The following is a 142,271-nucleotide window of genomic DNA, read 5'->3' on the forward strand; positions in this document are numbered from 1 at the left end:
TCAACTAAATGAAAAAATGGAAAAACAAAAATTTCAATTTCATTAAAAATAAATAACAAAAAAGAAATTGGATGTATAAAGATACATTTTTATTACTCTGATTTAATAAATAAAAATTTTCAACGAATTTAAAGAGCTCTCCGTAGTTAAAGTAATTATAAATTGATTTAATTAGATAACGACATGAATATCCAACTACTACTTAGCATACATATCTTCATAAAATTTGGCTTAGAATCAGTTGCGTTTTATTATCTAGAGTACTTTCTAAGAAAAGCTATGTGCATCTGATAATACAAATTAAAGAAATTAATAACATATTATATGGTTTATTTTAGTACCTCTTTACTCATACGTACATTGTTACACTCATTCGATGCACGCAGTTTTAGGCAAACCAGTTCAAAACTACTCAATTACAAAACAAATATTGCGGCAAGTCGCCTTTAACTGCCTTTTGCGCTATATATTTTTATGGTTAGCCAATTGTTTGCCCGTCATACATTACTTAATAGATTACCACGCATATAATAGCTATCAGTATAAGATTACTGCCGGTCAATCACTACAATCAATGAGATCACATCTAACAATTGCTTGTTGCAGGTTTGTGGGTTTATGTATACGCGCTTGTTATTACTTATGCAAGAATGAGTAAACTGTTACCTTACCAAGGGTACAGTACAAATTATATAGCCCCAATATTTAAATTTTTGGAAAATTCTTATTTTAAATCACCAGAGAATTATTATTAATAATAATATATAATATAAAATGAAATTATTTATTTTTATAATAAATAATTTGCAGCACTGGGAGTTTCTGGAGATCATATCGTATTTTGTTGCTGACGTCAGATTAGCTTAAAAAGAGAGCGTTTTCTTCTCTGCACTCTTTCAAAAATAAATTAATGCTTCTGCCGATAAATTTTCTGAAGCGCTAGTATATTTCCGAATATCGCACATTAATTGCCTATTAATTATGTAATTATTACACTTACCTTCAGCTTCGATTATGCCGCTTTGCTGTTGAAATACTTAATGTATACTTTTATATCTGATTTCAAATACCTTACTTGTACATACTTCTACAATCAAATTATAATTACTTGTATTTACTCGGTAAATGTAACCTCCTCTAAGCGGGTACAATTTCATACGCGTGACAAGCCTTTGTAAACCGTTGTTATACTATCAGTTACACTCAGTTCATTACTAAGGAAATAGTTGAAGATCATTAGAAAACGTTTAAATTTGCATTAACATTGCAGAAACCTTTTTTTATATATTACATATATGCTATAAGTACACATAAATTTGTTGTTTAAATAAGTATTTTTCGTGGTCCGTGAAATACCCTGCAGCACGAGATTTAATGCCACAAATGGCTTTATTTCAAAATAATGATATATAAATATATATCAATATGGTTGCATTTGACATTTGTTATACAGCGAACAGCGTATATTTTCGAAATTCGCAACACCCAGAAGGAAACATCGGATACCCTATATAATATTATACTTGTATATAGATAAATGAACAGCGTGATGAGCTGAGGTGATTTAGTCATGTCCGTCTATCGGTTCGTCTGTCGGTCTGTCTGTATATTCGCGAACTAGACTCTCTTTCCTCCCAAAAAAGCTGCTCATTTGCTGGATACACCGATATTAAACCTTTCAATGATATAGCTGACACGAACTAAACAATCAGAATTAAGTCCTTGTATGGAAAATATTTTTATTCAACAAGATACATTCGAATAAATTTTTCAGATAAGACTACTATAGCATATAGCTGTTATATAAACCGTAGGGACAAAATCGAGTTCTTGTATGGAAACTTTTTTATTGCTTAGCTCCGGTGCAGCCGAATTTAACATTTCTTCTTGTTTTTATTTTAGATTTTTGTAGGAAAAATATGATTAAATTATTTTTTTATAATCTCTTGTCCTAGGTTAATTAAACTCTAATTCAGAAAGCCGAAAAAATCTTTTTTATCAACATTTTACCGCATAAACGCTATTTATATAACAATAACTGAATGTAGTAATATTCCATATAAATATATTTATAATAATATTTTTTAAGAAAACTGGTCACTTTAACATAATCAAACAAATAGTAAGAATCTTTAGCACATAAAAAATCTGTCAGTCTAATTTTTCTTTTAGAGAGACTCTTACGAGTGGAATTTTTAGTTGTTTTGTTTTTTTGTTTCTGAAACGGTTTAAAACATTTATTAAAGCAAAAAGCAGTTTTTAAAAACTTCAACTTAAGTTTTTTATTACATGAAAACTCTTTGTACTTAACATATATAAATCTATTAATTTCAAGCATTGCGATTAAAAAGATTAATGACAAATAAAACGAAAACTAATCCGTAAATAGTCATTTGCTATTAAGCGTACATAAAATATGCATTAAAGTCCAACAAAATTTAAATATCACCTTAAATACACAAGTTTTTCTCGAGCGCATAACAAAACGATTACTGCATTCTTCACCTATTTCGCTCCAATTAAAGTTAAAGACCAAATTCAAGCAAAACAAATAAACACTATTTCAATTTAATTTAAATACAACCACGCAAAAAATTCCAGATGACAAATGCGGTAACTGAAATAAAAAGTATTTAATTGTCAAATCGAGTTTGTGTCTTAAGTCTTTTATTTGACTATCAAAGCGCGCGTTTTTACTACCAAACTCAAGCCGATTGATAGGCATTAGTTAAGATGATAATTTTAAACCAATGAGTATGCGTGTTGTCAAAAATTTTGTACAAAATATAAACACAAGAAACGTGTAAAGTGGTTGAAGAAAATTATGCAGCAATTTTAAATGTGTCCATAATTGTACGCTTAATGACAGCATTGACCTCAGAGGTGTGAAGAAAAATCGATCATGTCGTGGTCATCTTAATTTGAAAAACATGTGCAGAAATATTGAAATTTGAAACACACGCATATAATTAACCTTTTAAATTAAATTAGCAAATTGTGCTTTAATTTACATATCTGTTTTTAAATTTGTGGCATTTAACAATACCTATAAGCCTCAGCACATCGCAACAACAAATTATACGAAATCATGTGACGTTCTTCAAAAAATTAAAAAAAAAACAACAAGCTAAACAAAAGTAATTTATCTTAAGTGGTTTCTATGCGTGCGTCTTTTGCGCGGCTGCCAATCAAGTATACATTTTAATTGCTCAAGTAGCTAGTTAGTTGCTTCAATTGGTTAGGCTCCAACAATTAAACATAATTCATATTTGAATGAAATGTTTGACAATTTTGGTTTGCTGTTCATCCAATTTTTTTTTTTCATTTTGCAAAAATTGCTGCTTGTTACGCTTTGTTTAGCAATTGCTAATTTTGTTTCCGCTTTTTTAGGGGCGTTCAAGTGGGCGTTTGGTGTATTGCTTAATTGATTGTTGTGATTTTTTTCACACAAGTATTTTGTGTATTTATTAATAATATCTTCGTGCAATTGAAGTGCAACATATTTTTGCATAATTAATAATGTATATTGAATAATGCGAAAACGCGTCATATAAACACAAAAGATATGCAATATTTTGAAGGCTTCTTCAATAAATCTATTAATTTATATAGGAAGAAAAATTGCTAAAATTAGAGGTCGCGTGTAAATGGTGATACTTCTTATTCAACGTTCTTATTTTGATCACTCGAACATAAAATATATTTCACTTTAATTACTGTCAACAATTTAATACAAATTTAAGCCACCTTATAATATTATTGTATATAAAAGTGCAAGACTTAGATCATTCATTCAATGTATTTATAAAAATATTTGTAACCAGAAACGCACTTCAAATATTACCTCTTATATACCTTAAGGTCGTAAATCTGCGTCTTTCGAGGTTATGTGTTCCTTCATCAAATCAGATATCCTTGCAATAGGCCTTTACTAGATTCTTGGAAACTTGGAAACAAAAAGTACTGACAGCACTTGATATTTGGAGAGAATGGTGAATGTGGTTGCTTTAGAAACTAGAATAATTCTAAACACTAAATGCCGTTTTAGGAAAAAAAACGCTTGATAATTAATATTAATTAATATTATTGAAAATATATGTAATTATTTTAATAAAAAATATAACACCAAATTAGTGTTTCGTTAGGTTAAAATACCGATCCAAAAACGTACTGCTAATATAATGGCAGCTACCTCGGCCTGGAGATTTTTCATAAGAGAGAGAGAGAGCGTAAGAGTTCTAGCAGAGAAGTGATATTAGTCAAACTTACCGTATGCTAAGATAATGCTTGGAAATTTGATTTAAATAAAAATAACAATAAAAAGAAATATCTGATAAAATTTTTGGAAAATTGTAAAAATACTAAGCTTACCTCCAAAATAAGTAAAAACTTCTTGAATATACATATATTCTCACATATACTCTCAGATCGTACAACATTATTACCATTGCCTCTGCATCACTCACTCACATCATATCAAATATCATATTTAAAATCAATCTTGATAACATCAATTAATTTTAATATTATTATAGCAATGATATTATAATCTATTAAAATTATTATAGTCACCAAATTCATAAAAATTCTCTTCATTCTCCGCAAAATCTTCTAAAAACTCAAGCTGCGAAAACGAGTTTGTGTCTTAAGTCTTTCACATAATGAGTCAGAAGTATTTTAAAAGAAATTAAGATTATTTCCAGCCTCAGCATAGAAAAAAATCTTGCCTATAAATGAGCAGTTATTTATAAATATAAACACCTTATCAAACATTTTTGAAGACTTTTGTAAAAAAAAAAAATTAAAATAATAGGTAAATTTTTATTACAAAAGATATGTACTCCTGTGTGTTTTCAGTAAAAAATCTGCTTGTGCAATGAATTGTTGACATCTTTATATTGAGGCACACAATATTTTTTTATATTCATACTTTAAACTTTACTGTTAACGTTTCAGCGCCCACGTGTCACTGACCAAGTTTTCAGCTTTTTTTTACTTCGACATATATGTATCTACATATGCACATTTGAATGTTTCATTAGGTAACCATTAATCATTTGACCCGCTATAAAGTGCCAAACGGCTGCTAAAGCAAACAAAAAGGAAATAATTAATATTTAAATTCTAATTGGCGACAGCAGCTTTAACAAGTGCTGAGAGCATTGTGCCACAGGAATTTTTATAATTTTTGTATTGAAGTCATTCAACTGCTTAATTGTATAAGTTAAGGATAAACGATTTTGATAGTGAGGTTTTAGCTCAATCTAACTGTGAAATTTGGATATGTTAAATAATATTATTATTTTTCGTAAAGAAGTGAAGAGTCATGGGTGATTCACCACTCAAGGAATTCTTCACTGTTATTTGCAATGATTACATTAGTATTCTAGCTTTAGGCTTGTGCTACTAATTAGTAATTAAAGCCGATCAACTAATCACAATTTTAATTATTTTTTAATTGAATGTACAATTTATCTAAACTATAAGTAATTACAATCAAATTAAGTCGTTTGGAGGCTTATTAATTCAAGCTATCGAATTTTTGATAAAGTGAGTAAAAAACTGATATTTAAAAAAAAATCCTATGACTCGTTAATCTTAAATTTATGGTATATCTATTGTAAAGTGTAACTACTAAATGAAGATAGGGCATTCAGTAATAAGGAATAGACATATTTATTTACCAGGTAGACTAGTAAAATCGTTTCAAAGAAAAACAACTCCTTTTGACAATTTTAGTTTTTAGTATTTAGTGTTGTTGCCATCAATACATATATGTATATTTAATACATATACATACATATATTATATAATATATTCAATATTTGTAATATGATTAGTCTTTCACCTCAAAATAAATTTCAAATTGTTTTTTCATCGATTATAATCTCTGAGAACAGAACCGCTGTGGGCCAGCACCGGAGTAACATATCTCAATCAACTTTATTTTATAAATTCGGACATATGGTCTCCTTAAGTCAGCATTCATCGTCTTCGGTGGACATGTAGAACCTGTCCGGAATTGAGGAAACCACTTACGTGTAGCTGCTTGGCCTGAGGGAAGGCCACTTAAATACTTAATATCAGCACAAAATCTCATGTAATCCAATTTTTGTTTTCCAAATATTTAAACTGCTGTCAGCCATAATGATTTATTCTACTAATCACTTGTCAAACAGTTAAGGCGTATTTTGAATCATATAAAAAATGAGGGATTTATGTCTAGTGACGGTTCTCATATAAACAACTTATAAGCCTGGCGTATTCATATACACTCGTATATACTTGGCATACTTAAGAGGTTATATCAACTTGCAAGTGAAAAAAAACTCGCTTTTTCGTGATGATTTTTTTAAGAGTATTTTTTTAATAAAAAATATAAAATAATGTACATTTACTGAAATCAATGTACTTCAATTGATTTCGGAAAACTGGGAATTTTGAATTAGTTTGGTCACAAAGCCGACCTCCAGAAGAACCTCCGAAAAAGGGTGTCTGGCAGCGATGAAGATTGGCTTAAAAATCGAAATTATTCTCCAAAATCGTATGCCTTCGATTAGGACGTGTAAAAATTTCAAATCGATCAGTCCAGCAGTATCGGAAAAATTTGCTCACCCACTCTGAAAAATGCCCTAAATTTTAAAAATCTTAAAAATACGCTCATATCTGCGAATCTATTTATTGAATGCACTTAAAATTATCGGAGCATATTTTCAAATGATTTTACATTGAAATTTATATGTGGATATTATTCCATTATTAAAAATATGCCTAGATATTTGACAATGAGCTGAACTTTTTCTATAATTTTTGAGTTCGCTTTGCCCTGGATTTGAAATCTTAAAAATAAAAACCCAAATTGACTACATATTCAGTTTTAAATAAAATAATAATAATACCGTTTTTTCTATGGATTTTTATTAAAGTTGATAAAAATTCAAATAATCAAATATATTGTTTTAGCTTTGACTCAGAGTTTCAGATATTTTTGTTATACTCCATTACCCCTATAATTATGAAAATAAAATAAACTACGCTCTACTTTGACTGTATTATTTAAAGAAGAGCTATTACTTCTTTCCACACTTCGAAGCATTTTGCAAATTGAACCAAGCGTTAAATTAATTGTCAGCGAATATTTATGTTAATATGAGCAAGTTATTTGGTGACTCAATATGTAATTCATTGACACACAACTGAAAGCGCAGCGAATTTGGTAAGCGTCTTAAATAACAACAAACAAGTTAGCACATTGTCGCAATTTCTTTGTGTCTTTCTTTCTTTAGATGCTGTTGTTGTGCCCGGCAATTTGGGCAGATAATAAAAACATCGCTTTCCTAAGCAATTTCAAGGTGTGGTGGGATAAGGGTGCGCAGCATTAATATTAATTCAGTTATGCGTTCGACGTGTGTTGATTATGGCGATGATGAGGCAAACTGTTAGGCGTTGACACACTAACACACATACACATATGTGTCTGTTTGTTGCGATCTTTCGTGTTGATTCATTCGAAAATTTACATATTTATTTGGAGAAAAGTTGTCTCGAGCATGTTGCCAGATTTTGTTTACCTTTCTACCTGCATGCGTTTCGCTTGTGGGTCGCTGGAACTGTTGCATGATTAGGTAATAGATTGCAAGTTGTGATTTCGTTGCGGATGCGTGCTTGTAATTAATAATGTTTTAATGTTTTTTTTTTTTTTGAATTTTTTGTATTTCTTTTTTATCCCCCGATTTGTATAACGACTAGTGGAATTAATCAATCAATAAAACGGATTTCGTAGCAAATAAGCTTACACATGTTTTTTACATATACATATTATAATCTCTTTATTGTAGAATAGCCAGCGTGTTGCCGATTCGAGCAGAGTTAGAGAGCGCAGTCGTCCGTGCGTTACAGCGAAAATGCGGAGACCTAAAATGATTGGTAAATCTCGTGAAACTGTTATACAAATATTTTTATTATGAAAATATATTTAATTTTATTTTTTGTATGTATGTTTTTAGGTCTGCCATTAGGGTTGCTACTATTGGCGCTGTTAAGCGCTACCAGTGCCCAGGGCACATTCGAAGATGCGGAGACTTCAAATGATTATACAAGGTATTTTTGTGCTTTGTCTTGTAAACAATAAAAATAACTAGATTTTTTTTTTATTTGATTTTATTTTATTTTTTTATTTTTTTGTTTATAATTTTTAGCGCCATCACACACCAACAATTCGATCTGCGTCACACAATACCCGGCGAACCTGAGGTCGATTATCCCATCTACAGTGAGGTGCCGAAAACGAACTTTGAATGTACTGGAAAACACGAAGGTGGGTTTGCTTTCAAATTTAATACTCAATCTTAGAAATATCAAGAAAAAATGTTAGCTTCGGCTGCACCGAGCAGCTTCTTGGAGAGAAAAGTATGTGTGCAAAATTTCAGTTCGATATCTCAAACACTGAGGAACTAGTTGTTCCGGGGTTTTTAACTGAAAGATCATCAGTTCCTATGTTTTTGAGGAATCCATTCCTTAAATTTATACTTTAGAAGAGGCAAATTCTAGTGGGTCGAAAAAGTGAGTGTTACTTCTGTGAGAGGGCTACCAGGGACCTTTTACTGTGCTCTCATAACTCGAAAGAATGCTTGCAGCAAAGAAATTAATTGACAAAGCGCTGGTAATCTCCAAGCTCAGGTGTATTTTTGAACTTAAAGCAAATCGTACCGCAAATATAGTATCGGAAAATCGATGTATCGCCTTCGATGAACACCATGTTGATAGTATCTTTGAACATATGCAAAATATGATTTTTTTTAAATGTTCCGAATTTTTCACCTGTCTAGTATAAATCCACTGAAGCGCGAGATTTCTGGGTACTTAAAAATCTACGCAGGCTTGTTTTTTATACGTCTTATAAATAGTGTCGACTGTAGTGCCCTATATCACTCCCAGTTATAGTAACTATAAGATCACTCCTTAGGTTGGCACTATCTTCAAAATATTGAAATATATTTGAGAAACAAAATACTTTGGCTTTCTTTTTTTTACTAAGAAATCGCCGTTTCTATGAGTTATTACTCTTCCACATTTAATAAGCTTATTTCGATGATGATATGCCATTGAGCTATGAATCAAATACGAGGTACGACTAAATGAATGATTTATTGTCATAAAAATGCCTTAGACAACACCTTATGGTTATATTGTTTTGACATCGATATATAGTAAGACTTGAAAAACAAAAGTTTTCTTAGTGAAAAAAAAATGTTATTATAGTTATATTCTACTTCAATAAAAATGTAAGTAAAACTCTTTTATGTTGATTTATTTTCGGTTTCTGAAATACTTATCACTTATAACTTATTAATTGCTTTTAGCTGAATAAAATTTAATTAAATTATGCCAATAAAATAATTTAATTATTATAACTTCAAACTCTACTTCAGGTTACTATGCAGACATGGAGACACGTTGTCAGGCCTTTCGCATATGTGCTCACACTGCGCGCGGTACCCAGGGCTTCGGCTTCCTCTGTCCCAATGGCACACTATTCAGTCAGAAGAATTTCGTTTGCGATTGGTATCGCAATGTCAACTGCGCCGAATCGGAACAATACTATAGCAAAAACAGTGCAAATCGCATAGGCAGCAACTCAGATATGATGGAGAAGGTACGTCAAATGATGGAGTATCCGATGAAGACGATATCACGCGCATTACAAAATAAACAAGCATCGCATCATACACTCAAAAAACAATTGGAACTCTCCGAAAGCGTAGTAGATGTTGGTGAGAGTGCTGATGTAGAACCACAATCTAGTCGTGATAGTAGTCAACGCGCTTATTTGAACCGCAAGTCGGCTGTTACACGTGCACAAGTCGAATCCGTATCGAAGACCCTCGTAGATAGCCAACAAACACAAGTCGAAGATACAGTTACACAGCAACGTAAAAGGTTACAGCAACAGAGACAACAACAACACACCGAAACAACGACTCAAAGTAGTAACACACAGCAGACAACAACGAAAATCAGCGACGAAAATGTTTATGTGAATAGTTTAGGTGAATTATCCTCCGATCCGGGTGTTAATTTCAAGCACGACAGCGCACGCATTATAGCCGAGTCGTCCAATCGCACTTATAACAACGAAAAGAAAAGTCGTAGCAATTTTGCTGAAAAGGTGAATGTCGGCTTGAATAGTCTCGCCGAAACAACCGTTCCTGAAGTGTTCGCACCAGATTATGTCAAGCACCTGCGCACAGACGATGAAGATGCAATTTTGGCAGCAAACATAAATAATTTGCTTGAAGAAGTCTCCGAAAATTTGGATACGAGTGTCTCTGGTTATCAAGTGCCAGCGCCGCAGAAGAATAAGACTTCGTTCAGGTTCCTAAGTCGTGGCTTCTCATCGCAAAGTGATCGCTCCAAGCGACCATCCTATGAATATGCCAAACCTAAGCAGACGGCAAGTACGATACGATTTTCGGTGAGTGATATTTCGAATTTCTATTTATTAACTTGATATATTTTTTTAGAATATTTAAGTCAAGTGTTTCAGACTGTTCTAGAATAAAAAACTAGCTGATCAAATATGATCCGGACTGACAAAATAATTCGTTATTAACTATTTTAATGTAAATCTTTTAATGCTCAATCAAAATAGACACCTGAGCCAATACAAGCATGCCAATGCTTAATAAAATGTTCCATACACTTGTTATAAACCGCGGCTGAAAGGCATTCAGTGTCTTTTCTCGGTTTCGGCTCATTTTTGGAGCGCCATTCGCTAGATTGTTGTAGGGTTTCGACGTCAAAGTCGCTAGATCTTTTCGCGTCCTAAAAAAAGCTACCAAACTCACACTAATTAATATATGAAAGGCAAACTTCTTACGAATTTATAAAAAATTGTACAAATCTAGGCTTATTATTTTTCTATTATTTCGCAGTTAAAACTGTCCAGTACGGGTCAAATTTGATCATTTGTTAAAATTTAAAAAAAAACATTACTACATTTAAAACTACTACACAAGCGCGACTCTTCTTCCGAGTTCAGCGATGTTTGTTAAAAATTAACAAATACAATATTTGTGTTGCGTGATCTTTTGTCACTCGCTTAGAAAAAATCCGACCTATAAATATAGATGTTGCTTATCATATTTCTGTACATTTTTAAATACCACTAAAAATTCTTACTATATTTCACTTCTTTATCGCTATACATTTATCAGATTTTTCTGTCTATACATTATGTCATATATTTCCATCTTTCTCTCTCTTTCTTGCCACTTCATTTTCAATTAACATATTCGCACTTTGTTCTGCATCATCACCATCACTCTACACATTCCAAAACTACGCTATGTCATTGGGTACAACCCAACTCTACACAAAACACACTTCGCGAAATTATAAATTATGGGGATTGAAGCCTAACGAGCTGCCCATCGACGACACTTATAAAGATACGAAAGAATCTATAGAGCCAAAACCAAATACCCACGACGATAACAGTGCTACTTTTGATAGCACTGACGAAACAATGAAATTTATCATTATGACAACTACGCCCACACCGATCCAGCCAGCCGAAATAGTTAAAGACACTGATGCGGAGGTCGGTGCCAAAGTAGTAACTGATATAATTGAATCTGCGGCAGGATTCAGAGACGCGCTAGAATACGAGACAACGGAAGGTCCCGTAGCCCTCACCACACCGGCAGCGTCTACTTATGTCAATGCAGATCGATATTATTTGAATAATGTTAGCACCAAGCCACAAAATTTAGAATACAACTTCCTCAGTCCACCGGTGCCAGAGTCCGAGGGTGACACTGAGAATTCAACGGCTGACGCACCGACACTGTATGAGTTTAACAATTTCGACGGTGGCAGTAGTACAGCACAGGGAATTACTGATGCGACACCAAATTCTATAGAAACGCTCGGCGACTTGACACAAACCGAGACAACTACATTGAGCGCAGCATCCACGTTGGCACAAAATACTAGCGCTCTGGCAGATTTGTATGCAAATATTGTGGAAAAACTGCTTTTTCCAGCGCAAGAGGAAACAACAACAGCAAGCAGCACAACAACAACGTCAGCTAAAGCGTCAACGGAGACATCAACTTATCCGCCGATAGTGGATGAGGAGAAACTGGATGTAGAACATCAAGCGACCAAACTATTGCTGGCTGGTGTCAAATTGACAAAACACAGCAACGACGAAAATGATGAGAACACACAGAAAGCAAGTGGCTCATATAGCGCTATATTGGATCCAACTTACGGCGAGGGTGGCGCGCTTTTCATTCATGTGGACGACGATATAGCAGCAGAGAGCACTACAACAACTACTACAACGACAACGACAACGACAACCACCGCGCAACCGGAAACGAGTACAAGTGTAATAGCAAGTCTGAGCGAAGGCGGCGGCTTCCAGGAGCGCATACGGAATTATCGGCGCTTCGCTTCACAGCAACGCGGTAACGCGAAACCATCAGCCAACGTGAAGCGCAATCAGTTGCAAGTTAGTGGCAAGCTAACAACTACAACAACTAAAGCACCTAGCAGCAATAGCACCACAACAACACGTAGTTATTTGAAGCGCATCGCCGCAAGCCGCTTGCGTTTGTCACGTCTCTCAGCGGCCAATAATCGCCTAGCCACTGCAACACCAAGTACGACAACTGATGCGGCCACTGTTGAATATAGCAATACCAACAACAACAGCGTTGAGTCATCGCAAACAAGCAGGAAAATCGCTGTACGGAATATAGACAAAGAGTTGGACAGCATTGGCGGCGGTAAGCATTATGATGCGCGCGGCAATTCCTTTGACAGGGATGGCGCAAACAAGCGCGGCACCACCAGCAGTCCAGCTGTATTAGACGAGAGCAGCACAAGCAGCACGTCGCCGGGTTGGAATGTAAAGCGCAATAATTTGCGGCGATTTCAAGTGAGTCACAAGCCAACCACCGTTTCAACTACAACTGTAAGTCCGGGCCGCGCGCCAACTAAGGCGACGCGCAACAACGCGGCGCGCACGCGTAACCGTTTTTCAAATTTTAAAATGCAGACAAGCTCTGCGACAACGACGACTGCTGCAACAACAACAACAACAACAACGACTACGCCGACCACGACTGCCGCACCGGCAACAGTGCAGTCAACGTCAATTGCGCCCACCGCTTACTCACTCAGTCCTACACCAAATCTTGATCACATACTAAAATCCTTCACTTCTTCTATTTCCTATTCAACTTCCACTTCAACTAAAGATCAAGCACCCTTGAGCATTGCTGAACCACCAACCACTTTTGGGGTGGTGGAAAATGTTGATGCAGCTCAAACTTATCAAATATACGACTTGAATTCCCCGTCTGCCTCTGCTTATACTTCTACACCTATATCTGCTTACGAATTTCCCTCCATTTCAACCACTTCTTCTTCCCCCATATCTATCGACACACATGCCGATGACTCGGCAACATTTCTCGATTTCGATAAGTTAACACGCGCCATTGTTGATGATTCCGTCTTACAGAATTTCCGCACTCAACAGCTGTCTAGCCGACCGTCCACTGTCTATCAGACAGCGCCAGTCACCGTCGCGCGTTCACTGTCAGCGAACAGTAATGATCGTGCTGTGGGCAACTCTGTACCACAGAGCTATAATAAGCTGACGCCGCAAGGTGAGTTCGCTTAACGTGTGCCTGCGCGCTCTTAAGCAACAGTTTTCTGTATATTGCAAATGCATACATATATACACACACACACACGCCCTAGTTCACACACTTCAACTCACTTCCTCTTTGCAGCTCCCGCTCAGCTAACGTCTCCACAGCGCCCACAACAATTGCCACAGATTGTTCAACAGCACACACCCCCCACATCCCCTGCACCGCGTATTATTATTGCGCGCGCAGAAGGCCAGCGCATAGCACCGAACTCAGTGTCATCGATTATATCGGCGCTGGCGACGCAGCCGCCACCCAAGACCACGCCGCCTTCGTCGTATGTGGCGCTGGACGACTTTCTTACGAAGAAGTTCGGTCAAACCGCGCCGGGTTATACCAAAACGAATGCTGCAACGAAGCAGGCAATAAACTATAATAATCAACAACAACAAGAATATAAGACAGCACAAAGTCCGCAACAGAATTATTATCAAAAAACACAACAAACTCAGCCGCTCTACAACCACGCCGCAACGCAGGATATACAATTACAGGACCAAAAACAACAACAAGCGCAACAATCTGCACAACAGCAGCAGCAAAAATTTAATCAGCAATTTCAGCAGCAACAACAACAGCAATTACTACAACAGCAGCAACAACTTCAACAACTGAAATTCCAGCAGCAACAACAACTAGAATTTCAGCAACAGCAGCAGAAAATACAACAACAGTTACAGCAACAACAACTAAAACAGCAGCAACAATATGCGCAACAACAACTTAGTGAGCAGCATTATTTTCAGAAATTCGCAAAGTCAGCAACTACAAAAGTAAGCCATGCGCAACAACAACAACAGCAGCAACCCTTGTGGCAACAAAAGCAGCAACAACAAATACTTTCGTATCAGTCAGCGCCGCAGCAGAAGCAATACTCACAGCAAAAACAAACGTATCTGCAGCAAACACAGCCGCAAATGCAACAACAACCAACCACAGCGACAACAAACCCCATTAATTATGCACAACAACAACAGCGTCCTCAACAATCCACATCGAACTTCTTCACTAACTTCCAGCAACAACAACAACAGCAGTTTTCACAATTTCCGCCATTCACCAGCTCAGTTGGTGCATCGCAATCACAGCAACTGTTATTTGACGAACTCAGCAATAGCATCGTGCCGCCCGAACATGACCATCATCTGAATATACAACTGCCGGCGCTTACCGCTGGTCTCATACCGGCGCCTACAGCAACAACATTCACAGCGCAACGTCGCATGGATGTCGTAGACGCTGCAGAAAATGAAAACTCTAGTATTTACCACGAGCCGGGTAGCAGCAGCAGCGCCTATAATGGTGTCAGCTCATATGACGTGCCGTTGAGCAGCATCGGTCGACTGCCGAACGACATAACACATCTACTGAGGCGACTACGCAAAATCAAATAAAATTACCCAACTACCTCCACCAGCCGCCGCTGTTGCCATAGCAGGAATTAGTAGCTAGAAAAAAAGTGATGCAGACTATGCTCGGTATATGTGTGTAGTAGCTAGTTAGATTTACTCAGTTAAGTAGCGATTTTTGCCTCACAATAATTTTACGTTTACGTGTTTTCTATAATCTTCGCTAACTGAATCCTTTTTCCATTTTCCTTTCATCTAAATTATTAATTTTCTATTGTTTATATTACTCACTATCATGGTTTTAGTTCAATTATAAGTCGGTACAAAAACCCATTACTGCCATTAAATTTAAGCTACTCTATTATTTTATAAGTACATTCGACTTTGTTCGGTCGTCGGAGCGAATAATTGTAGTTCTATTATTTATTTTTATTGAAATAAACGAATTAGTAAAACTTGAAAAGTGAATTGTTTACAAATTCTTTGGAGAATATAACACGAATCTACAGTAAGTATATATGGTGTAGTAAAAATAAATCCCTTACTTTTGCATTAAATTTAATGACCTGAATCCACCAATCGCAAAACCATCAGAAAAGATTGTTTAAGTACGAAATATCATCTTTCTAACGCCATCCAGCTGAACCCGTTTGGACTCATACAACGCGAGATACAGATAAATAACGCTATCTATTGGAAAAATTATGGATTACTTTTTACTACATGAACAAAAGACTTAAGCAACGAACTTGATTGTGGCCTTGTCAAGGAATAGCACGTAGTTGCGGTGAAGATATTATATACTTGTATGTGCATAGCAGTCAAACTCTACTTTAAGAAATTTTTAAGGGTTAGCTTGAGGCATGAAATTTTCAGCATCTATTCAATTTTTAAAGCATATACATCCCTCTCAAAATCCGAGAGAGGGAAAGGGAGTAAGAAATGGAAAGAGAGAGAGAAAAAACGATTAAGAGAAAAATCGACTGAGAGAGAAAAAAACGATGGAAAGAGAAAAATCGATTGAGAGAGAGAAAAAAGGATTGAGAGAGAGAAAAAAGGATTGAGAGAGAGAAAACGATTGAGAGAGAGAGAAAACGATTAAGAGAGAGAGAGAAAACGATTGAGAAAGAGAGAGAGAGAGAGAGAAAACGATTGAGAGAGAGAGAAAACGATTAAGAGAGAGAGAAAAAAAAATTGAGAAAGAGAAAACGATTGAGAGAGAGAGAGAAAACGATTGAGAAAGAGAGAGAGAGAGAGAAAACGATTGAGAAAGAGAGAGAGAGAGAGAAAACGATTGAGAAAGAGAGAGAGAGAGAGAGAGAGAAAACGATTGAGAGAGAGAGAGAGAGAGAGAAAACGATTGAGAAAGAGAGAGAGAGAGAAAACGATTGAGAAAGAGAGAGAGAGAGAAAACGATTGAGAAAGAGAGAGAGAGAGAAAACGATTGAGAAAGAGAGAGAGAGAGAGAGAGAGAGAGAGAGAAAACGATTGAGAAAGAGAGAGAGAGAGAAAACGATTGAGAAAGAGAGAGAGAGAGAGAAAGAGAACGATTGAGAGAGAGAGAGAGAACGATTGAGAAAGAGAGAGAGAGAGAGAAAACGATTGAGAAAGAGAGAGAGAGAACGATTGAGAAAGAGAGAGAGAGAGAGAAAACGATTGAGAAAGAGAGAGAGAGAGAGAGAAAACGATTGAGAAAGAGAGAGAGAGAGAGAGAAAACGATTGAGAAAGAGAGAGAGAGAGAGAAAAAACGATTGAGAGAGAGAGAAAACGATTGAGAGAGAGAGAAAACGATTAAGAGAGAGAGAGAAAACGATTGAGAAAGAGAGAGAGAGAGAGAGAAAACGATTGAGAGAGAGAGAAAACGATTAAGAGAGAGAGAGAAAACGATTAAGAGAGAGAGAGAAAACGATTGAGAGAGAGAGAGAAAACGATTGAGAGAGAGAAAACAATTGAGAGAGATCGGTTACAATGTCCCATTACCTTATATAAAGCCTAGCATCAACATCGCCAAAAATTTAAACATTTTTTTTGTATTTTTTTGTTTTCAATTAAAAGAAACAATACGCATATAGTTTTATTTATTTCACAATTATATTGTTTTTGTCATTTACTTATATCATTTCGTTTATCAATTTTATTTTCACCACTTGAAACATAGCACACCTTCTTCACCGGGTCACTTGAGACTATATATTTAACTTACATATTTCGTTAGTTACACACTTCTATGCATGTGCATGTGAGTGTGATACGACTTATCGATGTGTATGCGTGACTGTTTACGTTGTGTGTATATGTGTATGTGTGTGTGCATTAAATTTAATATCAATTAGTATTAATTAAAAATTACAGTTAATCACTTAGTCCAAAATGATGCTGACATTCAAAACAGCACTTTTTAATTGGTATGTTTGTTGTATTGTATTAGATTGTATTGAATTATATAGTAAATACAATGCGAAAATTACAAATTACAGTACAATAATTACATTAAATTAATTAAATACATAAATACTAGAGTTTGCAGTATATTTTTGTTTGATGTACAACTACTTTAATTATTTGTTGTTGTTTTTTTATTTTATTTTATTTTTTAATATTTCCTTTTTTGGATTTTTATGTTTTACACCGTTCACTATGGATATTAAGTTAGTTGGGTTTTATGTATTTATGCATGTATGTCGATGTGTGTACACAGGCTTAGAATTATTTTAAATTTTAAGAGATTTATTTATATTTGTGTGTATATATTTTAATCAATTTATTGTTGTATGCATTTATGCATGATTTTCCAGTATTGTTGCCATACTACTTTATTTAAGACTTTCTGCTATATATATATTATGTATGTATGTATATGCTTTAATTATACAAGTTATCTGCGTTATTTTTACTTTTTTAACTGTGTTTGTTGTAGTCTAAGCATAATTTATAGCAAACTAAAACTAAATTTGTTTAAAACTAAAACCAAAGCATTTTCACTCGTGTTTCTTATGAAAAAATGTATTTTAATTTTGCATACATTTAATTAAAACCCCACATGTGGCAACGCCATGATATCTATGCTATAATGTATCTTTTCTTAGTTATCTTGTTTTATATATTTATATATGTTTCTAACATATTTTGAGAATCATTTTATATTACATACGAATTGTTATTGTTGTCATTTGGTAGCATCTTTTGTGTACAAAAACAAAAAACAAAAAAAACATTAGAATAATTAAGTAAATTGCGCTTCTCAGTGTAGTGTTTTGAAATAATTAAGAATTTTTGTTATTTACTTTGTACCTATGTACATATGTATGTATGTATATAGACTATGTTAATTTTTTATTTTTAAATTTTTAATTTTTCTCTACTGTTTTTCTAATCTGTAGAATATCTTTATTATATATGCATTTTGGTTACAAAAATTAATAAAGTTTAAATATAGAACTGCTAAAGAGCATACATGTCTCATATGATTGTGAATTTTCTCTTTCCATACATGTAAAATTTATTGATTTATTTATATTTATGCCCTTATTTTGCCTATTTTTTGAAACAATTTACAAAAAAAAAAAAACAAAGAAATGTAATGTTTGAAAACTATTGTAGCCGAGTCTCCAAAATTTAATTTATCCAACCTTTCAGTACAACAATAAATATTTTGCATTTAAACAGCTTCCTAAACGCATGCCTTTAAATAAAAAAAAATATAAATAAAAATAAAAAATACACATTTCATCATTCAACAACGCTCTATTCAACTTATTTACAAATGTAGTTAGTCTGCTGTAACGATGTGCATTTCCTATCTAAAAGTATTCAAAAAAATCACTGAGAGACTTCGAACCAAATATGTATATGTATGTACCACTTACATAATATTTATTATTATAATAAAAGTGAGATTTTGCTTAATTATTCGTATATATAATTTATAAATAAAAAAAATATATAAAAAATTTTTAAAAAATAAAAAAAAAATTAAAAAAATACATATTAAAGAAAAATTACAAAAAAATATATTAAAGAAAAATTATAAGTAAATATATACATTTATTAAAGAAAAATGTGTAAAAAAAATTAAAAAGTATAAAAAAAAAATGTATAAACAAAATATCAAAAAAAAATATAAATATAAAAAAAATAAAAATATAAAAAAAAATATAAATATAAAAAAAATAAAAATATAAAAAAAAATATAAATATAAAAAAAATAAAAATATAAAAAAAAATATAAATATAAAAAAAATAAAAATATAAAAAAAAATATAAATATAAAAAAAATAAAAATATAAAAAAAAAATAAAAATATAAAAAAAATAAAAATATAAAAACAAATAAAAATATAAAAATATAAAAAAAAAAATAAGAATATAAAAAAAATAGAAATATAAAAAAAAATAGAAATATAAAAATAAATAGAAATATAAAAAAAATAGAAATATAAAAAAAAATAGAAATATAAAAAAAATTAAATTTATAAACAAAAATAATAAACAAAAATAATAAAAAAAAATATAAATAAAAATAGTAAAAAATAAAAATTATTAAGAGAATTTATAATATAAAATATAACATATATGTACATATATTAAAAATATACAATAAAATTAAAAAAAATATTAATTCAATAATATTTTAGGAAAAAACGGCAATATTGTTATGATAGTTGCAAATTATTATTATATTTTATTTATTATCTTACTTTTATTTTCACTATGAATATATGAAGTGCTTTATTTTAAAACCATTTTGGAACCGTTACATTATTTATTTTTCAAAACAATATGACTCGCGCGGCTTTTGCGGTAAAAAAAAAAAAACAAAAAAAAAAAACGAGAAAACAAATATAAAGTACATGCAGCCTGACCGGAATATGAAATTTGGTATTTTTAAATAATTTACATGCATTCATATCATATCGCAATAACACCCTTAACTTTAAATAATATATATTTCTCTTACTGCTAGCTCATTATATATTCTAGCTCATCATATATTTTATTCACCCTCGACTTGAAGCAATTAAAATTACTTTCCCCACTAATAATCTTATGTAGTTTTATGCCAATTAAGAATATTTATATACAAATATCTCACGATTATGCCATAATATATGTATGTATGTGCTATATATAGAGTATAATTTATGTAAAAACTAAGAACTAAACCAAATTTGAAGTAAAACAAATATTGTAAAAAAATCGAACGGATTTTTGTTATTTTTTCTGCAAATCAACCACATGCTAGACAAACCGATGCGTCACAAACAATATTTTTGATCTAGAAAAAATGTTTAGCGCTAAAATTTCTCGCAATATTCTTGTGTACATTCTGTGTGTAACGGGAGCTTAAAGTTAATTGTAAAATTGAAGTTCCTAATATAGTACACTACTATTATTACAGCTTAAAATTGTTTATGCTTAAAATTAACGAATGTTTAGCGAAACGCAAATAAACAAAGCAACGACCTGCATTCGTAGCTTCACGAACACTTCACGTAGCTGACACAACGCGACGCTTACTGCTGGCTGAGAGCAGTGTGCACTTATATTTTGTTCTTGTGCTTTATTTCGACTTGCGCTGTGCAGTTGACTTCGCTAAGCAACGTTGACGACGCGCACCTTGTTGCGCACGCGATCGTGGACGGTGACACTCAGTTGCCTGCGATTCTCAGGAATTTTCCAAAACTGCTGATTGTTGTTGTTGCAGTGCTGCTAATGCTGATAATGTTGTCGGTACTATGGCCGGTTGCACGGCATGCTGTTGACAGTGTACTTTCATTGTCGATTCGTTTAAACTCCAACCTGCTGCGCGTGCACATGGCACATGAGCGGCTGCCTTGCAGTCACGCTGCAGACAACACACAATCGCACCAGGCTTATTACACAGTACACAATGATAGCTGGTGCTGGTCCAGACCGCCGCATCGAGTCCCATAACACGTACACCCACCAAGTATACGCCCGGCGCCCAAACAATGCAATCTTCATGCAGCCATACTTCATAGCTCTTGTCCGAAACTTTAGACATGCCGAGAAAGTTCTGCTGCAGTGTCTCATCTGCGCTGCAGTCCAGCGGATCAATAATCGCCGAAGCTTCAGTATTTGAGTTACCGCAGGCGTTTGTGTCTTGAGAGTTCTTTTTCTTTTTACCCTGCAAAAGGGAGTCGCAACTAAAGAAGTCATGCTGGCGCAAGGTGTTTGGTATACTTACCGCACCGCTGGTGCGTGTAGCAGTAACTGTCGCACCCATGGTCGTTGTGCAGTTTTTAGCTGGCACCACGGGCAAATTGCGCGGATTCGTCTGTACCATATCTAGACGCCGTCGTTTGCTTACAAAAATCGCATCCATATCGATGGTGTCGGGCGTTTTTACGGCCGCCTTATATTCCTCGCAATCGATTGTGACCAGGTAGGGTCCGAATAAGTCGCCCAGCCCTAGGCGATGCGGTCCGCGCTTACAAAATACACATATCCACGTTGAGTCGGTGGTATCCGCATCGTATTTATTGCTCAGCGTTGAGGAGTGCAGGCCTCGCAGGTTTTTCCGATCGTGTGCATAGCCAGCAGCACCCGACGGTTTTTTCACCTGCCGCGCGGCTGCGTTCTTCTCATTGACATCTTCGGCATTTAAGGGCGCATTCACCACATTTATGCTGCCATCACGCTTCACCAAAATGAATGGAGATTTATTTTTTATTTGTTCCGCTGTGGCGGATGGCGCAATAGGCGCATCATCATCGGATGAATGTTGTTGCTGTTTGCGCCGTTGTTGCTGTTGCTGTTTAGGCGTCAATTTCTTCTTGGCGCCATTCTTGCCAGCATCCGCGGCGCGACTCGGTCGTTTGCGCGTGTCTTGCGTTTTGCGGCCTTTAGCAGCTTTAGACGTCGTCTTGGCATTTGCGTTACTGCTGTTGCCGCCAGCAGCCTGTGTGGTCGCTTCTTTGGCTGTTTTTGCCGCCAATGCTGCCGCTGCAGCAGCTGATGTGCTCGGTTGATCGTCGTCATCCTCCAAACATATAACGACGTCCTTCTTTTGTTCGCTGTTGTTTTGCGAACTATTGTTGTTTCTTTTGGCGCTGGTTGTGCGTTTACCGCGCTGTGGACGTGCTTCCGCAAAGTCAGCATCATCATCGTCCAACAGTATACGCAAATTCGCAGGATCCATGGCGACAGAGAGACGGCGTCGCGGCGGTCCGCTTCTTCGGCCCGTTGCTGCAGTTGTTGCAGCCGCTATATTATTTGTTTTCGTGTCTTCTTTATTGGCTGTGGTTTGTGCACGCTCCGCATCGACAGTTTGCAGGTCTGCGGTGATAGTTTTGCGTATAGGACTAGGTAGTGTCGATTTTTTGGCGGCTTTAGTCGGTGGTGGACCTTCCGTGCGTACGTGTAGTGGCGTGCTCACATCTTGCGCTGTAGAGTTCATAGACTTGTTCGCCTCCTGTGATGCATCTGATGAAAGTGCGGGTGCGCTATGCTGTGTGTTGGGGTTAGCGCTAGATAGCTCTAAAGCTAAACTCAAATCGCGCACTACTTCAGTGGTATTGGCGGGCGGCTGTGAAGTAAGATCTTCGGTCTCCGGTATGATGGGCTCATCTTCGATGCCGGCAAACATCTCTTCCAACTTATTTTCAACCTACGGACGTTTTTAAAGAACTCATTAGATCAAAATATACTTCGTTTTGAATATTCTACAAGCTTACCTCTTCGAATGCCGCTGTCACTGTGTCGCTCTTATGTGCATTTAAATTCAGTGGTTCGGCGTCGGCAGTTTGCGTCGGCGCTTGTCGCTCGTTTGAAGTTTGTCGTGTGCGCTTATTGTCATCTTCCAAAGCTGTCGTTGTTGTTGCTATAACTGGACACTGACTTCCCGATGTTTTGCTCTCTGCATGCGTTGTCGTTGTTGTTGTCTTGCTGCTGCGACTGGAGTTACTGCAACTGGAAGTGCTGGACGAACTGCTGCTGCTGTGACTATTACTTTGCGGACTTAGTGGTGGTGGCTGCCTCATGCGCGCATCTCCTTGCGACTCCATACGATTGCCAGCTTCAACATCGCCCTCGTGTTCATTGGTTTGCGCTGCGGATTTGTCGCCATTAGCCTCCTCCAGTTGTTGTAATTCTGATTGCATCAATTCTTTGCGCAACTCATCGACGGCAACGGCATTATCGTTGACGGGCATACATCTATTGGTGGCGGTGGCATTTGCTATGGCGCTATATGAATTGCTTGAGCCATTCGAATTCGAATTGTATTCGGCGGCGTTGCGCAATTTCAGCGCTTGCCGTTGCTTTTTGGTTTTCGGGCTGCCGCTACTGAGAGCGGCGCTGTCACGTTCACCAACACTCTTTATGCTTGAATTACTGTTCGCATCCACGTGTGTTGCGCTGTCATTTGCGGTGCTGGCGATCATGGCGCTGATTTTGTCAATTGTCTCCACTTCGGAGTCGGCAAATGTTTCTGCCGTTGTGCCCAATGGAGTTGAGGCCGAGCCAATTGTTGGCGGTATGCGTCCATTCTCCATTGTTTGGCTTGTCGGCGAGGATGGTGTAGAGGCGATTGCCATTTTTTCGGGCTGTGTGTGTGTTGTACCTAAATTTGCCGTTGCAGTGGGAGGTGATTTGTTGAAATTGCTTGCAGGAGATTTGCTGTATGGTGGGAAAAGCATATTGAAATTAAATTTATAAGCAAAAACTCGAAAAACTATTTACTCACATATCAGCTTTGCGCGGTGAACGACGCACTTGTTCCGTTGGTGACGACTTTGGACTGCGTGGAATGTTGTTCCTAGACAATTGTTGGTACTGCTGCTGTGGTGAGTTATCTTGGCCTTGTGTTGGCATTAAAACACTGCCGAAATCTACAGCCTCAGCGCCGGATGATTTGGTGTCACCACTACGTTTATGTAGACGTTGTCGAAAACCTGCGCCTCCTCCGCCACTACTATTGCTATTCGAGTCCAAGGACTCGCAATGCGATGAAATAGCTTCCGGTGAAGGCGACTCGGCGCTGTCGGGTATGCAAGCCGCTTTGGGCGCACTGTTCCCGCTGGTGGAGTACGTATTATTCGCACCACTGTTGACTGCTGTCGGTGAGAGATCAGCTATTACGGTGTTATCAGCAGGTGGTGACGATTTTTTCAACTCTGCTGTGTGCACGTTGTACGTGTTGGTATTTGATGCATTGGTTGGAGCAGCAGGCGCCATATCATCGAGATGCGTGTAATTGGTGGAATTGGTGTGTTGTATGTGGGTGTTCAGTGAACGATGCATTGGTGGTGATTGGTTTTGTTGTTGTTGTTGCTGCTGTGCTGATAAAGACTGTTGTTGTTGTTGGTGCATGCGTGGCGATACTTGGTGTTGATGTTGTTGATTTTGATGCATTTGCGTGTGTAGGTGTTGTTGCGATGGCATATGATGTTGCTGATTTTGTTGCGACAATTGTGTTGCTTGCTGTTGATGCTGTGTTGGCTGCTGCGGCAAGAGACTGTGTGGCAGCTGATGTGCATGCGGGTGTGGTGGATAATGTAGAGCATGTGGTGGCGGTGGGGGTGGCAAATGTTGCGACATATGTTGTTGTTGTTGTTGATGTGGATAAGCGTTCTGCGGTTGCGACTGCTGCTGTTGCTGCTGCAAATGCATTTGATTATAGTCCATGCCATGTAAGGGTCCACCAGTTTGCTGATGCATTACGGGTGATTGTGGTGTGGGCGGTGTATGTGGTCCGTTATGCTTCATGGCAGACTGTGGTGGGTTATTGAAAGCTGGTGGCTGCTGCTGATGTTGCTGCTGCTGATGATGATGCTGATGTTGTTGTTGCGCATGATAATTGCGCAATGGTGATTCTAAACAGATATTAGAGACAATTTAATATATAAGTCTACATGATTTTTTGGAAAAGTAAACATTTCGCTTACGCTTCTTGGGAGAAACTTGTGACTGTTGTTGATGTTGCTGTTGCTGCGCATGCGACTGCATTTTATTTGTTATAAGCGAAGTGTAATTACAATCTTTGCTGACCAACTCAACCGGCTTTGGTCCGGCGCCTTTGGACTGCAACTAAAAAAGTAAAACATAAGTTTGAGACTTTTTTAATATTTATATGCTATCTATAACGTACCTCAGATTCATAGTTACGCGCCAAATGCGGTACTTTACCATAGGCTTCACTCATATGGCTAGGAGCATCGTTAGGCTCGCGCATATAAGTATGCACAGGGCTTGGACCGCCGCCTCCTCCACCAGCGGTACCGCTGCTCGCACTCGCACCGTTATTATTGCCACCTACTGACGACGAACCGCCAGAATTTGAGCCACCAGGTGGCAGCATACCTTCACAATCATTGCCATTCGTATTCATATATTTACCGGGACCTTGACTACCAGCTGGGGAGGCAGGCGATTGCGGTGTGGCGCCACTTTGCATGCCATGTGTGGCTGGTGAAGATTGCAATGCAGATAATTGAGAGTGATGTGCGTGCTGCGACTGTTGTTGTTGTTGCTGTTGCTGCTGCTGCTGCTGTTGTGCCAAGCTAGGTGAGTTCGACGATAAATTATGACTAAAAACAAAGCGGCAAATTTAAGTGTTACTCTTCATTGCATACACTTAATTTACTTACATCGGGTAACTATTCGGTCCATGATGTTGTGATTGCTGCTGCTGCTGTTGCTGTTGTTGCTGCTGATGCTGATGCGCTTGTGGCTGGTGGGAATGTTGCTGATGTTGATGTGGAGGCGGTGGTCCTGGCGGCTGTGGCGTGGCCGCATGCTTATGACCACCGTACTCATGTGTCAGCATACCAGGCGCATGACCACCAACGATTTTGTTCAGCGGTGAACTTGAACTGCGACTTGATTGCAGCGATAAGTCCATTGAGTCGAATGGCGGTAAAAGCGAACGAGGCAGCAGCGAATTCATCTGATGTTCAAGCTATTGAAATAAAAATTTAGCATAAGATGATTGGCTTTTATAAAACGTATACCACGCATTAGTATTCCATTATTTAACGGTAAGTAGCTGAAGTTGAGCTTTTTTTATGGTAAGTGATATAAAATTATTTAAAAAGTTTTTTGGCATACAAATGAGCATGTTAGTAAGCAATTTACAGTTATTTGGTAGATTAGTTGTTAGAAATTATGTAAAGAACAAACTACTGTTATTCCATTTGTAGTTCTACATTAAAATTATGCACTCAGTTCATTGAATTATTAACACAATAATTAGTAACGCTTTGCATACGGTAAAAATTACAGAGTTAATATATATTCAAAAGATAGGGATACCAAGTGCAAAAGAAATCTGCTATCTAGAAGATATTTGAGCAAAATATAATTATTATATTGGTCTTCTTTTAATAGTTCCGCCTTAAGCTACTTACTGAAACAATCCAGTTAAGTGAAGTTATATAAACTAAAATCAAAAACTTATCTAACAAATTTGTAAATATTGAAATCAGCATAAAGTATTTATAAAAAATAGGGCCAAAATTAAAGAGGAATACTTTAAATAAAACTGAGTTGGAAAATAATGAAAAAAATAAATAAATAAATCAAATCTAAACCTAATCAAAAAGATATGAGTGAAAATTAAAAACTATTAATTCTAATCTTGTTATTAAATTGAAATATTCTGCATATAACATGAAGACGAAATATATTACTCAAGCACTGAGTTGTTTTCTAGCTTAATAGGTGCATTTACATTTTTATGATTGGCCGACATGAAATTATATAGGGAATCCGGTGGCGGTGCCGGCGCATGCCAAGCCGATGGTGAACGCACCATGGGACGTTCGTTCGACATATGCGCCAACTGTGGCTGCCTCGGTATATACGATGGTATCTGTATTTAAGTATAATAAAACATTACAATGATATTTATGTACACATATGTATGTATATCTATTTTTAGTGAGATGTACTTATATATTATAAATAAAACGAGCGTTATAACAAGACGCACAATTTTTATTAATTAATTTTTAGATCTGGTTAGTAATATGTATTTCAGAATTTTCAGTTTACAAACTTACTTGCAAATGATTCCATGAAGGATTTTGCGTCGGTTGGCTTATGTGTCCATGTGGATTATTATTAGACATTTCACCTTATTCGTTGCTGTTGATCAAGTTTAAGTTCAAGGATTTCCACTAAATAGTGCAGATATTTTAGTTATCAAGCATTGAGGACTGCACCTTGTGTTTTAAGTTAAAAAAAAAATACAACGAGTAATATGTTAGAAATACGTAAAATTATTTGAGTATATAAATTTTGATAATTTTATTATGGTTTTTTATTTGTCCACGTTGGTCGCGCGTTGTTTTTTTTATTTTTTATTTTTTTTTTGCATATGCAATGATTTAATATTTATTTTATTTTTTTAAAAAATTATGATAATCCGTATTCTAATTTAATTTTCAAACACCTTTTATTATGACATAAATATACTAACAACACGATATAAAATAGGCGTACTCTAAAATACATTTTAAGTGAGATACTATCACAATATGCAATAGTCAAACACAATTCATCACATTTAATTGGTAAGTGCTATAACTTAATAGAGCAGACACTTGCACAGATCCTGCGGCCCGCAGCCCACAGGCGAAAAATTATGTACACACATACATTTACGAACTTCATTTATCCAGAACACTAACAAAATCCATGCGTTTAATTTTTGCACATAGCGCATATTTACGCATTCTCACCTAACTGTTTCATTTTAGTATAATATTGATATTTATTTGATTACAGAAATGGGAATTAGAGGCGAAATAAAATTTTGTCCATACGCCACACTAATCTCACCTATACACAATTCTTTTCCTTTTGTGCTTCTACTCCGGCAACTTTTCCACTTTTATATTTCCCCTTGATATTCCGCTTTTGATCTTCTGCCACAATATACAAGGCGAAAATAGACAAAACATATGTAAGAAAAAGTATGACAGCTAGCAGCTGTATATATGACAGAGCGCCCTCCAAATGTCAACGATTATTGCTTGTATATTCCAAATAAAAAGATGTTCGAGATTTAAATAGTTATTAGTTACATATTTGTTTTCTTAACCCCTTTGGAACAAAGAGTAAAGGTAAGGAAGGAAGGCTCACATCACATATATAGTGTTTGTACCAATACTTAGTTCTTATAATTTAAATACATTTAGTTAATTTTTTAATTAATCTAGCCTATTAATTTGTAATAAGCTTTAGTACACATAACACAAATTTTCCAATAGTTTTTCGTTTCATATAGCAAAATTCGAATAATCACTCAATATCTCGTGCTAATTTGTTTTCGCATAATTCCTCTTTTTGCACAAATTCTTGTTTACATCGCTTGAAAATATCGTGCATCTCATTTACACTTACATAACAAAATCCAGTGCACACATTTCTCACTCTTTCAACTACATGATTGCCTATTTTAATGTTTCTTCATCACGGCGAGAAGATTTGTTTCTGCACTTTAAACATTTTCGCTATTCACTATCAAACGAATTTCGCTTGTGCCGCCTGCAGAGGCTCTCGCTGCGCTACTTTTTCAGATGTGCTTGCTGCACCCGCTTTGTGCGATTTTCACACGATTTTTTACTCCACATTTTCTTAACCAAAACACCTTTTCACTCCAAAGTAATTCTTCTATAAAAGTTATCGTCTATTTCTTTACACTGCACTCGCAGTTAAACTGCTTTTCTGATGTAACCTCCATTTATAAACAGAATTATTTAACACTTACTAATCTTTAAGCAGTCTATTAAATTTTCTTAATTTTTCCAACTATTCTTCGGCGAAATAAGCACACAATTCATAAATCCGACTCCAGTGTTGCGTTCATGAAATACTTTTTCATTCCGATATGATGACACAAGGTTGCAATGTGTGACTATTACAGGATGACTCAGATAACTTTTATTATTTTTATAATTTCAATATAATGTTGTGGAATAAAAAAATTCACGTATTTGAAAATAATGACAGTAGTCCTTTTGCCTAACAATATATCTTGTGGTTAATATATTGAGTAGCTTCATAATTTACTTAATATATTATTGTGGAGTATAAAAATTAATGTATGTAACAATAGATTTTCCACAGGTTTCATATATATTTTGAAGTTTTCTTGTTAATAAGTGGTTTTAAGTATCATATGATATGATTTTAACCTATCCCAAGTTCTTAAAGTAAATTTAATCACAGCGAAGAAATTTGTATTTAATCCGATTTCATATCGCTTTTACTTCGTATAATATAATATAATAAAAAATTGATATAAGTAAAATTAGTTATACCCACGTGTGTAAATACGTCTTCTAAATATGGCATCTTCGTTTTTGCGAATTTCCGCATAACAGCTGCTAAATTGTTTGTTTTCATTTGCCGCTAAATGTAGCGTTCGAGAATAATAAAGAGAAAGACAGAGATGGCAGAACTATTTCTATGATTCTTCGAAGAATAATTGAGTCTTGTAAGTTTTAATTTTGTACGATTTTATGTTAAACTAAAATAAAAATATGAGAACTGTTAAACGTGGTGCTTTTATTGTTTTGGAAGGATGTGATCGAAGTGGAAAATCGTCACAAAGCCGGTTGTTGTGTAAGTTGTAAATAAATAATAATTAGTAAATTACATAGTTCATTCATATTTGCAGACGAATTTCTAAGCAGTAACGGCTACCCAGCAAAGCACATGCATTTTCCTAGCCGCACTACGGAAATTGGCAGCACAATAAATTCATACTTGAAAAATTCCAAAGAATTGAATGATCAAGTAATTCATTTGCTGTTTTCCGCTAATCGTTGGGAGTTTCTTAAAGAAATGCAGGATTTACTAAATGCGGGCACTACTTTGGTTGTTGATAGATATTCATATTCCGGTGTGGCATACAGTGTTGCAAAAGGTGAAATGATGAAATAGTTGACGTCTAATAATGTAACAAGTATATTATATATTCAATTGCATACTTAAGGCATGGATTTCAATTGGTGCATGGCTCCAGAGCAAGGACTTTTACGACCAGATGCTGTATTCTACTTAAAAGCGCCAATTGAGCATCTAATTCAACGTGGTGATTTTGGCGGAGAAAGGTATGAAATATTAAATTTTAGAGTTTTAATTTAATTGATTGCATTTATTGATACAGATATGAAAAGAGAGAATTTCAGTCTAAAGTGGCCAGTGTGTTCGATCGCCTTTGTGAGGAGCAAACAGAGTTGTGGCATACAATCGATGCGAGTGAATCGCAAGCAGTGGTATTTGAAAATATTCGCTTAAAAGCTATGGAAATTATAAGGCAGGCTAAACATGAACCATTGCGTTTACTATGACTTACTGTGCTCCTATTTAAATGTTTTTAATCTAATCGATAAGCACAAAGCGTTTTGTTTGTACTTAATATTAATTTTGTAAAGCACTTCAAAAGTATACTGACATCACATTTCAAATATATTAATATGTAAAATTGGAAAAAAGTTGTCTGGAAGGTTCTTGCTTGTGTTATGATAGAATAGTGAAATATGGAATTAGTTCGCACATTTACACGGATCTTTATGATATATAACAATAAGACATTCAAATTTAAAAAATCTCTTCGGATAAATTTAAGCCCTAACATAATTCCCTTGAAATTGGTTGGATCCTGTACTATGACGAAAATACCATATCTAAGCAACGTTCATAGAATGCAAGATTACAACTTTGAAGGCTGGAGAAGATATGTTTGATGACGAGGTTGGTTCAAAATCGTTGGTTGCCATAGTCTTTTTAATATGTTTATGTGCTTTTGTCTTTAAAACCGCTTAAAATATTAATTATAAAAAGCTATAAACGCATAAAATACTTGTAAGCAATTAATAATAATTTGTATCGGTTATGTTATGAGGTAGTTTTTCATTTAAAAAACTTAATTTAGTCAATTGAAGTCAATATTTCAATATAAAATCGAGTTTTAATTTCACAAAAATTTTATACACATAGTAACTCTAATTGCCTGATGACATTTGAAAAAATTACATATCCGTTATACCTAAAATTTGTAAATTCGTGGCGGGCGCGTACTGTTAATAAAAAACGAACGTGAAAACGATTTCTACACTTTTTTTTTATAATAACAAGTGCCTTTGTGAAGTGGTGGAAGCTTAAATTTTGCAAAAATTGCTTTTAAAAATTCTAAACGAGGAAGAAGTACACAGTGGTTTGTTGTTAGCCAAGATATGGACAAAATTCGTGTGAGTGATCTAAATGTTATGAAGAATTTTAAATATCAAAATTTCGCACAACTATGCCAAACTTAAGGCAGACGAAACTGACATAATGTAAAATTTTGAATAATAGGATATTAATGACACTGTTTTTGTATAAGTACACCACAGAAATACTTTTTCCTCTTACGCTTTCCTTTTACATTTTCTAAGATTTCCCTAAAATGAAAGTTTAAAAATACTTTGGGTTGTTTATTGCAGCGTAAAGGGTAGTCAAAATTCAAGATTTTGCTTCAAAAATTTTAAAGTGAATGCTGTCAAAGAATATATCCTACTCAAATTGGGTAAGATTCACATATATAGTTATATTTAAGTATATAAAGCTCTGTTTGTATTTGGTGGGATCAAAAGTGCGTGTGTATTAAGAGCTTCTAAAACCGGGTGAAACCATTAATGGGAAACGCTGCCGACTACAGCGAATCAATTTGAAGTGAGCGATTGCCAAAAAACGCCCGCACTTTACGATTAGACACGAGATAAAATCTTTCATTCGCCTTATAGACATACCTTGCCTCTTCTGACACTATCCATTTGCTCTAAACGATGCAGATTGGGCTCACTGGAATACGGTTCACATCAGAACAGGGTATCGAAAATTGGCTAGATTCATTGTTGGCCGTAAACCTGACATTTTTTTTGAGATAGAATCCACAAATTGCCGAAAAGACGTGGGAATAATATAGCTTCAAATGGGCAATGCTTTGAGTAATACTTTTTTTTTATACACGTTTCTCTTAAATATGGTAAACGTTCAAATTAAAAAAAAAAAAACCCTTCTGAATATAGTTACACACTATATATTTTCTTTCAAAAAAAAAAAAGTAACGGGACGAAACCACCGTAACCTCTATTTGTGCCATTCTTGCATAATTTTTAGGTTCCCCAACAGATCTTAAGAAGGAATGCGCTCAATCATAAAAATATTGACTTTATTGATTTTTTATTGACTAGAAATCTAAACACACACATACATATTTATACATAAATAAAAAATTTGTTCCTTTATTGCAAACTAAATTTATGCTACGTATTTATTTGTACGGTACTTTCAATTACATAATTAGCACTGGTTCCTATTTTATGCGTTTAAAATCACTTTACGAAATTAGATAGCTCTCGTTGTCATTAGCGTCGTCAGCAAACAAGTAAGTCGTCATCAATAAAAAAAAAAAATGCCTCAATTGTACTCAAAGGCCTCAAAGCCAACGCCATTGGTATTCCCATTACGACGCAATCCATTGATACCGAACAGTTCAGCTTGTTGCGGCTGTATCTGACGATAGCCCTCGCCCTGTTCATAATCGGCATTTGCCTGCACATTCGCATACGCGCCAAAACGCTTCTGCGCCTCATGGTAGGCTGCGATATCGCCATTGTCATGCTTTGGCCACATACATTCACAACCCGAGGGCACAATGCGTATTTCCGACTCCCAACACTCGTCACTGGATGCTTTATTGCGTCTTATCAGGTGAATGGTGCGATTCAGTTGGATGCAGGAGAAGCCCGCCTCTGAGCAAATCTGTGAATTGAGAGCAAAATTAATGAGTTTGATTTGGTGTTGCTTACAATTGGTGAAACTTACGCGATTTTTTCTCAACTCATAGCTATGTGCTGGTGTATAATGTGCGCACGTGACTTCTATATAATTACTGGGGCGATATTCGTAGCCGGAAGTCTCGAGCGGTATCGCGATGCGTTTTGTGGGGCACAGCGACTGATAAGTGATCTGCAGAAAGAATAATAATTTTATTAAAACAAGTTGGTTTTTTTTTTTGGTATTTAGTATACTCACCGATTTGGTATGATCTGGCTTATGGCGCGCCATACGTTTGCGCACATTCTGTATGCCATAAGGCAGACCCAAATCGAGCTCCTCTTCATTCTCAGAATCCCCAGCACTTTGATCGATGGACAGCGCTGCTGAACGGCGCGCAAATTTCGTTTGATGGTAGCTCTTCGCGCTGAAAGTTGCAAGCGTTACAGCGAAATAGTTAATTAATCAAAGCGACATGCCACTTACATTTCGTTCTGGGCACACATACCACTATGCTGGGACTCGCCATTCGATACTTCGTAATCGCTGCGCAAATTTCTCTTAACATCTTTGTTGTTCGCTGCGTTATGTATACGCGCTGCATGCTGATATGCACCAAATATTTCATTTAAATCAGATTTCTTCTTTGTTGCCACTTTCTCCGTTGCCTCTTCCGGTGTTGGTGGAAAATCGTCGAGCGCTGAGTCGTGCTTGTGACTGGCTTTCGCTTGGGATTCTTTGATGCTTGTTTTTCCAATGCTTGCAATTCCATTTTGTAATCGTTGCTGCTGTTGTTGTTGCAAATAATCACTGTATGCCATATTGTTGTTATTGTTATAATTTAAATCATAAGCTCTGTGCTGATGATTATCAGCAAAGTATTTATACTTGGCTCGTTCGTACCGGAGTTGTTGTTGCTTTAGTCGTTGTCGCGCTGCCACAAAGGGATTATTGTTGTCATCAGCGCTGTTTTGAATGTAATCATCATTGCCGACGGGACGTAAGGTGACGACTCGCGAAATGCATAACGACGTCGAAACAATGACGAAAAGCACCTGGAATGTGTGGGAAAGTAATGGGTGAATTTTGTTGTGCACAGAAAAGTATGAATACATTTTTAAAAATATTTTAAAATTAATATTGTGTAATCATTACACAATACGGCTACTACTACTCTTTTTGAGTATTGGACGAACCAATTTTTTTCTGAGTTTGAGTCTTCAGTAAAAAAGTAATTTCTCTGTTTTTCTGTATTTTTCAATATTTTCTAAAATCGAATGCTTTCGAAGTTTTTTTTTTTTTTAATTATTATATGTATGCGTTCATAGGAAAATCAAATTAAAGGCTCCACCCACGTTTTTCTTTCATTCCAACATTTTGCCTGTCAAGCCTATGTAAGAGATGTTATAAGATTTCAAAGACAAGCCAATACTTTTGAAACAAGAAATTTTACTTTTTTAAGATCCGTCTTTGACCTCTATATATACATTTTTTATAGCTATAACCTAAAGCTAAAGTATTAGATTTCTGAGATATGTATTTTGAGGTTATGTTACATATGAAAGATTGTTAAAATTTTAAATGACGATTTTTTACCATGAAAAATATTTGAACTAAGAGTTTGCTTGAAATTTTGTGTTTTCAATGAATGGCGAAGGGCCTGAAGTCATCGGAAACTTGCCTTATGCCGCGTCGAAAAAGTTAAAGAAACAGTGCTTGAAAAACGTGGCGTTGGGATCAGGGAGATACTAAAGGATCTCAAAATGTCTTATGGATCGACTTTACACTACTATGAAGTGTGTCAATGTCAATGACTATTACCAAAAGATCAGACTTTTGCAAAAACGACGTTAGTTAGAGGTCGCAAAAGAGATGCTTGACAAAGTATTGTAGCTGAATGCATTATTACTGCTGACAATACGAAATTTTATGAGTATAACGTCGAAACTGTTTAACAATCTAGTGAGTATGGAAAATTGGATTATGCATTGGGATTCTTATATTGGTTTAGGAGCCTAGTTTGAAGGCGATAATAAAGATTTGATTTTGCGTAAAAAAAAGTGAAAGTATAATGTTTTTAACAGCTTTTATTTGAATACTGTTAAGTGTCGATGTTCTATGATTGAATCTCAGAAGAGAGTGAAATGTTAGACTTCGAATTGCTCTAGAAATAACTTAATTACAATTGAACTTATGCTAGCTTTAGTGAATCGCTATGTTAAGTTTAAGGATGTCTACTATGTGGTGATATGAGAAGAGTTCAATTTAAGAGCGTAGAGGAATATTTGGCGAAGGAAATAAAGCAAAAAATAATAATAAAATTAATTAACAAAAAGGTCGAGCTTTTAGAGAAAAATGGTCAAAGCTTCCCTCAAAAATTTACATATAACAAATTTATTGAATTGTATATTTTGCGGTGACTCTTTTTTTTTTATTAAACTCGATTATATTTCTTTATGATACGAGAATCTGCGAAGGAGAAACGAACTATATCCTTAGAAACGATAATAAAATACTTAAATTTAAGTGTAAATATATGTAAATATAATATAATGCACAATACATACACAGGTAACCACGTTTTATATAAATATACGCATATATACATATATATATATATACATATATGAATGCATATTTTTCAGTGTAACGAGTTGTGGAAACTTTTACCTCAAATCGGATTACAATTTTCTTTTCAAAGGCTGTCAAGTGAAAGAAAAGACAAGTAACACGCAATTTCACATGCACGTACATACACATACAAGTAAACCATAGACAGTTAACACACAGCTAAACCCTTTTTTTGCGAAAAATTCCCAACTTTCCACAAATGCTCAACCGGGCGTATGAGTGACAACACGTGAATTTATGCTTGTATGCCTGCCGTGTACCCAAAAGTGACTTAAATTTCTTCTTGGCGATCAGATATACGATGCAAAAACTTTGCCAACACGCCTGTAATCGATGATTAAATATGTAAGTGCGGTCAAATCTTATAACCAACCATGAGAGGATTATGCGTAGCGACACTTTCGCACAAGATAGTGCACATAAGAATATGCATGGTGAAGGATTTCTTGGTAAGCTAACTATTTGTATTTTTCGCTTTGAAAACAATACTCTGCGTAAAGTCAATAAAAGTTGAGTTTTTTGGTTTTTATTTTTGCATGAGCGCCGACTTGCTAGCACGTATATCCTGATCAAATTCTGAGAATATTTTGGAATGTATATGCTTGTCACATAGTGGTGCACATATACACATACATAAATGCCTTGTGTAATACAATAATGAGATTATGGCGAAAAGTTGTTTCAACAACTTGCATGCAAAGTTTGAGGCGCGTATAAATTGTATTTCATGTAGTTGTTTAGAAAGTCATTGCAAGCGAAGAAAGCGGTTGCCTGAAGGTCGCGTGAATTGTGATAAATCTTCATCTAATTCGTTGTCCTCCTTTTAGGTAGGCTGCTGCGTGGTTTCTGATCTTATTTATGCTATCAAAGATGTTCCGAAAACAATTTCAAGTGTTTATTTAATTTTAATATTATATACTTTTATTTCTTAATGATATCACAACTTGCTTTTTAGATTATTGAGGGATCTCACAGATTAATTTTATTGTAGATACATCACAAACAAATTTCCTTTCTCTTTTTCTCTTTCTTTTGGCATATCGATATTTTTCTCACTCTATTTCTTTGCATTTCTCGCTCTTTCGGAAACGGAATACTATTGAATATAGCTGTCATACAAACTGGCCGATCAAAATTAAGTCCTTATATGGAAAACTTTTTTATTTGACGAGATACCCTCAACAAAATTGACATAGATTGTTGTCCAAGACATGGTGCTCAGGAATATATTCGCCAAAGAAGATCACACTTTTTTCTGGTTACTTAAATTTCAAATTAATATTCCCCAACACTACTTCAATTTTTTAAGCACAAAATCACAGCATCAACACCTAATCTGTGGCATTAAAGAAGAGCTTTAACCGAAATCTTTGCAAAGTTTCTACTAAAAATCTCCGCATTTAACTAAATCCTGTTTAGAAATATTTTGCCATGCCTGGTTGGTTGGTCGCACACGTCCTAATTTCGATATACTTGCTGCACAGCACTCACGTTTCATCTTCGTTACTTTTCTACGGTGTTAAGTAAGTTCTGCTGTAAAAAGTTATGTTGCGCATTAAGTTGAGATATTTGTCGAAATAAAAAACTAAAAACTAAGCTCAACTAACTTTGACAACAGTTGCTAGTTGGAGTGCTGCAACTTCAACCACTGGACAGAATAAAAACTTGCAAAAAAGATTAGCAGAAATAAAAAAATAATAATAATATACATAATAGCACTGCACAGTGGGGTGGTTTGTAAAAGTGATAGGGCAATTGGTGTTCTAACTAAAACCTAAAGTTATATAAACTTATAGCAGTGCTATCTAACAATCGTCCACAGTCGACTTCAAACTAATAGCACCCACCATTATTTAAATAATGAAATAATATTCAAAGGTAAATTATAAAGCATCAATAATCAAAGCGAATCAGTGTCAAAATTTGATTGAAACTGTAATTTAAATTTGTAATTATTTTAGTGCCTTGAATATGAACTAAAGGGCACAGGTCTTCTCAAAATAAATAAGATCATTCGCAAAATCATTCTCTATGCGGAACAGTCTAAAAGTCGATCTTAAAGTGTTAAATCCACTTGTGAATTTAAAGTTAATCAATCAAATAGTTTGGGAGGTATGAACGTATTTGTCAGAATTTTGTATTCGGTTCCCGAAACTTTAAACACATTTTTACGAAAGGCTGTTCTCAGAGGCGGTGAGGCAAATTTTATCGAAACGGCTTAGCCAATAAACTTGAAACTTTTACGAGACCTTCCGTATATCTAGGTTTAGGTAATGACTGAAGGGACAAGATTTTTGACAATATTTTCGATTTTTTACCATAATCTGAAGAGTAACTTTTTTGCCACAAAAACCAACTTTTATCGAAAAGCCGCCAATTCGTCAAAAAAAAAAGTTTTGACTAATCTTTTGATCATTATCTGTACTTATCTATAGTAATTAATATACATATTTTTTTGGGTTTTTGGATTTGAGATAATTTTAAGCAGAAAAATCTTTTCCATCGCCAGACACCATCTTTCATAGGTGCTCCTGGAGATCTGCTACGGCATCAAGTGAATCTAAAAGCTTTTAAAATGAGTCGCTGATATTTAATTAAACTACATTCAATTATGAAAATTTACATCTTTTATTTATTTTTATGAAATTAAATGCCTCTTAAAAAAATTCGCAAAAAATTCTTTCTTGACTTTTATGTGACTTAAAATTCTAAATTTTTATGAGTTCATTAAATCGGTAAAAAGTTTTTACTTTCTATAAAGCTTATGCTTAAGAGCGACCGCTTGAACTCAGACATTATTTCGATCTCTCTTTTCAACCAATCAACTAACCATAACAATCGTCTCATATATAACAGATTTTTTTAATATGGTCCTTAGTCGCTTCAGCCTTCTTCGGTTCTAATACTCTTGTATATAGAAGAAAGATATTTTTTATGAAATTCTTCGATAAATAAAATATACCTGTATAAAAAATGTATGGCATTCATGCAATTCTCTAATAAAAATGTAAATATTGTACTCAATATATCTAAAAATTGTAATCTAACTCTTTTAATTAGGCTTTTAGTGACTCATAACACTCATAAATTTGTTGCAACCAATTCCTGAAAAATAAACACTGTGCAGTTAAGCAAACTTAGACCGCACATAACATGCAAAATGTTTTGAAGTAGTAGTTGTTATTATTTCCCTGTGTTGTTTACTAACACAACGACCATTTCACCTAATTATGAGGTGATTTTTTTCACCTAATTCTCCCAGAGACAAATGCCTACAGGTCTCTGCTATACTTACGAAGTTAGTTTAGTTAGTTTGCATGCTCTGCCACTAGCATTACGGCATGCCTAGAATCCCTTAAATACCACAACAGCGTACAACATAGTTTGCCCAGAACTTTGCTTCTTATTGTGTTTTGTTGTAAATTTTTTTTTTTTTCAACTTTATTACAATCTTTCAATGTCTTCCTGCTTCACTGCTTTACGTCTTTCATATTGTACCGAATTTTAGTTGTTTCATTTTCTCTACTTTGTTCTGACATAACCCTCTTTAGGTTGTCAGCGTTGTTGGTCATTTTTAGTTAAGTCACATTTTCTTGCATCTCACCTTGTTTGGCGCTTACGAACTTGCATCATTTACCATTTTCCGACACTCAAACTTCGTTGATGTTGCCGCTGCACCACCGCGCTGCTTGGCCGAGAAAATCTGTGTGTGTATGTATTAACGCGTATATGTCACGCGCTCCTAACAATTCCGTGACCAATTAATGTCATAGCCTGTTTACGTTGCCACTTTACATATTATCGCACACTTTTGACGTTAACAGCATTTCATTTACAATCCAAACCGGAATAAGTAAAAAAATTGTCAAATAGAAAAAAAAAGTGAAGTCCTTTGGTCAGCATTTATTTTATAAAAGGTATTTTGCTTTGTCCGTTTGGTGATTCGGTTTGTTTTGTGATTTGCTGTGAGATGTTTTCTGTATTTGATTGTCACTCACGAAGAGGCAGAGAGAGGGAGTCCTGGTGGAGAGAATTGTTTAAATATTGGGTGGCTTGAATTGTAGACAATTTTGGAAAGTTTTAAAGCATAAACCGCTTGATTTTTAGAAAAACGTTATCGAAGTGCAAAACTCTCGCTCAAATGCGGTTAGGAATAGATTTTCAGAAGTAAAAAAAAAAAATTTCTGAGAAAAATTTAAAAATAACTAAATAGAAATTTTGAGAAATCACTAAAAATTTTAGAAAATAATCGAATTATCGGAATTGTCGGAAAAATGAAAGCTACATTCGATCATACAAAAAAATTGTTAAGATGTTCCCGAACCCGCCCGTTCTGGTCCCATGGTTTTAGCTATTTGAGTCAATCTCTATATCAATTAATAATTATATTGATAATTTGGAAATCATTCGGATGATAACATGTTTTATAAATTACTATAATTATTATAATTTCCCCAAACCTTCATTCGTAGGATATTAAATTTTATAAAAACAAGAAAAAACCGTATCTCCGATCTGAACACTGTATTTAGAAATTGATTTTGATCGGTCAGTTTGTATGGCATGTGTGTATGGCATGGAGTATATATAGTGTTCTGATATTGCCCGTTTCGACAAATGTGCAGCATTCTAGAGAGAAAAGGACGTGTGCAAAATTTCAGATCGATATCTCAAAAACTCAGAAATTAGTTCGCATGTATACAGAAAGACATGGCTAAGCTCATTATGCTGTTCATTTATACAAGTATATAATATTTATAATTTATAAGGTGTTATAAACATCGTGAAAAGCTTAATATACCTGAACAAGGGTTATAAAAAATTCCGGTGTGGCCAGGCGTATGAGTAACATGCTGGCGCCGTTGACTAAATGGATATGTTATTTGTATAAATATAACTTGAAAATTTTCAGAAAAGCTAGTGGACATAATAAGTACCCATTTTAAACTTGTTACAACAATAATATTTGGCTTTAGAAAAATTTAAATTTGTACTTAACTAATCTGCAGAGCTTATATAGGTACATAAATTATATATGTAATGCAGAGATGTGTGCATTCTTGTGAAAAATATGCAAAACATTCTTAAAAGGAATATTAAATAGTCACCACATTGCTTTTGCGTACACATATAATCATATATGCATTGATACACATTTCTCAGACTACAACCGCATAGCTCCAACCTTTATCGCCACAAATTTATACATTTGTAATTAGGTACATATTTGCATATATCGAATTCTCTGTGCATTGCTATTCACTAATATATTGTCTTGCTGTGCTATTTAACTTCATAATTGATTTATTGCCCCGTCATTGGCGCCGCCGTGACACAAAGGAACAAAACTCGACACTCCTCACCCATGGCGTTTGCATATCGTCTGTGCCTGCATGCTGACTGATTGACCGACTTGTTGATTCTTGCCGCAAGCTCAAGCGATGGCAACAATAGTAGCACTAAAAACAGTTTGACAGCTTTGCACTTGTCATCGACATCGACAGTATAACTCTCAGGAGCCGAACGGATTCGGTGCCATCATCAGCTTTGAACACATCAGCAACTTGTCGAATATTCAGGTGCAACTTGTCGATTTCGCATTGTCGCTGGCGTTTTTATGCGCGTTGCTCTTGAGCTTATGTGTCGACGCCAGCGGTCTGTGTGCGCGCGCGCGCGGTTTTGTGACATTTCGTGGCCGGACAAACGTGCGCTGGGATTTTCTGGATTGCGTGGCACGTCTGCGTATGCCACACGTGAGAGTATATGGCAGGCATATCAACTATGGCGGTTTAAAGTTTAGAGAAAATTTTAGGTATAAAATAGCAATGATTGTCTACAAACGAACTTTAAAAACAAATTTAAATAGTGTTGCCATATAATTTTTCACTATGACTTTTCGTTCTTATTTTGTTGCCTTTTGTATTCATATATGACAATAAGTTTAAGAAATCTTGAGCAGATTTATAATAAAAATCATATGTTAGGGTTGCCATAGATATATTTCATAAGATTTTTTATTCCAATTTTGTTACTAATTTTATTATATATATACATCTCGATTAGCTTTACGTCAAAATATGTTTTTTAGGGTTGCCATATAATTTTTCACTATGCTTTGGGCTCCTATTTGGTTGCTGATTTTTTTTATTAACAAAAATTTTAGAAATCTTTAGTAGATTTGTATCAACAGTTTTTTAGTTTAGGGTTGCCATGTATTTTGCACTATGATTTTAGGCAATTTATTAATTTTTGTAATAAATAAATTGTATTACAGGTGCTTTAAACCAATGCCAGATTGTTATGCAAATGTACAATTGCAAAATCATACTTCGAGTAAATAATTAAAAAGAAATTATTTTTAATTTTTTTCATTTAAAATGAAATCAATTCAATTGCTCTACATTTATAAATGACTTTGCAGAGAACTGTCATATCTATATACAAATAAATTAATTAACTTCATTTTTTATTCATGAAATTATGCTTTTAAGCCACATAAAGCACTGTTGACTTTACTTTATTATTAATATAAATTCATATATTTTATTGGAAATTAAAATAAACCATTTATTATTCAAGTTGAGTATTCACAAAATTTCACTCACTATTTGCAACAAACTATTTACTTTATTAAGTACTCCACTCAAGGCTTAAAATGTCAACACATTACATGCTTGTCACTTTTTATTAAACTGATTTATTTTATTATTAAATTTATCATAGCTCTTTTCACATATCAAATAATGCCAAACACAACCCTGGTCATGGCTGTCATTTGATGCAAAAATAAAAAATAAAAAAAAATGTGTGTCTTTGACCTCTGTCAGAGCAGATGAAAGTATCGCAGGCATTTGAGGGCTCAAAAGGTCAGTCAGTGGTTTGAAATGGAAATGGAAATAAATTTAATATCAAGTGTAAAAAAAGACTTATGAATAGCAAAAAAGATATATGAAGAGAAAATCAGAGCATAAAGCGCAAATAGTATATCGTTTTTATGCTTGTATGTGTGTGTTTGCTGGCAATAAAAGTTCTTGAAAATGTAAAAATTTGCCTAAAATATTTATTTGCTTTAAGGACATATAGCAAATATTATTGTTTGTCGCGACGTATGCACATTTTGCAAATTACCACTCGAATTTTTTCATATAAATGGCGCAACGAAAACAATTTTTTGCAGGCGCAAAAATTTTTGTGAATTATACCAAAAATGAAAAAGAAAAAAAAATTAGTTCAGCCTACGATTAAGCGACACACAACACTAAGCCACACATGCCACTGCATACATACATACAGATGTACAAACATATTTGCAGTGTATAATTCTAATTTATTGTCGAGTGGAAGAAAAAAGTCCATATATTTTTCAAAATATGTCATTGTTGTGTTTGCGCCGCCTTGCAGCCGCACAACTATGCTTGTGCTCGGTATTTGCGGGCTGCCATTTTAAATTGTTTCAATAGTTTGCTGACACACTTCACAGAACCCAACTTGCATGTAGGTATAGCACACATGTTTATACATTTTTATGTATGTAGGTGGGCAACCCTATATTGCTTACATCGTTTCACTAGGTTACTCATACGCCCCCGCACACAGCACTTGGGTTGTCACTCAAGCGTTGCTGTTGATTTGAATTTATTTTTATGTTATTGTTTTTGGTTTTTTTTGTTTTTTTTTTATTAAATAACAACACATTCAATACATCAACAAACAATAGCGAATAACGGTGCAAGCGCAACAAATAAAATGTAAAATATGTGAAAAATAAAAATCTGTGGAATTTTCATTTATTTGCTTTTTCCCCCTTCACTTTCACTTGCCTATTACAATTCTGCCACAACATGCAAGTCTGCGCCGCTTGCGTCACCACCAGCGTCGCCGTTGTTGCTTGTTTGATTTGAGATGAAAATATTTTTCTTGGCGTTTATTACATTGCTGCATCGCGGCAGTTCGTACGGCATGGCATACACATACATACATACATGTGCATGTAAGCACTTGCGCACAGCTGATACACATTTAACAGGCTTGGCACTCGACATGGCAGCACCGCGGCACCCCTGCGCCTAGCAACTAGGAACACACACATACACTCATACCGATCTATCCTTGTTAAGTTGTGCGTAAAATCGCAATAACAACAACAACATATAGCCACAAGGCCTGCCACACATATGGCGGTAGGCAAGCATGTGTTGTTGTGCACAACAACAACCAACAACCAATAACGAGCGCCTGGCATATCGCTGCGTGGCAGTGGCAACAAATTGAAAAGAAAATGAACTGTAAACCTTCATCAAGTATATTTCATAGACTAACCAGCACGCACTCACTACCGCCGCTAGGTGCGAAGCGCCACTCTCCATCCACATTTATGCCGTTGGCTAGTGTGACACGCGGCATTTAAATCTAGCTGGTAGCAGTAATATTCTGTGGGGAAATTCCACTAAAACGATTGTATTTTGTTAAAAATATATACATATTTCATTTGCTGCTTGGCGCTGAATAGCTGAGGGATCTATTGCCTATGACACCGTAAATTCTCATATTTCCTTGTACTTATCGAAAGGCATGCCAGTACACAGGTGTGTGTGTGTGTATGTATAGCTGCGTACACCTAAAAGTGCTGATTGCCGCAAACCATGACAAATGTCCCAATAACGCACTGGGATTATATTTACTACAACAATGCGGGTCAGGCTGCAGGCATCCGATTATTACATAGGTCGATTTTTGTTTGATTCAGGAAGGAATTACTTAAGTGTAAAGTAAATATTGTGTGTCATAAAGTCGTTGGTGCGTTAAGAATAGAGTGTTCCTTTGTCAATCCCTTGCGGTAATGCTCTTTTGCCGTTTGGTGTTGATCCGGGTTTTGTTTGTGTTTTACGCAGCAGAAAAAGTGTGCGCGTGGGAAAAAATGTGGCACAAATATTGGTTGGATGAAATGAAATGCTAGGAAATGCTTTTAAGTGATTGTTCGCACAGTTTTCTTTTGCAATATGTTTTTTATTATTTATATTTTTGGGTTGGAAATCTTTTACCGTTAAGGGTTTTTAGCATAAAGTTTGTTAATGCGACTGGTATAAAGATAGAGGGATTTTAGAGGTACGTTTAAGGTACAATATTATACAAGTATATTAGGTATATGATTATTGGTGTTTGAGAGTCTAAAATTCTATTTTTACTTCAATAAACATATTTCCTATGCATATACTTAATTATTCCATTTGATAACAACTAATTTACTTTTTATTTATTATACATATCTACTTGCTGATGTAATAACAACTTTTGATGAGGTGTCTTACGCTTGACTGAACCTTTTTGCTGTTGGGTGTGAGTGTTTTAAACTAGGCAACGGCTCAATCCTAGAAAATATTTGTATGATAACAACCCTGATGAAGTTTTAGTATTTCAAGAGTGTTTGTCCTACAATATAGTTTGGCCTATTCATATTAAGCTAATCCGTAGGTATTTGACTCTAAATATATTTTGATCAACAGAAAATACAATATATTTAATTAAGATTCGTAACAATATGGCGAGTGATAAGGATATTTCTATTAATTAAGACACTTGAGACTTCTTTCCAATGTAAATTTATACGTCTTTGTAATTTTGCGTTTTGCGGGTCTCTTTAGATTAGCCTGCACTTCGCCTCAAGCAGCTTCTACTTTAGCCTATTTCATAAGAAACGCGTCTCAACTCGTGTCTAAGTGCCTTCAATGCTTTAAAATCGATATTTTGGTCTGTAAAATTTAGATTTCCTCAATAATTCATATTTTTGAGATTATATCTGAGATATTTGATATTTTAAAAAAACACTTGGGGCATATCTTGCCAAAAATATTGGCATGAGAAAGCTGACGGTGCGATTGGTGCCATATTTGCTCTTTGCGGATAACAAACTCACTCCATGAAACAAACTCAAAGTATTTTTTGTTACTGTTGGTTCCACTGACATACAACAGAGATCAAGAAACAGTCAAAATGGCTACCTGCTTCAAAGAAAAAAGAAGACTGTCGAATCGGTCACTGTTTTCTGCAAATTACCAAGGTATGATATTACTCACTTATCTAGAGAAAAGGAAATCCTCGCAAGGCTTTCCTATGCAAAATTATTGGGGTGATTCGACTCCCAATTGCAGAAAACAAACACCAATTTGACAAAGAAAAAAGTGGTTATTCACGATGACAATCCAGCGGCTCAGCCCTACGCCGTCACCATGGCTAACTCGGTCGAATTAGGCTACAAACTGCAGCTCCATTCACCCTATGCTCTATATTTGGTCTCGTGTAACTTCTTTTCGTTGCTAAACTTATCAAAGTGGCGCAGCACTTGTCGGATGTCAGAAAAAATATTTTTTCAAACGGGCCAAAGCGATGAAAGGTATATCGAGCGAAATCGCAATTTTTCCAAAATATTTTTTTTATGTTAAATGGTTTCCTGCAAATATTTATATTATCAATATAACAGAATGGAATGGGGAATGGAAGACTTAATTTTGTAGATTTCTCTTAGAAGTCAGCTAAAGAACGTGTATCTTTCTGATCTATCAGACTTTATTGGGTGCCAGCACACAGCGTAATTGCTGGAAACTGCGAAGTCGATAAGCTTGCTAGAAAGGGCAAACTAGTCGGTACTACGCTGGCCTCTAGCGTTGGATTTATGGACCGTCAGCTTGACAAGCGCTGCGCAACAAACAAAACTGGTGTGGCTGCGAGCTACTTCTGGCTGAGAGTGAAACGCAAAAGGTACTCTGAACAACTTGCTCATCTCTAGCTTTTGCCAGACTGAGGTGGAAACAGCGCGGGACATTTTCGGCAAACCTGGCGAAGTGACTGGGATTGATATTAGCCATCTTAACAAATTTGTGGTAGGCTCAGAGCCATTCATCGATCTATGAGAGTCTGGTGAAGCATATTAAGGAGTTTTGTTAATTACAAAGGACCAGCGTTCACAGCTGTCCAAATGGGATTCTGGGTTACTTTACATGATCTAACCTAACCTAAGTATATCTCTCTCTTCCCGAAATAAAAATGGCTTATGAACTATTAAAGAAGGTAAATATGTCATAAATATGTAACTACACTATATCGAGACGACAACATTCCTTTCTAACGAGCTAATTTAAATGGCAAAAGTCTAAAACTAGTCATTAGCAAAATGCTTACTAGAGTTGTCTATGTTTTGAAAATTACATATACACATATGTCCATATCTATGTATACCGGTAATTTCACAAACAAAACTTCAACAAATTTAAGTAATATTACTTAACAAATGCTTGTTTGTGCAATTTCTATGCATTCATTTAGTGTGCTCTTTTCTTCACACCGCCAGCAACTAGTCACAACTTGTAAATACGATGGTCAATTTGAGTTTTCTAACACATAACAAGTGGCGGCTAAGTTTTTCCGAATTTTTGTGATTTTTATTTTCTTCACTTCCACACCCAACAACAACACACAACTAGCTTTGTTGTTGCAACTATTATAGATATGTGTTTTTAAAATGCACTCTCTTTCCATTATTGCGCTTTGTAACGTCTGCTTTTGTTGTTGTTATTATTATTGTTTGCTATGGCAAATGGCCACTTGTTTATTTCGCATATTTGGAATTTTCATCCTTTTGCACTGCAAAAGTTTAGATTACACGACAATTTGCAATTGCAATTTACAGTTGCAGGCGACAGTAAACTTGAGCTTCTGTAGGTATTGCCAATATACGTTTATAAACATGTACATAGAAACTGTTGCTGAGCGCATACACACACACACATATTCACACACTAACACGCAGACAAGCAATCGCACTCAAATGAAGGACACGAGCACTCAAGTGTTCTGCAATCATTGCATAGTTTAAAGTTTGCCACATTGTTGCAATTTTCACCAGCAATTTTTTTTCGGATTGTTGCTTTTGTTGTTGTTCTTGTTATTCTGGTTGTTGCTGGCTTGCTTTTATATCCACATTTGTTGCTCTAACGGTTATTGTGTTTATTACGGCATGGCAGCAATGTGTAAATGTAATGCCAGACCATTAAATGCCTGCCGATTGGAATTCATTGCCCAAGTAAATGCACTTGGCTGAATATCCTTACGATATATCTATTACTTGGTTGGCTTTTGTGCATCAAGTTAGTTTTGGTTAATTTATTTTTGGTGAATTAAGTAAAGGTATCATTACGGATTTATTAAAATATCTCGATATGAAAATATCGAGTATAAATCAATTAAATCTTGTACGAAAATAAACAGTTCATTTAAAGAATGAAGTTTCTAAATTATAAATTTATTTTAATTTTTAATTTTTAACTTCAATGATGATTATAGTCTGCACAGTGCACCCAAAAAGAAACGTCGAAGACCCTATAAAATACATATATAAATGATCCGCTTGATAAGCTGAGTTAAAGATGAGCCATGTCCGTCTGTCAGTTTGTCTGTATATACCCGAACTAGTCCCTCAGGCTGCTCGATGACCAGTTCCTGTGCGACTGCGTAATTCTTCTGGCCTAGAGTAGAACCTAAGAGATCTTCTGAACTACTTGCCCTGAACAATGTTCATCTTGCCGCAGTCGTAGGAGCTCTTACTGGATACTGTTTAATAGACATTCATACGTTAAGGCTAATTATCAAAGTAGTATGGAGGACGGTGAGATGGAAACCTCCAGACTTTTTCTCCATCATTATCCTGCCTTTGGCAGTGCCTTTGGCAGACTGAGGCTGAAACATCTCGGTCGTCTTACCTTATCTGAAACTGATATTAGCTGTCTCAACAAATTTGTGATAAGCTCAAAGCGCTTTGTCGATCTGTAAGGGTCTTATGATCCAGGTTTTAGCAGTTTTAGTTGCCATAATGGACCAGCGTTCTCAGCTGTCCAAGATAGATCCTCTTAGGATCGACATCTTAACTTAACCTAACCTGAACACATTTCTTTAATTTTTCAGTACCGTTATTTTTATTATCTCTTTAATTTGATGCAGATATTGTAGTGTTCAAATTATTTTACCAGTTTAATTCAATAACAAGCAATAGCTGGCAACTCTTTAAAAAACATTTTCAACGGCAAGTAAAGTTTTATTAAACCTATTTAGCTTGATATCTATATTTAAATAATGTTGCTCGTAACAATTTTACTGGAACCCTCATAACAGCTGGTAACCCCTCTGAAAAACATTAATTTGCTGCCTTTCAAAAATTGAGTTACAAATTTTAAGTAGGTGGCAATACTTCTCAAAAATAGTTTCATCTTTTTAAATCTTTTTAGTATGGCACTTATATTGAAAAATTGTACTTCACTGAACAATTTTATTGAATTAAATTTTTTAAGCAGATGGCAATCCTCCTCAAAAAGTGTTCAACATATTTTTAAATTTTTTTAGTTTGTTGCTAATTTTTTAAATTTTTATATTGAATTATACGTTTTAAATAGGTGGCAACGCTGCCAACAATTTTTCCATATTTTTAAATCTTTTTAGTGTGGTGCTCATATTGTAAAAATCTACTTATCTGAACAATTTATTGAATTATAATTTTTAAACAAGTGGCAACCCTCCCTTAAAATACTCAACATTAAGTTGTTTTAAATTCTAGCGTTTGTTTTATTATTTTTCATTATTTTATTGATTATTTTCCTAAAAAGTTCGAATATGTGGCAACTCGACTCTACATTACAAAAAGCCAAATTATCAAAAAGAAATATACATCGGTTTCGACTTTCAATGATAGCGTTCTAAACACTGAAAGGTATCGGAATTATGTTGCGCAATAGAATTTCGTTGCAATAAATATTTTTCATATTTACTGACAGCATACGCTCCATTTTTCACACTATAAACTCTCAACAATAAATAAATGTACAACACCATAAATTGTCCAATTACCACTTGTTCATTTTATGAATTGCGAAGCTGATTTCTTACGCTCGGACAACTGTCATGAGCTCTCAATAATTCAAGATGTAATGTATCATTTATCTACCAGCAAATTAAAATATATTAAAATCATATTTACTGAATGTAATGAAATTTTTATATGCAAGGTACTTCAGCGCTCCTCCTCTCATTGGGTTATGATCATAAAATAGCCATAAAGCATACATACTTGTATATTGCATAAATTCAGGGGTAAAAAAATTCATGCCACACGTGGCAGAGGGAAAATGCAATTTCCCGTGCCATAACGGCGATAATTGATTGATGAATGATGATCTTTTAATTTTTCACACTTTATGAGCATAAATAATGCTACCGTCACATGGACGAGGATAAACGAAAGCATATCGATGCATCATACACGCACACACATACTGGCAAATAAGTGGAAAGAGTAGAGAGAGCGATTTGAGTGTCAGAGCAGAGGAGCGGGCCATTAAGGAATGCTGAAAATGCTCGCATTGCTCCTTGCTAGCGCTGAGATTGTCGAAACTACGAAAGAGCAGCGGCGGATGAGCAGCAATGAAATCCGCCATTGATAAATAAATGCCAGCCAAACGATGTAAATAATATGGCAACAACAAAAACAATAACTCGGTTGTTACTGTTCGCCAAGTAGTAGTATTTATGCCGCAAGATGCAAGAAGAAAGCAGAGCGTGGCAAAACGGCACAATCAAAATACCGAATAAATCGAAAAATCGGAAAAATCGAAAAACAACAGCAGATTGCAGAGTTGCAAATATTGACTGCACATATTGCCGCTATCAGACGGTAAAACGAAGGTGGCGTGGTTGAGAGGCATATTGGGTAGCATGAACGAAGTGGCTCATATATGCAAGTACTCATGTGTTAAATTGAGTATGTGCGAATGCCGGGGCTAAAGAGTATCAAATGATGGCACTGATTGCCTGCAGAGCAACAGACGGCCAAACCGAGGCGAATACAAAGTTAAAGAGGACAAAACAATGGAAGAAATATACACAAAAGGTTAAATTATGAACTTAATTTAAATGTCGCACAGCGCAGTGCCGCGTACGCAAAAAAAGTTGAAGCGGGCGCAGAGCATTGTTGTGTACATAGATGAGCATAGGGTGGCCCAAAGACGCGAGAATAAAATCGGTGTGCGCGTTGGCAAGAACTGCTGCTAACAGCCTGTGGTGAACACTCTAACGCAGCCGGCCATGTAGAGCCACCCAGCAAGCTGGAATGTAGTCCTACATATTTTAGGGAAAATGAAATAAAACTTAAAAATAGTAAAATTTATTTCAGTTTACAATTAAAATGGTGAAACAAGTTAATATATTTGGAATGTTTTGGAAATCGCGTCTTAAGCGATGCGTTGGGATTTTGAAACATTTCTGAGACAGCTTTATGAAAACCTGTCGAGCTTTCCTGCGAAACTTAAACGGTATAGAAATATTCATAAAAACCAGCAAAGTGCTTTGAGCCTGCCACAAATTTGTTGAGACGGCTAATATCAATGCCAGCTCCTTTGCTAAGTTCGCCGAAGATATAACTGCCGAAATGTTTCAACCACTTGCTAATGTTGGACAATGGAGGCGAAAGTGTTTGAAAGTTTGCACCTCATCTTCCTCCATACAACTTTAACAGCTTTATCAGTGATCTAAATTTTCAGGGATGCAGTCAAAGAAGGAGAGAATTACAGAACTCCGAGTATGAACTCTTTCAAGTATCCAACTTTCCTGAATCTTATATCGACCTGGCCTATATCGAAATGGCAATCGTAAGCTTACTGAAAAACAAAGTAGTGGTAACATTTACATATTTCAAAATTACTGGCTCGAATTTGAATCCTTATCACATTTGTCACATAGACTTCATCGAAAAATGTTATATACCATAGAAATGTGAGGAGGAGAGGGATGGTCTACATATTTTTACTTCTCAAGAAACTCACGTACTATAACTAAAATAAGTATTACAAAAGTGAGCCTAATTTCGAAATTTGAGGGCAAGTATTTCAATTTTGTAGCCTAACTTGGAAAAACCAAAAAATTATTTTACTACTTAAAGTCCAATCTCTCGGCACAAACTTGTTTGACAACCAAAAAATTTTGTCTTCCGTTTCGGTTTTAAAGAGGTATTGGCTTATGATGTCTTCGAAAAGCAAACTAGGTATAGTGACCTTGTTTTAAAGCTTGTAGAGTCTATTTAGAATAGTTTGCGCTCTAAATACAGCAATTTGTTCATTATATCCGAAATATAGATTTGAAAGCATTGTTGTTGTGCAGGTTTTTGCATGGCAATTCGCACTTATATGAAAAACACAAGTATTTAGCTTAACATCTGGTTGTAGAGTTGTCCCCGTTGAAAATTCTATACCTCAAAAATTAAGCAGTATACGCCATGGCGTTCACAGATAATCTTATAATATTTAAAAAGAGAGAGAGATCTAAAAATTAAAAAATTCTATTAAAAATCGTAAAATTCGCCGGTCATACATTTCGAATATCAATAATATCAAATCCAGCAACATTAAAATTTTGATTATAAAATTTCGATGTAACATTTTTTTAATTTTTTTATTATTATCAAAAAATTTCAAAATATTTGATACCAACCGAAACAGTACTTTTATTTTATGTACATTCCAAAAACTAATGACCAAAAATTATGTTTATATTTTTTACAGAGGTTTTATATTATTTTGTGGTTGTGTCTGTGTTCGCGTGGACTTTTGCTGTTTTCGGTGATTTAATCACGCGCAGCACAAACAAATGTCATGTTTGCAGTAATCAAATCTGTTTTAGCGCTTTGTTTAAATTTATTTATGCATGTACATAAATCATATTAATATTAAAAAATACATAAAAGTAGCAAGCACTCATTCGCCATTCGCATGTTTATGCATTTGTGTAAACAGCGGCTGTATGCCTTGTCGTACACATAATGTATTGAATAATGAAAGGGAATGCCATGAAATATTCAGTTGTCTTTATGTAAATTGTATGCTTGTTTGGGTAAACTTTATAAAATTATAAAATGTTCGATGTATTTAAAAATAAATAAAAAATAATTTTATTATTACGTATTATTTAAAAAAAAAATAAAGCGTTAACTTCGGTAGCTATAATACCATTCACAGCTGCATTTCAAATAGCAAATATATATATGTATAACTCCTCACCTGAAAGCGTAACCGACCAACGCTTTGCATCCAGTGGAAAACGTTTTTCTAGTTCTTTCTAGTCACGTTGTTTGATATAAACAACCTGCAAGTCGTATTAAGATTAGTTAATAAGGAAAAAAGGTCTTTATATTGATTTTGATCGATTGTAATGTCAGCTATAGCGATCCAATCTGAACAAATTTGCCTTGGATAATAACTATATTAAATTTCGTTAGGAAATTTCCTCTCAAATAGAAACGTTTTCCATCTAAGTACTAGATTTTGAACGATCAGCTTGTATGGCAGCTATATGCTATAGTAATCCGATCTAAATGATATATTCGGAGATTATAGCGTTGCTTTAGAAAAAAATCCATGACAAATTTCGTGACGATATCTTGTCAAATAACACAGTTTTTCATGTAATGACTTCATTTTGCTCAGTTAGGCTGTATGGCAGCTATATGCTAAAGTGGTCCGACATGTTTCTTAAGGAAAAAAAGGACTTGAGAAAAGGATTTCAGATCGATATAATAAAAACTGTGTGGGTAAGTACACGTATGTACAGACGGACAGATAGGCGGAGATGATTTGCTAAGAGATTAGGTTGCTACAAACGTTAACTTAAAAACACTTGCTTGTTGGCTAAGAAGTTTCCCCTTATAAGAGTATATCTGCAGATTTAGTAGTTTTATTTCAAAAATATTTTATAAAGAAACTCCCTATAGTTATGTGCTATTCTCATATGAATATTTTACTTAATATTTTTTCAAATAACTTTAAGTGTAAATAGTAAAATAAATATTCACAACACATAATTGAAATTCTTTAAAATTAAACTTAATAAATGCTTGCGATTGCATAATAATAATTTATTGCAAGAGATGAAAGCGATTTTATGCAGCCACTTACAGTTTACAGTTGTTTACGAGTTGTATGCAACTATGATATATCTGCTTATAATTAAAAAATAAAAATATTTTTAGCACGATAATTACGCTTTAATGTTTTAAACAGCCAGCTAAATTTAAAGAGTTCATGCAAAATGCATAAAAACACATTGTTAGCATTAAACAAGTATAATAAATCCAGCTATGTGTGTGGGTGTGGTAATAAAAGTATCAGTTAACTTATAAATTATGTGTGTGCACTTCGAAAATATAAATAGTTTGTTTGAAAACAAGCATGCATGGATATATCGATTTGACATTGGCAATAAAAAAAATTGACATTTTTTGCTCTAACACGCGCATAATTGCAACAGAGAAGTGTTTTCGATAGAAAAAAAGTGACTTAAATAAATCTCCATGCTGTTTTTGCAGCTTAAATAATTTTGTTACCAGCTAAAAATAATTTTTATATTTTTGCTGCATTTATTGAATATAAATCTATGTATAATAATTTAACTATGCAAGTTTTTATGTTTGTATATATACATGACATTTATCATGCCACACTTTTTATGCATTCATGATATTTTAATAAACTATTTTAAATGTGGTGAAAAAGAGTCATAGTGGTAGAAGATAGGGGGAACTGTCCATTTGCAAATAAATTCGATAGAAATGAGTGAAGGAGCTGTAAACAAACAATTGAATTGTATTTGTTTTGAGTATTAATTGACTTTTTTGAGTTCAATTAAAAAGTGTGGCATACATTACGGGGTTTTACACTCGCTGTAGTATCAGGTTTCGACGGTTTGATTTTGATTTTGAAATAACAGACAAAGTGGTTGCGGTGTAGTGTAGAACACCAACATGACTTACCAAGACCCAGAAACCACTTTATACATCTTTTGAGTATTTAATTCTTTAAAGCGAGGTTTTAAGTTGGGTTTTAGTAGAAGTATAGCACACAGAATTATAATATTTTAAGCCTAAAATTATAAAAATTTTTTCTCAAAAAAAAAAAAACAATTTCAATGTAAAATTTTGAAAAAAATATAATAATTTTTTTTTTGCATATTTTCAAAGTCTGAACCTTAAAAAAAACACACTCACTTTATAAATGAATATTTCAAATATTTTCTTAGTTACAGGTTTCGCAAATTTAGCTACTCAGTCCAATTAGCTGAATCAGTTTACCTTTAAACGCGTTTTTCTCGAAACAAAATTTTTTGACTTTATTGATTGATTATTCGGAAACAAATAAACTGATCACTATAAATTTTTTGGCTTTTTCTGTATATAGTTCTTCAAACGATGTCTAACGAGTTTTCGATCTGATCAAAAATCAAATTTTGGCAAGCCAAAAAGTACCAAAATTTTGGTTAAAACTCAACTTTCATTTTATTTTTAAAACGTCGCTATTTTGAGATTTTTTGTTCTTTTGTGTTCTTTTTTAAGTTTCGTCCATGCAATGGAGATCCTTTTCTTTTTAGCGCCGTCTGAGATCCTTGTAGCTCGAAAAGTATTTATATTTTTTCTTCAAAAAAATTTATAAATATAAAAATATAAATACCATGAGCCCTTAGAATAATAAAATAATTGTTACAGCAGTTTTTTTTAAGTCCCAAAAACTGCCTTTTTTAGGCTGTCGCACTAATGCCACTTAACACAGTTTAAATTTTAGAAGTCATTAGGAGTCCTCCTATATTGGCTGTAAGGAAATTTAATATCAAATAAAAGTTGATGTCCTAGCTCAGTGCATTTATGACTGAAGTTTTTCTAAAAACCATTCGGGGCAAGGTTGCAAAAATGCATTTAGTTTATAATCCCGAGAATCTTAATTAAAAATAAATTTTCAATGCCTTGTCCCATATACAAAATACCAGATTAAATTTTTTTAGTCCCAAGTTTATATGCCAAAATTAAAAAAAAAATGTTATTTTATTAAAGTTGGTTTTGCGTTCGTACTTGGTGTTATACCACTATGAACTAAAGCTTGTATATATTCAGCATGTTTAATACTCAGAGCTGTGGGCGTCGAACTTACTCATTCAAACGATTTATATTTTATCAATTATCTACTCTGATAAAAAATTTTTGTTGGGATAAACATAATTATTTTCCAGTTAAAATCATAACACTGATTCAGAGAAAGTTCTTTTAAGCCTTTAAACATCGATTCTAAATTTATTGGATAACTTCAAAATGATTGCTATAAATCAATGTAAAACCATTTTTCATTAAAATAATTGCCATATCACAACCATTAAAAATTCTTTCCTTCTTTCTAATAAAAAAAATGTTATCCATGTGCCAATAGCACGAAATTTATTAGTTAAACTAAATTGTTATACAAATTTACAGCTAAAAGCACAGAGAAAAATTTCAATGGAATTAAAAATTAAAAAAATAAATAAATAAATCAAAAAAATAAGAGTAAATAAAACACAAAAATATTAACCAAATCACAATTCGTAGAAAGCTTTTGGATGAAAAATTTATATGAGAGATGAGCATATTTATTTTTGCATACGAAAATAACTGCCTTAAAACGCAGACAGCAAAACAATTTTACACAAGATAATAACAAAAAATACAGGGTACGTATAAATTCCGCAACTGATCGCTTAAAATAAATACAAACACGACAAAAAGTACACGCAAGCAATTTCCATTATTTATTTTAACTATTTGCAGAACTTTTTCCTATTGTTGCGCGCATTTTCACAAGTATTTAATTTAACTTTTCCACTTTTTCAATTATACTCACTTTTTCTGTGCGCCGCAACTGTAATCTACACAAAATTCATATCTGGCCAGTGCACACTTGACTAAGTATTTATGCAAATACGAATGCGCTTGGTCACAGCCAATGCAAATATCACCAACATGTATATGTATGCGTACACAGTGTGTGTGTGTGCGTGTGTCTATTAGCATTTGTACCTGTTGTGTACTTACGTTTGATCAATGGTATAAATAGCGGATTTTAATTAATTATACCAATATCAGAACCCATTTATACTTATTTCTGTGCACTTACGCCGCTTCGCCTCACTCCGAGCCCTAGCAGCGCTACCCACTGAAGCTCAACGCTTTGGCATGTGTGTCGTTTATTGTTCTGCTTGTGTGTTCACCTGCACGCGGACGCGCTGATTTGTGTGTGTGTGTGTACCTGCAAGCGCACATATACGGTCGCATATTCAATTGTTGTTATTATCGCGTAATTTAATTAACTTTTGGTGCTTATGCGTTAATTAAAAATATGCTCGATAATTATTTACCTCCGCTTATTGTACTCAGCCACTACATGTGCGCTTATTTAACTCGCTGCCTGTCGCTACTTCGCTCTCTCTCTTCTACTCTTTGCTGCTTCTTCCGTTTGTGTGCGTAGCAAACACAGACAATGGGTTAAATGTCACGGCTCCGTTATTTACATTAATTGACATATTGTTTGGTGCGGATTTAAAATTCTCTGCTAAAATTCAGCTGTCAGTGTGTACGTGGCTTACATAACAATTGTTTTCGGTTAATACATTTCCATTTGATTTTTTGCTGTTTCATCAGTTTAACTACTCATATTACATATGTAGATAGCGAATGGCGAAATTAATTTTTGCATCAGGGCTTTGCCCACAAATGAATATTTATTAATGAGTAGCTTTTGGCGATTAACTTTTCCTTTGAAACGGTTGAATGATGAGCAGCGGAAACCGTATACTACTATATGCGTTCACAAAGCGAATTCAGCTGCGGGCACGGTGGCAAGTCAAGGAAAATGGTTTAATATTGCATTATTTTTGAGTGGCTGTCCACTGTGTTGACATACATATGGCCAATTATTTGATAAGTGTATTTAATTTTTTCATTTGAGATACTATGACAGTTGAGGTCATGTGATACAAAATTTATATCAAATATAATCACTCTGCATTATTTTATTAAAATACATTATTATTTTAAAAATATATTAAGAATGTAATATTATATCAAGCGGTTTTTTGGTTTGAACAAAAAACGGACCAAAATTTTGAGTAAAACTCAACTTTTATTTCTATACGTCACCAATTTGTATATTTTTGTTTTTGGTTCGACGTTACAACATTTACTTCTCTTACATCTTTTACTTTCACAAGAATTTTGTTTGTTTTTAAGTTTTATCCATGGATAAGGTGGGCAACACTGAAGACTGGAGCATATTTTTTTCACGCGTCGCAGATCTTGTGTAACTCGAAGTATATACAATTTTTATTTTCCAAATTTTTGCTGTTTATTTTTAAAGCATGTATTAGCATACCCTCATTTTCAAAACAATTGATGTCATAGTTTTCTTTTTGAATGCACATTTGCCCCTTGTATTGGAAAACTGTGAATTATATATCGGGTTGCATTACCCACTTATGCCATATCTTAGCTCTATTCGAATTTATTCATATTTAGGATATCTGATTCCTTTCTTAACATTAAGAATATTACAATTTTTTTCTGAATGAATTTATTATGGCAGTTCGGATCAGCGTTATAATTAGATTTCATAACAAATTAATGAGTTTAGTCTTGTGAATATAAATTTCTAGATATCGACATTTTGTACAACTCTGCCAATCGTGTGCAGTAATATTATATTTTATATACCAAATCACTGCTAACTTAGGACGATTGTTACAGAAATGTCTGTTTTTTTTCTTGGCAGATAGGAGCGAATTATTATAAATATAATATAATAATAGCGACAATTGACTTGTAAATTACAAAGTCAAAGATGCTTAAAAAAACATCCAAAATGTTATTTTATGGAAGCAAGGCGGGGTTATAGTCCGGTTTCTTTATACCAAATTAGTTATAATTCAATGAAGTACTTTAAAGATTACGAAATTTTACGATTTTTTATTTGATACTATCTATTAGATTAATATATCCATGTTTAAATTGCATGAAAATCTGCGTTTTGAATTTTCACAAACTCGATAAAATTTTTATTAAACAAAAAAGTGAATGATACCATTTCCCCAAGCAACAAGTAGTTTATAGCAGAAACATTTAGACTTTGCTTCCGAAAATTAAGAAAAATTATAATTTTGTAGTATTATTTTCTATATGTACTTATTTTCATTATTTAGCCTAGTACGTACTCTTCCGAAACGTGTGATAATTTTCATAGCAAATTGATCGGCTTCAGTCCTTAACAAATTCTCATGATATATTTTTGGGCTACACTAGGATGAATTAAAAAAAAAAACAAGAAAAGACTTTAACTTATGTTGCACCAAAGCCATAATTTTACCTTTCAGAGCATTTTTTTATAGTATTAAGGGGTTATATATAAAAGTTATTATAAAAGTCTTTATCTTGATTGATCGGTCAGTTTGTACATATGGTTTGTACAATAGGTTCGTAGATTATAGCGCTGCCTTGTATAATAATGTATGCCATATTTCGCGAAGATATATTGTCAAATAAAAAAGTTTTCTCACATAAGAAAAAATAATATTTCCGATCGATATAGTCAACATGTAAAATATTTCTAGACAATAACCATTAGTAGTTCATTATGTAAGCTCCTAAGCAGAAAAATCTCCACAGATTCTTAATAACAACGAAAAAATTATTTTAAATAATTTTAATTTTAATATAAGGAGATTACAATAAGACAATTGGTTGATATGACAATAGACGCGACGGATGTGAAGAAAATAGACCACAATTAGTTTGTTGTGGTACATATGATATATGTACATTACGGACATTTAGCTTACAAGTTTTGAAATTTGTTGCATGATATAAATAAATATCATGAGATATTTTCCTATTGCAGCATATCCAGACTTCACACTTTTTCTTTAACTTTTTAAAAGTTTTGACATCGATTTCAAGAAGTCGCTTTTACATTCGTAACACCTTAGATGAAAGTAAGTTTAATTCCCTAATTTAGTAAATTTGATTTCAGCTGAACTGGGTATGTGGTCATTTTTTTATTACGATTGGTATATATGGTATGCATGAGCTATATGATCTAAATACAAACCAAAGGATTACTTTTATATATGCTCAACAGTTATACGCAACAAATTCCGATTCAAACAGAAATTACATACACATTTATATCCATAATATAATCCTAACTATATCTGAAATAATTTCAATAAATTGCAATTATCCCACACTCATTTAATTTAAATAAACCAAACCTACTTTTGTAAGACAACCGAATAACAATCCGCTACTAATACCCATATCATACCCATATTATATATAAATGTATATGAATGCATGTAATATGATGAAAATTGTGTTACACACTCACAAGCGGGCATTTAAAAGCAGAAAGAACTCTCAAAATAACAACAACAAAGAGTTACCTATTCAAGTGTGAAATTACTCGAGTCACTTTAAGTGTGTACGAAAATTATATGAGCACCAAAATGCATTTGAGTAATTAAAATTGGTATCCACAAGCATAAACAACCCGAATCACAACGTCAATCTGCGAATGTGAAACGTCACAAGCACGAAATGACAAGGACGAATACAGACGGAAATAATGAAGCAGAATTTAGCAAAAGTGTCTGTGCATGTGTGTAAGTGTGCGTCTGAGCGTATGTTTTTGATGTCCCTGTACAACTATGAACTAAACGAATTGTACTGCATGCGGTATTTATATTGTACAAGTATGCATGTGTGTCAGCTGTGTGATTGACATGGCGTATGCGCAATCTTAATTTGACATTGGCACTTTGGCACATACAACAATTAAAATGCCATAAAAAGTCGAAACAAGCTCATATATGAACTTCCAGAAAAATAAAGAGATACCATCAGATCGGTAACAGCAAAAAAACATATATATTATATACACTAGTGAGCTTGTGAAGAACGTACTGGCTTGCAAGGATATTGACGTATGTACATTCAATTCAAAAAGTATTCGGATAACAATTTTTTAGAACGGAATGCGTTTTAATTAATTTTTTTTTTAAGTCTTGGCTGATTGGTAGTGTATAATGTAGAAAGAAGTCAACTAATAACCTATGAAATTTATTTATAAATAATTTCCGGTTGTTTTGCAGAGGACTTTTCCGCTAACTTAATACTTTTTGGGCGGGCAGTGGGCGAAAAATTATCTTAAGAGACACTAAATAATTTAATATATATTTTCTGAAAAACATTACAGATATGTTTTGTCGCTGATCGCTCTTTTTGACGTAGATAGTTATTTTGAAGCGAGAATAATTTGCTAAGGGGCTCTCTTGGAACGGTAATTCGTACAGATTACTTCTGATATTTTTCGACTGGTTGCCTGGAACTGAAAACTTAGCCTTCCTTTTTTTGAATGTTTTTAAGGACTGAATATAGGGTTTCTTGAAATTATTTAAAGGTGAAATTATTAAAGTTTCATAACAAGCACATTTGATCAAACAAGTTGTAGCAATATCTCTTGACACGATTTCAATAGCGTGTATAACTTTGTACACACAGTGTACATCAGTAGCCTTGCAACAGTCGTATGTTTTAGAGCCAATTTCAAATTTGGAGTTTTAACGAGCAACATGAGCCATTCACACAATTCACCAGCGCTGAGGCATTTTATAAGTGCTCTAGAAGAGAGGCGAAGTGAAGTCAGGGGTAGCGGTGAATTGGCAGTCGCGATGGTTGTATCAGTCTTAACTCGATACACAAACAAGCTTTGGCGATACTTCGGCTCAAGAGAGCCGGGGAATTGGTTGTTGAAGGTATAAGAGTGGACACACTTGATGACTGAATGATTGCCTGAATAAGTGACTGGCAACTGGGGTGTGATGAATGAGTGGTCGTAAGTGTTGCTCTTGCTTGGCTGATGGCCGACATGCCTTACTGGCAGGGTTTATATATACTATATATAACAAATCACATATGCATGTAAACACGCACACAAGCGTTTTGATGAATATAACCCACAGACGTGGAGGAGTGAGGCAAATTTCGCATTTCGAATTTCATTGCTAGTTGCCGGCGTGAACACAGCGAGCACACGCGAAGACAGACAGACAGACAGACAGGCCAGGAACAGGCAGATAGACTGCTTGTTTGCATGTTGCGTTATTGGCTGCGGCTCGGTTGTTGCCCCCTTCGTGCGTGCGTAACAGTCGGTTTGTCCATCTACGCGCTGTTGTTGTTGTGTTGTCCGTTAGACTGTCGGTTAAGTTCTGGCGGCGCAGCGGTAAAGTGGTGGATTTTTTACGACTGAACTTTTAATGAAGTGCATGTCTGTGTATGTGCGTGCGCCTGTTTGTAGTAAGGATATATAACCAACACACTCTCGCTGCTAACGAAGGCAAACAAAAGCGCAGCATTGTGTTACCAGTTTGTAGCGAAGCAGTTCCAAAAAAAAAAAAACTGAAACGGAACTAAAAATGGATAAAGTGATGATTGGAGGGTGCAGAGTACCCTTTTCTATGTCTACTTTCAGCCGCCGGTTGCTGCCAAGCTATCAGTATCAAGTAGCTAACTAACTACATAATCTAGTAGCTAACCAGCTGTGCACGCGCGCAAAAGCACGGCAATAAACAAACAAAAACAAGTTGTAAATGTTGTTGTTAAATATATACATGCATGTGCAGCTCTTCGGATTTTTGTATTCCATAGTTTCTGCTTTCAGCGCTAATAAATTATTAGCAAAGCTACGCGCTTAGAATACTTGCCTACATAAATAAAATTAGACCCATTGCCTTAAACGCTTTATGTTAAGTTTGTATGTGGGCATACATATGTGTGCTTTTTGGGATAGGAAATTTATGTGTAACTAGTACCAAGTGGGAAAATAATAATTTTATAGTTAAAAGAAGGTTTCTAACGGAGAAAACACACTGAGAGAATCAAATAAATTTAGCTATGTACGATATTTTTCTCTTTCTTCCATGTAGGATTCTGCTTAGAATTTCGTTTCACTTTGAGTATATTAGCTCAAACGAATCGATATGCAATTATTTTCCTAGATTGGTACAATTTTATTTATTTTTGTGTAAAGCTTGATCTTCACGTGTCTATTATTGTGTCTTTAGCAACTGCTTGTTTACGAATCGAATAGTTTGTCCTAACCGAAATGTTTGGCGAATTTAATTAAACAATGAGTTTGCTAAAAATTGTATGTTTTCAACGCAATCACGGCTTCGAAATCGTTGAAAATATTGCAAAAGTGCTTTGGGGAGTCTACGTTATCACGAACACAAGTATGTGGGTTTCGCAAAGTGAATATCGAGAAGTCATCGAAAACTTACCTCATGCGAGAAGTCCAACCAGCTTTGACGATTAATAACGATAACATCAAAAAAGTTGAAGAAACAGTGCTTGAAAATCATAGTGTTGAATGACTCCACATAATTTGGCTAATGTTTTGGGTATGCCGCGTGTTAAAACTAGACTCGTGTTATAAGGCCCTACATTACGATGATGACAAGAAGTGAGTTTATAAATATGTCGTAGAAAGTGCTCAACAATCTAGGGAACGGCGCTTCAAAAAAGAGCCAAAACTAAAATTCGCTGAAGGCATTGCGGCCATCACAACCGAGACTTATAATAAGTGTTTGGAAGGTTTGATTAAGCATGATTGGCATGCTTGTAGGTTAGGAGCCTATTTTGAGGGCAATAATACAGATTTTTATTAAAATGCGTAAACAATTTCTTGTCAATCCGAGTCAAACTGCAATTAAGCGGAAATTATTCTTCACATAATTTTGAGGAACGCTGCTAAATTGATAGTTTTTGGTTGGATAGAAATGCAGAGCAGTTTCGGTTAGGCGGACTCGACTGCCACAGGAACGAATCGCACAACTCGTCGTGTGTGCTTGACTTAGCTATCAATTCAAATTTAAACGGCACCCTGTATATAATTTTTGTGTGAATAGAAATTTTCAACAAATATCGCAACATATTTTCTATTTTAGAAAGTGTCAAAAGTCTTGTTGAAATGTTCACAGTGTCATTTTGTATCGGTTATATAAGTCTTAACGCGTTCAAACGCATTAAATTGAATCATATAAAAATACCACTATTTTACTAATATTATTCTTGTTGTTGCTGTTACTCTTCCTGTTGTTCACATTAATTTTCTAAAATGGATACTCAGCAATAAAATATAAATTTAGCGAGCTTCCGCTTCCAATTGAATGCGTACATTTGCCCCGCTAGCAAACAGTTAAACACACATACTCGTACACTACTGCTATCTGTGCGTGTTTTGTTTGTATGTGCGCATAGCGGTAAATTACAATCTATAGGCGATATTCACGCATGGCATTTGAACGCACATTCATAAATCCAAAAGAGATTGTTGCAACATTATAGCAATGCGTGTGCTGGGGTGTGGCGTGTAAGCGGCACAACAGCAACAATAATAAAACTAATATAACAACAATAATAACAACAATGCATACATTTACCACGATAAATTTTGTTATATTTTATCACGTATTTTCTACATTTGCATGGCTGTTTAAGCGTGTTCGCTGTTGCTTTTTTATTTCCTCTGCGATATTGAGTGATTGAAAGCGAGTTTTGCCCTCGGCGCGTTGCATGTTGCACTTTGCAGCGCTGTAGCTGTCATACACAATTTATTGCCTTACATTTGCTTGCAGTCAATATGTTTTCTTATGCTTTCCGTCGTTCTTATCAACAATTATGTATGCATAAGGCTGTTTGTGTGTGTGTTTAGAGGAAGAGACGCGTGTGTGCGAGTGCTGATAACGGTTTTGTTGTTAGTGTGTGTGTGTGCGTGGCGCTCATTATCGTGACTGCTCGACGCTGCCACTATTATCATTTATCCACTTTGTTTGCTGGAATACAAGCTGATGCGTAGGATTAATGCGCGTTGCCAATGTTTAGACGTTGCGCTGCGTGGCGCGCGGCAGCAGTGGTGGCGTATAGCGGTTCTCTTTGCTGCCTTGATTAAGGTTAAAGTAATTTTGCGTGTCTGCTGCGCTAGTTATAGTTGGCTGGCAGTCAAGTTGTTGCGGTTATGGCTGTTGAGCGGTTTTATCATTTTCCTTTAATACTTTCGCTAAGCATTTATATGATTTTGTTATTATTGTTGGTCTTTGTTTTTATTCGATTTTGGGTGCGCCATATTGCAGAACGGTTTGTCAATTTTATTATGATTAGGAACGCATGTTATTTATGTGCCCTTGGGGAATGCGGCTGATAGCCCAATTTTATGTGCCAACCCTCGCGCCTCCACTACCGCACTAATCTAACTCGAAGTTGGCTAAATTAGTTTCGATTACTTCGCTAGTGCGTAAATCTCTGTCAGTCGACAGCTGGTTATTGAGAATGAGTTTCGGCTTATTCTTCTGTTTTTAATGCGTTAGGGGTCGGGAATACATGTTAGTGTAGGCAGCTGTAATTTTTATTTCCTCCACCCAATCTTTTGTGTTTTTGGTTTTGGCTGGGTTGTATTGTTTATTTGTTTTGAAGTGATTTTGCTTTTAAGGCAATTTTAGTATACTTTGTTATGATTTAAGCTTTTCATTTTATTGCCAATCTCGAAGGCTGTCAAAGAAATCAATTAAAGTGAATTCTCTTGTGGCAGTTTGTAGGGTCATTTTAATGAGTTGGGTTGAGTGCGTTTGAGGCGCTAGTATCTATTATATTGTTGATGGATTTCCGAAAGCGATAAATGGAAAAACAACAGTAAAATGAGCTCTAACAATAGCCGCCAGTAATGCATATCGTCCACTATGCTAATGAAGGATTTCAAGACACACGTAGGAAGAAGCAGAAAACAAGCATAAAGTGGTTAAGTGTGATAAGTTGACACTCCTATCGATTATTGTTGATAACAGCGTAGCTCCATTTTAATTATAACCGAGTTTTCATTCTTGAAGGAATGTAAGTGTCTTTGATACATGAAATCGTTGCGTTAGTGGGGTGACAGGAAGTAAGGATTGTTGAAAAAATAACTGGCTAATGTTGTTATTATTGTAGTACCAAAAAAAGTTTCTATAAAGTTTTGTCGAGCTACTCGTTGGTTGAAAATCGTGCCTCTTTCTCAGTACAGTGAATTTAATTGCAAACGGTATTGGTTATTTATTGGGCATATAACTTTATTCGTGCAGTTTGCCAAGAGATTGCTTGTGGAATAGCATATATTGGAAATCAACTATACATCTGTGTCACTGTCAGTATATGTAATTCATTTGAAGTGTAAAATTCCACTTGAATTTCGGCAGGTTTAAAGAAATTTCGAATTTTTAAATTCTCAGCTCCTTCGATGAAGCTTTAGACTAGTGAAGGTTAGTCTCGTTAGCATAAAATGAAAGCGGAAAAGCGAAATTTGAGTATACAATCTACATCGTAATTTATTCTTTTTTCAGCTGTAAGGTATTGAGTGAATAAAAAATTCGTTAAGTCTTTAAGCTTATAGTCTTCGTTATACTCATATATATTTCTGCATGTTTGCATATACAAATCCCCCTTTTTAGTGCCATAATTCAACAGGAAAGCATTCTCGGAAATATATTAAGTCTCACATAGCATTTGAGTAATGTGGCAAGCGGAATTATTATGATGGATCAACGCTGTCAGTAGAGCAAACAAATACATTAAAGTGAACAGTCAATTAATCAGCATGACCGTGAGTCACTTAGTCAGTGCATATATAAGTATGTATACTATATGTGTGGTAGTAAGGTGAGGTACAATTGGCTTGCGTGCCATAGACTTGCTTGACGCTGCCACATTACCTCAAACACCGGCATACATTCACACACCTCCAGTTTTAACCTTCATTAATTTAATGTTTGTTGATGATTTGTCATAAATTTTAGTCAACAATGTACGCATGTTTTCTTTTATTATTGCAGAATTGCTAAACTCAGGGTAAATCTTCTTAAATATATATATATATATATATATAGTATACTTTATATATGGTCTGTAATACTAATTAATACATTTTTATACGTATGTTTCCCATTTGGTGCTAATATTTATTCGTTCCGTTTACACGTCGCAAAAGTATTCTGAGGCATGGCCGCAATTAGCGCAGACAAATGATTAGCAATATGCGATATTAGGCGAGACAGGCGTAATGAACTTTGTCATTGGCGCAGTACGCTGGGCGCTGACTGAATGCTGCTGAGTGAATGTCGTTTGAATAATTCATGTAATGAATGATTTGTTGTTATTAGTTAGTAGAAATTTATTTACAAATTCATTACATCGACATACCGGTATGTACTATATATTCAATACTTTGCGTAGCGACGTTAATTATAGCACTCGCATTGTTTAATGAACAGAATGGAACAAAAAAGTGTGCTAATCAATAAATATTGATAAAACAATATAAAAATATTGTATTTAATTAGGTTAGATTTTTGTTTTTTGTTTTATAAATAATAATAATTAATTATTAGTCACGCTTATTACTTTTTTCATTGCAAGCCTTTAATTAATTAGTTTTATTTATTGGTTAAATAGCTAATATAATTCAATAAGCTTTTGGCATACTACCATACTAATAAATTGGGTACTAATTAGGTAAATATACATTTGTATTTAAAGAGTCATAAATGAACGAAAAATCAAAAAAAAAATATACGTTTATTTCGGCTGCAACGAAGCTATGATATAATATTAGCTATAATAGTATACTCTTCACATATTCATGCAATATTATAGTGTGAAAGAGTATAAAGATTTCGTGTGCCAAATTTCAGAGCGATATCCCAAAAACTGAGGCTAGATTAGCCTAGTGCGAAGTTGAAACTGGTTTCTTGGCAAACTTTTCAAATTTCAATATTTACTAGCTGCTAAAAGAGCCTTTGTGAAAAGAAAGAAAGATTTAACAAACAGCTAAATCTAAATTTAAAACAAATATAATCGTAGAGTGAGTATAGTTTCGACTCATTTCGAATATAACGTTAAATTCATTAAGAAATATGAAACAGAGAAGCATTGAAAAAGATAAATGCTAAATAGATTATTGGACCATAGTTTAATAGGTATTTCTATATTATTCATTCATAACATACGTATATGTATGATATATTGGAAAAAAAATTAATTTTAAAATGAGTTCGCACAAATGCAGCTTGTTAGCAATAAAAAATTTGAAAAATTATAATATTATTTAATGCGCTTAAATTTCTGTAAGAAAACCTCTGCATAAAAGTTAATTGTATTTGCAAAAGAACGCACATTATAAACCCCACTAGTGTCATTGTACATGGCGTATGATAAACTTTTTCAGCACGCCACATAACTGCGCCCCAAAATTGTAAATTGTATGGAATTCCGCGAAATATCACCAAACACTACCTCAATTTACGCGCTAAAGCATTTAAATTACAACTTTTTAAATTGGCTGTGTCCAACGTGAAGCCCGCCATGGCGTATGCGTAACTTTAAAATAAATCACAGCAAAAGTTATTTATGTCGCACCATTGAAGCACTTAAGCAGATTTACGCAATAACGCCGAAGAAAAATGACGACAACTCCGCAAGCACTTCACTTAAATTAACCTCAATTTACTCGCAGGCATAAACAAATTATGAATTTTGGACAAAAGCGCAGAAAAAAGGGGGAACTGAAAATATGGCAGCAGCATGAAGGAAAAATTACCATAAACATAAAACTTACAACGATGCCGAGAGCCTAAATGCCAGTGAAACAATGTACACAATTACATAGTTAATTTTGCTGTTGTTTTGTTTTTTCGAAATAAAAGTTTTCATCTGATTAAAAATGTCGCGTTGATTTGGTAAGCGCAGTGCAGTTTCCTGAACGTGACAAATAAAGTGTGTAATTTAAAAGCGGAAAAAAACCCTATGTGGCACCGCAGATTAAGGTACATAATTTTAGTTAACAGTTTTCCAAAGTATCGTTTTAAATAAGTAAGCAACAGAAAAGCTTTAACGGTAACGATAAACGTCGCAAAGTCTTCACGTTAGTTTCAGTATGAACAGGAAATCAACTCGAGACGACGCATGTTAAACATTACGCAAGTGTATGCCACAATAAACTTGTGTACATGTGGCATAGAAACTACGAAAGTACTGTTACTTTTGTGCGCTGCCAGCATCTACACTGGCGCATAGAGTTTCTACTTTATCGCATAGACGAGTCGAGGCAGCATGTCAAGCCGAAACTTAACCGCTGAATTGAAGTGAAATTTTCGTGAGTGCAGCTGATACACACACCCATATATGTATATGAAAAAAACGTTTGCACACAAACACACACACTGTAATACTAGCAATTTAAAGTGATTCCAGCAACAAGCTGCTGGAAAGAAGAATAGAAACCGAAAAGTGGCTTGCAGATTGGCCCGTGTCTAAGCGCAAGTGATACCAAAGAAAGCTTTGCCTCAGCTGATGGCTGATGTGCCGCAGTTTGGCAGCTTGGCGTGGAATTTGTGGGAGTGAGTCCACCAGTATCGCTGGTGTTTTATGGAAATACAAAAAATGCCGCAGGCCATATTTAAATTACATAGTCGACAATAAAATGCTAAGTAGAGATGTAGAGACGAGGAGACGCAGAGAAAATAGCAAACTTTTCTTGTTATCATTTTTAGTCAGAGCATATTTTTTATTATATTTGTCTAGCATGCCATATATTTCATGAAGAAGGCGACAGTAAAAAGACTACTGCGTTTGCGGAGTGGCGCTAAAATGCTTTTAAAATGATAAGCAAGCAAGTGCACAAAGCAGGAGAAAGCAATGTAAATAAGCAATATAAAGTGGTGTGGTATGAATGTGATGTGGACAAAATTACTTTGCGTTATAAGTTTTTTTTGTATATGCGTTGTGAGTATCCATCAAATGCCATGCTGTGATAGTATTGATAATGCAATGATTAAAGTTTCTTTTCTAAGAGTTCTTCTCTATTTTCTGGGAATCAGAAATATATGTACATCAAAGAGACCAATGTGTGAGGAAAGGTGAGTATTATTGGTGTCATTGGTTTTATTAGTTTCGTTAAAATGCAAATTTAACCTTTGCTTAGTTGTAATTTTTGTTCAGAAACCTTTAAAAAGCTATGGGTAATTTCACTCATAAAACACACTCAACTGATAATGAATTATATTTTTGGGTGAACAGCTCGAAACTGGCAGTTTTCATAAAATTAAATCACATTTTGAAAGTCCCTCATAGCTTTTCACACAATTAAAAATTGAAAATGTTGGATATGGCATTTATAAGAGCTCATTTTTTTTTATTTTATTACTAACCGGTAAGTTGAAGGTTCGGAATTGAGTACAAGAGATTAAAGTAAAAAGCTTTTTTGCTGTCCCTGCAATCACCTTTTGGGCCTTTTTCTATGTTTAATTTCGAAAAATATTTTCAGCTTGGAAAAATCGCCCTTTTGTGTTTCTGTAACTTCGAAAGGGTAGTTGGTTCAATTTTCGATTGAGTGACGAAGCTTAAATTGTAAAAAATTTAGTTAATAGTCTTAAAAAAGATGCAAGTGGAGTTTATTTGTCTGAAATAAATTAAATTCGCAGTTTCTGAATTTCTAAATATTTCCCTGAATAAATATAAATTACGAGCTCGACGCGCATAGCAAAATGAGAGCCAAGTTCAATAAATTTCTAGAAGGGAGGGAGAATAAGGGTATTTCTGCAAACTTCTTTGAAGGGAATTTAATCAGTAATTCAATCCTGCTTAAATAATGTTCAGAAGTTATTATTGTGTCTTTAACTATATTGTAACGTTTTTTGTTTTTCTTTAAACTTATAACACTTCCCATATTTCTGGCAATTTGTGTATTCCACTCCAAAAAAACTACGCCGACATGGTGGCCAAGTATGACTATTCGGATGTGAACAGTATTCCGGTGAGGGCTTTCAGTTTGCCAAATAGTTTTTAACCAGTTGAGAACATGAGTCCGAGCGTTGTCGTGTTGGAAAATTTTCGTGTCGTATCAAGTCGCAAATTTCGGTCGTTTATCGGCAATCGTTTTCTTCGATTTGATGAGCTGTTGTCGGTAGCGTTAACCATTAACACCCGGGTTTCTCTTGCCTTTTTTTTATTAAGACAGCTAATTTCTTTGATTTTGAATGTATCCGGCTGCTTTTTGACGTTTTGAAATGACTGCCTGAGTGACTTGCGAAAACTGTGCGAGATTTTCTTGAGTTTGGCAATAATCTTCATCGAGTCTAGAGAACTCGTTGACCGTCCAGGACGTTCTTCGTCTTTTAAGCCAAAGTCGTCACTTTTAAATCGTGCAAACCACTTTTGGCTTTTAACGCAACACAATATATATATTTTTTAATCTTCATCTAGGACTATAGGAGCTGCAATCTTTAGAATTCAACCATACTTTAATATTTGCTTACGCTTGAGTTGCTTGGAGAATAGTACTAGTAAGTATTAAAAAGAAACTACTGATAATTGATCATGAATCTTTCTGTTGCAACAACTTACAGCAGGGGACTAACAAATTGAGCGCTAAGATTGATCAAAAAGAGTTCGTTTATAAAAGTAACGGTATGATATGATTATATGGTAAAAATTTATGTGTCTTCCTTCCAATTACCTCTCATTTTTGTACTTCTGGGAAATTCATTATTAACGTTATTATATTTTGACCAACTTCCTCACAATAATAATAATATTCATATGAAGTTTTTCGTGGCAATAAATAAAATATTGTGAAAAAATGTTGCACAAAAAGTTATTGCTGAACATTATTGCAATTTTACTGACATAAAAAACATATATTCCTGTAAATATTGCACTTTATTTGAGTGGTAGTCAGCTCCTTAGCGCAAATAAGCGGAGCGCTTCCGTTTCCGTTTTACGCGTTGCGCGACTACTTGCTTTCCTTGATACTGCTTATTTATGTTATTATATGCGATATATATATTTTATCTTATTTTATTTTTTTTTTCGTTTTTCGCTGGCAAAGATTTCGCAGCTTCCCGCCTTTGACTTGCTGATGTCCGGCTTTAGTCACGACTACTGTTGGTTGACTAACTGTTTTTTTTGCGGTTGTGGCTTTATTTAACGCTCAAGGGGCGAAAGTAATTTCCCGTAGTGTGGTCAGCGCAGTAAGTGGCGCAATATTTGCCTTTCCTGCTGCACGAGACAGTTTATACACTTTCTTGATTTTACTCAGCTCAATGTATTTTTAAGTCAATTTTATCATCAGCCACAGCGATGAGCGTGTGCAATTGTGTGTATGTATTCGTATAGCAATAAGATAGCGCGTGCGTTTATAAAGTATATGTATAGAGTTTTTAACTGTATCATTTATTACAATAGTTTTTTTTTTGGCTTTTATGTGGTCCGGCTATTCGCGACTTAAAGCCAAAGCGTCAAATCCGTCGTTATACATGTATATATATAAATATATATATATATATATATATATATATATATATACCTCATGTTTACAGCTGTGCGCACAAAAGCAATCAACGTGAAATTTGTGAGTGTAAGTGACCACGATTCGGGCATCAACTGCCATCATTGTCGCTTTCCGCTCGCCAAGCTGATGGACACTCTGCAACTTGTTTGCGCATACTGCCAAGCGCTCCACCGGTGTTGCTGACAAGCGCACGTCATGGCTGTCGTCGCCGCCATTATGCGCTGCAGTTGGCAAGTGACCGCAAAAAACGCGAGTGAAGAGCGGCTGAAAAGCGTACGAAAAAAGCAGCGCGTTACCGAAATCACCTTCCATTACCGTAAAAAATCGACAGTTTTAAGTGGTTTTTCAACTTGCTGGCCTTGTGTAGCCTTTTGTATGGCTGAAAAGCTACAGTTTTTATGTGTTGATTAAAGCTTAAACGCCTGCTTGTGTGCTATAATTTTTCTCAGCGCAACGCGCACGTGAGTTTTCAGCGCAAATTGTCGCATCGTCGCGCTGGTTGGCTCCGATATTCGCTTTGCTTTTCATTTAATGTTTTTTTGAACTTTGGCTATAGTGTATATGTGTTTTTTTTATCAGTTGTTGTTTTTGCTTTTGTCAAAATCAACGCATTCAGGCGCGCACAGGCATCAAATGTGGTTGATTATACAAGCAACTGGCGTACAAGCCGCGCATCAAGTGCTCCGTCGCTGTAATGAGCTGTTGTGCGTTGTTGTTGTTGGCGGTGTTGGTGCAGTGAATATTTATGTTTTTCATTTTTCTTTACAGTCGGCTCCAAAAATATAAGCAATGGACTTATCTGGCTCAACGCGGTGATTTCATCAAAATTAACGCGCTCACCGTTTCTCGCAGCTGGTTGTTGTTGTATATATAATTTTTGAATAAATACAATAGTTGCTATTGTTGTTGTAGTGTTTCTTGCTATAATTTGTTGTCACTGCCATCGTTAGCCAACAGCTGTCACCATCGGTGCACGTTTTAATGAAAATATACTCTGCAATCTCTATTAACCACACAAATGAATACATATATGTTTGTGTATGTTTGTATATGTGCATATATCATTGTCTGCAGTTTTGAGTGGGTATATGTTAGAGTGATGAGGCGAATTATCGATTAAAATTCTTTACTCGTGTTCTCTCATGTGTTCTCAATTCAATGAAATCTTCTGTTTTGATAAAAATTTCAAAGTATGAAAAAATGTATATTTAAAATGCATTTGCTCTTCGGAAGGAGTTTTTAAGCCACTGCGGTCATTTTCACTAGGCAAAATTATTATAATAACCGTCAGCACTTTGACGTCAGCTTTAATTTTGAATATGCTTGTACTTATACGCTCAAGCAGTATTATACTTGGTATTTTATATTAAAACTGTCTTATACTTGCAAAAAATGTTAACGGTTGTAAATTGAAGAACGAATATTTATCAAACGCAATAATACTGGTGAAAGGACTAAAATTTGCCGAAGGCACTGGCGGCTATCGCATCCGAAGTTTATAACAAGTGCATGGAGAATATTAAAGAAATGTAATAAAATACGTGAAAATTAAGTATTTTTGTCAGTCTGGGTCAAATTTGACTAAATTGTAAATTAAATTTGCAACTCACTAATTGTTACTAGATTTCATATTTATATTATTGTTATTTTTATATAAAGTAAATTTTAATCAAATGTTTACACCTTCTTCATTATTTTAAATCATATTAAAAATAATATAAAAATCGCCTCGCTTGACCTTGATGCCTTCTCCGAATCGATATATTGCTACCATCGCTTTGTTTGAGTACACATCGTTGCGTTGGATCCTTTGCATAGATATGCGAACATTTATTTTTAATGGCTGCTCAACTTAATCACTTTGCGAAGCGAAAATGGCACGTTTTTGTGGTTTTATGATTTTTATTAATCTTCACCAGTCGTGGTTGCACACTCGTGCACCATCTTCGTGATTGCTTTTGTGGCCACACAATTTAATTTTAAAGCTGCCTTCAGATGATTGCTTTCTAATTGAAATCGTGTTGTTATTTTGCGGAGTAGTCTTTATATTTGGTAAAAACAATAATAAAGCATTTTATTTATAAGTGCTTTATGAATAAAAATTAATAAAGGTTAAAATTAGTTAAAACTTTTTTATGTCTCTGCAGCCGGTCTTTAGCATTTTTTATTATGAAATTTGATGCTTGTGAGCACAGAGCCGAATATCAAGGTCAAAGTATTTTTAGCTTCACTAAAAAAAGAGAAAATACGGTAAGTTAGGGTGCACCGAAACTTTATATATACCTATATATTTATAGGTGCATTATTTATCGCATAAACGGGTTGAGACAGATCTTTATCATGATTTTGATCAGTTAGTTTGTATGGCAGCTATATGCTATAGTGGTTCGATCTGAATAAATTCTTCGAATATTGTTTCGCTGCCATGGGTAATAAGTCGGACCAAATTTGGGAAGATATCTCGCGAAAAACAAAAAGTTTTCCTAACAAGAACTTGATTTGGACCAATCAGTTTGTACGACAGCTATATGTTATAGTAGTCCGATATCGGTGGTTTCGACAAACGAACTGCTTTTCAAAGAGAAAAAGACGTAGGGATAATTTCAGAATGATATCTTAAAAACTGAGGAACTAATTCACGTATCTACTTATACAGACGGACTGGTGCTGGTGCTTTAAAACAAATGAATACCTGTGTTTATATAAGTGTGCTGGTATCTTTAGTACTGAAAATCAGTCGTTGTCAGTTAATCCGCATAAGTAAACTACTTCTCATCATCAATGCTTACAAATGGCTTTAATTAAAGGGCAGCTTTCAGAGTGTATTATTAACATAAATGCAATCTAAAGCAAAGTGGGTGGTGTTAAACAATCCAATTTAATGATACTTTTCATATTAATACACAAAATTCATATAAGGTGATTATTATAGTGTCCCTGATCTATTTTTTTCCATTCATAATAATAGCACAGCCCCCCCTCTACATACTTGTAGTGCAGTTCATTTGTCATGATTTTTCCAATTCACTTACAAATTTGAAATTAATTTAATAATTAATACGATCTTACGAAGTATTAAATATAAATATTAAATTCTTTATATAACAGGGATCTTTTAAGAATCCTCTCAAGCATATTACAAAGTTTACTCGAGCTGTGTGAAAGCCTTTAACTTGCAAGAAGATTAAAATAAAATATTTATAAATTTTTTTCTCGCATTTCCCGACCAAAGGCATCACATAACATTTCAAGCAAGCTTGCTGCACTGCAGTCTCATGCAATATACTCCTTTTCTTGCGCAATTACAGACACAATTTGACAGGCAACACATGTGGCAGCGTAGCATTTTTCATACACAATCTGTTGCACTTCCGCTTAAGTGCGCCGGCTGTGCGTGTAGCCGTAAGTTATATCCACATTTGCAGCGAAGAAGTTATAGCCGAGATAACCATTTTATTGTTGGATGAATTTCAAGTGTGTATTGTCGGCAAAAGTCAGTGCACTGGAAGAAACGATGAGGTGTGCAGTGTTGGAATTTTGTGAATAAAATAAGTAAGGGTTTTAAAAAGTTAGAATCGACTTCGAAGAGCAGCCGAAGCTTGTCACGAGAGAAATACCATTGATAGAAACATTTCTCTTCTATAATTTGATGAAATTGAAAATCAGTATCTACCAAATCAAGATATTTAGGCATTGCTTTGGTTAATCACCACAAAGGCAATGGCATCCACGCGTAATTATTGTATTAGCGAAACGTTGCCTACAACTAGGCGCTATATTTTATCATAGACATACACCATATTCTGAACTTTAGAAAAAAAACATTTTGAAATTTCTTAGATTATAAATTGGTAACAAAATATTAAAAAAAAAATATTAAAAACAAAATATTAAAAAAAAATCGAAAAAATAAACTTTTTTTGGCAATTCTTCTGACTATTAGTATTTTTGCAAGTTTATAACGGCACTTCGGCATATATATCAATTTTAGCTATGTTTAAGTAATAAATTTAATTTTAAGTTTCAAAAAATGAATTTTAATTAAAAAAAATTTTTATAAGTTTATTTTTGCAATTTTTTTGTTTTAAAAAATAAATATAAAATTTATTTGGCAGTGTATAAGGGCACTTTGGTATGCATGTCAGTAAGATTTTCTATTTAGCAATATTTTTGAACAAAATTAATCGCATTCTTTGCTGTTTTCCTGTTATTTCCCTAGCACAGCAGTACTCATATAACAACGCATACACATACGGGCATAAAATGGGTACATATACTGTAACACAAGCACAGCTTGTTAGCTTGTTAGCTGGTTGACTGATTTGTTGTTATTGTTGCATTTTTAACGCTTCAGTTCGTTGGTGTTTAAGCTGAGTGCCGACGCATATAGCCACCGTGACCGGCAACATGCACTCCAACAAGAAACAACAACATAGTATTAGTAACAATAAAATGGGCTACCACAATGCTGCGTTGCACAATGCCGCCATGCAAGACTGAACTCAGCACAGAAAAGTATGGCTGTAAGTTATCCATATCCCTTTAGCAATTTTGATAAACTTCCAAAAAGCGCGAAATGCACCGAAAAGCATTGGAATAAGGATGAAGATGTGACCTACACATCATTTTCACATACTGCACGCAATTCTAGAAGACTGCACAAAGATATGTACAAGTTAACGGCGAGGCATGAAGATGCACCATATACTTATATATGTTTAAATATCAAATACAAACACACACTCACTTACAAATTTGCCATGTGTGTGTGCATACGTGTCCGCATAAAGGTCTTGTGCTTTTACTTGAACGGCTCAAGCAATTTATTGTGCACTTTTCGCAAAATAATGATTATCCGCTCTTCCTTACGCCGACTGAACAGAGCAACGTCGTGGTTTGTGCAACGCTGAGGCGGCACAAGTCGCGGACGATTGCTGTATTGTGAATGCTAGCAACGAATATTTATTGCCGTATCACTTGCCGCTCCTGCTGTTGTTGTTATTATTGTATATATGTAACTATAGTCGCAACTGTGACTGTTGCGGTGTTGAAGGCAGCATTTCCTTAAAGTAATTGCAACAATTGTGTTTGCAGGAAAATGCATGCAAAGGCGCAAGGAAATCCTCTTCTTCGATGAAGAAATATGCTCTTAGGCGGGCGTTAAATTTTCGCAATCCGCGCAAATAAAATTTAAGCATATACAAATGGCCTCAGTGTGGTAGATTGCCTTATTGAAAATGTGTAAGCCGTTTGCATTGTGAGTGTGTTGCACTGGTTTAAATTTTTTGACTTTAAAGATTTTATTTTGTAGTCTAAAACTTTAAGTCTAAATAAAACTTTAATAATAATAAAATATGAATTAAATTAGAATAATCCTTTCGTACTCGATTATTTTCAAAGCAAAAGTTCATTTTGAATAATTGTCAATAACACCTTTTTGCGGAAAATTTCTGTAAAATATATAGAGAATGACAGTGATGTTGTTATCTTAAGTTTCCAGGCATAAATTAGTTGCAATGACCTTTTAAAAATAGTACTCTGTATACCGCAGACACTAATTGAGGCACTGAAAAACTATACCTTTTTAAAAAAGTTCGTAAATACTTCTGCATATATGTTTTTTCATCATCACTTTATATTGAAATATTAAGTGAAAGTAACAACGGTGCGTATGAGTAACCTCTATATACTCTAAACTAGTGTGGTGGTGGCGTATGAGTAGCGTACTGCCAAGTCACAACTCCAATTACATCATAATGCTCACATCCACAAGCACATTATGAGTAATTTCCTTGCATTCAGGAAAAATGTGGTCCGTGGCGTATGAGTAATATATTTTCACTACTCCATTACAATATTCAAATTCTTAACACCAACTCATCACGGCCATGAGCAGTGTTGGTAACTTTGTTTACCAATTATATGGCTATTAAAGTTGAAAAAAGCTATTGTAACTTTAAAAAAGCTAATTGCATTGACTTGAGGGTGAATTTTAAATAGGTGTGCATATATTTAAAGACAAATGCTGAAAATGTTCAACTACTAAAGAAATATGGTGTTGTGAGTAAAATCAGGAATATTTACATGTATGAACTTGTAAAAAGTTTAGATTTTATTATCCATTAAGGTATTTTTAAGCATTAAATTTTCTAAAAAAAAATTAAATAATCAAGCGATTATTCTGCATTGCAATGAAAAATTTTCAATTGGCAACCAATTTTAAAACAAATTATATTTTTCATGCGGAACAATATTCCATAAAGCCTTTTAGAAGCGAAAGCAACACTCTAAGGCTCCCTGACTCCTCACTTACTTAATTATTAATTAGATTCCTTCATGGCCTTAAATTTTTAGCATATTTTATGCAGCTTAGACTTTCAGCGCTTCCTGTATGCGAGCATGTATACAAGAATTTAAAAATGATACGATTTTGTGATTTTTAATTAAGTACTAACTCAAGTCACAAACTTTTAATAAGCCAAATTTTCACATAATACACAAGCGTAAAAGCAAAACTTCATATTCACCAAACTTTTCATATTATTTTTCGAAGACACTGAATTTTTAATGATATGTTTAAAGGAATATTCACAAAAAGACCAATGAAAACACTCATAAGGAAACAGTTAAGGGAAAACGGGGACGTATAACGTTACCATGTGTTAAATAGAAAAATAGAAAAAAGCCTTGGAGGGAAATATTACACGAATTCGTAAAGAAAAATAATTCTATTTTTAAATTGAAAGAAAACATAATTTTAAAAGTTTTTAAAGTCAATAGGTCTATGATTGAGTCAAAAATTTATTTTACATTTTTTTATTAGGAAATATGTTTGTGAAATAGGAAATATGATTTAGAAAATAAAAAATAAAGCGTTCATAAAAAAGCCTTTGAAATATAAGGTATTTAGGTAGACTGTACCTAGAAAAGTAAGCACACACTGTTTTATGCAATTCAGGAAAAAGCTCAAGTAAATTATACTTTTTTATCAGCACTTGTGTTGGTATTCCCTCTATGTACATAAATATGTATACGAGGTGTGCTCAAAGAAAAAAGTGAAATTTGAATTGAATCTTTCATTGGTTTCTTCAGTTTTAAGTATTAGAAAAAGTCGCAGGGAGCCAAATCAGATGAAAACGGTGGTTAAGGCATGATTACGGTTTTGTTTTACAAAAAATCACGAATAAGCATTGATTTACGAGCTGGTGCATTGTCGTGATGCAGAATCGAACTTCGCTGCCACACGTTTCATGCCCAAAACATTCGAGAAAATTGCATGGCATCAGCCGATTGATATGCCAATATACGCTGCAACTTCCCTAATAGTGACTCGACGATTTTGAAGTACAATTTTTTTCGCTGTTTCGATGTTTTCTTCGTTTGTTGACGTGGTCACACCTCCAGATTGCTCATTGTCATCAACATCTTCTCATCCTTCTGTAAAGCGCTTGTACCACTTATAAACATTTTTTTGAGACAAAGTTATCTCACCGAACGCCACAGTCAACATTTCAAGTACCTTAGAGCACTATTATAATAAAAACAAAATATCGATAATCGAATGTGTCCAGATCGCGATAAAACAAAATTCACCTTTTCCTTTCAACACACCTCGTATATGTATACCGCGCCGAACAAACAATTAAGACAAGCACTTGAATAAAGTTTACCGAGAGAGTTCCACTTAACGCATACTTAAGTATTTACACAATTAATGCGGCAATTAACCGGAAATGAATAAAATTACTGCCTGCATGATTTTCGAAGCAAGCAACCACATACGTTGGTATATACTTGGGATTGATATACGAATAATGCACGTATGCTGGGTTGTTTGCTAAGTACTGTTGACATGTTAATGGAGAAAATGTGCAAAAGTGAAAATAATTATTAATAATATAAAGCGAAGAGTGTCACATAATGTATTTATACATATATATACAATATATATATATATATATATATATAATATGCATGCATATATCTATTATATATTACTTGTAATTGTTAATATGCTAGCTTTCCATTATGAATTACTTGTTACTCAGGCGTAACTTTCCATGATGAGAATATGCGCTATAAGAGCGGAGCTTTAAAGCTACTTTTGTGACAGCAATAATTTTTACTCGTTGAAAAATACCCAAACTAACATTAAATCTTTGTTGGAAGTAAATTTTTTGACGAGTTCAAGAAATATTTTTGCCGTGGCTGTATATGTAACCTCTCTAGATTTTATATTATTTATATATTGCACGGTGACGAATGGGTAACCCCAGATTACGCGCATATACTTCAGTTTCTAGGGATGTATGCATACTTTGCTCCTGTTTCAATTTATTCAAAAACAATCAAAAAATATTTAAAGGCGGTGCGTATGAGTAACATCCCTATTCCTAAAAACGCTTTAAGCAGTAGCGTTAGTATTAACTTAATATTTAAGTTTTCAACATATGTATATTGAAGTTATTGTCAATACGCTCGGATAATTTTAAATAAAAGAAAGTTTCCTGATTTTCTTTAAATCATAACTATATACTGATAATATACAATAATAATGTTAATTTATAATCTTCTTAACAATTAAAATTACCGTATTTAAATCTAAGCCAGCAAATTTCGAAGAATACTGTCGCTTATATAAATTTTTTATCTGAATATGTAGAATTATTATCGAAAATAAGCCATACATTATTACATATTATATTGTTTATAAGCCATTACTTTAAGTCTGCTCGGCAATGCCAGCCTGAATCATGTAAGCATTGGACGCTACCAATGCTATAATTACTTCGACGTTGTTTCATTCGCTTCTTCATTTCGCTCCACCTTATTTGCTCCATAAATTATGCATTGTATTGTGCTTAATTGAATTTACATCGCTTTCCCGTTTCCATATTTTCTTTATAATTCTCTTTTTCCTGGTTGCAAGCACATGTCTGTAAGGGTTGAACAAGTATATCGCACTTTCTGCTCGCTTAAGTGGCAACATTCAAGACCATCATGGAAATAATTTTTCATACGCCATTTTATTTATTCGCATACAGAATTCAGTGTGTGTTGAATATGCAAAGTACATACTGAGTGTATACATATGTATACCATATGTACATATGTATATTTGCGCAAAAATCTCTGCAATACTTATTATGAACAGATTTCACCACTTTTTACTTATTCTGACGCGCACATCTCTCTGATTTTTAATATCCTTCATGCTGACCGACATATTGAGTATTCTCAAGTTATTATGCTTGAAGTTGTGTGCTTATGAAATGTCACCATATGCACTGAACGGAAGGCCGTTGAGAGATACGTAGTAATGTTGGGCATTACTAAAAGTGGTGCTGCTTCACAATCATGTGAGTATGTGTCTGAAAAGAAGGTCGTATTTGCAAGATATAAGTTGAGCGACTTAGTGTGTATTGATGACGAGACGTTGCAGTTATTTTGAATTTAATCTGCTGCTTTTTTTTGATTGAAATGTGGAGTTCAAGAAAGCATAATGGTTATTATAATAGATATCCGGGGTAGTTAGAGCAACATTTTGAGACTTAAATTTTAAAAAATTTATTAATAATTCAGTGCTGAAAAACTCATATTGTATCGTGTTCTTTTGAGATGTCTGGATTAGTTAAAAAATTTTATAATTGAGGTTTTCGCTGCCTCTTTTTTGCCTGTCTTCACCGTGCCCTATGTAAACCTGTTAGCCAATTAAATCTAGAGTTGGAGAGACCAAATGCCACCTATTTAGATTTGAGTATCCGTAGACTTAAAACATTTCAGGTCATGCCCTCCAGGTAAGAGTTTTAGTAGCGCAGCTCTTTCTTCCAGTGGAACACTTCCTTTATGAAAACTCATCATACCATTAAATGGTGTTCACTTTGTGAATGAGTTTGGAGTGAAATTATTCGACACAGATTTGCTTCCAATGATAATAGTTGAAATCTTGGTGAAATCGTTATACTTGGTGACATATCTCTGGGTACTATTTGTCTATTCAGAACTTCGAAAGCTCTATAAAGTTTATATATAAATTATCAGTTTGTGTAACCTCAGTTTTTGAGATATCTTTTTTATCTAAGAAATTATCTTCATAAGATTTGGCTTAGACTATTCTGTAAGGTTACGTTTTCGTAAAAATTGTTCATATCGGAGCACTTTTCCATATAGCTGCCATACAAACTAACCGATCAAAAACAAGTTGATGCTCTTTTTATACTATTTTACCGTATAAGAAATGCACCTGTGAAAGATATTCTAGTTTTGGGTTCAGCCGAAGACAACGTTTTTTTTTTATTTTACACTTAATTTTGTTCTATCAATCAAAGAGTGTGGAATGAAAACATAGATCTTCGCTATATTACGAACTTTTAGTTCAGTATTCGCGTAGTTCAGCGTAAAACTATAATACCAACAAATTTAAAAACTCCCAACAAGAAATTACTTTTATGAGCTAAATTAAATTATCCATTAAAAGCACACATATTAAAATCTCTTATTAAGTTGTTAACTTGAAAATGTCAGTAAAATCTCAACAACTAAAATTTAAATGCACCGTGACAAGTTAAGAGGGTAAATTACCCAACGCTAAGTCATGTGCCAAAAGCAATTACATAAAGCAGCCAAGTTTAAAGCGCACAAAAGGCCAACTCTACCTCTCAATTGCAGGCGAACATCATTTCGATTCACACATAACTTGTGCGCACTCAAATGACTGGCGCATTCCCATAAAGTTATGCCATTAAAAGGGATTTCGCACTTTATTTGCCATGCATTGCATGTGCATTGAGACTGCGTCTGCGCCGCCGGCAGACGCAATGAGTATATAATTTAAAAGTCATAGCGCAAAGGAAGCGCAGCACAAACAAACACACACACTGTGATATAAATGTGTGTGAGTGTTTAGAGCTGCAGCAATGTAGGCACTGGCGTTGGCGTGGGCGCAAAAGTCAAAGCACCGACGCCAGCATTGTAGACATCATTTTCACTTTTGCGTAACGCTGTTGTTGCCTCTTTTGTTCAGGCGACATTTGACTTTCTCCATATTCTGTATTTTTTTTTTTTACAAATATAGACATATACATATGTTTTTTTATTATCTGCATGCCAAATGCAGTAGAAAAAATATATGCGCTTCGCCTTGCTTGGCAAAACTACACCAACACACACACACTAACGAATGGCTATGTAGATTTGTTCGTCACTGCCGGCGAAATAATTCCCATGCCTTGTGGAATGTTATGTTCCGCGAGGAAATTAACGCATCCGTCGTATGAACGTCGGTCAACGATCTCTCGCCTTGTTGGTAGTGCAAATGCTCGCACGTTTTAATGGCTCACGCACAGCAGGCGTTGCTCAAGCACGGCCACACACACCCAAACATACCCATACATGCATACAGGCCATTAGTGCGCCGTTGATGATGAAACTTTACACTTTTACATATAATGCGAATAAATTGAACTCGGACCAGCATCATCATATGCCAACGCCACCACCAACGCGTCACCGCTCGCAAGCATTACTGTCAGCAGCAGTTACATTGGACCGCCAACGCGCACTTGCTTGTAGTTTTGCGCTCCCTTAGCATAATAAAACAATTAAAAGTGTAAATTCTGTGTCATAAAGCACGCAGCGAACCGCATAGAATTCCAGCTGCGGCTGCGAAAGCGCGCGCGCGATGTTAATACCGTAGTAAATGCTTGGTCCCTGTGCTGATGAGAAAGCACGTCGCAATCCCACACAGCATGTGACCACCGCGTCTTCACTCATTGACAAGCCGCTCTCTGTTTAGTGTTGTGTAATGATGGCTTGCGGTACAAGCGACACATTCGTGGCGTACTGTTGAGCGGTGCTCGAATTGGTTGGTCGCCAAAATAGAGGTGTTTGACACTTTTGGTTTGTCAATTTCGAACCAATTCTCTTTTTGTTCTGGTTTGTATAAAGTGTGATTTTAGTTTAGGTGAAAATCAAAAGAGTTATCGTAGTGATGATTATGAATGTAATTTAATGAGAGTTAGCATTTTTAAGTACACTTTTTGAAAATAGTTTTAGTTAACTCTTTGTGTCCCCATAATGGTGTGGAAAAAAGGTTAATTCCAACATGTCGAAGGTTTTGGGGCTTAATTTCATATGTATCTGGTAAAACATTCTAATACTCAAGCTAAATTTTTCCAAATGGTATATAGACATCTGTCGATTCTGAAAATTAAAGTGCATCACTAATCAGATGATATACTGAGTACTTTCAAACCGCAGTCAAGCAATCGAATAGGTACTAACATAAAAACAGAACTCTAGTTAGACTGCGTAAGCTTTTGATTTACAAATATATTTTTTATTAAAGTAAGGCATTTCCAATAAATCGTACATTCAAAAGAGCACCGTGATATACTGGAATAGCTAAGAGGTAAGGATAGTTTGCTTTTATTAAAAAAAACCTACAGAAAGTTTATTCAAGCTATAAAAATGTCGAAATGTTTCACTGTTAACAATCGAGCAATTAAGTATACAAGCCTGATCAAAAAAAAAAAAACCAATATATATAGTCCATAGCTAATTTTTTCTCACAAGATCGTTATATGGTCGCTTCACTGAAGTGATCCTTAATAAAACTCTAGAAGATATGTTTAGCTGCCCAGGTATTTAGGAAGCAAGGAATAGGTATCAGATGAAGTTCCCAATTATTTTTCGTAATTGCGGCTGTCACGACTTAAACAATATTGACCAAGTTTAAAAAATGCGTTTTTTTTTGTTTTTGAAAGTTTGGGACAATTTTTTTTAATTCTCACTAATGCTTTCTGCAAAGCTTTAACTCTGCCTATAGAGTTGAAAAACATAACCTGGAGAGTTGAAAAATAAGCGAAAGATTTGTCTTATCCACAATATTTTTATATTTTAGTAATCGTCTCTCATTTATTATTACTCATTTACATTTTATAATAAAGAAGATCTGATATATATGACATCTCTCAAAGTCAAATTGTCTACTTATCCATAGTATCTATTAGTTGGCAGCGTGATTTTGCTTTCTAGTAGTATCTGCCATCAGTACTTTTTCTCTTAAGAAAACAGAAGGTCGGAGTTCATACCCTCAAATCATAGTTAGCGGAATCTGTCTTTTGCAGAGAACAATATAATTCGAGTTTTGGGCCAGACTTAGCCCTGTCGATGTTTTTGAAGTCGATAGACCAGCGGAAGAGTACCTGCTATCAGCATCGAAATGAGTCACTTGAGGAAACCGATATTTTATAAAAATTTATAGGATTATAGAGAAGGACTAAATGGTAAACTCAGTCATGCATCAGTGCTTTTGAGATGACACTGTTTTGAATTGGTTTGATATTGTGTTTAATCTTATCGTGGTCATATCCAAATATAATCCTTTTCTGAGAATTCTCTAGACAAGAATACTTCGAATAATACGCATACGAATTGCTTAACTTATATAGGGTGGGTTTTTTTAGAGTTATATATTTTCTTATAAGGATAGCTGTTAAACAAGCTGTCAAAGTAATCTCATCTGTTTGACATTTATGTTCCTCAATTGATGTCATCAATTGATTCGAGATATTTGCATTACGCAAGCCAATAGCAATGGTCTTATTGCCAACTAGCTCCAGCAGGATGGTTCGGAAAGCTATATACACAAAAAGGGTCTGAAAATTGCTCATCTACTTGCATTAATTTCGATATAAGCAAAAAGGACAAAATCAAAATCAAAATCTGACAAACAAAAGTGTTGCTAATTTGCTTAATTCTTTCTGTGCTTCACTTGAAATCAAATTTCCATGCCTCAAAAGAAACACCCTCTACATATCTACAAATATGTCAACCAAAATCCTTACTTCACCTTGCCACTTTTGCAAATGTTTGTCATTGCTGGCACAAATAATACCAAAGTAATTTTGGGAATTTCGTAATATTGCTGCAATTACAATTGAGAACAAACACAAAACGAGGAAGACAGAGCAACAAAAGAATGGCAAAAGCCTGATAATTGGAGAACGCTAAACAAGTGAGTATTTCCGAAAATGATAGGCATCAGCAGCACATGTGCGACAAGCAATCACCGACTATAACACTGAAGTGTATGTTTTTTATAAAAGTGTGAGTAAGTGTATGTGTGAAATCAAATCGACATACGAAAACCCACAAATTGCCAGCAAACAAACTTTGCTGCTCTAACGACCGAAATTGTAGAAATAATAATACAATGGACTAGCAAAATAACACACAAGTGTCTGTGTGTGCGTGTGTATATGTGTGCGAGGTGTGCTGTTGGCAAGGTAGCCCAAGTAAGCAGCGAAGCCCAAAGTTACTGAGTGCTTTTGGACAGTGGCCAAGAAGCAAATATCAGTGCAATTGTAGCTGGGCGAAGAGAGATATGCAAACAGCAGTTAAAGGATAAAAGATAAGCTGCTCAAGAGCAATAATAACGAGCTGTGGCAGTGAGCGAACAATGCCATATGAGTACACATTGTGTTGTTGATAGCAAACAAACTAACCAAAATATATATACTAGAGTGGGCGCAATTGAGGCAACCTGCCTTCGAGCATGTGAAAATGATTACGCCATGGCCGGCGGCCGCTTATTCGTGATTGTCGAACAACTTCGCTTGCAATTTACCTGCTGGCGTAGCATTTTCGTTGTCAAGCAATAACAACTAGAATAAATTGAAAATAAGCAGTGCATAAGTACAGTAAGAACGCGAAAAGTAGACGGCTTAGAAAACGAGAAAAAGAAATAAAATAAAATTAGAAATATTAGTAGTAATGGCCGAAAGGGAGAAAGCAGAAACAAAAACTTCACGAAAGGTCGCTACTATTACGCTTGACTCTACAAAGTCGAAGCGACTGAGTATGGTGTTGCTTGAATATGCGAGTGCTGCCAGACGATGAGAGTTGTGCGCGTGCTAATTTGTGAAATAACTTTCTCAAAGCCGAAAATGGCAAAGCAAAAGCGGAACTACAGCGCGTTTATCCACATGCCAAGCGATACGCGTGGCAAGCCGGGTGCGAATGCTGGAGAGTGGCGATGGTGTATTGGCTGTAAAAGGAAAATGCTGTCATGCCAAACAAGTGGCAACAGGAAGCCGCACAAAAGCGCTACTTACTTTTTGCCAGCAAATGTTGTTTACCATTCACCTTTAGCGTCGTCACTCACCTCCTTGCCACAACCAAATTCCGCCGCGCGCGCGCCTATTGTGCAAGTGTCAAGCCGAGAAAAAACTTTAGCAACAAACTAATTCGAGTAACGGCAAATTTTTGTAGCAAGATATTACCAAATAAGTGTAAGACAAGAATAACAACACAATGGCGCACACACATACTTATGCATGCGTTCGCATATTAATGCAACTGTTAAATAACAAAGCATTGGACGCACGCTTAACAAGCAACGATAACACGAACAGGAAACTGATTATAATTTCCTAACACGATTTCGGTTGTACGCGTGAGCTACGTGCTTCGTTAGCATTGGCCACGCCAGCGGTAAGACTTTTACTTTCACTTTGATTATATTTCATTTGCGGGTACTGTGGCAAGGCGGCCTACTTCAGCGCAAAAAAAAGTGTTGTTGCGGCCTTTCTGGGGTGAAATTATAAATTACAATTTTTATATCAATTTGGCCTTCCAACAAAAGCTTCGCGCGACCTTTGGCGCTCATAAATTTTAACACAGTTATTTAAAAAATAATTTTCTGGCTTTACAAAGTATTTAATATGTACATATTAAATATAGGCGTTGGCTTAAATTTTCTTGTTCATTTCGTTTTTGGTTTTTGATTTTTGAACTTTTACCATTTGATTTGTGTTGGCTCGATGAAAAATGGAGTCTTACATCCAGCCAGTCTGCCGGCCGGCGGCGTTGTTGCGCGTACACACGCAGAGTCATCAATTAATGTTGAAGATTTAATTGTGCAACGTGATAAGTTAATTTGGCATCATTAAGCAGGTAAGCAAGCAAGTACAATTGTCTGATTGTGAGAGTGTCTGATTTGTAATTGGCGGCGTAAAGCAATTTATTTGATTCGCTTAAAATATGACTGATAAGAAAAAGGGCTAAGAGCAATGCAAGGAGTGAAAACTAGTTCTGTGGGTGGTTCGTTTGTAGTTATATCCTGGCTTATAGTAAAGTAGGGAGTTTCACATTTAATGTTTTCAATGCTTAAGGTAGCCAGTTAGCGGAAATAAAGGTTTCGAACAGTCAAATGTACGGTCAATCGAGTAAAGATGCCTAATTTCTCGAGAACGTAAATATTGAGTAGCATAAAGCTTTGAGTGAAAATTGTGAGATCGTAGAAAACCCGTGTTGTGTTAAGCACCTTACAGATATAATACTAATATCAAGAATATTCTGGAAAAGCAACCTTAACTAATTTTCGTAATATATGATTTTCAACAAAGGACAAACAAGCTCATATGCTTTTTTGGCTCCTTGTAACTTTTTCGATATCCTGAAACCCATATGGCCCAGAAACAAACGTCGGAAACCTTATAACGCATATATTTCGTATTGTCATAAATTTAGTTACAAAGTTTACAATGCTTACAGCGTGAATAAATTCGTAGAGAAAAGTGCGTTAAACTTTATTATAACTCTATCTACACATATATAATAATCAGTTCAGATGTTATTGTTGTTGTTGTAGCGGTAGAATTCGCACGACGGTCGGGTCTACTTAACCGGAACGGACCCGGATTTTTATCTGGGGAAGGCCTCGGCTGAATTCTGCCGCTACAACAACATAATCAAACATAATATTATATTTCGGTAATGATTATCTAATGCACTATTAATTGTTTTTCCCAAATGTCTACAGTTGATGACAGAAAGGGAAGTGGTCGTCCACGCATGGTTCGTTCCGATTGGGATATAAAAACTGTTCGCGTACGCATACGCAGAAAAGCGCTTAAAAAACATAAAATTATGTCAAGGGAATTGGATATATCGACCAGATCTGTGTGAAAACTTTTTCCAGATGATCTCCACATGATTTCAGCTTTTTAAGTGGCACGTGGTCAACGAACATGGAAGTAGCCACTTTAGAGATGTAAAAATTTTTACTTTCGAAAAAGGTTTTAATAAATAAAACGAGATAATCTACAATTGGAACTACAGTTTGTGGTCGGAGTTGGAGAATATGGCTTGCCGATTACCCTACAGAAATTTTGATTATCTATATCTTTTTTGTTTTATGATAATTGGTTTGTTGGTTCAATAGAAGGGTAGATGGAAAAGATGCCTGATTGCAAGCGTTGATACTTAAGACAAAAATAGATTTGTGTGCTTTCATGTGAGACCCAACTAAAACGAGTTATCAATTTGGTTCAATATTATTCGGAAACATGGAAACAAATTTTGTCTCAATCAACATTGCTGGGCTTATATGAGGGCAATTTTGAGGAAGAGATTGACATTTTGCGGATTCATTGTTGGTTGGAAGACAAATGCTCAGTAATGAAATTAGCATCATAACAATTTTTTTCGCTATAAATATTAGTTTCATTGCTTCTATATTCGCACTATCGGAAAATAAATTTGTAAGAAATTCCGTAGAAATCATGTTTTATTATGAAAACTTTTAAAAAGCAGAGCTGTCGTTTTCAAAACCCCTACTAATAAATATATATAATCCAAAATAAAATTTTACAATTGGCGACTTGTATGTCTTTATGATCCTCCAACGGTGGGGTCAACATATGACATACAAACCTGGTTTGATATTCACATTATTACAGTCCATCATTCTCCAAGCTATTTGTGAAATTTTTATGCTGTTACAATTTTAAAAGCAACAAAAAACTTTGTAGCTGAAAAAATCAGCGTTCTAACTCGCAGCTATTTGTTGACCTTCTCTTCATTTACATAAGTCAAAAAAAAAAAATTGGACAAAAACGACATTGATAAAAATATCGAATTGCTGGCAAACAGGCAAAACAAAAAAAGGAATGCGGAAGGGACACACACACTGTTGCATACTGAGGCAAACATTTGAAGGCCGCATCAAACTCGTGTTTTGGATATAAATGAATGAATAATAAAGCGGATGAAGCGGTGAAATGACCGCAAGCAAGGATTAAGCAAACACAATACAAACTCGGTGAAAAAGAGAAACAATGCCAAATAATAATCTGTAAACTGGTCTGCCATTGTATAGCTGCGGGTAACGAATACATTATCTAAGATTTTTCTCTATAGAGAAGAAAATAATTATTTAGGTGGTGATAGTAGAAGTCAAGTGAATGTTTGGCAAATTGAGAATTCAATAGTAGAAGAAAAGGTTGAAAAGATTGAAAAGGTTGTCATCTTGTATTATCCCATTCTGCAAATACATAAACTGTTTGCCTGGAGCCGATTTGAACTACTAAAATATTTACTAACATTATTTGCACCAATGATCTCCTGCCGTTATTTTTAAACGAATATTAGAGTATGAGGTGATATTTTTTATTTTACTTTTGAAGGAAAGAAATTAAATTCAATCTGTTATGAGCTGTAGTAGAAAGTTTAGACAAGCTTTCGCCAAATGAAAGTTTAATCGTATATTGAATATCGTTTCCTGCTGTAAAAACTAATTGCTGCTAGCAATAGAAAACCTTACCAGAATATTCTTTGATTGAAATCTTTAATTGTTTACCTTGAAAATTACTTTGTGACATGCATATTAGAAGAGCTTTCATTAATATATAAATATTACTGAAATCGTTTTAAAGTATATGAGTGCTACTTCTTGTATTTTTACTACACTATCATTTTATCTTTTACTCGTAATAGACAACTAACTAACAGCACTATTATCAATGATATCGGACATTTCGAATACTTCAATTGGAAATACATAGGTGTATATATTTTATTATCTAGCAGAAAATATTAACTCTTTTATTATCCTCTAAAAAGATCACAATTTCAGCTGAGGTTTGGGTTCATCCATTTTTTGATTTTACTACATTCGTGCTTCACAAATAAAATGAACCATTTTCTTTTCGGGTTAATTTATTTCACATGGCCATGAAATCCAATCACGTTTAAGCAGACGGACTAAAAGTGAATACAAAAGTGCGTGAACACAAAATTTACAGTTTTCTGACCCTTTTTGAAATATAAGAAATACATAAGTGATTTTGTAAGCTCAGTGTATTTAGGTATGAAAAACTGTGGAGTCAAGGAAAAACTGATTTTTTCTCATTACCACCTTACTTAGTTTTGGTGAAGATATGAAGAAAAATATAAAAAAAATCATATGTGCCCAGCTGTAAATTAAATAGCATTAAAAAAAAAATTCCACTATCCTTTCGCATTAGTCATACCGTGCATTAAATCAACATGATTTATAGAATTTTTGAGAGTACTCTAATAAATATTCTCAGTTTCTATTATTGAACTATAATGACAACATATAATAATAAAAAAAAAATTATAAAAAAAATTTTTTTTTACACATTATCTAACTTTAACACTCTTTAATAACCTAAAAAGCTCCTAGAATTAATCGCCAACTTGTTAATAACCCCATTAATGTTCGATTGCAATAAAACGCGTAGACATTTTTTTCAAGCTGAATTAAATACTTCCGCCAAATGACAAAAATTAATGCAAATAAATTTGTATGTTTCCCCACAAAATAGTGCAACTATGCTAATAAATCTATATAATTAATGGCATAAAGCAAAGCACGCCACAAATGTATGGCAAAATCGAACATAAGCAACACAACAACGAATATGTAATAATAAAATGGGAAAAAAATTGTGAATGTAAGTAGCCAATAGCGAAAATATGGATTACTTTTAACATGTGAAAGTCGAAGGTGATTTTAACAAAAGTCGAATCACTAAAATTTGAATTTATCCAATAGTAAATAAGTCTCGAAGATACGAGAGCTTTCAAGTTCAAGTGGAGTTTCTTTTTCTGTAAAAATTTATCAGCTGAATTGTTGATATTTACGCGAGGATGCAGAATAATAGGGATTGGGTTTGTAATATATTCAAATGAATAAAATTTTACACAGTTATAATGTATACTAGTGAATATTATTCGAATTTAAGATTAAATTAAAAAAATTGACGCGTTTGCCCCCAACTAAGCTTTATAAGATATGTTTAACGCCTACAAAACCAAAGTTACTTTTAAAGTAAAAAAAACATCAATTTTATTAGAAAAACTTTTTTTGTTAACGGACACATTTTCCTGCAGCGTCAGTGTGTGTTGGTAAATTTGCGAAACGGGTTTATTAAACAGATTTGTTTCGTGCCACACACTGTTGAAATGCACTCTTTGGTTGTACAATTATGTTGTTATTGCTGTTTTGCTAGTTATGGCTGCTGATTTTGCAACTACGACGACTACATTACACACATGCACATACACACCCAAATAAAGTGTGTGGACCGCCATTGGTATGTTTCAATAAACCGCAACAGAATATTTAATTGCGCACGAAGCGCATAGTGCGCGTGATTCATGACACTGTGCGGTGCACGCATTTTAATTAGTCGTTACTAAATGAGCGACCGACAAACACGGGTCAGGCTGTTGATTTTTTTCGCATAAAATTTAATTTGCGAAAATTTCAAATTAATTCACATTTTATTATTTCCTCTGCGGAATTGCTGCAATGCAAATGCAAAGCACAAAAAATAGGTTGAAATATGTAGAATAAAATTTGAAAATGCGACAGGCGCAAATATTGAAGACAAAGTAGTGGTAATGGGTGAGCTATTGTGGTGGAAAGGGTGTTAGAAATAGTGCAGCTTTGGTGTGTACGCTTGCTGACCTATGGAAGCATATATTAATTTTGCAATTATGTGTATATTTGCTATGCTATATTAGGCTATGCTATGCGGCACTTGCAGCGGTTGCTGTTGGCGTATGATTTCGCATGCGTTCTGCATTTTCACGGAAGTTTCTTCGCGCGCGCCAAATGCTCGCCACAGTAGCGCCGCTAGCAAATAAATGCTGCTTACAGCCACATAACATAGCGTAATTGCGATTGCGCGCATAACAACCACTGCAACCTTACCGAATTCCCAGGTGTGAGCGTTGCGGTCGTACAATGAGCGCATATGAGAATTTAAAGCGTCCAATTGCCATGGTATTTACTGGCGGTCTTATGCGCGCTGCCAAAAATGCCAGCATACCTGTACGCGTACACATGTGTAACGGTGTGTAAGTGTCGTCGGGCAGCATGTTTACCGTTTGTTTGACTGCTTGCCAGCCGCTTGTAAAATAAATCACAAAGTAATTTAACAACAGCCAAACTAAGTTAAATTCGTAAAGTTGTTTGTATGTGGCAGCAAACGGTGGCAGTTTGATTTAGCGCGTGAGGAAGTGAGGTAGCGGCGAAGGCGGGCGGCTTATAAGTAAACATTTATTTGTGTTACCGACTCATGAGCGTCTCAAATATGTGTGTGTGTGTATGTGTTATGCCGAATGCTTTGCTTTGCAATGTTGAATTTGCGCAAATTAGACCACAAATTGTAGCCGAGCCAAAAAGCCACAAACAAAAAAACAAAAACAAGAAAAAGCGTTAACTTCGGCTGCGTCGCAGCTATAATACCTTTCACAGTTGCATTTCTTATAGCATAAAAGAGTATAACATATTTTTATATTGATTCTGATCGATCAGTTTGTATGGCAGCTATATGAAATCGTGCTCAGATCTGTACAATATGTTCGAATATTGTGGCGCTGTTAAGGACAATAATCTATGTTGAATTTCGTGAAGATATCTTTTTAATTGAAAAAGTTTTCCATACAAGGACTTGGGTCTGATCGGGCCATTGGTATGACAGCTATATGATATAGTGCTCAGATCTGAACCATTCAATCGAAAATTGTAGACATGTTCTGGCCAATAACTTCTGCCAAATTTAATGAAGATTCCTTGTCAAATCTAATAGTTGCCATAAAAGGACTTGAGTTTGATCAGTCAGTTTCTATGACGGCTATATGCTATAGTTGTTCGATCTGAACAATTTTCCACGGAGATTATGGATATGTCTTGGATGGTAATCTATACCAAATTTCGTGAAGATACCTTGCCAAATCAAAAACGTTTCCGTACAACGACTTGAGTTTGATCGCTCATTTTGTATGGCAGAGAAAAGATATGTGCAATATTTCAGATCGATAACTCATTTTGAGAGGGTCTTATTCGCATATATACAGGCGAATATATATATTTATATAGGGTCTCGATTATATATTTTATAGGGTATCTGACGTTACCTTATGAGTGTTACAAACTTCGTGACCAACTTAATATACTTTGTGCAGGGTATAAAAAACAAAAAAACACAAAAACAGAGCAGTCAAAAGTGCCAACCGTACGAGCAGAGCGCAGAGCGAAGTGAAAAAGTCAAGTCAAAAACTAACATTCATGTCTGTGCATAAATTAATAAATAAACGCAATTGCCAAGTACACATATAGAAACATGCTAAAACAACAACAACAACTGTACGTATGTACTTACAACTGCATGCTCGTGTTACCTTGTTGTTATTTTGTCAGCAATTTATGCGTTCACGGCATTTGTAATGCTCACTTTTGATTTAAATTTCATGTTTTACCAAAGCGGGCACCGCACATACCGTTACATAATTTTATATAAGTACATATGTTTGCCTATGCACACACTGTAGAGTGCAGATGCGCGTGTGCGCGAAGTTTGTATTGAAATATCACTCATACGCCCTGTTGTACAATTAAATTTCAACATTGCATTTGCCATTAATTGGATATTTGTTGTGTATATTACACGTGTTTGATTGTATTTAGTTGTCGGCATTGTAGCTTTTGGGGAAATGTATAATGTGCCGAAATTTGTTAGCCATTAGCAATGAGTTGGATGCACAAATATGTATGTATGATCTATGTAATGTGTGTGATATGTAAACAAGTAGTTTTGAATTACCAATTCCGATTAATTAATTAATACTACAAGTATGTTTAAAAATAAAATTTGAAATGATTTTTAAATAATTTTCGAATATTTAACTTTGTTTTATAATAAAAGCGCTTTAATGAGCACTAATAGGCAATGCGTTTGGTGAAGCTCAGATTCTATAATATAATGAGCTCGGTGACCAGTTAAAATAAGCACGCTTCATACAAGATTTTTTATTTTTTATAATATTAAAATATATTAAAATTAAGATATTAAAAATAGAATGAAATGGTAACAATTAAAAATTTCTTACCAAATAACTGAGCTTAAATGGGTGCTCGAGCCTAGTACAAAAATTGAAGACTACGTACGGATCTATCCGAACATTGTCAGGCAATTCTCAGTGATCAAAGCTGAGATGATATTTTTAACTGTTGGAAAAAACTTATATTAAAAATTGTTGCGAGAGAGTTCTACATTCATAATTTGACGAAATCTTGTAAGGGCTACAACCATATTTGATATCGTATTAGCTTATATAATAAATAATTTATATATATGCTATTAGAAAAGTTGGTATGGTTGTCGTACGATTTCGCCTATTTTTAATAAAGTAACTTAAGAATATCAGGATTACACTATGCTTCTCTTTTTGGTAAAGCCCATACCCTCTTTTCCCCAAGTTGCTCATTTGTCGGAATATCGGATATAAGACCACTATAGCATATTGCTATACAATATCCAAGACAATTTTCCAGATCGGACCATTAAAGTATATAGCTGTCATACAAACTGATTGAACAAGTTTTTGTATGGATTTTTTATGTGTTTCTTTTTTGGTTATTTTCAGATGAGATCTGTTGATTATTGGTTTCGAATGAAAGCTCATATAAAAAAGGATGTAAAATTACTTAATCAAAGTACCCATGAAGAGGCGAATATTATGAAAAAGGTTAGTGTTTATTTTAAATAAATATATATATAAGAATTTTTTTTTGATAATCATAATTCTGCCTTAATTTCCACACCTTTCATATGCTTTTGATAATAGTATTGCTTAGCCAGACATATATCCTCATTAAGAGCTTGCTTAAATGAAGACATACTTTTTTCGAGTTTTAACTGTGTGCCAATTTTGACATTAGCCCAAAAAGCGAATTCAAAACGATAAAAGCAAGCTTACGCTACTTATTGCTTGTAGAGGCATGCAGATGGACATACAGTTTGAGCGAATCAGTTTCTCGATTCCAATCCTCCTTCAGTTAATGAAAAACGAAACTGTTAAGAATTGTTTTTTTTTTTTGCTGTGCCTATATTTGACATACTTTTCATTTTCTTTATACTAATTTGTAAATAAGTGTAACTGTCTTTTGGCCTAAATACAAATTACGGTAACTCATGATATTTTGCAATTACAAAATGAAAAAGAACAGAAAAAATTCAAAAAGCCATCAACACCTCGCTATTAATTCACCTTACTCCACTCTGCCTCTCTTGACACTTGCGTGCTGGCAAATTTTCGCTTAACTGCCACTTATTCGCGCTTCCGTCGCCTTTTGATTGCATTGTATGCAAATTATAAGTTCGGTTAATTGCGTGACTTTTGGCTTTTTGCAAAGAAACTTTTCACCGTAATTTGAGTTTTCTTTTAGGCGCCTTAGCACTTCGCTTATTGTTAGCCTCCTTACAGGGGCCAGGCTTCACACTGCACACACACACACACACACACTAGCGCATTTGTTCGCCTTGCTGTTGCAGCAATTTGCAAATTTTCAATTTGTCCATTTCCCCTTCCACTGCGGGCCAAAGAAGTCGCATAACGGTGGTGCTGCGCGTTGACTGGCAAAGACACGGCACGCTTTGCCGCATGCCACATGCCACAGCGAAAGTTGTCGCCTTTTGCCGTTAAAAGCATATCAAATAGCAGCAGTGCAAATGTAAAATGAGCTAAAATCGAAAAGCGAAATGGCAAACAGAAATTTACAATAAAATCAAAATAAAACGTTGAAACGATTATAACAAAAACAATGTCGCGGCCAAGAACGTCGCGTGTCTTACATGCGAAATGTTGAAATTCCATTTGCTCGGCAAATATACAAGTTTGCTTGTGTAAGTGTTTGTTGTTGCACAACTGCGTGTTTGTGTGTGTGTGTGTTTGAAAGTAGCTTTGTGTGCCTTTGAATTTGTGTATTTGTGTTTGTGTGCGTGCAAGTTCAAATTTGTGCTGAGTTCAAAGTGCAAATATTTGCTGCAACTTTGATTGCAACCGACTGCGGCAAATTGTTGACATTTTCCCATATTTCACTTGCCACACACATTTTGCGCGCAATTGTGCAGAGCCATGCAATCGTTTTGCGGTTTCGAATTTTCGCTATTCACTTTTGTATGCTTAAGTTCGCCTTTTTGTCTCGTCTGTTTGTGTGTTTGTTGTTTTTGTTTTTATTTTCGTTTGTATTTGTTACTTTCGGCTCTTCCGCACAAATTGTATAATAGAAAAAATATTTTTTTGGTTGTTTGCTGTTTGCTTTGATGCAAATGTTTGATATAGTCTGCATACAGATGCGAATTGTAGCATACTTTCGAGGGTTATATACTGGGTATTTACCTATCACTAAATTTTAAAAGCACAAATAATCAGATGTTTAAAATTTTTTCGATTTTTTGAACTAATGCAGCTTTTAGGCTTACTTATTTCTGTATATGGAGTCCATATATATTATATATTTTAAGTACCATGCGAGGCCAATCGTAAGTGAAGTATGACTTTGACATTTCCAGCTATAAAAGTTTTGGGTATCAATCAGAACTATACTGTCTCGATTACCCAGGAGCTAAACATCGCAAAAAAAAAATCGTTTCGAATCTTTTGAATAAGGCTGGATAAAAAAAGAAGCTCAATCAATGGGTGCCACACAACATTACACAAAAAACAAAAAAAAATATAGACTGAATTTCCATCTGCAAAGTTCTGCTGAATCGCAATAAAATCGATCTATTTCTGAAGCCGATAGATATTAGTGATGAAAAGTGTTTCACCTACGACTACGGCAAGCGACCAGCTTTCGTCAATAGGAGAGAAATTGTGTCTCATCAGGACAATACCAGGCCAACAATAGTGACTCGCCAGAAACTCCGGAAGCTTGGTTGAGCGATCATTAATCATCCACTTTAAAGCTCGGACTTGAGGCCAAGTGATTACTGCCTTTTCCTGCCTATGGCGAATGATTTTGCAGGGGAAAAGTTCGTCTCAAGAGAAATCGACTGTCACATTTTTTTTGCCAATAGGAACGAGGGGTTTTATGAGAGTTGCATAATGAAACTACCTTAAAAATGGCAACATATTATCGAACAAAATGGTGCATATTTTTCTTAAGACGACTCATCCTAGCTATGCTAAATAATACCTTAAATTTAAGGCAAAAATATTGGATTTACTATACCTTAACTTATTCCTTTAGTGGTTTTGTAATGGCTCTTGAAAAGAACCGAACTGGTGATTTGTTAATTCGCTATGAAAATTTCGGTATATTTCTGAACCGAACTCTATGACCAGTTTTATATTGACAGTCGAGTCTATGTAGATAGACAACTTAGATAGAAATAACTTGAGGTTTGCACTGCGACAGAGTCACAAAGACCCAGTACTCTGGTAAATTCCAGGACCCTGCTGAGTGCTATTGGGGCGATGTGATATCTATTCAGATATATAGATCCAAGGGCCATGTCGCAAAACTATCAGTCTGCACAAAAGGCTATACCCATGTTAAACAGGTTCTCGGGATTTGTTACTGAAGAGGTTAATATAGGTATAAATAGTCGGAACGGAACTAGATTTGTAACCACTCAAGGATTATCAATTTGACAGCATCCCTTATAATAACTATTGCAACGCTATTTTGGTTTACAACAAGGACAAAAACAACTTGATGGTTGTATAATAAAGACAATGCTTTGGAAAAATCTTTCAAAAATGCAGGAATATAAACATTTTAGCCCACGTTTTCTAAGTTTATACCAAAAAAAATAAATAGAGCTTTATCAAATTTTATATGATGTTGTATGATCCGACTTAGACTAACACCTATCACGTCACTTCACACGTCAGTGACTTCTCTTTTGAGGTATCTGAATAAATATTGAATACCAATTGATTTTTTCTAATGTCTTTATTAAAAATTTGCTGAAATTGGTTAAATAAAATGACGGGATCTCATACATGCTATTGTGGCGTTGTGGGATTGATTGTAATAATCCGACCACATAGCAGTGAAAGTTCCCATGAGTTCAACAATGCTCCGTGGATCAACAGTGAACACTTTGTTTTTTAAAGAATCCTAGTAAATGAGGTTAGGAGTAGTCAAATCTGTAAGTCTAGGATTTTTTTTTGCAGAAACCGTATATCGTAAAAACCAATAGTAATCGGCCAAATAATTTTAAAAAATTTGTGGGAGACATAAAAGACATCAGTATTTTTTTCCATCCACTTTTATGGATTTTCGACAGTACTTTTCTTGATAGCTTCAATCCATCCGTTGAAGTCTCATGGTTGTTGATCAGCTGCATTTAGACGATCTCACATTGGCCCGTGAAATACCAGATGGCGAATAGTGTTGTAAAGATCACGTGTGATATCACAATTGACCGGTTATTTTCAATGTAAATCTTCACAATGCTGCTGTATTGTTTGGAATGGAGGTTTCCAAAATACGTCTAACCAACTCAATCGTTAAGTGAATGTCCACCATTAAAGAGCGCACCTGTATCATTCTATATCTAGGACGTTTATTCTGATACCACTTTGAGCTGTTATGAGAACCAAACTTCTTGCAACATGTCAATAACAAAATTAAACTATTTTTCCTTAATAGAAAAAAACGAAAGTTTTGCATTAAATTCTGGTTTTAAACTAAATTAAATTAATTTGGACGTTGATTTACAAGAGCATTGCTTAAGTGTATATCTTTTAAATTTTCAACAGTATCAATTAAACTGTCTAATAATAGATTTTGCTTTGCAGGAATTAAGATGACCTCTAAAGAAACAATAAAGCAAATGGTAGTCGCTTGTACTGCTGCAATTTCGCACCTGCTGTTTGTAGGAATGTGTGTGAAAAGCAATTAAGTGAAACAATCAAATGTTTATGCAACAGCTGAGGGGATGTTCGTGCGCTTAGACATAGAACTTCATGCATATATATATAATATATATAAGTCTACATAAGGATATCACTATTTTTAGTGGATAAAATTATTAAAAATAAAAGGGAACTATAAAAACTCAACATCAAATGTTTAATAGATTTTCAAAAAGTATACAATGCTGTGAATAAAATAACCACTTTTTTGGTGTCGGAAAATTTTTCAATATTCACATTTTCAGGGGCACACCTAGTCTGAAATTATAAAAAAAAAATTTTCATATTTCTATAGGTTACACTTTTAAAAATAACATACTTAAATCCACACGCCGTCGGATATTTAGTTTAATTTTACTGTCTATTATTAAAATATGTAAGCCCCTCAGCTCATCTTTCTTATAACGCTTACACAATCTAATAGTCTTAATTTCTCATTTGATAGTTTGTAAGTGTATATTTTGAATAAATCCTTTCGCACGGCCAACCCTAATGCGCGTATATGCTCCATTTTGTATTCCGACTCTTTAAAGCTGACAGCTGGCAGCTGCTATTTAAACAAGCGTGAAATGAATCGCAAATCTTTACACAAATATATACGAACCGATTCGTTGTAACTGCATGAAACTATACAACATATGTACCATATATTCATGTACATATACACCACACACATACCAGTACATATATGAGTGTGTTGGAGTACCCGACATAAGCCTTTGGCGCTTTAATCGCATTTTGCGCGCCGAAAAGTAAACAGTATAAGCTAAAACGCTTGTAGCGACGATAATGCGCTGCGATTTGAGAATTAAATGCCGACGGTGTTGCAACACTACTCACTGGGCTTGTTTGGCACTCAAGCTTGCACATTTAAATTCCCGTTGCAGGAATTAAATTAATTTCAGATGAAATCCCAATTGCTTATGTGGCACATATGTGAAGTGTGAAAAGAATATGACCGCAAAGGTTTTGTATGATTTATGTGTGGAAAATAATTAGAAAGCGCATATTTTGCCGATTTGCATACGTGTGAAGTTAAAAAACCGTTGCAACTGAATAAAGAAAATTTTTGGATTGCAAATATTTTTGATTAATGATTAACTAACGATTTTATATACTGGTTTTGATGCTAGAAATAAATTAATTCAACGTAAATTCAAATTAAATTTATTTTAAAAATCACACAGCAAGTGTGTTTGACTGAATAAGGCGATTTTTGGAAATTTAAAATAATAGCTACTGTATCAATTCTTTTAAATACTTAAACATATATTTATACATCATTTAAAAATACTCAGTTAAATATTTGAAGAAAAATATAAAATCCGAGTAAACAATGAAGCAAATTCAAGAGAACCTGACGGTGCTGTTGAAACTTAGCGGTTACATTTTAGAAGGCTGTAACTTAGAAATTATTTGAGAAATGGATTTAAAATTTTGGTATGTTATTTTGAAAGGTAAAATCTCTGGAAATATGAATATATATTGGTGTTTTGAGTTTTACACTAATCTGTTAAGACACAATAGCAAAAAAAAACGTAAGATCCGTTGTTGTGATGTGATGCCTTGAGTTAACTATAGCTGATTTTTTTAATTTGGCTTGAGGTGGTGTGATATGATTCGATTTCATATGAATCAAGTGTATAGAGTACGGTGACTTCTTTAATAATTTTCAAATCACCTGTTGTTCTTGCGTTATGATATGGTGAAATATGGCTTTGGAGGTGATATTATTCAACGTGATATTATTAAAAATGATATATATTAATTTCATATGATATTAATTAAGTAAATAGTAAAAAAATGTGTTAAATTGGACGAAACGACAAATAGGATGTAAATAGTATAACACGATGTTATAATGGCATGATGTGGTGTAAAAAATTGTAAAGTTATATGGTTTATTGGCATGATTGATTTAGTGACAGGGAGTGATGTGCCAATATAAGATAATATAATATTATTCAAAGTGTTAATTTGACGTTAAGCCATACGGTATAACAAACTAACGTGTTTTATGATCCGATTTGTTTGGTCTTATGTAATGTGATGACTTTGTATTGATGACATTACTGTACTCAATTAATTTGAAAAGAGTTGTATCATGTGATGTCATAACATGATGTGATGATTTGTAAAGAGTTATTCTTTGAACTGAAAAGTTGCTGCGTTATGGAGGTTATATATAGCATATGATGCCAAGGCATGATGTTATTTAGATGACTATGATACAATACCCTGAGTAAGTAATTTGAGCTGAAGTGAAGCCAAGTGACATAATAATGCAAGGATGTTTTATGTGATCCAATAAAGTCATGGAATGGAATGCGATATCTTATGATGTTATGTAATTTAATGTAAAGGGCTGACGTGACGTGATATAAGTAGTTCTACACACAAATCGAAGCCAGATTCGGTGACTGGTTCATGAATTTCTCGAACAGCAATCGTGTGAGGTGTAGCAATGTACGAACTATATGATGAGGTTAACGAAGAGCAGCGCAGTGAACTAAAAAGCAGCAGATAACGACTTAAACCAAATGGTGTAGGAGAAAGCGAGCAAGGCATCCTACATGATTAAAGGGTCAAGCGGAGACAACATATTGTTTTCAATATAACGACATTGATCCATAACGGTCGCCGCAGCTGATTGTGTTTCAATTCAATCAATAGATCAATTGACCTATTGGATAAAACGTTATAGAGCATTGCTATAAAGCAACTCACCTTACGTTCACTTAAATTTCTTACAACGAATGCAAATGCGTTTGAGTGACACATGAGTTGTTCAACAAACACACACACACTCACTTGAACACAATGACATTCATACGAAAGTATACATTTTTAAGTTTTTATAGCTGCGAGATGTGCGTAGATTTGCTTTATAGAAGTTGAAAAACAAAAACAACTACACAAACACCCCGTCACATAAACACACACTCACATCCGTCAACAATCTTTACAACTTCGCCACTGAAGGAATTTTTTTTACACTTTTTTTTTCGTTCTTTCTCTCTTTGCCTCTGTCCTTCTCTATGTTTGTGTGACGGATGTCAGGCTGAGGTGTGTTTTGAGCAACAAATCTTTGTGTGCGTTTTTCGTGTCTGTTACAGCCGCCGCCTGACATATGCATTCAACCGCCAGCGGGCATTGCATGACAATCACAGCGATCCTCCTGCCATTCTCCACCGGGAATTCTGGTGGCACCTTAGGCTTGTTGTTGTTTTAGCATGGTGCGTGTAAAGTGTGTCTTGTTTACAAGTCACACTTTGGCATTCGTCGCTTTTGTGCAAAGCCAGCGCGCGACTTTTTCAAGTTGCATATTTCATTTTTTATTCTCAGTTGTTTTTTTCTTTCGAAATTTAAACTTCATATTTGCATTCACGTGCAGCGTTGCTTTCTTATGCAAGCATTTGCCATATGCTTCCTAAAGCTTTTCTCGTCTTTTGTCTTTTGGTATGTTTGTTGTTTTTGTATTTTTTGTTGATTTTCTCTGTGCGCATAAATGGAAAATTGATGGCGCACATCGCCATTGTCATCATCATCACCATCAAATTCATGGTCTCCGTGAAGCTTCGACATATTAAAATTTGTCAATCTGCTAGCGGCTCTCATGCGCATGCGCGCTGACGGTAAACGAGTTTCAAGTTTTTGTTTCTTTTTTTGTTTGTTTTTTTCTGAAAATTAATGGCACTTCTCACAACGTATGCGTCTGAAACGCTTGTTATACGCAAGGCGGTGGTGATTGAGTGAAATTCAGATTTCAATTGAAGTGAAACGCTTTGCTTCGTAAAAGGGAACCCTCAAGGACTTTGCTAAGCTTGATCTTGCAATTTTGTAATGCATGAAACGGTTTTAGTCTTTGCTATGAAATGCGAACACAGAAAACAAATGTCGAAAGGACATTTCTAGGTAACAAAAATTAAAAAAAAAACCTTAGGTTTCCGACTTTTCTCTGACTAAGCATTTTATTTACAAAATTTATTATAATAATGTGCAATTGATTTTCTCTGTGCACATAAATGGAAAATTGTCATCATCATCACCATCAATTTTGGATTTGAATCAAAAGGTGCCTGCTAGTGAGTAAGATTTTTCTCTTTAAAATAATCTCATATCCAAAAAGCAAGGTTATGATCGAATTAATTGTAAAAATTTTGATTTAGACAAAATGAGGGCTCTCGTTACCTATCCAAAATGATTATAATATAAAAATTTCAAGTCTATCGGTTTAGCCGTTCTCACCGACTCTGACGCTTAAGGGATCAATTCCTACATATAGGTAGGTAGGTTGCCTTTTATATTTTGGGATTTGGCAACCTTAGAGTTGCAATATGTCAACTCACCACATTATTGTAAACTTTGACATTTTTGATGTTATACATACCAAGAACATTTTGACATAGCAGCGCTGTTTGTGTTGTTTACAGTAACTTAAAATATTCATCTCGGCCAAAAAGGCCATATATTTCTTCAGGAATAATTTCGTTCAAAATCAATTGTTGTTCGGAAAACGACAGATGCTGTGCGCAAACTGATATTACAAGATCGTCATGTGACCTATCGTGAGAATGAGACAACTATAGGCAATAGTGGAACAGCATACTTTCAATATTGCATGAACTTACATTTGACTTAAAAAAATTTATTCACCTTGGACTTCACATAATTTATCAATCGTAAACAAAATACGATAGCGGTGCTGCGAAACACGTCTATGACAACATGGCAGATGCTAAATCGTTGATTTACGAGTATTAGCCCCAAAGGAAACAGCATTAGATTGTATGGGTGTTTCGAGATAAGTCGAATCCAACAAAAGTTGGTCGCGCACGAAGCACTTCCAAGCAAATAATTGATTGTTTTTTTGACAAAAGTGGACATTTCGCAACCCTACCACTAGAAAAACGCAGAACAGTAAGTTCTGGGTAGTACACAACCATTTGTCCAGTTGTCTTTCAACGAAATTTTTTCGGAAGTATTCATGAATTTATTGTAGCAAAACTTAAAAAACATTTGTGTTTGGAGTATGGCTTCTGTGCTTCCATTATACTGAAACTGGTTTATACTTTTATCCAAACTTCATATGCTGCATATAAAAATCTCTATATTTTGTTTAACCTTCTGACTTATTAACATTACTTTTATGATTTATATTGGTAAAAATATATTTATGTAATGATAACTTTAAACATAGCTTATATTTAGATGTAATAAAAGATTGCTTTCAACAAATACAAAAAGTGAAAGAGATATTGGTAAAAACAAATTTATCAAGTACTTAATACGAAGTAATTTTAAATGCATTGAAAAATTTTATATGAAAAAAAAAAACAAAATTATTTTTAACTATCAATACAATTTATAATACTTTTTTAAAGCTCTTAATATTTATTATTTATGTTATTGATAATCAGTTCCTTCACAAAAAAAGGCAAAAACTGGCATTGTTATAACAGCCAGCTACTGATGTGTAGGCAGCTATGTATTTAAATGAAAATAAAAAGTAAGTGAAAAAAGTTTAAACAAATAACAAGTAAAGCTGTTTAAATAAAATACCCATTACTATTAACGGCGAAAAAAAATTATAACAGAATTAAATTTTAAGCGTGAAAAAAAATTAAATTATGTGTTAAAAAAAAATTATGCAATTTAATCGCATAAATATATAATCAGATTTTTATTTGCAGTTTTGAATATTAAAAATTACACAGATATTTTCTCATATAGTAAACATTAAATTTCTATATAAGTATGTGTGATATTAGCAAGGTGTGTACTTACGAAACTGTGCATCAACATGCTGTTAATTACAACGAGTGGGTTAATTATGCTCGAGTTCCACCAAAGGTAAACAAACGTTAACTGCAATTAAATGGTTGAGGAAATAAGTTGTGAAATTTAAACAAAATAATATTTTTTTTAAAGCGGTCGTTCTACTGTTTTTAACACAATTTATTTAGATAATAAATATTTTATATTTTATTTTATAAATCTGTTTATGGAGCAACAATGTAATGTTATCATTCATGTCACCTTATATGCATATATATGTATATATATTAAATATAATACATGAATATACAAACAAAACAAAACCGCTAACTTTGGCTGCACCAAAGCTATAATAATATCACAGCAGCATTTCTTATAGCAGAAAAGGGTATAAAATGATCTTTATATTGATTTTGATCGGACAGTTTGTATGACAGCTCCGATCTCCGATGGCTTTAGTGCTCCGATCTCAACAATTTTTTTGGATATTGTAGCATTGCTTTAGGCAATAATCAGTGCCAAATTTTGTGAAGATATCTCGTAAACTAAAAACGTTTTTCAGTCAAGGACTTCATTTTGATAGGTAATTTTGTATGGCAGCTATATGCTATAGTGATCCGATATCGGCAATTACAACAAATAAGCAGTTTCTTGTGGAGATAAGCAGATGTGCAATATTTCAGATCGATATTTCAAAAACTGCGGGGCTAGTTCGCGTATATACAGACGGATAGATATACATAAGGACATGTCTTGATCTACTCACCGTATACCCTGTTTAGGGTATAAATATATATATATATATATATGTATGTGTAAAGCATAAATTTGTAATAAACTAATATTATTAACTAATTTTTTTCACAGTTCTTTCGCTTATATGAAGCGTTTGCCATTGTTCTTTTGTTGTCAATGATAAATGTTGCATGCAACGTACCGAATCGAGGTTGGCTTTCATTTTAATTGTGATTTTAAACTTTCACACCAAAAATGAATGAAACAACTACAAAAATAGTTTAATAATTTAAAAAACTAGAAAGTTGGCAAATTTATGAGCGAGGGATTTGCAATATTTTCATATACATGTGTGTATGTGTAGCCGCATGTGTTGGAGCTTATTGCTTCGTTACAGCAACCGGACTAGCAAAAGTTAATAACCGTTTGGATTGCTATGTGTAGTCTGTGATATATGTGTGCGTATACCGTTACAATGGCACACATATAAGGGTGTCCTCATACACACACATGCAGCATATGTGTGCATATACAAGTATAATATGTGGATATAGGTATAAATGCATATATATATATATATATAAGTATGCATATCTGTTTATTTAAAAAATAGCTAGTACTGTCGACGCCTCAGCAGCAGGCGTGTTCAGTGTGCAAATTTAATATATTTTGTTGAATTTCCAATAACAAATTAGTCTGCAGGCGAAATAAACCGCACGCGAAAGTTTAGAATAAAATTTGGTACGCAAATTGAGAAAAAAAAACATATAAAAAAGTGTGTGTATGTGTGTGAGTGTGTCACGCTTTGTCATACATATATATATAAATATCTAATTACTTCTAGCCGTGGGGAAAGTGTAGCTATTCGTCTGCGTAGCTTTTGCCCCCATCAGTTAATTGCTGCAGGTGTTTGAATACAAAATTAATTTTATTTTAACGGAAATTCAATTAAAATGTACTGTTTATGAATGCTGATTGTGTGAATTTACTGGATAATAATAAAACACGCTGTACGCGCTTGATCATTTTCAAGAATTAAGTTTAGCTAAAGATATAAACTGCCAAACAAAAAGTTCTATTAGCTATCTTCAATTCGCTATTTCTCTGCTCGCTATCGCTGTGCGTTCCTTTTTTTTCAAAACATTAAATGCAAAAGCAATAACAAGAGTATGCAGATGCCTCATTTAGGGTATAATCGCTATCTTCAATACTGCTAAGTTTTGCTTTGCATATTTTAGATCAGTTGTAGCATTGTGAATGGCTTAGAAAATAAATTATTGTCAAAAATGAAAATATAAAGATTTTTTATTTTATTTTATTAGCTTAAGACTTAAATCAGTTTTAATAGAAAGCAAAACTAATGGGTTACTAAGGAGAAAGAAGAGCTTCTCTAGTACCAAGAAAGAATCGCAACACAATTACAAAGTGGTTAGCTGTGTGCTGCTCTATACCGGCAACCAATCGTGGATTGCTATAGAAATCATAGGAGTTTTGAAAACGATGAACGTGGTAGGTGTTCAAGGGCGAACAACTCCTAAAGAACTAACTCAGCGCTTATTTTCTGTTTACAGATCTCAAAAGAATGTTTGATGGAAAGAAATTTATTGACAGTAGCGAAATAATCGTTGGGACTGATATCTATTTTTTTAGCAAAAGGCAATTGTATTGTGAAAATGATACTGGAAGGTTGAGAAATATTGTGAAATAATAATTTGGTGAAATATTTTTTGTAAACTCTGTCATCGAATTTAGCCAGTGATAAATTGAATTGATGAATGGAAAACTTTCTAATTTAAAAAAATAACTTTAACAAACTCTGCATAGCTTATTAGCATAAGCAGCGCTGCATTCTCAATGCAAAATGATTTAGATTGGATCACTATAGTATGTAGTTGTCATACAAATTGACCGACCAAATTCAAGTCTTTGTATGGAAAACTTTTGTATTTCACAAGATATCTTCACGAAGTTGGGCACAAGTTATTTTCAAAGTAACCACAATCTTCGAAAAAATGGTTCAGATTAGACCACAGGCGCATATAGCTGTCATACAAACTGTCCGATCATAATCAAGATAAAGATATTTTTATACCCTTTTATGCGATCAGAAATTCACCTGTGAAGGGTGGTATAGCCTTGGTGCAGCCGAAGTTAATGTTTTTTCTTGTTTTTCTAAAAGTTTTTTTTTTGTATTATGTTTGAAGTTTTCGATAAAAAATTCATATAACTTTACTTGTATAGTCAAGGGTGTCAGTAATGCATTTAATTATTGTATATAGTTATGAACTTTTCTTTATTTAAAATTATAATGGGTACATAACTTTAAAAATCAAATAATTTTGAATATCAATTTCAGTTTGATTTGTTTTTTAAAATTTGCCTTGCAATTCAAACTAATAATTTATTATGCCGAGTCAATATATTTTCGAAAATCTGAACTTTTCGGACACAATTATTATGTTATAGTTATTTTGCATTATTTTTTAACTTTTCTATTTGGGTACATCAAATCAAATTGCAGCAATATAAGATTTAATATTTTCCAATGATTTCTATAAAAAATGTTGCAATTAATTACGCACAAGTTGAGCTCACACTTGATTTAAAATTTTTTAATACAAATACATAGGCCACGCGGACACCAATGTGATTGTGTTGATGTTGAAAATTATGAATTATGAAAGCAAAAAACTTCAAAATTTATTTTGAATACACACAACGCGCGTGCAATACAAATGTTTCGGGGGGCAGTGTGTTTGTGTGCCACAGGCGCGGCGACCGCAATAAACTAACTTGATCAACTGGAAAATTGTGCTATTTATTCATTTTCCGCAACAAGTGGCATTCGGTTGCAATTTCTACTGTCACATTAGCAATATTGATGTAAATTTTTGCAGCGCGCAATCGGTTTACGACCATCACCTACATATAATTATGATTAGGCGCAGCGTGAAAATGCGTACTTTATTCTACATTGAATTAAATCAAGCACCTGGCGTAATACACATTTACATTGCGAAATTATAAATGAAGTGAATTTATAATAATGATTTTATCAATAAATCGATTATTTATCACTAAATACTTATGAGGAAATTAATTACGCACACATAGAAATATAAAAATAGTTTTTTATCATTTACTCGCTAGCCTTTCACGCTCATTAGCCGCCTGCGTTGTGTTAGGCGAATAAGTGTAGCCTACCCGCAGGCGCTATCGCTGCCGTGCTGTGGCCGCTGCTATGTGGCAGGCGAGTGTTGCGTAATACTCGCCGGTGATAAGCGTTTCGCTTACAGCAACAGCAAAAACAGTAGGCGGGGCAAATAAAGTTGATAATAATTGGTGAGTTTGAAAGTTTTCCGCAATCATATGACGCGCTTCGTGAGTGTATACACTAGTGCGGCAGCAGCCAATAAATTCCAATTCAAGTTTATTGCCTCGTTATGCAGCTGAATACTCTTAACTTTGAGCCACAGCTGATTTATTACACATTTATTGAGTGAATATCTTAGCTAACCGACTGTGTGGGCGGCTTGGTTTTTCTGCGAACTCACCCACACATATGAGTCGAACACGTATGACATGTGTGGACTTGTATTTGATGGAAATCCCACACATATATAGATAAACAGAAAAATAAAACACACACGTATAGTATATGAAATAGTGATGCCTACAATTGTTACTGATAGTGATGGGCGAATTGTTTTGCTTTACTTTTTGTTGTTGTCTATATTTTTTTGTTATGCTAAAATATTAATATAGCAGTCTGACTGCCGCCAGCATTAATTTATTTATGTAATTTACTATTGTGTGCTGCATGAAAAATTTGGTAAGCAGCGGTAGTAATACTTATTTATGACAATACATTAAGGTAATGATATTTAATTGAAATTTAGTGTCAGTCAGTTGAGAGAAGTGCGGAACACTTTTCATTACTCGCGTGTCGTGGACTTTTGTAGAATTGGCTTTAATACTTTAAACACCTGAATCGAGAAGAAGTCACATAAGAGATGCTTGAGAACTTAGCTGAGCATCAAACGCATTATTAGTGATGACCGAACATCGAAACTGGTCAACAATCTAGCGTATGACGTCCCGAAATATGAGCCGTTTCCTTGTCCGGAGCCAATAAGGAATATTACCATACAAACAAGTCGATTGTGACTGACCACCGTATTCGCCGGATTAGGTTCCGTGAAGGCATTGAAAGCCATCCCAGCTGAGATTTATAAAAAGTGTATAAAAATTGATTTACGCATTGACATGCTTGTATTGGCTCAAAACGAGCCTATTTTGAAGGCGATAATAAAGATTTGTATTAACTGAAAAAAAAATTTTTTTGTCAGTCCGGATCACATTTAGATGGTATGAGGTATACAGGGTCTAGGCTTATGTTTGTACCAATTTCAGTTACTTATGTCGTTATACTAAAATATGTTACCGATATACACGTGATATTCCATTTTATATTATTTAGAATAATGAAAAAAAAACATAATAGGTGTTGTATAAATTCTAGGCACATCAATTTCACCTATTTTATCCATTTTTGCACCAAACTGCAATAAACCCAAGATAATATGTTAATTTAATTTTGGTATAAACCAGGGCGGTCATTTATGATCCGATTTTATTAATTCATCAAACCAGATTAGTTTATTATCAGAGTACATGCTCACTCCCATTTCATTGAGATATCTTGCAAATTGACCAACATTTTCGGCATAAAGTCGGCAATAGGTTCGGAGTTACTCATATACGTTATCTAGGCGCTTGAGAAGATATAAGTACACTGCTATAACTCAGTTATTAATCAAGTTACAAAAGTTATATTTATTAAAATGTATACGTTTTACTTTTTTGACTGAGCGTGGCTTTCCCTCAGTTAAGATTTTAATAAGCGTATGCAGACAAGCCCAGCATTTACAAACATTTATATTTGAAACTACTAAAAAAAATATTCATAGAAAATATATAAATATTAGGTCAAGTAAAAAGTTCGTTCGGTTATTATCTAAGAGATGGCGTTATTGTCCATAGTACTAGTGTTACGTGTCGCATCATGTCATACTATACGGCGCTGAAAACGTGTTTATTCGCGCTAAAAGTTTGTCTTTGACAGTTTTTCGATTGATTGACTCAGTACGTTGTGAGCGCTCGTCAAAGATGGACACCAGCAAAAAAAAAATTCGCTATATTTTACAATTTTTCTTCGATCAAGGCGAAAAAGCAGCCGAAGTGGCTGAAAAAATAAATTTAGTTTATGGGCCCGATGCTGTAAACGAACGTGTAGCACAAAAGTGGTTTGCTACGTTCCGTTCCGGTAACTTCGAACCGAACGTACTTTTTACTTGACCAATAAAAAAATAAAGCGAAGTCGCAGTTTTTAACCATAACAGCAACGCAACGCCATGGAATGAGTCTCTTGAAAGAAAATTATAAAATGACCTGCTCGGTGTTCGAGAGCTGAATATTCATGGAAAGCTATATCTTAGTATTTTGGATCAGTGTATATATTATATTTCCGATAGTTTTTAAATATATCATTGATTCATCTTTATAATAATGACTCTCTTCTTCTGTTATATTAAAATGGATAGCAGTTTTATATAACTGAAAAATAAGAGCAAAGAACTTTAGGCATATATTTTACTTTACTACCTAAATTCTATGTTACACTGTCTGACAGGCAAGTCATTTAAGCTACGTCATTTTTGCATAACACTAAAATCAAATGCTTAGTAGTTTTTGCTGTTAGATTGCTATATAATTTCTGTATATAAAATATGTATGTATATTTGTTACTTTTATATTCACAATACTATTTAGCATTAAAAATGTGCATTTAGTTTCCGCTTGTTCATGCCTAAAATTTAGTTATAATCATATAAGTCTTCTTCCTGTAAGCCTTGTCTTTCATCTGAAGTATCAGATTCGTTCGCAATTTCAGTATCTCCGGGAACTTCAGTGGGAGCGTTAGTTGATGCTGTAGCTTCAGTGGGATCGTCGGTCGATGCGGTTGCTTCAGTGGGAGCAGCGGTCGTTTCAGGTGGGCTCCACTGACCAATTAAACAGTTGTTCAGATACAATCTACTGGTAGTCAAGTCATTGATATTCTTAACTCGCGCTTCAGTAGTACACACACGTTGCGTGTCGTTGATGGCTTGATATGAAATTGTCAACCTTTCGGCAATGCCGTTCGAAGTGACACTTATGTTAAACAAAATGTTATTGCTAGACTAGAAAAAAGAGAAAAATGGGGGAATAAGACTGCTATGTATTGTATATACTCGTATATCGATGATGTGCGATACATTTTTTTATTTATTTATTTATATAAATTATAAAGAAAAATAAAAATAATAAATATTTTTTTAAAATGCGAACTACTATCATTCTATCACTACATTTATTTGTGATTGAGTTCGCATTGAGTTTAGCTAAAATTTGTTACGAGTTTTATATTTAACTTCGATCATTTTTCAATTACCTCAAACAAGAACTCATCTTTGTCAATTTCAGACAGTTTTTTTTAAAAAGTATGCAAATAAAATTTGTAGCACGCCAAACATTTTGCTTAGCAATTGAATGTCTTAAATAATAAACTATAGAATTTTTTGAATCCGTTTTAATTATTATAATCATATTTATTATCATATTTTTATATATTTGTTTTTTATTTATTTTCGTTTTATTCTCTAACTTTTTCATGACATTTCTCATCACAGTATAACCCCCTTTCACCAATATGTTAACTAGTAAATACTTACCGCCTCTTCGTAGCACTGAAAGAACTGCAAACCATCGGTAAAACTTTCACAAGCGCTCATACTTGAGCAAAGTGATTGACCATCGTCCAAAAGATCTTGACGTTCCAAAGCACTTTGCTGCGACAGCAATTCCTTGGCCGTCGTTGCTGCGCTGACGCATAAGTTGTATTCCTTATAGTAGACTTCATTGATCGCAGTCTGATTATCCAAATACCAATCGAAACAGGCATCGGTATCCCCAGCTCTGCTACGGGTCAGTTGCAATGTCTGCACAACTTGACGTAGAGCCAAGTTCTGCTGATCGAGCAGTGGCTGCCAATCCACAGGCAATTGTGCCAAGCCGCTGCTGACAATTGTGGCCAACAACAATAAGAGTAAAGATTTTGCGACCATCTTGTCTACTTTTATTTTTTAAAGTACTATTCTATTTTGAGTATTTATAATTTTTTAAATATTTTTTGCTGAAATTTTAAATTTCCGTGCACTTTACATCGTGTTCTTCACATCTGTCACACTTGTACTTTCTCCTGTTACTGATCTTCAAAAGCACTGGTCAAGTGTATATATATGAATATGGAATATTTTGGTTAATATGATTTGGTAATTATATGGCACTACTCAATTTGATTTTATTATAATTTGTCAATTTTAATTAAATTTTGTATACCAACATACAATGCAACTGTAGATACATATTCTGTTAGGTATAAGAGTGTACAATACACAGACAAAAACAAAAACAATTTTTTTTGAGAGATATGGTCATAAGAAAAAAAGTTATCATCTGATGAAATTTCAACCGGACTACAAAACAAAACTCTATATTTTCAAACATTTTTATTTAAACTTTTATTATTGCCTTCAAAATAGGCGCTTGGGCCAATACATGATTGCCATTTAATTTTCCATATGCTTGTTATAAGCCTGGGATGACATTCAGTGTTTTCAGAGAATTTTGGTTTTATTGGTTTCGACTGATTTTTGGAGCGCCATTTGCTTGGTTGATGGCAGCTACGATATCAATTTCAACGAACGTAAACAAAAGTTGTATCAATCTAGGAAAAAAATTGTATCGATTCGGCTTGCGCGTACGTTTGAATGGAACAGCTCGGGTCAAATTTGATCAGTTGGTTTTTTTTTCGTATTTCCTTCTAATTTAGGGCTTATTGGAATCATCAATACTATTTATAGTATAATTGTATAATTTCCTAATATTTCAATAGTGTATAACATTTTTCGGTTAAGGCTTATATGGCACGGCCAGTTTTTTTTCAAAAATATGTAAAATTTTTATTTTTTTTCGAAGATCAAAATCGATATTGTCCATAAGTTGTTATTCATAAATATATAATATTTCTTGTATTTATAAGCATAAAGTGGTAGGTTATTTAGGTAGTACCTGAAATATATTGATTACAAAAATCATATTTTTTGCATTCGCTTACGTGCGCTGGGTATAAGATCTTTATATAATTAATACCCAGTTTTAATATTAATATTTATTCATTCTTTAATTGCTTATCAATTGATTTGTCTACCGGAATGTGACTGATAATATACAAGCACACACTGGGAGCGCATGTACTAAAATACTACTTTGTTTGGGTTTGGAGACCCAGACGCGGATATTCTGTCTGAATAAATTGAAAATAAAAGTTGCAAGATATAGCAATTAAATGATTAATATTATCTCGGATAGGTAAATAATTGGTGAATAATATTATAATAAAGTGATTCATTGCAGCGCATTATACCATAGATACATACAAGAATTATATAAAATTTAATTTTTTTTAACTACGCTATTATTTTTTTTTTGCCGCAATTTAATTCATAGAGACGCGAGCAATTTGATAACTTGCCAAGCTATCTTTATACTAAAAAATCAAAATGAACATTTAAACCGTTTCGTTTAATTTCAATTTAAATGCAACCACAAGGAAACAATGTGGCGTCCAAATGACATCCTCACTTATTCAACGCCATTTTGTAAGCTAAACTTCCGAAGCTAAGCGATTGATGGTCACAAACGCTGTAAGCTAATACGTATACATGTATGTATGTGTGTATGTCTGCAAATACTGAGAAAATGTCGAAAACAATTTTTATCAAACTCCAGAGATCTTTATGCAAATGGCAAGCTTTTGTTGTTGCTAGGATAACTTTCAATGCTGCCATGTTCACTACTCTAACACTGACACAAGTACATTTACGCTCATTTACATTTCCTTAATCGTGCGCTCTCCATTGAGTTGACAACCGAAATGAATTGAAAGAGTAATGCCTTTGGCAAATCTTAGTCATTGGCTTGAGGCTACTCAAGTCGGGTCGATTTGGTTTACTTATTTTTTGAATTTTTGTATTTGACATTTAATTATTATAAAAAGTTTACGACAACAAAAAGTTATTTTTAACTGGTTTGCCTGAGGAAAGGGTTGATCTAGACAGGTGATAAGTAAAAAGCTTAAACGCCTCAAATAAAATTGAATATTAGTTTTTTTAAAATGTTTTCAAATATATTTTTAAGTATTTAATTTATTGCAGGTATATACTGTGCAATTAATATTATATATCCTTCGTTCTTGGAGAAACTCGTGCGGACTAGTTAATTTTAAAAATTGTAAGTAATTGACTAATTGAAAATTTGAAAATTTTCTCTCTTTATCTTGTTTTTTATCTCTCTCTCTTTTTTAAATTTACTGCATTTCCATTAATTTGGATGTTGTAATTAAAAATTTTGTGAAATAAACAAGGAATAGAATAATTAATCGAAAAATAATTATTGGTGAATACTTTCAAGACGAACAACCTTGGTTTCGTCGTTTCTGAAAGGTCAATTGTCAAAAATAGCGATAAAATAGGAAATCGTCGAGTCAGACCGCTTATGATGGTGTTTCGATTACCCTGGAGCTAAACATTCTAAAAACAAGAATATATGTTAACCTCGGTTGCATCGAAGCTATAATACACTTCACAAATACAAAATATTCCTTATATAAACTTGATTCCGATCGTTCAGTTTGTATGGCAGCTATATGCTATAGTGATCTGATCTGAACAATTGTTCGGAAATTACAATATTGTTTTAGACTATGACTATTGCCAAATTTCCCGAAGATATCGTGTCAAATGAAAGAGCTTTCTATGCAAGCACTTGTTTCCGATCAGTTCAAATTGCAGATATATGGTATAGTAATCCTATATCTCAAAAACTGAAGACAAGTTCGCATATATACAGACTGACGGATAGACAGACGACAATAGGCTCCGGCAGCTTGGTTTGGAGGTTCTTATGTATCCACCGTATAATCCGGAGCTGACATCAAGTGATTTTTAAATTGGAACGAAGGTTTCTATTAGAATGTCGTTATGAAATTAGCTTCAAAATGGCAAGAAGTTTTCGTAAACGTAATTGACCAAAACTGGATAATTCTAACTATGCGAAAAAACTTTCATTGTAATTCAAAAAAATTGTATTTTCTTTTACGAGATTATCCTATGATGTTTATCTGAATTTAAACTATATTATAAATAAATCCATAAAGAAAAGGTAACAACAAGCAAGGCAAAATTTACAGCACTTGCAAGAAATACAGCTTTCCATTTTCAGCCACTTGAACTTGAATTTTAATCAGTTTATGAAATCAGAGCCTTCATTTCGAAAGTGTTGCATAACAGCACAATGGTTTCGTAGTTGCTCTGGAAGGATGTGGTAGCAGGTATGTATTTGTGCCGGTATAAAACCCGTAGTGTGTAAATTCATGGACTTTACAGTTTATTGCGAAAACGTGCTCATAAATAAACCTCTTACATTTATTTATTTCGATACATATTTATTGTTTGTTAGGATTAAGCAACGTGTAGCACCTTATTGAAGAAAATTTATTTTAAATTTTATAAGCAAAAGTCGGTGCACTGAAATTTGTTTGCCTAACACATGAAGGCTGATAGGCTAAAATACATGAATATACTAAGTGGCCTGTGGAATATGGTGGTCATGCAGTTTAGATTTGATAAAAAAGTAAATAAATAAGGAAATTTTGTACAATTTGCTAAAAATAGGAAATATTTGCAGTTATTGGATAGGTAGCAGACTTAGTTTCATGGCAATGAAATAAATGTAATTTAAAATTATTATGTAGACTTACAAGCTTGGAACAAGGCGCTGCAGTTCATTACAAAACTATTTAATTGATTTAGACAAATTTTAAACAACCATTTTTAGCAGTAAGGAATAGTAATGTGTTATCACTAAAATGATGTTGCTTTAGGTCAAGTTAGGTTAGTCTGATAGTCTAATGAGCCACACATAGACCAGTTTTGATCCGTGCTGTTATGTGATCTTTGAGGATATTTAAGGATGCCTACGCTTGACGCGAATTTCAATAGACTCTGTGACCTCACTAATGATACCTATTTTAGTATCTATTACCGTGGGTCCACCAAATGCATGATGCCTTGCTTTGCCAATGCAGGACAAGTGCACAAGAGATGCTCCATTGTTTCTCTGGTGACTTGCTCTTGACATTTCCTGCAGTCTTTCGGATCTGCCAGTCCCATTTTACAGGCGTAGGTCGCCACCAGACTAGTCAGTATTCCAATCACGTTCTTACAATCCCTTCTTTCGAGTACCAGTAGAAACTTTGTATAATATATTTCTGATCCACCGTTTTACACATGACTTTTGCAGTTTTGCAAACAAGTAGATCGTTCTATCGCATTTTGATTTTTCTTGCATTATCCCGTCCAGATCGTTGTATAGACAATTCATGGCTTTATTAATGTCGAATACGTTTTCGAGTAACAGCCGTCTATCACTCTTGACAATATCGTCAACTATCACATTGTTCTCGATGCCTTGTGACCTAACACCAAGTAAAAGTAAAGTCACCTGATTATGGCAACACTCTTCACTGCTGTCCTGCGTTTCAATGCCCTTCCGACCTCGTACCCACACTGAGAAGCAAGTTCCGCAGTCTCGAAAAATAAAAAACAATTAATAAGCTTTCTTCTTAATACCATATATGGTGGACATTTATGAAAAAGGGAAAAATTCGAAAAAGTTCGCTCTTAAGGTCTTCATAAATAAAATATATAGGATGGGCAGGGCTTGTACGAGACGTCTTACTCTCGTCAGTTTTGACACTTTTTAACTCATAGTGCAGCACACGCAATACAAAACAGAACAAAAACAAAAAAATTTTTGTATTTATAGTTATGAAGAAATATTATATAATAAATGTTTGAAGTTGAGAATGAAAAGAATAGAAGACATTAGCGACATTTTTAACATAATTATTCTATTGAGAATTTCTACGCATTTAGATAAGTCCGCAATCAGTTGACTCAGACTAAGTGCCTCCAAATTATACCCATGTGTGTTTTGATGTCATCCAATTCCACGGAGGTTTAACTATAGTTTACTTTTAGAAAAACTTGCATTTTTCAACCAGATAGAAGAGATAGAAAAACTTTTTGAGGCAGTCACTTAACCCGTGCCGTGACTTTATCAACTCACTTAGACCAAATCAATTTGAGTAGCTCACTCGCACACGTTGAGCACACAACTCAACACAAAACTGCCACGCACACCTTAACTAACCGGCAGACAATCAGACAGTTGTACCTGAGGTGACTTGACACGGCGAATTTCGCCCTTCCAACCAATGCCAACAGTTAGTTACTCTTTTCGGTTCATTCAATTCGAATCAGCAGGATGAACTCGCATTGTGGTCGAAAGTTAAAAAGTGTAAATTTACAGTCCTTTTTTTCTTGAAGTTAAGTGAAAAGTTTTTCAACGTAATTTCAACATTTTCGCATCGAAAATTGAAGTGTGTGAAATTTCAGTGGCGCTGCGACCACTATTGAGAGAGACATATATCTGATTTTTTATTCGATGTTCAAGCATTTGTGCGGCTCAATTTCGGCTGCATATCAGTATAAATGTGTGTATAGTGGCACTACCTGCCCGTCAGTTTGTCAGGGTGGCAGGCTTCGTGTGCGTGGATGCGTTTTTTCTCTACTTGGCTACCATGATATCTGCAGGCTTTATGGCTCAAAGTAACCTTTTGTGTATTTTCGGGTTAATCTGCAGAAATTCGTGATAGCGGTAGCAGTTGCCTGGATTTTCCAGGTTTTTGTTACGACTCTATTTGATTTCTTTTCTTGTCTATATGTAAGTATGCAAACATGTATTTCCCTGTTATCCGTTTGTGGCTATTTGGGAGCGCGGCATTTGTTTCGTCTCGCCCACATCGAAATATTTAAGCGTTTTTTCACTGACACAGACTGTATACCCAAGTATTAAGTCTGATGTTTCGCATATGATCTTTTTTTGTTTGGATAATTTTGGTATTTTTTTTATATTTATATTGATGAAATATGTATGGTATATGTTTGTAATTAACTCTTTACTTGCAACTTTTCTATATAAAATTACTCTCTTTCGTTATTTATCAATTACAGTATAGTCCTTATTATCTAGCTATTTGATTGGGAATTACTGTTCTTATTGTAAATAAGAAAAAAACGTTAATTTTCACAGCATCTATGTACGGCAGCTACATTCGACCTGGGCATGCCTTACCGCGGGTAAATTTTATCCATACCAGCAGGGGGAATACAGACGGACAGTCGGACAGACAAATGAACACGGCTAAAACGACTCAGCTCGACATGTTTATCATTTATATATATATTATTTATATGATACCAGACGCTTCCTTTGGAGTTTTACAAAAATTTTGGCAAACTTTATGTATCCTGTTCAGTGTACAAAAATAGAAAATGAGAGAAATAAAGCGTTATCAATAATTCATTGGTAATACAAATATTCCTGCGCCAAAATATTTTTTCATACTCAATTGAGTTAAGGTCTGACGCTGATCCTCTATTCGAAGTTCTCCCTTGGATAATCCTGGACATCCAAGATCTAAATCCTTATGTATCGATAGAGCGTCGTCAATCCATTACAAATTTGCTTCGACCAGTGATTTATTCTCCAGCTGACCTTCAAAAGGTAGTAGGTAAGTAACCTCAGCACATGATCACTCATTGTAAAATATCCGATGAAGATGACTAAAAAATACCATTTATTGATAAGAATTGAAATCTTCTCACTTACTGTTGAATCATTAATATTTTTTCACTCCTAAGATACTCTCACAAAATCCTCTACGAATTATATTTAATACATATGTGCAATCAATGTAACCCATTCAGAAGTACCTATATATAAACACAGCACTTAACTGAGATCAATAAAAATATTTAAATCAATAAAAATTACATCGAAATAAATATTGCTACCACAAAATAAAAATCCAGCCACTTTTGGTAAATACCATACACCCAAGAAATAGAACTTCAACTACAAGTAGCTGCGTTCACCTGGAAAATATTCTATGCATTTTCGCCTGCATCAAAAAGTGAGGCAGAATAATAATAATAATTGTTTATGCAGATAACTTAATCCCAGGTAGATAAGCGAATGCATATATCTATTCAAATATATACATTTCATTTCAATTCATTCCTCATATGATGTAAAGGGTTTTATTATATTTTCCTAGCAATTCGGGTTTCATGCAAATTTCATTTCACCTGCGTGCTCACAGACCCTTGGCGGCCAATTCATTGTTGTCAGCGGCGACAACTTTGAGTATGCTCGAGTTTTTGTTGTTGCTGTCGCACTTTTTGTATTGCATGCTGCAATAATTCCTTTTTATCTCGCTGTGTTTCTCAGTTGGCTTTGCATATTTCGGTTTTATACACTCGCAAAGACACGCAGCGCCGAGTGTATGAATTTGTTGCTGCTGTGGCTTGGCTTATCCCGTCTGAAAGTTTTTGTGTCGTGAATTTTGCAATGCTTGCATAATGTTTTGGTTTCGTTTTTGAGTTAAGCTTTTTAAGAGCTTAATGCTTTGTTACGCTCCAGATTTATCTAAGTCGCTTTTTTTAAGCAAGAAAGACTGTTGATGGATTCACATTTCCTTGAAAGCCAAAGTCAAAGCTGTGTGATTATTAATATCAACGGATTTATAAGGAAAATTTATTTAAATGAAAAACAAAAAAAAACTTTAATGGCATTTGGTTATATTTTCGACTTTTTTTTTATAAAACGTAGTAGGTGAAATCTTTAAAATATTTACGATATAATCTTTTAAAGTAAAGTCAGTTGTAGACTGTGCCAAAAAAAAAACCAAATTCCAGCTATCCGCTCTTTAAGTATTATAAATTGTTGACCTTATTGAAAAAATTTGCAAATTTTGTTTGCTGCGGGTCAAGTAAGTGATTCTCTATTGACGAGCACCATCTGAGTGAAGGTCGACCAAAGATTGTGTATTTTGAGCTCCAATTTAAGTCCAGGAATATATAAAATGTGTTTTTTATAACATTGTCTCTTTTGCGTTGTTTGCCTTGCAAAAGCTTCATATAAAATCTTTCAACTGTTTGGATCCAACTCAAACCCCGGTAGGAACTCAAATTAGAGTCAAGTAGGTTTTTGAAAGAAAATAAAAGTTAAGGAAAAGCATTAACTTCGGTTGGACAGAAGCTATAATACCTTACATAAATACAAGAAAATCGGTCGGTTTATATGGTAGCTATATGCTATAGTGATGCGACCTATATAATTTCTTTGGATATTATACCGTTGTCCTGGAAAATAATTCGTGCCAAATTTCTCGAAGATATCTTGACAAACAAAAAAGTTTTCCATACAAGGAAATTATATTAATTGTTCAGTTTATGTGGCAGCTATATGCTATAGTGATGCGATCTGGAAAATATGTTTGGGTATTATAGCGACGTTTTTGAAAAAAATGTATGCCAAATTTCATGAAGATATTTTGTCATATAAAATATTTATAAGAATTTGATGCTGATAGTTCAGTTTGTATGGCAGCTATACGCTATAGTGGTCGAAAATCGGCGGTTCCAACAAATCAGCAGCTATTGGAGAGAAAAGGACATGCTTTAAATTTCACATCGATATTTCAAAAACTAACAGACTTCCTGCTCATTCTACATCCACTCTTTTCTCCTTTCGAATACAGGGTGTGCTTTGGTTACTTATTTTTGCCGCTATTGTCATAGATTTATTAAAAAAGTTTTATAGGTGTGCAAAAAGCTCGTAGATTTTCGAATGTTAATGCATTTCCAACTTCAACAGACACACACAATTGCCTCAGAGTCAAGCTCACATAATCCCTCACTTTTGTGCGGTTATTAAAATTCAACGAAAATTTTATTTTAATGAAATATGCATGTTACGGATTTCAATATTTATTTCATTTGTTTGTTTCTGCATATTTTTTATTAAAAACGTTCGCTTTTTAAGCGGCTTTTAGGGGTTTTTCTCTCACATTTCCTTATATATGAAACTTTCGTTTTTGTTAGCTAATTCAATGGACTGAGCGTTTTTTTGCGCTAAGCTGCTCACGTACATATTCTCGCATGTGGTTGTATGTGTGCGAGTGCAACTGTTGTGTTTGAGTTTGACTGCATTTCGGTGCATTTGAGCATTACACAGCAGGCGATATTTCATGCGCTTAATTCCGTTTTTTTGTATGCAACACATCCTGAGCTGCGGTATTAAACCTAAACATGTCATTGTTGTGGACAGTATTCGGGTATTTAAAACTTCCTAAGTGGTCATTTATGCATAGCAAGCTTGAAAAGCGAAAGTGCATAAAAATAATTTGCTCAAAGTGTTTGAAAATATTTTCGAAATATGCCAAAATTATGAAGCCTTTTGTAAAAATATATAAAAAAATGTAAAAAAAGTTAAACAAAAAAAATAAAAAAATATATTTCTTATGTAACAAAAACAAATGGCCTTGAAAGTTTTTCTGTCGAATAAAAAATTCTATAAGCGTAAACGCGAAGCGGAGCACTTTCTAATAAAATATGTCTTCATGCATAAATCAATTGTTTTTTTGTCAAGCTGCGAGTTTAAGCTGAATTTTAGTTTCGTTTTCCATAACAGTTTTTCCTTTCATACCCAACTTTTCCTCCACCTGCTTAACATCATCCATCTAACAACTGCAGGCCACCATAACCTTGGCAACTAGTGAATTGCCTTTCACGCACATATTTATTATATATATTATCTTCACAACTTTTTCTTATTTGCTTTGAAGAGCGCACGAAAACACAAAAAAACAAAAAAAATTAACAAGAAAAAACGTTAACTTCGGTTGCACCGAAGCTATGATACCCTTCACAACTATAAAAGGTTGCTTAGAAGAACTTGATTCTGATTTTTCAGTTTGTATGGCAGCTATGTATATGCTATAGTGGTTCGATATCGGCGATTCCGACAAATGAGCAGCTTCTTGAGGAGATAGGGACTTGTGCGAAATTTCAGATCGATTTCGCAAAAACTGGGAGAGAAGTTCGCGTATGTACAGACGGATGGACGGACGGACAGACCGACGGACATGGCTAATCGACTCAGTTGATCATTTATAAATATATTTATATATATCGACAAAGTTTCCTTCTTTGTGTTACAAACTTCGTGGCAAACTTAATATACCCTTTTCAGGGTATAAAAAAAGGACACAGCAACAGCAAAAGCTGATAAAGAAACTTTACAGCTACGCGCTATTCAAAAGTTTGTATGTCAAGAAATTGCATTGGCTGTGCCGCTCCGTCTCACACTGCGCTGAGTTGCCCCGCTCGGCTTTGTGGCATCCGAGAAATTGCTACAAATTTGTTGTGGCCCGCTTTTAATTAGTTGTAGGTACACACTCGTACAGTCTTCATTTCTTAGCTGCCTAAGAGTGCGTACGCCTTGCAGAGTGGCAGAGTGGCAAGGTGCAACTTGACACTAGACTCGCACCTGAGGCTGAAATAAGATGAAAATTAAAATAAAGTTGCTACATAAGCCAAATATGTAACGGCACGTTGTAGCATGAAAAATAAAAATTGCTGTGAAAGCACTATTGCTCTTAATTTAAAGTTTCCTACAGCGCTAGCGCCTGTGTCCGCACCTGTTCGCACGCACACTTGCAGCAGCTGTTATGTTGCACTTTCTAAAGCCTGTCAATGAGGCAAACTTCCGTAGACATTGGCTTAATGACTTTTCCAAAATTGAAAATTTCTCTTTGCAATTGCATTAAAATTTACCCTGGATAGTTTCAATATTTTGCTATGGAAAGTTGTGAAAGTGCATTAATAAGAATATCCCCTTTTGGTCGAATATAATTAATAGTATACTTAATCCTATATTATAATATATAGATAGTAGGTTGAATCTATTTTAGTAATAATAGGTAAAAACTTAAACATCGGCGATCGTAGTTTTGTGAGATATTGGGAGCCGTTTTTAACCTTTAAAAATTCATCCATCCCCGTCTTCTTTATCTTATCGACCACAGATCGTCCGTTAACTACTTTCCTTCTTTCCTTTTTTACAACTCTACAAGTGTTTTTTAGGAATCCCTAAGCTCAACAAAATGAGTGTTGACCGTAAATTTTGCTTATTGGTATTACATTTAATAAAAACTTCAGAATAAATATTTACTTTAAACATTCAACCGTATTATTCATCAACGGTGTTGGCAAGCACGAAGCCTTAAAGTTGCTAACAACACACACACTTCAGCGACAGCTGTGCTTTAAATTGTACTCAGTTCTCGTTTTCTCAGAATGTGAAGTATGTGAAATTATATTTTTATTACTTTTCCTAGAATATATGCAGCAATGCTCTCACAATGCCAATCTGTTGCACTCGCAAGTTTCTGCAACAACTGCTGCATGATCGCAGATATTGCATATGCACGAGTAATTGCGAAAATTTTTTAAGTGGGTCACTGGTGCACGAATTGTAATGGAGTAATTTGGGCAAGCGCTAAAAGTTCCTTTATTGAGTTGCACATTAAATTCAGAGCTGGTGATTTATTTGATTTGAATTGAAAATTATTTGTATATGAAATGTATGTACGCATGATTATGACTTGGACGTGATTGCTACTCTGAGTGTATATAGTGTAAATAATTTAAATTTCGAAAATATAGATTAGATTAATGTACAATACTTTGAGATGGTTAAGACAAGAGCTAAGTATTTGATCACACTTCTTACTGTGTGTATTTGTTTAAGCGTATGCTATTATTATATATATATATTATATATATAATATATACATGTGACATGTAAATATGTTCTATGGGAAATATATAGTATGAAGTAGGCATATGTATGTTTCATGTTATATTCCCTATACCCTTTCTTTAGTATATTATATATTTTGTTTACCAAGCTGGCATCTTTTTACCAAATTAAGTATTTAACACAAACATTAATAATATTTTTTAATTCTATTTTTTGTTCTATATTTTAAATTCTATATCCTGTTTACTATATTATATATTATGTAATCCAAGTACTAAATAAGATTGGCTTATGGAATATAACTCTATATTTTATATTCTATATCTGTATTCAATATCTAAATCTATAATATGTATTCAATATTCTATATTTTATATTTTTTATTCTATATTCTAAATTCTAAATTCCATATTTCATATTCTTTATTATATACTCTATAATTTTTATTCTATATTCTATATTCTTAATCCTTTTTATTATATATTATATATTCTATATTATGTATTCAATGTTCTATATTTTATATTCAACATGATATATTCAATATTATATGTACTGTAGTCAACTTTTTCCTTTTTTTATCAACCAATTTATGAATTTCGCATTTGCTTTATTTTTACTCCCCAAACTTGGCTTCTATAAACTACTACCTCTTCAAATTTGCTTGTACAGTAATTCACGGCAGTTTTCCGTAAGTAAAAGAAAATTCAAAAGGTGACCAGTCAAACACATACTTGTGAAAGCCACAAAAAACTAAACGGAAATGTTTGCTTTATTGAAAATTAAATTAACTTTTTAAACAAGTTGACCGCAGTATTATGAAGACAAAAGTAAATGTGCTAGTGAGGGAATATTTTCGTACTCCTATAATGTTTTTACTTAGTAGCTAAAACGTTCACCCCGAGAGGAATTGTTTGACACAATTTGATATTTTTGGGTTAGTACTGATGGCTTATAGATGATACTTTTTTTGTCGTAAAGGTATACAGAATTAAAAGAATTAAAGGATAACGTTTCATATATGAAAATTGAAAATTTAATAAGTTTATTTTCTGATTTAAAACTTGTTTTTTGTCGAATGGCATTCTCATACAATTACTTAAGTAGTTCTTTGCTATTTGTTCGTAATGCCTGAATAATCATATAACCCACCATCTGGTCTTGCGTTTTACTCGCCATTAATTTATTTTCTTTTCATTATTGTCCATTACTCTTTGCTGTCTCTGCAATTACAAACTTCGTGAGCAACTTAATATACCCTGTTTAGAGCACATTAAAGATAAAATGCTATGTTGGCGTCACCATTCAAAGGCCAGAAAAATAAATTACTGCGTTATTAATTTATACTTCCACACAGACGGGATCGAAAATTTCGTTCAAACATATAGCTAAAACAAATGCGCGAGTTATAGGTTATACCACTAATTCCAAGAATCGACTCGCTTAACTAACTTTGATTGTTTCTTTCAGTAAAACCTTTTATCTAATGTACCACACTTCTTCGTATATTTGTCGCATGTCGCATTACAGCTTTTTTGTTGCTGTTGCTTTTACTCCAGAGTCTGCCTACTATATCTATTATTGTCTTTTATCTCGATTACTCTTTGCTCTTCCTTCAATTACAATTGCATCTTTGACCCTATCACCAACTCCAAACTATTCTGATTTCCTGCAGGGTTTGCTTAAAAATGTTTGCATATTTGTAGCTCATTGCATGTAAATTATCAAAAAAAATTACAACTTACTTGGCAAGCGCACTGCATTGCTCACATATACATACACACGAATATCTACAATCAATATGCAAGTGCATATGTTGGGCTTCTGAAGTCGAAATCATTGTCTGCATGTGAAAATTAAATTAAGTTTCAGCTTCTGTGGTGTACTTAACTTTGACCTCTACTTAAAAAGCACACATCACAAGTGAGTATATATATTTGGCATAAAATTGTCGAGAAGCCCCAGCGCTTGGTTGCACTTGAAAGCTTATTTCTTGAAGCGCACACAGCCGATCGTGATTATATAGAAAATGCTTGCAAACCAAAGACAAACATGTTGCAAATTGAATTATGTGGTCAAAAGTTATTGCAATTAAACTTCACTCATTTCACAGCAGTGTAGGTGGCAAGTGGATCAAACTAACATAATTATCGTAAAATACAAATAGATTTTAGCGTGAAGTTAGTTTTATTATACACAGATTTGAATGACAACGCTTTGCCTTAGCTACAGTTGTTGACAACTTATGAGCGGGCGAAATCTTAAACTGTTTAAAAGCAGCCGAAGTATAAAATTTCAGAAGCTCATTCTAATTGACCAAATTTAAAATAAATTATGTCGGTATGTATGCTCACTATTTAAATAGCAACCAAAAAATATTGAATATTCGTTTGCCTAACAATTATTAGCAACGCATATAAGTACGGGTATACTAGTATCTATTATATAATTTATAAAAGTTTTATAAGCTTTGGAGCTCACCATTTATAATGCATTATGTGTATAATAAATTACTTTGGTTAATGTGCGGTTTCGCTATGACTGATTATATGGCTGTTTTAGCAGCGAAATGGTATTTCACACAAATTTATAGCGTGTGACCTTGCTTTCCAAATATAATAGATAAACATATCGATGGTATTATAAAACTTGTGCTCTCACCCACGCACTCTCAAGTGGTTTTATCTGAGATCATAATATTATATTAATTGTAGATAATATTTGTGTCATATGCCAAGAGACCTACTAAAGGTCGGATAATATCATTATAATTTTGATATATGCCGAGTGCTTAAATTCGCGGATTTAGGTTTCGGCTTAAGGAAAATTTCAAATGTAATATACTATTACATCTTTCGTGGTAGTAGAGTGTACTTTAGAGGATTTTCAGCACATTTTTTGACCAAAATTTATCATGAATACCGACTTTAACGTATTTTTAAAGACACAAATATTTTCTAACCGAATACTCGCAAACTTAATTATAACCTTAATTGAAATATTGAAAGTTAATGTTTTTTGGTTGTGTTTTTATTGAAGATACTGTTGGAGATGCGTATGCCCACCTATCCATTAAAATAATTTGTTAATAGTTAGCTCTAAGAAATTTTGTCAAAATCTAGTATTATGCGAAGAATCCTTTAACCCTGTACTGAATATCAAGACAACCATTTTGAAAATAAAGACAGTATGCGCCACCAACCGGGTAAGCATCACGTTTTTTTTCTCGATCTGCATTACTAATTGTTATTGAGCCAAAATCCTGCGAATGAATGTGTGACTTCAGATAATTATGACTATAAACTACATATATATGTAAGTATATTCGTTGATATAATAATTTTTAATTTGAACTACTGAGTTGGGTTTTAAAAAGTTTCTTTAAAAGTGTGTCAATGATCAGCATTTGAACACATACATATCAATAAAAGAGGAAGTGGTAAGTTATTCAAATTATGGGATAATTATATTGACGGCAGGTTACGTGAGGTGTTCAAATGAGTTACGGACAGAATGGAATCTGATGATAGTGATGACGTCAACATTTTATAACAACTAATGAAAGAATTCAAAAATAAAACAAGTAAGGAAGGACTAAATTCGGATGTAACCGAACATTTTATACTCTCGCAAAGTCAAAGGGTATAATCTTTGTGGATTGACTGATATTTTCGGTAGAAGGTCAATTATAGGCACTGGGGTCCACATATTTAGTGCTTAGACGCTTGAACAGTTTTGGTTCGATTTAGACAATTTTTGGTCACAAGGTGGTATACTTTAAACGTATAATTCACGCAAAGTTTTACCCCGATATAATCATTTTTGCTTGATATGCATAGTGGAAAGTGAAAGAATCAGATGGACTTGAAAATGGTGTTATATGAGAAATAGGCGCGGTTGTAGTCCAATTTCGCTCATTTTCGCACAATAACATAGAAATATGAAAAGAACGTTATGCACCGAATTTGGTTGAAATCGGTTAAGCAGATCCCAAGATATGGGTTTTCACCTAAAAGTGGGCAGTGCCACGCCCGCTGTCTAATTTTGAACGCGGTTCCTATAAACTCATCTCATACCATCCCAGAGATAAAATTTAATGTCTCTGGCGTGTTTAGTGCTTGGTTTATCGCGCTTTTAGTATTTTTTAACAGTAACGTTATATGGGGAGTGGGCGGGCTTGTCACCCGATTTCACTCATTTTAATTTCTAAAATCATTTGCTCCCAGTGAATTTGGTTATTATAGCTTTAGCGGTTTGGGAGATATGCACATTAAACTTATTAGGGGCGGGACCACGCGCACTTTTTAAACAATTTTTTAACTACAGATGCCCCTCCCTAATGCAATCCTGTGTACCAAATAACAGTCTTGTATCTTATTGCGGAGCTTAGTTATGGCAATTTATTTGTTTTTGGTTAATGGCGTTTTGTGGGCGTGGCAGTGGTCCGATTATGCCCATCTGCAATACCAACCGTCTCACGGTACCAAGAAACATGTCTACCAAGTTTCATAAAGATATATCAATTTTTACTCAAGTTACAGCTTGAACGGACGGACGGACAGACAGTCACCCGGATTTCAACTCGTCTCTTCATTCTGATCATTTATATATACATAACCCTATATCTAACTCGATTAGTTTTAGGTGATACAAACAACCGTTAGATGAACAAAACTATTATACTCTGTAGCAACAAGTTGCGAGAGCATAATGACTTATTGGCATAACAGCTGCTAGCTATATACATGCGTACGTGCTTTCTGCCAGTTTGAAGGCAGATAAGTAGTGGGAGGGCGTAAAATGTGATATGCCATTAAAAAGAAAAAAAAAAATAAGAATAAGGAAAAGAAAGTTAAAAAATTTGCATATTATAATTAAAAAAAACTTTGCGAATTACGTGAAAATATTTTTGGAATTGTGTTCTAAGGCTGTTCAGCGTTTATGATTACAGTAAGATGGCACAATTTGAGTTGGGAAATTTTTATTTATTTTTAAAGTCTAGATATTTGTCTATAATTCTTGATTAAAAGTGATGCAAGCATTTCACTATCAATAATCACACAGAGATTTAACGTGTTGGAAGCTTACGCATGTAAATACAAATGTTAAAGTGCATGTGGAAATGAGCCGATGCGTATGACAGCATAAATGCCATTACAAGAGTCTGCATGTCAGTTTGATTGAAAATGCCATAAATGCGACGTGCACCGATTTACACGAAATAGCAGACGTTTTCGCACAACAATTGCTCATGCCGCCGCACAATGCCGCGTGCAACACAGCATTATGGCAGGATATTGTCCGACCTACAGGGCGTATGCGCAACCGCCTTCACACTTATGCACGCGCGCACGCTTGACTGATTGCACGAATGAATGTCAATGGGCAGAGTAAATGCAGCATTTATTAATTACGCTATTAATTATGAACATAACCAACACAGCAGACACTGATAACGTAAAGGAAAAGCAATTTCGTTGTTATATACTACTGCATACATACTACTTGCATGTCAACATATGTCTGTGTCTGTGCGCTGGTAGGCCGTGTTGCTGGCGTAAACGCTGGCATAAACCATCGTTAACATTGTAGTTGGAATATTTGTGTGCAGCAATTTTTGCCAGTTCCTTCGGCTCAAGCAGCAGTTAAGCCAGTTGCAGTTGCGCACACTCACATCCACACACACACACACACAACATACATATAGGAAAATATGCATGCCGGCACGCTCATATTTGACTATTTAATACTTTGCGCATGTGTGTGAGTGTGTGTGTGTTAGTGTATGAATGAGTATGCGCGTGTTAATTATTAGTGAGCATATCGCTTGTTAACCGCGAATTGTGATTGCTCAGCAGCTGCAGGTGTCGTGTAGGGGCCATGGCATACCGTTGGGTGTGTGTTTGGCCACATTCGGCCTCATTAACACTTCAAGCAGGTATTTTCGGTAAATTGTTGTATGTGGAAGCAATGCGCTTGCTGTCGGTGATTATTTTTCTTTTCATTATTATTCAGTTTTAATGACCGTGTTGGTTTGTTTGCCCTACTCGATTAATCGATTTAATTGCTGGCTTGTCAAGTTGAATGGAAGTAGTTGGAAGACTACGCAAACAAATAATGAGCGTTATGAAATTTATGTAAAATGGGTTAATAGTCTAAAAACGAAGGAACTAAAGTTCGGAATTAAGATGTTCTACAGGAGGATGATTGCAGGAACACTAACTTGTTTGTAGTCACTTAAAAATAAGATCTTGCAAAAAGAATTATATTTGTTTTCAATAAGTTTAGACATCTACATGTCGAGTTGTAAAAATGCGATCGGGTTACGGTGTATAACTGTAGAAAGATAAGATTTCGTACTAAGAAATATTCTGAGGCTGTTTAGTGATTGCTTTACTCAGTATTGTATCGTGTCAGGCGTGATTCTAATCTAACCTCACTCAACACAAAAGTCATATCAGAAATGTAGGATTCGTTGGCGCTTGGCGATCCTCGCAACATCCTCGTATATGAACTCCTACTGACAGTCTGAAAATATATGAAATTAGATTTCAACACTACCCTCTTCCCATATAATCGTTTTGCTAAAAACTACTAAAAGCACGATAAATCAATAACTACACGATCCAGTCGAAAAATTGTGAAAATTGGACCAGAACTGTTCAAACCGCCATATACCGCATATGTGGACACCAGTGCGTATGGCTAAGCCTAGAAGTCATCTCTGAGTGATTGAAAGGTGTGATCTACAATAAATCTTCAAGCATTTTCACGCAATCCGAATGCAAATCGAAAAACGTAACTCTATCCATCGTCACTTAAAGTCACTTCCACCTCGCATTCACAGTTGTCGTAAATGCGAGCGGCATGGCTCCGCGCCCACGCGCTGCGGTGTTTATTAGGAATTTCGGCCACGCTGTCAATGCGTTCAGCATGCCGTAGCAGCACTGCGTGAAAACGCTGACACTTTGCAATAATCCGCTAACAAAGTTGTGTATAGCGCTGATGGTGCGGGCTTAGGATGTAGCTATTTGGGCGCGTATTTTAGAACGTTTAGACCACGGCGCTGGCATATGCAGAGCGCGCATTCATAACTACCAATCAATCCAATAGGAATATGCATAGCGAAGTTCCGCATATTTTACACCAACTACTGCCGGTGCATGTTGAATGTGTGGCAGGTGACAGCGCGTAGTGTGAAGGCCTAACGCGTATTCATACATACCGCAAGAGGTTAAATATCATTGTTGTTGTTGTTGTCATGCAACACTGCAACTGCCAGTGGAAATTTGCAATGCAATGCCAGTTGGCAAATTGCGAATTCATTGCTGACACACTCTCTTACATATACATATAGCGCGAGCTGTAATAAGCTCCAATCGTCTTTATTCCCGCTTCCCCCATTCTCTGCTGCCTCAGCAGCTGCCAGATAATAATGCGGCGAAAAAAGCGCAGCATTTGCGCGCAGTTATTCAAAAGGAATTCTTATTTTCATTTTCATTTTCTTTATGAGTATCGCATTTGCTATGCATCTGCGCGCTGCACCGTTTTGCAATTTCTCAGCGTTTGATCTGCTTTTTGTTTTTTCCTTACCTTATTTTAGCATATTTCACAGTAAATTCATTGCATTATGTGTTGCACGTTTTGTTGTTGTTTTCATTTGGCATTTGTTGTTTTTGTGTTTCAGTATTTTGCAAGGTTTTGTTTCTTTTTGTTTATTTTCTTGGTATTTTGTTTTTGTTGCTTACATTCAGTTGATTGCCTTCGAAATTACTCTACGCACTTCCTATGCTCTCTGCTCTTCGTTGTTTCAACTCTGTGGCATTCCTTATCTCATTTCCTTGACTTGCTCACCTTTCTCACTGTGCGTCGCTTTATTTACAATTTCGAAAATTTGCAAAATTTAATTTAATGTATTCCAATTTCTATCATTTAGTTGTAATTTTCTCATTTAGTTTTCTATTTTTCTCTACTACAAGTGTATTGTGGGCGCGTGCTTTTTTTTCTGTTTTCTTCAAAATGTTTTTAAGAAGTTGAAGAATAGCAAATGTTATACATTAACATGAAACGTTGATTGATTTTTTATTTTTCTCGCTTTGAGGTACGTTTGGAGAAATTATCAAAATTCTTGAATCCACTATACACAATATACACGGATCTAGAAAAGCGACTGTGCGCTAAAACGTGTCGGTGGTGCAAATTATAAAAAATTATTTATTACCGAATACTGTCCGCGATGATTAACAGAAGTATATTCGGAGAGGGATCTAAGTAGAGGTACTTTTTTCAATAGCCTTTTTTTTGACAGATCACGCGTAAGTAGTGTCAAGCTATTATGTTATTTTTCTTCAATTTTGTAGGGCATTTCATCACAGAAAGACTTACGCCTGAACAACGTTTACAAATTGTTTAACTTTATTACGAAAATTCACGTTCTGTAAAGAATGTGTTTCGCGTGCTTCACTCAATTTATGGTCAACATAATCGGCGTACTATGCTCAACACGATCACCCATCTTGAGACCCAGCTTTCATTATTGGATAATATTCGACCGAATAGACCACGTCCAGCACGCAGTGAAGAAAATATAACGGCCGTGGCTGAGAGTGTACACGAAGACCATGGAGAGTCGATTCGGCGCCGTTCGCAGAAACTCGGACTGAATCGTATGAATCGACTTGGCGCGTTTTACGTTGAGATCTTAAATTGAAGGCGTGCAAAAACTGAATCCAATCGACCTTCGCAAGCGAAATCGCTTCGTGCTATGGGCTCTTGAAAAGTTCCTAGAAGATCCGACGTTTTCAAGCCAAATTTTGTTCAGTGATGAGGCCCATTTCTGGTTCAATGGGTATGTAAACAAGAAAAATTTCCGCATTTGGAACAAAGAGCAACCTGAAGAGATTCAAGAGCTGCAATTTCTTGCAGAAAAACCAACGGTTTGGTGTGGTTTGTGAGCCGGGCGAATCATCGGTCCATATTTCTTCAAAAATGATGCCGGTGAAAACATAACCACGATAACTGACTATCTGATGCCTGCAATTTCAGGCATGATCTCGGCGACATTTGGTTTCAGCAAAATGGCGCCACTTCCCACACATCGCATCAATCAATAAATTTATTGAGAGAAAACTTCGGTGACCAGATTTGGGCCAGTCGATTGGCCTCTAATATCATGTGCTATTTCACCGTTTGACCTTTTCCTGTGGATATGTGTAAAGTATAAATTCTATGCGGACAATCCTCGCTTCGATTTAGACCTTGAAGCAAAACGTCATGTGTCCAGTTACCAGTCGAAATGTTCGAACGAGTCATCGAAAATTGGACTCATCGAATGGACCATCTGAGACGTAGCCGCGGTCAACATTTGAAAGAGACAATCTTCAAAAAATAAATGCCAAAGAATGTTCTTTTGAATGATAATAAGCATTTCCCATTAGATTTACAGTTTCTGTGTTTTTTTCTTTAAAAAAGTAGAGAACATCAAAATGGATCGCAAAATAACAAAAGATAGATTTTTTACCTGACTATCATATGTATATTAGGTTGTCTGAAAATATTCATATCAAGGAACACAAACATATTTTTGGTCAATTGTATTTTTAATTTGTTTGCCCTCGCAAGCGAGCTTCCGATAAGTATCTTCCGATTCCTGGATATTGTATAGTTTGATTGTCATTTACTTCAAAATAGAGAAGGCAGTGGATGCGAAGCTAGGTAAAAGTGTGGAACGCATTTGGAAGGCCTTTATGAAGCCAAAAAACAAAATTCTTGTATTCATTACAAAACTTCTAAGGCTTTTAATTTCTACCATATTCCCGCCAGAAGGATACACAGACAGCTGGCTCAGCTGGAGCAATAAAGAAGCAAGTGCTAAGATGTTTCTACCTTATATTCTTCCAAGCAGCTTCTACAACTGGCATCCAGTAAGGTTTTTAACTCTTAAGACAATGATGTCTCTTAGCTGGTCGCTTCTAAAATTAAAATCTATTATTGTTGATGGGAGAAGTTCTCTGATCTTCTTACGATTTACCTGGGCCAGATCAAGCTTGCGGCCGACGGTCGCCCAGATCTGACCAAGCTTCCGTACGGATAGCAACCTTCAGGAGGACGATGGAGTTCCGACCCGTTCCCATTATAACGACAAGGTTCCCTAACTCTTAAGAGGAGGTATCTAATATCTTTTATAGCGTAGTAATATTTGTCTATGTTAAAAAGTTCGGATTGCGACATTTCATCAAAAGACTAAGCTACAGACAAATATGATATATATATATTCTGAAATCGCTAGAAATAGAAGCAAAGGAAATGGTATAGAGCCACTTTGTTTTAATCTTCGACATCTTGTATCGAACAAAAGCGATACCAGCAACGTCTTTTCCTTATTTGCATATTGTGTATTAAAAATCTTCGCCTCTCTCCAGAGACCACCTCCACGCAACAGGGAATAAAGGCAAACAGGAAGAGTTAATGAAAATAAAATAAAGACGTGATTGAAAGAAAAGAAGTAGCAAAGCTTCTGTAAGTTAATCGACTTTTATGGCAAACTGTGAGTGCAAACTTAATTAAAACTTTGTGTGTGCTCATTAACGGTGTTGTAATTCAACCTTACATACAAAAAGACATGCACAGTAGACAGACGAAAAAAGACAAGAAAACTACTTTAATAACGTGGAGGAAAAAAGAGTTAGAACTATGGTAAAATGCCACTGCAGAGTGGAAATGTTAATAAAAGTCTGCACAAGTTTCCATACACACACACATACCATGTATAATATATTTATATATATTAGTTTGCTTTCGCAACTAATCGCTTTCTTTCATTAGCTTTGAACTTCTTCGCTTAAATCAGCGTGCAACCACACTTCGAGAGCTTTGGTATGAAAGTTTGAGTAAGAGTGAGCCAGTTGAGCGCAGTTGTTAAAATATGTAATGAAAAGTTGAGAATAATTATGGGAAAGTGTATCAGAAAGTAAGGTATATAATACTCATAATGAAAACAGTTAACTTATTGATAGCTATAACTTTAATTACTTTGTATATTGTACATTGTAATTAGCGAGTAAAAGTAGTTTCTGAAAGAGACTAGTAACGAGTGGTGTATTGACTCTGTTATGGCTATCCTAAAAATTCAGATTAGTTAAATAAGAAAGTGTGTGAAATTCTGAAAATTCATTTTAATTTTCTAAAAGCTAGTTTACTTCGTTCATTCTTCTCTGATCTCTCCTGAATATGTTGCTGTAAAGTAAAAACTTTCATACAAAAGTTGTTTCAGAGTTACTCTATCTCTGCACCGACACCAGTTGCTATAAAAAAAATATATTAGATGATGCAGGTGATCAGGTGTTTGACCTCGACTGGGCCTTTGAAAAAATTAAACATTAATATCGTTGAAATTGTTGCAGAAAGGTTTTGGGAAGTCTACTTTATCACAAAGACATTGGAAATTTGCCTCCTCCGAATCGTCCATACACCTCTGCTAACGACGTTAATATCGAAAATGTTTAAGAAGCAGAGCTACAAGATCGTTGTGTTGGCATCAAAGAGGTATCAGATCTTAACATCACATATGGATCGACTCAACAAATTTTGGATAATTTTTTGGGTATGAAGCGCGTCAATGCTAAACTCGTTGCAAAATACCTGAATCTTTTGCAGAAACGACGTCGCAAAAGACATGCTTGACAACTTAGCTGGGAAATCTCTACTCATCAAAGGCATCACTAATGATGACGAGTTGCGGGTTTATGAATATGTCGTCAAAACTGTTCAATAAGCGAATGGCGATCGAAAAATTAGTCGAAACCGAAAAAAAAGTTCACCGAAGCTACTGAAGGCCATCCCAGGCGAAACTTAAAACAACTGTATGGAATAATTAAGCGTTGGCATGCTTGTATTGGCTCAGAAGCCTACTTTGAAGGCGATAATAAAGATTTGTATTAAAATGCGTGAAAATGTATTTTTTTCGCGATCATTTTGATCAGATATAAATAATTAATCATCATTAAGTAAAGCTAAACAATGTGTATACCTTTTCTGCATGCTCTCGTGGAAATGGAACTAGTACTTTGTGATCTCAACCTTAATTTGCCTCTTAATATTATCCAAAAAGTCAATTTTTAAATTTTTTGGAATAGACTCCTTTCGCAATCGGCTCCTTTCTTAAATTTTATTGAAAAAACGAAAGCTTAAAGTTAAGATTATTTTAAAGAGTATAGTTTTGCAACGAAGACATTTAGATAGACGTATGTCACGCTAATTGTTTTGAGAGAGAGAATTACCATGTATAGTATCTGCAGAATTCAAGGCAACTTGTTGATATACTTGGTAAGTCATTAGTGCCAATGAGTTTATTTTTAACAAAAACCATATGTCTGCGATTGAGAGCTACGAGTTAGCTTTACTTAAGTATTCCAATTGGAAGTTTAATGTCAATACAAAAGCTAAAAAACACCATTTGCGTATATACCTATACTTAATGCGACAACCTGTAGATACAGATCACCACGTGGCACTTCAAATTACCCCATATTGTTGCGATACTACGTGATGTTCCCGCTACTTCGTTTTATTTTGCATTTTATAATGCCAATTCCGTTATACTCGCCACCTCCATGCAACATATAACCGTTTTGCCACATAACACTCCATCGCAAGCGAACTTGTTAAATTGGCGGTTGTGGTTATGGCGACACTTGGTTTGCTACGTGTAGGTGGCAAGAGCAATGTGAAGCTGGTGAAGACGCTGCCACATTTTGCTGCCGGGCGCATGCACGGTAAGCGGTAAATGAAGCCAATAACTTATGCAGTGTTAGCTGTTGCGTCAGACTGTGACAACATTGCAAGCGCGCGTGGGCGTCCCTATCAGCGCTGTTTAATATGATATGTATGAGTAAGAGCCAAAGTTGTGAAGGCAGCAAAAGAAAGCGAAATGAAAAGAAAAAAAATATGCGAAAATAAAAACTAAACTTAAGAAGACAGTTAAGCGACGCGATGCGACGCGCGTTTGCGGTAGAATGCGTTGCTGGTGGGTAATGAGAAGCAGTAGCGGCAAACACTCGCACACACCGGCACTCCAGCAGCCAACACAAACACAAACAAACCAACAAAAATGTAATTAAGATATGCAAATGAAGCGAATATATGAATTGGAGCGTGTGCGCAGCGCGTGTTGCCACCAATTGGAGAGCGCCAAGTGAGCGTGGATGCAAGCGCCGAATGTAGGGACACAACAGCGGGCTGAAGTATGCAAAATGTAGTGTAAATTTGTACATTTAATAAAATGTGTACCCGCTACTTACGCTCCACTGGATATGCCGGTTAGCTGGCTTGTTTGTTTGTTTGTGTGGCAGCGCGCAGCTTGTTTGAAATTACTATGCAAGGGCTGGGCTTGTCTCCTTGAGTGACACTGAATGACATCATCACAAGATCATCAAATATTTATCAAGTCAATTATCAACTAAATAAAATTTTCCACATTTATGACTGCAGTCGGCGAAAAGCAAAGGATTTAAGGCGACAGAGACAGCAGCCACTTCGGTTTTTGCATAAGATGCGAAAGAGGCAGCGGAAATACAAACAATGATTGGCAACAATTCTGCATTTATTATTGCTTTAAATAATCGGTTACAAACTACTTAATGCATTTGATAATAATATAAATTAGTAACTAAGATATTAATCGTCAGTACTGCTAAGTATTCAAAAGAAAAACAAGAAAATTTTTAACTTTGGTTCCGCTGCCCTTCAACAATAAAACAAGTTTCGATCCAATCCATTGTTTAATAATCTTTACTAAATATTGTTAAAATATATCGTCAAATAAAAAAAAATAATATAAGAACTTTATTCCGATCGTTCAGTTTGTATCTAAACAATTTCTTCGCAGATTGCACCGTTGTCTTAAGCAATAATCCGTGCCTAATTCCTTGAATATATCACGTCATATGAAAATGTTTTTCATACAAGTACTTTATTCCGATCGTTCAGTTTGTATCGATTCAGCTCGTCACGCTAATTATTTCATATGTATTATATTGGGTTTCTGAAAGTTAAATCATCCTATTTAGGGTATAATAATAATCAAAATTGTTATCTGGAAATTTTTATTAAGCGAATCTGATCGATTGTGCCGTACATTATGAACCTACCATATGTACAAGTAGTTCCGTTAGATAGCTTATCGCTCATTAACCAAAATAGCGTCATAATTTAATATTTAAGGTCTACCGGTTAGACGAAAACTATTATGTCCGACATATGACTTCTTTTGGGTAGATGTGCAGCGAGTTAAAAAAATTTCAAGCTGAAATCAAATTAACTGAAATGCAATGTGTTATATTTAAATATAACCTCAAATATTTAATACTTTAAAATATCTTAAATATAATCAATATAAAGACCATACACTGAGTGAAGCGTATATTTACATATTATTATATTTATATATAATCACATTATATGTATATATGATATAAGTGTATGTAAACACTTAAAGTTACTCTGAGTCGCTTCAACTAATTCCCATGATAAAGAGATACGAATATTATTGGTAAAATGATAACACCCATAACGAACTGTTTTTTTTTTGTAACGTGCAACTGACAAGTGTATTGATAAGTAATTTTGATTGAATGTTGAACAAAGTACGCACACTTGATATATTGTATTTAACTATCGAAAGAGTTGACTTGTGGTACTTATGATTGCCACTTTAAATGTCATTAAATAATTTTGTACAACAACCATATTAGAACCAATTATAAAAGGCACAAAAGAACGTTACGGGTGGTCAGTGCACAAAGGCCTGTTGTATAGCTGATAAATTTGCTTTAACAAAATCTGCGCGAGCAACCCCAACAAAGCAGCTGGTGTTCAGAAATTCGACTCTGAAACGAATTCGAGGAGATAAAGAAGTATATTTAAAAAACCAGTTAGTTCGACATGCACTGTTCGCTACAACTTTGCAGTGATCAGAGGTGCCACTAACTCTTATTATCCCTACGCCTATTATGCTTCTATTCTTTGCTATTATTATAGTATTCTATATTTGTAATATGTCGTAGTATGTTGACTCCCACATGATGTTAAGCTCATACTACTTGGTACATAATTATTTAAACACTTTTTGCGCTATTTTGAATACAATACCTTAAACGCGAGTTTGTTTAAAATAATAAATTCATAAAACAGCTGATTCACGCCAACTAAAATGAAAACATTTATTAATTTAAAGGGTCGGATACCTAACTTAAAATTTTTTAGATTACACGTCGTTACTAAAAAACAAAAAATGGTATGCCGTTATCGCAGTTAGTAAGCCCTTATTTTTTCAGTTCGCGTTTTCTACACGTGTTCGCTTTAAACTCTTTAATTTATTAGGTTAACTTTATGGCTTACTTAAGCACAGTAAGAATAATTATATTTCATAGGATTCCAGAAAAAAATTACCCATTTATTATGTATAGGAAAAATAATTTATTAACAAAGAATTCTTTCAATGAAAGTAAATTCCACAACTTTAGTGACTAACCCGCGAACTTTAGCATTAGTCACATTATTTGCAATTATTTGAAATATATAATGTATAACATAAGTTTCGTTATTAGTAACATACAGAAGGAAACGTTGGAGATCTTATAAAATATATTTTTAAATGATCAGCGTGACGAGTTGAGTCGATTTAGATATGTCGATCTGTATCTAAGCGAATTAGTCCCTCAGTGTTGGAGATATTGATCTAACATTTTGCGTATGTTCTTTTTTACACAAGAAGATTTCTCGTTAAACGAAAAAGTTTTCCATGCAACCACTTGGTTTCGCTCGTTCAGTTTGTATGACAGCTATATATTATAGGCGATTCTCACAAATGTGCAGCTTGTTGAAGAGAAAAGAACATGTGCAAAATTTCAGATCCATATCTCAAAAACTGAAGAACTAGTTCGCGTGTATACAGACAGACGGACATGGCTAAATCGACTTAGCTAGTCACGCTGACCATTTACGTATATATTTTATAGGGTCTCTGACGTTTTCTTATGTGTGTTGAAAGCAACGTGGCAAACTTAATACTCGTATACCCTGTTCAAGGTATAAAAATAGACAGAAACCAATTAAAAGGCTATAAACGGAAAACTTCAAAATATTTTTTTTTAACGCAAAGTGTTCTCGTCTTTTATTAATCAAACACTTAATTCAGTTCATACGAATTCGCCAACAGATAAGGAATTATTTTCTAAGAATGCTTAGTCAATTAATAAATAATATTGTTTTTATTACGGTGAAAATAAAAAACTTAGCTACTCCACCGAAAGCCGACTTTCTCTTCTTTGTTGTTTTCTGAAAGACATTTTAATATGTACTAATTTTGGATTTTTACTTCCATTGATTTGTTTTTGATTATTTTTCAAGCATTTCTGTCACTGCTAATAATAGCTATTAATTTCAGTTAGTTTATTATCAGTTTGGCCTTTAGATTATGTCAAAGCCAATAGCGCCGATGATATAGATATGTATATCGGTTCCATTCATTTGGAGCAGTGTGGTATATGTAGTAGAGGCTAAACGCCAGTAAACTGATTATTATTTTTTATTTTTATTTAATTTAGTGCTTAATATTTCCGAACACTTAACGCTGATAGTAAATGAAGCAAAAAGATTTCTTAGCAAAAAGATTAATGGTATAAGGATTAGTTTTAGATTAGGTATACTATTTGTAAAGATTTTTTTATAAAATATTTATCTAAGTTTGACTATTGTCTACTAAAGAATGTTGCGAGTAAGAAGAACATAAGTTTTCGATATTCAAAATTATTAATCAGAGAATGATGTTCACGCGATGTACTCGGTATGCAAATATATATATGACTTATATAAAATATATATATATACAAAGTTATATGGATATATATATTTAAACCAAGAGATTCCTAATAAAGGAGATCGGAGTGTAAATTATGCTTCAAGCCTTCCAACATAAAATATGATATTTTGTGTATGGAACTCGAGAAAAACGAGACTATTTTATTTGT

General features: G+C 34.5%; 5 protein-coding genes across 10 annotated transcripts; 2 read left to right on the forward strand and 3 right to left on the reverse strand.

Annotated features, from left to right (window-relative positions):
• Nucleotides 1-7,919: 7,919 nt before the first annotated feature.
• On the forward strand, nucleotides 7,920-15,475 carry LOC106627208 (mucin-22). Its single transcript, XM_070108496.1, has 6 exons — nucleotides 7,920-7,926; nucleotides 8,007-8,100; nucleotides 8,199-8,317; nucleotides 9,432-10,474; nucleotides 11,417-13,685; nucleotides 13,812-15,475. Exons 1-6 carry the CDS (start codon nucleotides 7,920-7,922, stop codon nucleotides 15,122-15,124), a joined length of 4,845 nt encoding a protein of 1,614 aa, XP_069964597.1. The 3' UTR covers nucleotides 15,125-15,475.
• A 4,789-nt stretch (nucleotides 15,476-20,264) lies between these two features.
• LOC106627315 (uncharacterized protein CG5098) lies at nucleotides 20,265-28,804 on the reverse strand. Of its 5 annotated transcripts, none has more exons than XM_014247391.3 (10): nucleotides 27,884-28,804; nucleotides 27,103-27,264; nucleotides 26,772-26,912; nucleotides 25,690-26,000; nucleotides 25,191-25,629; nucleotides 24,988-25,129; nucleotides 23,787-24,915; nucleotides 22,777-23,719; nucleotides 21,288-22,709; nucleotides 20,265-21,218 (listed from the first exon to the last, which is right to left on the reverse strand). In XM_014247391.3, the coding sequence occupies exons 2-10, from the start codon at nucleotides 27,169-27,171 to the stop codon at nucleotides 20,745-20,747; spliced, it is 5,070 nt and encodes a 1,689-aa protein (XP_014102866.2). In that variant the 5' UTR covers nucleotides 27,172-27,264; nucleotides 27,884-28,804; the 3' UTR covers nucleotides 20,265-20,744. The 5 variants fall into 5 exon arrangements, with proteins under 5 accessions (XP_014102866.2, XP_014102865.2, XP_014102863.2 ...); XM_014247390.3 differs by having other exon boundaries at nucleotides 20,265-21,227; XM_014247388.3 differs by having other exon boundaries at nucleotides 20,265-22,709; nucleotides 25,191-25,602.
• Nucleotides 28,805-29,464: 660 nt separating this feature from the next.
• LOC106627242 (uncharacterized) lies at nucleotides 29,465-31,160 on the forward strand. Its single transcript, XM_014247303.3, has 4 exons — nucleotides 29,465-29,671; nucleotides 29,727-29,975; nucleotides 30,045-30,162; nucleotides 30,219-31,160. The coding sequence occupies exons 1-4, from the start codon at nucleotides 29,590-29,592 to the stop codon at nucleotides 30,400-30,402; spliced, it is 633 nt and encodes a 210-aa protein (XP_014102778.1). The 5' UTR covers nucleotides 29,465-29,589; the 3' UTR covers nucleotides 30,403-31,160.
• Nucleotides 31,161-32,258: 1,098 nt separating this feature from the next.
• On the reverse strand, nucleotides 32,259-109,145 carry LOC106627207 (uncharacterized). 2 transcript variants are annotated; one of them, XM_070107906.1, is made up of 6 exons: nucleotides 108,946-109,145; nucleotides 105,625-105,705; nucleotides 33,359-33,927; nucleotides 33,131-33,299; nucleotides 32,921-33,064; nucleotides 32,259-32,857 (listed from the first exon to the last, which is right to left on the reverse strand). In XM_070107906.1, exons 2-6 carry the CDS (start codon nucleotides 105,640-105,642, stop codon nucleotides 32,513-32,515), a joined length of 1,245 nt encoding a protein of 414 aa, XP_069964007.1. In that variant the 5' UTR covers nucleotides 105,643-105,705; nucleotides 108,946-109,145; the 3' UTR covers nucleotides 32,259-32,512. The 2 variants fall into 2 exon arrangements, with proteins under 2 accessions (XP_069964007.1, XP_014102733.3); XM_014247258.3 differs by having other exon boundaries at nucleotides 108,933-109,145.
• Nucleotides 109,146-112,095: 2,950 nt separating this feature from the next.
• On the reverse strand, nucleotides 112,096-113,670 carry LOC106627292 (uncharacterized). Its single transcript, XM_014247359.3, has 2 exons — nucleotides 113,124-113,670; nucleotides 112,096-112,592 (listed from the first exon to the last, which is right to left on the reverse strand). Exons 1-2 carry the CDS (start codon nucleotides 113,514-113,516, stop codon nucleotides 112,227-112,229), a joined length of 759 nt encoding a protein of 252 aa, XP_014102834.3. The 5' UTR covers nucleotides 113,517-113,670; the 3' UTR covers nucleotides 112,096-112,226.
• Nucleotides 113,671-142,271: the final 28,601 nt, after the last annotated feature.

This window comes from Bactrocera oleae, chromosome 4, assembly GCF_042242935.1.
Source record: "Bactrocera oleae isolate idBacOlea1 chromosome 4, idBacOlea1, whole genome shotgun sequence".
Classification (NCBI taxonomy): Eukaryota; Metazoa; Arthropoda; class Insecta; order Diptera; family Tephritidae; genus Bactrocera; species Bactrocera oleae.

Coding starts and splice junctions, on each gene's coding strand:
- LOC106627208 (XM_070108496.1), top strand. Junction 8,101..8,198: donor ACTTCAAATGATTATACAAG/GTATTTTTGTGC, acceptor TATAATTTTTAG/CGCCATCACACACCAACAAT. Junction 13,686..13,811: donor TAATAAGCTGACGCCGCAAG/GTGAGTTCGCTT, acceptor TCCTCTTTGCAG/CTCCCGCTCAGCTAACGTCT.
- LOC106627315 (XM_014247387.3), bottom strand. CDS start 27,171: ATGTCTAATAATAATCCACATGGACACATAAGCCAACCGACGCAAAAT. Junction 25,630..25,689: donor GGACCGAATAGTTACCCGAT/GTAAGTAAATTA, acceptor CTTTGTTTTTAG/TCATAATTTATCGTCGAACT. Junction 24,916..24,987: donor ACAAGTTTCTCCCAAGAAGC/GTAAGCGAAATG, acceptor ATATCTGTTTAG/AATCACCATTGCGCAATTAT.
- LOC106627207 (XM_070107906.1), bottom strand. Junction 33,065..33,130: donor AGCCAGATCATACCAAATCG/GTGAGTATACTA, acceptor TTCTTTCTGCAG/ATCACTTATCAGTCGCTGTG. Junction 32,858..32,920: donor ATGAGTTGAGAAAAAATCGC/GTAAGTTTCACC, acceptor CTCAATTCACAG/ATTTGCTCAGAGGCGGGCTT.
- LOC106627292 (XM_014247359.3), bottom strand. CDS start 113,516: ATGGTCGCAAAATCTTTACTCTTATTGTTGTTGGCCACAATTGTCAGC. Junction 112,593..113,123: donor TTCAGTGCTACGAAGAGGCG/GTAAGTATTTAC, acceptor TCTTTTTTCTAG/TCTAGCAATAACATTTTGTT.
- LOC106627242 (XM_014247303.3), top strand. CDS start 29,590: ATGAGAACTGTTAAACGTGGTGCTTTTATTGTTTTGGAAGGATGTGAT. Junction 29,976..30,044: donor GGCATACAGTGTTGCAAAAG/GTGAAATGATGA, acceptor TGCATACTTAAG/GCATGGATTTCAATTGGTGC. Junction 30,163..30,218: donor GGTGATTTTGGCGGAGAAAG/GTATGAAATATT, acceptor TTATTGATACAG/ATATGAAAAGAGAGAATTTC.